Below are 124,321 nucleotides of genomic sequence, written 5' to 3'. Positions count from 1 at the left end.
TTGAGATGATAACCAAACTCAGTAGTCTCATGAATATGTTATTCAGAAGGGGTGAGGACCCCAAGTATTGTAATACCCTACATTTCAGGGGCTTTGGCCACAAACATTCTCTTCCTGCCAGCATCGACTGAAACTGACTATAAGAGAATCACAAAACACAGCATCCCCAATCATAATCCCTCTTGGGAATTGAAGATCCCACTAATTAATGATATCTGAAGCTGTTGAGAGATCCAAGAGAAACAGAACAGTTGTGGCCAGTATCCCAGTAGTCTGCCCCAGCCTGAAACCTGCCTGAAATGTTATCAATATAATCTCTTTTCTCCAGAATCCACTAGAGACACAGCCTGATCACTTTCTCAACTTTTTCTGAAGCTGGGTCCAGCATTGACTTGAGGAGGGGCATACTACTACCTTCAAAGCAGGCAAGCTACTATTTCGACCAACTGCCTATCATTCCCCAGGTGTTCTTCAACAATCAGGAGGGGCAGAGGTTGAGGAAAGTGGTTGGGCTGGAAACTCTGTCTACTTTTTTAACAGTTACAAGAGTCCATCATGTTATATTTGAAATATCAGTTGTACAGGTGAAACTCAAAAAATTAGAATATCGTGCAAAAGTTCATTTATTTCAGTAATGCAACTTAAAAGGGGAAACTAATATATGAAATAGACTCATTACATGCAAAGCAAGGTAGTTCAAGCCATGATTTGTCATAATTGTGATGATTATGGCGTACAGCTCATGAAAACCCCAAATCCAATCTCAGAAAATTAGAATATTACATGCAATCAATAAAACAAGGAGTGTACATAGAACAATATCGGACCTCTGAAAAGTATAAGCATGCACATGTATTCAGTACTTGGTTTGGGCCCCTTTTGCAGCAATTACTGCCTCAATGCGGTGTGGCATGGAAGCTATCAGCCTGTGGCACTGCTGAGGTGTTATGGAGACCAGGATGCTTCAATAGCGGCCTTTAGCTCTTCTGCATTGTTTGGTCTCATGTCTCTCATCTTTCTCTTGGCAATGCCCCATAGATTTTCTATGGGGTTCAGGTCAGTCCGAGTTTGCTGGCCAATCAAGCACCGTAATCCCACAGTCATTGAACCAGGTTTTGGTGCTTTTGGCAGTGTGGGCAGGTGCAAAGTCCTGCTGGAAAATGAAGTCAGTGTCCCCATAAAGCTCGTCTGCGGAAGGAAGCATGAAGTGCTCCAAAATCTCCTGGCAGACGGCTGCGTTGACCGTGGACTTAATGAAGCACAGTGGACCAACACCAGCAGATGAAATGGCTCCCCAAATCAACACAGACTGTGGAAACTTCACAATGGACTTCAAGCATCTTGCAGTGTGTGCCTCTCCATTCTTCCTCCAGACTCTGGGTCCTTGGTTTCCAAATGAGATGCAAAAGTTGCTCTCATCTGAAAAGAGGACTTTGGACCACTGAGCAACAGACCAGGTCTGTTTTTCTTTAGTCCAGGTAAGACACTTCTGAGGTTTGTTGTTCAGGAGCGGCTTGACAAGAGGAATACGACATTTGAAGCCCATGTCCAGGATCCGTCTGTGTGTGGTGGCTCTTGATGCACTGACTCCAGCCTCAGTCCACTCCTTGTGAAAGTCCCCAACACTTTTGAATGACCTTTTCCTGACAATCCTCTCCAGGCTGTGGTCATCCCTGCTGCTTGTGCACCTTTTTCTTCCACACTTTTCCCTTCCACATAACTTTCTATTAATGTGCTTTGATACAGCACTTTGGGAACATCCAACTTCTTTTGCAATTACCTTTTGAGGCTTTCCCTCCTTATGGAGGGTGTCAATGATGGTTTTCTGCACAACTGTCAGGTCAGCAGTCTTCCCCATGATTGTGATTCCTACTGAACCAGACTGAGAGACCATTTAAAGGCTCAGGAACCCTTTGTAGATGTTATGGCTTAATTAGCTGATTAGAGTGGGACACACTGAGCCTAGAATATTGCACCTTTTCACAAAATTCTAATTTACTGAGATTGTGGATTTGGGGTTTTCATGAGCTGTAAGCCATAATCATCACAATTATGACAAATCACGGCTTGAACTATCTTGCTTTGCATGTAATGAGTCTATCTCATATATTAGTTTCCCCTTTTAAGTTGCATTACTGAAATAAATGAACTTTTGCACGATATTCTAATTTTTCGAGTTTCACCTGTATTTTAGCTTAGTCTGCATCATGTGCCAGTTTTCATGTTTTCACCAAAACAACAGTGTTCTAAATTAATTGGGGTTTAATTTAGCATAGCATATTGTCTTGATTTATATATCATACTATTACATGATATAGTTTGGTTTTGGTCTTATGCCAAACCCACTTATATGCAAACACAATTATAGTTTTAACAACTATAGTTAAGCAAACCATGTCTAAGCAGGCCATGAATCTAGTTATTACATATGAACATGTGTTGTGTATAATTTTCTAAATCATCAGCTTGAAAAAGTGTGAATTGTATAATTGCCAATCCAATTTTATAAAGCAATGCATTCTGTAAAAGATGCCAAATAAAATAGTGGTGAGACATTTCTGACCTGTGGACAATTCAAATATAGTCAATCCTATACATATTGCTGATAGTATCTTAATCAGTTCAGAAGAATTTAGTTCTGTGTAAGTATGTGTAGAATTGTTCCAGGTTTTACTCATTCATGCCATTGTACAGTTCAAAAAAAGACACATTTTTTCAGAACATTCATTTTCAGATCTCCAAGATGGTTGAAAATTTGGTTGTGGCCAATTTGATTCAGTGATGGCATATTCACTATTAAATGAAATATGTTGTTTCTACAACCACACATCAATTATCAAATGTTTGGGAAAAAATCAAGAAGACTAAATAAGGCATTGAATAGCTTTATTGAAATTTTTATAAATAAAACATGCGCATTTCAAATGTAAACCCAAGTGAACTCAAGTGCAGACAATTTTCAACCTCTGTCATGCAGGAGGCTAGCTTACATTGAAAAAAAGCAGCTTTAAAATACCAGGATTAAACACCAGCTTTTAATATCAAAGTATAAAGCAAAGCCATGTCCACAAACCAAATTTTATCCTGGTCAAATGCAATTTTAAACTTTTAAATGCTAACATAAATAAATAATTTACCAAAATGTGCACTCACAGAGTGAACTTTATTTACAATACACAATTTATAACCTATTGTATTTGCTTAGTTCAAGTGAAGATCATACTTTTTGCTTTAAGAATGGTGGGACTTTAGGTAGTAGATATGTGAAGTGTGCCTCCACACGTAGAGTTTCTGTCAAAGACAGTATTGTATATGGTTCAACAATACTTTTCTTCAACTATCAAAGGGAAAATGGCAAACAAAAAAGTTTCAAACGGTTACACTTATTTTTGGCATCCCATACTCCTTCTACATGATTAAAACCCAATTCAAGGTATGTATACTTTATCTACTTACTGTACAGGTTCTGACTCTTGAACATGCAAATGCCAATTCTTCTATATTAAGTAAAGTTACCTTTTGAGATAAGATGTAAGGCTATGGTGAATTCACCAAGAATGCACATGAAAAATTAGCAGACCTACCTTTGAACCAGTTGCCCGTTAACAAATTTGAAGGCAAGTTATATGGAAAAGTCATCTAAGCTTGATGCACAGTCATTACTATGAATACAGTATACTATTAAAAATCGGAATCTATTACACTGCATGTAGTTTGTAAACTGTCAAACTACTAAAAATGGGAAGGAAGAGAGGGACTTACAGCACAGTTAAAATTTTTGGACTGACACCAGATTAAAGTTACGCACATCTTATAAACAAGATAACAGGGATTATGTTTACAAAGTAGATCCAACAAGCAATGAGGGGTACTTACATTTAATTGAAAAATTCAATTCCTTAATGCAGCATGAAATCCAGAATCTGTTCCACAGCAGCAGTAAGATGAACATAATATTCTGGAAGATTACTTTTACTACAAAAGGTTAAAACACCTTTTCCAAGTCATTTTATCATGATTAAGTTTCTTTTCAATCAACATTTGAGGGAGATACTTGAAAATCTGACATTCCAAGAATGCTGCTGCATTGTGTTGAATATACTAGTCAATTTTTTGTTACTGGTCTAAGGACATATCCATTGAAAAACAGAGGTTCTGCAGTAATATTCTTGGGGTATTGAGACAAAAAAACAAATCCACAAATTGTCAATATTTGTATCCAAAACAAAGAAACTGTAATTCATCCAGATTGCAGCAGAAATTGTAAAGGGGTTTATTTTGATTTCCTATATAGCTTGTGAATACAAGTTTGCAAAGATATTAGAGACACATTCTAATGTTTTCATTGTGTTTCACTTCAGGTACTGCACAAGTTAAAATATAACAAGGATTTACATTCTGTCATCTGAAATTTCCCATCTCAGATTTTATTTTTAATTTGGTGGATAATTTCATTTTTTTAATCGAGAGCTCCCATCAGGAAGTTCTTCTCTGTATGGCTTCTAGTTCTTTGATTAATTAGTGTGCATACAATTTTCATTCTCTATATCATTGTCATTCTCATTACTGTCTTCATCACTCTCTAATGGAATGCCTGTAGCAGCAGAAGCACCTTGTTTAGTTTCCCGATCAAGAGGGAAAAAACCAGTCCCACTGATTGTGTCCTGTCTTTGATAGAAGAGAACATAGGCTGCTTTGGACTGCAAAACAAAGGGAAAATGTTAATTATCAAAGTTAAGCTTTCCATTTTAATTCTTCAAGTTTCAATTTTATTCTAGTAAAATACATTCAGATTAAGGACAACACAATTCATTCTATTATTTTCATACATAAATAACTAGGCACTGCCTTTGACAAACAGTTATACTGATACTGCATTTAATTTCTAGGGCTTTAGTAATGGTCAGATGTTTGCATAAGGATAATACATACAGAAGTAGCCCATCACAAGGCATAAATGAAAACTGACCATGAGAGATGAATAAAGAAAATTATGGGGAAGTATATCAAGAAGACGGGATTAAGATGAGTTCTGATAGTTTGTTCAGCTACCCACGTTTAACATTTTCTGTTAAAACAAATAGCAGTCCTTATAAAGGTTATACATATTTCTATTTATAGAGTATATTGTGAATTTTTATATGATTGCCAATGAATTTTATCTATACAAAACAATGATGTCTTATCTGACATTCAATTGTTATTTTATTTTGAAAAAATATGCTACCCAATTAATTAAATTTGATCACATAGAATTAACTAGAGTATGGAGATGAAGTTATTAAACTAACTTGGAGCAGTGGAACTAGATGAGAGCCTTTTCAACAATAACCTTAAATACATTAGTGCTATATATTGCTAATTGAAAAAAAGACTAAAAAATCTTCTTTGGGCATAAGCTAAAAGCAACTGAAAAGCAACTCTTTTTTCCTACTTCTGCCAATAACATTTTAAAATAAGACTTGGGGAACATCAAGTCCTAGAAAAGGATGATTTTTGCATATTTGTTTTTAAAAAGTCTAGCTATGGTGGAGCTAGCAGAGAAGCATTTAAAAGGCTGAACATTTGGGGACATGTTACATACGGTGCTACTGATCCTTCCTATCAAAAAATTGATTCTTCTCAACTCTATAGGACAGTGATGGTAAGCCTTTTTGGCTTGGTGTGTCAAAAATTTGAAAAATGCCTAACTTGACTCTTCTGGTGTGTCACTGCACCCACTCCCCCAAAAGACAAACAATTATTTACATATTCATTAAAAGAAAACACAGGCCCTGGAAAAAGTGCAAGAACACACCCTCTCATGAAATTCCCAGAGTGTCCAGAGATGCATGACAGCACACTCCATTTTCATGAGGCTTTCACAGCCTCCAAAAATTACACAAGAATAGGGCATGCTATCAAGACTAGTGGTTGGGTGTTGGTGAATACTGGTCACCCAAAACATTGTGGCATGTTACCTTTGACATGCATGCTATAGGTTTACCATCACTGGGGACCTTACGTCCAGGAATGAACTGAAACATTCAAGGTCTGTTTACAAATTTATTGCTAACATTTGATAATGAAATGTAAAAATGGAATCTTTATGTTGCATTCCTTTCTGAAATATCTCCTAAGGTCCATACAATGATATTGTATGAAAAAACATTTATCAACTAAAGCTACAAAGTATTTTCTTTAATATGCACAGGATAAGAAGCAAGAGTATTCTGGTTTTGTGGCTGAAATTGTCAAGATTCACTTACAGCATTTATTAATGGTGCTTTGGATTTAGATTTCCAGATTGGCTGCATGAACCATAATACAATGCGTAAAGTTTTATATTATATGTTTTATAGCATGGTAAATATTACTTTTAATTGATTATATAAGCAAGTCAGTCTTGGATCTTGTTCCTGTGCAATAATGCTATCTTGTTTTTGGAAACCGATACTTGCCACAATTTGTTCTTCGGACGCAGTCGACACACTGCTATCATCAAAGTAGTACCATTTCCCATCATCTTTATTTTTTGCAAAAGCAGTATCTAGAATAAGAAAAATCATTTTACTGAAAATAATAATAACTGAGCCATAATAAAGATAAAGTCATACATATAAACTACATTACTTACAATGCCCTCCTCCCATGCCTCCATAATGATTTGACACTGCAATCAAATTATAGCGACAAGGTCCAGCATTTGGATTAATTAGGAATTCAGACATATCCAAATCACTATTTTGAAGAAAAGATCAAAATGGATTAGTTTTCAAAAACTGTATATTAGTAATTATAATTTTCTTCAATAACGTCAGTGAAGCCACTGCTTTAGTTTCTAAAGCAAAGCAATAAATGAATCACACTAAAAATCTAGGAAGGTGAAGATTTTTTTAAAAAAACTACAATAATTTATCAACAGATATGATTTCTAAAATAATTTAGTGTGTCACACTTGTAAAAGGTGAAGTTAAAATGTTGATGATCGCTTAGCGACAACCAATCTCATGTATGAGGAAAGAACATATACATTTGTTTTGTACTTCTTGAAGGAAACAGAATATAAATGTACTAAATAAAGTGATCCTTTTTTATTTGGCTTCTAAATGTGTTCATTCATTCATTCTGTCAGCTATTAGTATGCTGCTTCAATCAAACAAGCTTAATTCATAAACATGTTCAGATTATGTTCAGAAGCATTTTTCTTTCAGGTAAGAAAGAAAGGTTTCTTAGTTTGATCTACCCCATAAAGCTGACACATAAATGAATAATTCTATACAGTTGTATGTAGGATCAATTTTTGTCTACATATGGAATTATATGGAGTGATTACTAAATATAAGGAAATATATCACATTTAGTTAAAACACTGGAGAGCAAGCAGTTTTTTGGATGAAAAAGGCAACACAATATTATTCAAATTAAAGTGTACTAATTTTGTCTATATAATGAACTTGTATGTGAATTATGTTTCAGAAAAGCAAAAAGATTCTCTGACATATCAATATAACAAATCTGTACCCAATGACCTATGCATTATTTTCTTCCTCTTATTTTAGATATTTTTTTATTAGATACATGGGTTCATTTTCAGGCAACTATAACTAAAGTATTGTTAAGTTCCAGATGCGTAATTTAGATGCGTAAGCATGTATATTCATCAAAATAATAAATATTATAGAATATATTATTATACTGATCTAGGCTTTCACAGCTGGCATCAATGAAGCAGTGATGAGCTTTTGGGCTAAATGGCCATGGTCAGGACAAAAGAAATCAAGGCCATGGCCATTCAGCCTGAAATCTCATCATTGATTCATTACATATTATAAATAAGATATATTCTTGCAAACATGTAGAATAAATGTTTGTAAAAGTATACCAAGGATATCAACAATAAACACAAAAGCTATCCATTATTGATATGGTTCTCACTTTATTGGGAAGTCAACCAATGTATCCAATTTATCTCTCATGTATCTGCTATAAGAAAAACGTTTTAGATGCACCACCAGTACTGGTGGTAGCGACCACAAATCTAGTTTCTTGGTAGCTTGCTGGTGTTCTTTACAGTTTGGGCAATACCTAGAGAGAAACAAAAAATCTTGTTAAAGAGGTATTTTACAATTAAGTGAAGTTTATGGCAAGAAAAATATGAAGATAAACTTTTCATACTGTGTTTAATTTATTAAATGCTTGTTACAAATTAAAACCTTAGAGAGATATAATTTCTGTTTTTCTTGAAACTTGTGGAGACATACTGTCAGTCCTATTAAGCAAATAGTAAACAAACTACTATTGTTCAAATATATATCCTCTTTTTCCTTCTAGTCTTAAAGCGTATCCACAAAAAAGACACACACAAGGGGCTTGACTACTGCTTTTGGGCAAGAATTGAAGGAGGGAGGGATCTGTCTGCCTAGCTTAATATGAGGTACTTTCCACCTGCAACCCAGACTGAGAGCGGGGTAGCTGGTGGGAGTAAGGAGGGCAGAGGCCAGGTTGCTTATGTGAGGAGAAATAAAGGAATTGTCCGAGATACAGGTGCTGAATGCTAGCCAGAAGTGCCAGATCTTAGGTTGTGTTTATCTCACAACGTTTTGCGATTTTGCTTTCCAGAGACACAGTATGCCTGGTATTATATGTTTCAGAACTTGCTTGTCACCTTTGCTGTCCAAAGAATGTACAGCAATCTTCTCCAACACCATAGCTCAAATGAGTCGATTTCCCTCCTGTCTAGTTTTTTCATTGTCTTATTCTAGCAACTGTAGCTAGCTGTGGGAAAAGAATAGTGTGAACTACAGATAGTCCTCAACTTATGATCACAATTTGAACCAGAATCTCAAATGTTGAGTGGAGTGGTCATTAAGCAAGATATCACATGACCAGTTCAGTCAATGACCACAATCCCAGGATTCCTGATTAATAGATGTTAAGCAATCTCATGGGTTGTTAAGCAAATAAAGTCCCAGTGTGGGGGTGCCTCAGGAGAATGAGGGAGACCTGGCACAAACTGTATGCAAGTTGTGGGAGTGCTGCAGTTTTATGTGAGTACAGGAAGGCAGGGGGGAAAAGCCGGTCATTTCCAGAATAGCCCCAGGCTGACCCAGCAATGCAGCAAAAAGGTACTGTGCCCTGGGAAGTGCCAAATGCCCAAGAAGCTCCAAGAGCATGGTGTGAAGCAGCTCCTCCTCTCCCAAATGAAGGGCAAAATGCCAGGGAAGCCCCAGCCAAGACTTACTCCAGGGCATGAAGAAGGCAGCAAGCAGGTAGGCCTCAGGTATGTGGCAGCCATTAAAACCACTCCAATCTCTTTCCCCATGCATGGTGATGGAAATTGAAATTGCCAGCAACTTCCTTAATAGACACTGTGGCTTGCACCAGCCTTTGCCAGTCCCTACCTGCATCAGCCCTGATGATTGGAATCCTACGGGGGGGGGGAACGTGACCTGGCAGTGGGAGGAAGGACATAGATGAGGATAGATAGGTAAGTGGAGAAGTTGCATTTGATTTTTTTAACATCAATTGTTAATTTGACATTTCAATTCATCACCGTGGTCATGAGCTTGATCTTTCTGATAGTCAGGAAGTAGACAATTTTTACCACTTTCTTCTTTGATCAGATATTTCAGATATGTCATCAGCATATCAAAATTTTGATGTTTTTTCCTCCAATCTTTCTTCTGATTTTTTATTCTTCAAGTTCCTGCTTCCTTATGAACATAGCAGCATACAGGTTGAATAAGAAAGGTGAAAGAATGCAACCTTGCCGCCCTCCTTTCTGTATCTTGAACCAATCAGGGTCTCCATATGGTGTTTGCACAGTGGTTTCCTGATTTGTGTACAGCGTCCACACCAACTTGAGCATGTGTATTGATATCCCCAAATCTTCCAGGGCTCTTCACAACTTTAATTATTGATACCATTAAAGGCTTTCTTCTAGTCAATAAAGCAGATGTAGATGTTCTTTAAATATTGAGATTTTTTTCCATTATACAGCATAGATTTGCAATATTTGTAAATGCCACAACTCCTTCTGAAGCCAACCTGAACATGTTAATCCCATTTTGATGGTTGGCACCAAATATTGTTGTATTATCTTAAGGCGAATCTTGCTAGCATGAGAGATAAGGGCAACTGTGCAGTAATTGGAGCATTCCTATTCTAAAATGATATACTTTCACCTATGACAACATGATTACTTGTATTTATAATTAGATTTTATACATATTTTACATACACACACACACACACACACACACACACACACACACACACACACAGAGAGAGAGAGAGAGAGAGAGAGAGAGAGAGAGAGAGAGTGAGAGAGTGTTTTGAATTTTATTGTGAGAAAAACAGTGGTAGCCCAGCCTCATACACAAATGCTTTCATTACTGTCATTGTGAGAGGACCATTTGGAGATCCCACAACAAGAGACAGCTATATACATACACACATGTGAATAAATATCATTTACTCCCATAAATTACAGACTAGTATTTGGAGCTACTGAAGTTTACAGATAAAATTTCTTATATTAGTGTACAATTATATCAGCATGGGATTCATAGGATAAGTATATGTTGAAATGTTTTGCAACCTCCTTTCTACAAGTTACTGCAATAAATAGTCCTCTCTTTGACCTAGTTTATTACTGCCAATATGTTAATTTCTAGTTTGGTAGAATTATAAATCTAGGATTTTGCTAGTATTTTTTCTACACATTAAAAAAATGAGAAAAAGGAAGTGAGTTATGTCCATGTAATAATTACTTTTCAGTAAATATAGGTCTGGTTAAATAACTACAGCTCTTGCAGTTTAGAAAAAAGGTGACTCTTTAGTAAGCTGTTGACATGTAGTGTAAAGATATCCACACCATATCTGCCCTTTGGAACAAAACTCCACACACTCAATTCTACAATGTATACTAAGCTTAAAAGCTATTAGTAAACTATCAGAAATCTCACAGAAAAGTGAAAAATAAATTCCATAATGTCAGAAATCATTTCAGTATAAAAGTAGCATTTTGCTCTTACCATGGATCTTCAGCACCCAACTTTTCCTTAGTTGTAAATAACTCAATGCAATCTTTTAATTTTACAAATGGTTTTTTGGGAGGTCTATATTCCACACTTTCATGTTTTTCAAAATCCTAAAGAGAAGTATTTCTTGAGTTAAAAGAACAAATGAAACAAAATTCATTTTAGTGATTTTTGTCTTTCTATAAAAAAGGGCTATATGTTTACTAATATGGGAAAATATGCCAAATTGGAAATACAACTCTGCTAGTTTTAATCCAGACATGTCAAACACAAGGCCCCGGGGCCAGATCCGGCCCGTGAAGTGGTTTCATGTGGCCCGTGAAGCCTTCCTGGAAACAGTGAGGGAACGGCTCCCACTGCCTTGGCCCTGGCCCAGAGACCCTCCTCCTGCCAGAGACCCTCAGATCTGTCCCACTCCTGCCCAGGCCCCCATAGGCACCCTTGATGCGAACGATGTAGAGCTGGCTACGCCCACCCAGTAGGCCATACACACTCTAGCCATGCCCACCCAGTAGGCCACGCCCACCCAGGCCACACCCACCCAGCCCCCTGAGGGCAACCGCAATGCTGATGCGGCCCTCAATGAAATTGAGTTTGACACCCCTGTTTTAATCTATGTGGAAGTCTTTGAAAAAAAGACATTATCCATGAGTGAAAGTGTTATTTTGCCATGTTCCAGTTTCATCTAATTTTGTGGAGGGAAATTTGGACAAGATATGAAATGGGATGAAAGGAGGATAATTCAATTCATTTTATACCATTTCTTCAGGAAGGGAGTTTATTATGACAGCAAAGCATGCAGATGAATCCTTTTATATTAAACCCCACAGTGATTAAGTGGACTTTCATTTGTGTCTCAGGTGACCTCTTCTACATTTTGGCCCATGTCTATCTTGGCCCAGGGAAAATGAATCTGATTTGAAAACAGCAACTATTCTACTGATAAACTCCTTGATAAAACATTTCATTTTTAAAAATTCGGCAGTCAGCTGACAGTAGATACTGTCCTTCCTTCCTGAATGTATCAATTTTTACAATAAAAAAATAGTTTTCTTCCATGATAAGCTGACTACACATAATTTGGAAAGATCAAATGGATTACTCTAATTAACCACTTTCAAACAAAGTGGCAAATATTTAAGTAATGGAACAACTTTTTTCTCTTTATTAAATATCATGTACCTCGGCAGCATTTTCATCAAAGTATCTCTTCTTGAATTCAGGATCCCAATCCAAAGCCAAGAAAGATCTTTCTAAAAGGAAAAAAGATAATGCAAGAATTTGAAATTATGCATTAATTTCAATTAAGGAAAGATTACACTTCTGATTACTAATCGTATAATATTAAATTACAACTCTGAACTTTAGAAAATCATAACTATTTCTATTTAATTTCAACTTTTAAATGAAAAATATATATGAACAGTATTTTGCAATGCCATGGAGATCAACTATCAAAAGTTATTAGAATTTTATAAAGTCCCCAAATGATAAGAATTTTTTTGAACACATATATACAAAACACGTTTTAGAATCTTACTCAGTTGAAACAAAATACAGATGGGTCTTACTGGACGAATAAGGCAAGACTGATGTACCTTACTCCACTTTCTCCACACACTAACCTGCTTGTTGATATTTCAAGTACCTTTTTTTCTCTACCTTCCCAGCAGTGTGCTTAGTTTTTCCCACTTACCTCACCCCATTGCAAATAATCTGCTTGGAACATATGTTTCAGTCCAGATATGGATTACTTGGTAACTGGCTGTTCTGTGCACTATTATAGGGAAGGTTGCAAAGGCTTGATGACAACTACAGAGAAACCTAGAAGCAACAGCCTTGGACACAGAAGTTCATGGTTAACTTGTGGTGGAACTATAAGAATCCATTTCTTTCTGGACCACTCAGCAACTTTTGAGATTATCAATCACAATATCCTTTGGGGCTTTGAGGAGCCACTGTATTATGATGATTTTCTTACTTTTTGAGTGGGTGGGTCTAGTATATATATATATATATATATATGTCTTAGTGTCTGCATATCTCCACTCTGGAGCAAATGGAACATAAGACACAAATCTTGACCCAATGTCTGGAGACTGTAAGTTTGGTCTAATGGTTATGGCACCCGGCTAGAAAGCAAAAGTCCTTGAGTTTGAGTCCTACTCTAGCCATATAAACCAGGCAGGTGACCTTGGGTCAGTTACACTCTCTCAGCTTAACTCACCCTACAAGGTTTTTGTTGTGGGGAAAATCGGAGGAAGAAGTTATATTAAGATTTGTCTGCAGTCTTAGATTATTTGTAAAAATAATAAAAGGCAACATATAAATAAACAAATAACTTAAAAAGAGACTAGATGTGGGGAAATAGGCTCAGATTCAACCCAATCAAAATTGAATTGTTATTTGTTAAGAAATATTCTGAATATTGACTCCTAATAGAGTATGTTCCTCTGCGGATAGCAAATCCTTAATTTGGGGTTCTTTTGGATTCATAGAAATGGTTGTGGATACCAAGGTCTTTGACAAGTTGCAGCTGTAATCTTACTAAGAATGGGGGGTATTGAAAATATTCATGTAGAGGAAACTGAGGTACAAGATACCTGGAGAGAAACTAACCCAGCAAAATTACAATACACATTCTATTGAACAGCTATAAATCCTGGTCTAGAATTGACATGATTAGAATGATGCCTGAATTAAGAACCAATATGCAGGAGATTGAGATAGAATTAGATACATGGGGAGATCATAACCCTTTAAAGATGACATGGAAAGGAATTCCAAAAAAACCCCCTAAAACCTTGAACAAATCCATATTAAAAGAAAAAGAATGCATAGAACTAGCAACAAAAGAAATGGAGTTCTTTAAAGAAAATAAAAAAGAAGATACAACATTACAAAATGTATGGGATACAGCCAAAGCATATTTTAGAGGTGGTAGCTATAACATATATGGCAAAAAAACAAAGAAAAAAGACAACAATACACACTGTTAAGGGATGAATTAAAAAAATTAGAATTAACTTTTTTGAAAATGCAAATAAACCAGTAAGATGGCTAGCCTATAAACTTAAAAAACAGAAGAAACTGATAAATAATCTAGTAGACGAAAAAGGCTGTCTACAATTTAAAAATGAAGAAATAAAAAGATAATTAAAGAATATTGTGAGAAATTGTATGATATAGAAGAATTTTCATGGGAGAAAAATTTCAGAAAACTTCAAAACTATGTTAAATGAAAAAATAACAATGATGGAATTGACAGAAGCTATAAGAAGACAAAAAAAATGAAAAAACACCGGGACCAGATGGGCTACTGCCAGAGTTGTATAAATGTCTACAGGGAGTGCAGAATTATTAGGCAAATGAGTATTTTGACCACATCATCCTCTTTATGCATGTTGTCTTACTCCAAGCTGTATAGGCTCGAAAGCCTACTACCAATTAAGCATATTAGGTGATGTGCATCTCTGTAATGAGAAGGGGTGTGGTCTAATGACATCAACACCCTGTATCAGGTGTGCATAATTATTAGGCAACTTCCTTTCCTTTGGCAAAATGGGTCAAAAGAAGGACTTGACAGGCTCAGAAAAGTCAAAAATAGTGAGATATCTTGCAGAGGGATGCAGCACTCTTAAAATTGCAAAGCTTCTGAAGCGTGATCATCGAACAATCAAGCGTTTCATTCAAAATAGTCAACAGGGTCGCAAGAAGCGTGTGGAGAAACCAAGGCGCAAAATAACTGCCCATGAACTGAGAAAAGTCAAGCGTGCAGCTGCCAAGATGCCACTTGCCACCAGTTTGGCCATATTTCAGAGCTGCAACATCACTGGAGTGCCCAAAAGCACAAAGTGTGCAATACTCAGAGACATGGCCAAGGTAAGAAAGGCTGAAAGACGACCACCACTGAACAAGACACACAAGCTGAAACGTCAAGACTGGGCCAAGAAATATCTCAAGACTGATTTTTCTAAGGTTTTATGGACTGATGAAATGAGAGTGAGTCTTGATGGGCCAGATGGATGGGCCCGTGGCTGGATTGGTAAAGGGCAGAGAGCTCCAGTCCGACTCAGACGCCAGCAAGGTGGAGGTGGAGTACTGGTTTGGGCTGGTATCATCAAAGATGAGCTTGTGGGGCCTTTTCGGGTTGAGGATGGAGTCAAGCTCAACTCCCAGTCCTACTGCCAGTTTCTGGAAGACACCTTCTTCAAGCAGTGGTACAGGAAGAAGTCTGCATCCTTCAAGAAAAACATGATTTTCATGCAGGACAATGCTCCATCACACGCGTCCAAGTACTCCACAGCGTGGCTGGCAAGAAAGGGTATAAAAGAAGGAAATCTAATGACATGGCCTCCTTGTTCACCTGATCTGAACCCCATTGAGAACCTGTGGTCCATCATCAAATGTGAGATTTACAAGGAGGGAAAACAGTACACCTCTCTGAACAGTGTCTGGGAGGCTGTGGTTGCTGCTGCACGCAATGTTGATGGTGAACAGATCAAAACACTGACAGAATCCATGGATGGCAGGCTTTTGAGTGTCCTTGCAAAGAAAGGTGGCTATATTGGTCACTGATTTGTTTTTGTTATGTTTTTGAATGTCAGAAATGTATATTTGTGAATGTTGAGATGTTATATTGGTTTCACTGGTAAAAATAAATAATTGAAATGGGTATATATTTGTTTTTTGTTAAGTTGCCTAATAATTATGCACAGTAATAGTCACCTGCACACACAGATATCCCCCTAAAATAGCTATAACTAAAAACAAACTAAAAACTACTTCCAAAAATATTCAGCTTTGATATTAATGAGTTTTTTGGGTTCATTGAGAACATGGTTGTTGTTCAATAATAAAATTAATCCTCAAAAATACAACTTGCCTAATAATTCTGCACTCCCTGTATAAGATACACTAAGTATACTGTTGAAGGACGTGTGTAATGAACTTTTGTTGGAGGCTAAACTACATGGACAGATACATGGGCAGATACATGGACAAATACATGGACAGAAGCACACATTACTTTAATACCAAAAGAAGACTCAGATTTGACATAGATAAAAAATTACAGACCAATATCATTACTAAATGTGGATTATAAAATTTTTACTTCAATAATAGCGGAGAGACTGAAAAGATTTTTAACTGAATTTATACATCCAGATCAAGATGGATTGCTTCCAGAGAGACAAATAAAAAATAACTTAAGAGTTATAATGGACGTATTGGAATATTATGAAATGCATCCAGGGAAACAACTGCCACTGCTATTCTTAGATGATCAAAAGGCATTTGATAATGTTTCCTGGCAACTTATGACTCAACAGCTAAAAACAATGGACTTTGGACAAAACTTTATAAATATGATTGAAACACTATACCAGTGGTGGTGAACCTTTTAGAGACTGAGTGCCCAAACTGCAACCCAAAACACACTTATGTATCGCCGGGTGGGTGTGACCCACTGGATGGGGGTGGCTACAGTGGTAGCTTATTGAGCTGGACAGCGCCTCTCCCTGCATGTGTCCTTAGGCGGAGGAGCTGGGCAGCCACGGCTCTCACTCCCCTCCAGCCTTGATCTGTCCTGGGGCTGTCTCCCCCACGCCAATGGGACTGCACTACGGGAGATGGCAGCTCTGATTCCCCTCTGCCCCCCAGCCCCCTGACAGTGCCCTTTCTATGCAATCCTACATGACTGCAGTGTGGATGCAAGTGTTTTGTCCCAGCCTACACCTGTCCTTGTTTGCATCACAAGAACCACCCCTTTTTTATCAGTAGGCTGGAATAGCCAACCCTTTTTATTTATATACAGTCCTAATACTTAAGTCCTCAAAACAAAAAACAACAGAATACTTTTCCAATGAATAATTGGTGCAAACAGCAAAACAGAGCAGGAGTTAAACAAGTTCACCAATAAAACAAACAGACCATGATTCCCTTGAAGTTCTACAAACGGTTGCCTTCAGCAACCAGCACCGCCCACACCACCCCCTTTTATTAAGCAGCCCCAAGGCATGCCTTCTCAATGCCTTCTCCTCCTTTTGCTGAGTTGCTGCACAATCTTCCTGTGACCTGCTCTAGTTAACTGCCTTCTATTACGAGCATCGATAATGACGTCCACCTGTGAGTCCTCAGAGTCCGACTCATCCTCCCCACACAACTGAGCCTCAACCAGAACACGATTGGAGGGGCCAGGCCCTTCCTCTGACTGTGAGTCTACTAATGCATCAGAGCTTCCCTCTGACTCCGATGGCTCCCCAAACCCCTCCTCCTCCTCCTCAGATTTAGCTGTTGGGAGCAATGGCTGGCATGGAATCACAACAGAAAGGCTCAGCTGGCAGACGGAGGCTTTCCTCCACGGAGACGTCCCGGCCCTCCTGCCCCCCACTAGCCAGACCCCCTCAGCTTCCCCCAGCCAGGACCTGATGACCTCCACCCTCCTGCCCTCACCCCAGCTGACCCCGAGCAGCCCAGCCCGACCAAGACGGAGGGAAGGCAAGGCAGAGAACCGCTGGTTAAATGATTTGAAACCTACCACTGGTAGCTTCCAAAGGCCACTCACTCACTCTCCTGCCAAAACTGCTCCTTTTATAGGTTCCCTCACCCCGCCCAGTTCTCGCAGCTGTTCCCGGACTCTGCATTCATGGAGAGGGGGAGGGGAGGAGCACAGCCCTGCATCCCTCTGTCTGTGGCAATGGTGCGCATGCCCACAGGGACGGCTCTGCGTGCCGCCTGTGGCATGCGTGCCATAGGTTTGTCACCACGGCGCTATACTATAAACAAACAGCAAAAGTGATTGTAAACGGAGACTATACAGAGACCTTTGATATAAGAAAAGATACCAGACAAGGATGTCCACTATCTCCATTGTTATTTATTCTAACCTTGGAAGTTCTAAATAGAAATATTAGGCAAGATACAGAAATTAAAGGACTAGAAATAAAAGGTGAAACTTATAAACTGCAAGCATTTGCGGATAACTTAGAGATGATTCCTAAATTACTGGAAAAGATAGAGTATGAAGAGATAGCAGGAATGAAAATAAACAGACAGAAAACTAAAGTGATAGTTAAAAATCTTACAGATAAAGAAAAAAAATCAAATGTCAGAAAAAATACAACTACAAATAGCCAAAAGGGTTAAATACTTGGGAATATATTTAACAGCAAGATGTTCAACAATAAAATAACTACATAAAATTACTGAACCAAATAAGACTGGATCTGAAAAAATGGAAATGTTGATGTTAGGAAGAATTGCTATGGTGAAAATGAATATATTACCAAAAATATTGTTTCTATTTCAAATGATACCTATAAAATTAGAAAGATTTAAATTCACTAGATGTCAACATTGTGACAATGGATGTCATTGCTCTGACACCTGAGATTCAGCAGCCATTTTTACTTTTGCTTCTAACATGCCTTTTCTATTCTTTTAGAGTTCAGATGTAGAAGGGGGATGGGATAAATGCTTGAGGGTTTAGCTAGCCATAACAATGTAGAAATGTGGGAACTCAAGGATATGGTCTGATAAGATTTGGAGGGCTGAGAGGCCGGTGAGAAAAGCCAGCATCTTGTGTTAATTGGGGAATGTGATTTATGACAGCATTTGTGGGATGGGAATTGCAAGTTGTTACTTTGTATCTGGGGGGAGGAAATCTCAGTTTTGGTGAGTGCCAATATTTTGTTTCCGAATAAAATGTTCTTTAAGGAAGAATTCTTGCACTGAAGTTCTTTTACTGATTTCATCTATCGGAACCATGACATTAATCCAAAACTCCCATTTACATTAACATCATTGGGGTTCTGAGCTCCAGTCATCTTCCCAGAACCAGGAGGGAGGTTGACAAAGATTCAGGGAAGATCTCAGCATAGAGAGAAAAGAAGCACCCACAACCAGCACCCTGACCATAGTGGCTGCCTCAGCAGAGGGAGAGCAAGCCCTTGCGTCATTGGAGAAAGTGGGTTCGGAAGTTCTGGCAGGGGGAGTGCGGCCCAAAATGCGGGAGCTATTGTGGTCTTCGGAGTGGACCCTGCCCAGTAGAGACAACCCAACCTAAGAAGAGTTCTTCAAGAGTAGCTGAGTCAGAGATGGAAGCAGGTGCCTAAAGGGAATCACGCTCTCTCGATCGTACAGGAGCAAAAAGATTGGCAGCCGCAGAGGATTCAGGTGACTGGAAGTACCTGTGAGCAGTCAGCAGCCAATCGGTGGAGAAGTTGGTAGAGACATTCGAGGGGCCAGAAATGGGAAGTGATGGGTAGGTCCTTCTTGCCTACAAGTGAGCATGACGACCGGCAGGGTCAGCACCAATCTATGCCCAGAAGAAGCCCTAGCCCACAGGTCTGCAACCTGTGGCTCCGGAGCCACATGCGGCTCTTTCAGCCGTCTCCTGTGGCTCCCAGTCCTCTGCCATGTGCAGTCCCCCAAAAAAAGTGGGACTAAAAAGTTCAACCAATCAATTCAAATATGCAGGGTAGGTGCATATCTCGCCTTGCCTCCACTCTTCAGTCAAACCCTGTTCTGCGCATGTACGCATGTATGCACATGCGCACACATTTTTTGCGGCTCCCAGTTTTTCCTTTTGTGAGGGAAGCGGTTCCGAGTGGCTCTTTCACTGTTTCAGGTTGCTGACCCCTGCCCTAGCCCTACTGACAGAGCTTGGGCGGCCACTCCACGTTTGGAGCCGCCAGCATTGATCTCAAGCCCACTGGGGAGGAAGAATCTTTACCATCACCCATGGCATAACAGTCCGGGTCGTCGATCATCAAGGAGTCCAGAACGCCACTCACGTGACAGTCCTGGCCATTAAAGAAGCCCTGATCGGCGTCGTTCGTCACGGTCTCCCGACAAGCATCACCACTGCGAAAGATCCAGAGGGCGGGATCATTCTGACAGTCCCGAGAGACATCTTCATGATAGTCCTGGTCATCGGAGAATCCCTGATTGGCATCGTTCATCATAGTCTCCTGACAGGCATCATCGTTGCAAAAGCCCCAAATGGTGGGATCACTACGACAGCCCCGAGAGACGCACTCACTATTGAAGCCCAGACCGTCACCAATACTGTCAGAGCCCTAATCTCTACTGGTACCGTGACAGCCCTGACCATTACTACCATTGGTCACGCAGCCCCGATTATCACCACCATCATCACCCGAGCCCAGGACTGGGGTGAAGGGCCAACCTAAACGTGGATGTTCAACGCGACTTGATGCAAAGGTGGAGCGACTGCGTGATCTGCTGGACAGACAGCAACCAAGCTGCCATGGTTGATGTTGTCACTGCCAATCTAGAAGGGGAAGCATCTGAGTGGCTAAATAACTTATACAATGAGCAAGTGCCTGAACTATGGGACTTCCATCTCTTCATTCAGGGATTGAGAACCAGATTCAAGGATGAATCCATAGCACTCAAGGCGGAGAAATATATTCATAAGGTGAAGCAAGCTGGCAGACCTGCATTGGAATATGTGCGAGAATTCCGGAGAGTAGCAGGTCGGATTGAGAGATGGCCAGAGCGCTCCCTGGTGCGTCACTTCAAAGAGGGGCTAGTCTGCATCTATCGGGGGCTTTCTGATCAACTACAAGAGTGGTACTGAATGGCAGTGAAGCTAGACATCGAGCTTGTTCACTATAAGAAGCCAATTCCTCCAGGAACCAGACTGACGCCGGAACAACCCAGACGGCCGCCACCGTGGAAAATCCCAGTGATCATGGCCATGGAATCTCCTAAGCCATCTACTGGCCCAACAATCAATTGTCCGGTCCCGTATCCCCAGGAGAGAGGTAAATTGGAACCATCAGAAAGAAAGAAAACTGCTCAGCAACCGACCAAAGAAAAGTCAATTTGGGTCGCTCAGGAGCCAGTCACCCAGGTTACATTGTTTCTGCAGGAGAGTGTGGAAACTCCAGCTGGATCCAACCTGGCTTCGTATGACAGCGACGATGAGGGGGAAAATGACCCGATGGTGAGTCGACCTGTTCCACCTTTTTCCCTCACTGCCAAACTCACAGTCCCTAAGTAAGGAGTACAAATAGATTTGAAGGTGCTAGTGGACTCAGGGTGCTCCCGATGCATTATCAGCTTGCCAATTGCCCTTAAACTGGGCATACGAGCAAAGTTACTCTCCAAACCTGTGAGATTTGAACAAGTGGATGGATCTTTAATGGGAGGGACTTTAGTCACTCACTTAACTGAGCTGGTGTGTTTAGAAATAGGTGAGCATTGGGAGTTCATCTGATTTATGGTGGCCCCGAAAATGACTGAAGCTGTGATTTTAGGTCTAGTGTGGTTAGACAAGTGGAAACCTTTCATTTGGTGGGAAAAGGGCATGAGGACTGTGAGATTGCTGACAGGGTCCAACACCCCTCGCAACTCCTTTGACATTAGCAGACAGCCTAGTCCACCGACTAAAACAGTGAAAGTAGCCACCTCTGCCAGGGGAGCCGCTCCTCCCCAGGGAATATCGACATTTAGTGGAAGCATTTAGTGAGAAGGAATGTGAATTCCTACCACCGCACCGCCCAAATGACTGCGCCATTGAAATATTACCAGGGGCCAAGCTGCCTAAACCAAAAATGTACACTATGTCTCCCCTCAAAATGGAGGAACTGCAGCAGTATGTGAACAGAAACCTAGTCAGAGGCTTCATTGAGCTGGTCAAATCCCAGGTAGAAATCCTGGTTTTATTTAAGGGGAAAAATAGATGGGTAGCTGAGGCGCCTTGGATTATAAGGGGTTAAACGCTGTTGAGTGTGGAGAATAAATACCTCCTCCCGCTCCTGAAGGACCTACTAACCCATCTAGTGCAGGGCTGCAACTTCACCAAGTAGACCTAAGAGAAGTGTACTACCGAGTAAGGATAAAAGAAGCAGATGAATAGAAGACTGCTTTTAACTGTCCTAAGGGCAGCTATCAATTCAAAGTTATGCCATTTGGACTACAAGAAGCTCCAGCTGTTTTCATGTACCTGATTAACCAGTTGCTGCACGACCATCTATACAAAGGGGTTTTGGTGTATCTTGATGACATCTTAATCTATAGCCAGAATATGACTGACCATGTAAATTTGGTGCAAGAGGTACTAAAGAGACTACTAGATGCTAAACTGTATGTTAAATTGTCAAAGTCTGAATTCCACCAAACCCGACTAGATTATTTGGGATACCGGATCTCCAGTGAGGGCATAGAAATGGACCCTGGCAAAGTGAAAGCCGTAATTGAATGGCAACCCCCAACAACTCGAAAGCAGCTTCAAAGCTTTCTGGGATTTGGAAACTTCTATTGTCAATTCATTCCTTCCTTTGCTGAAATTGCTTTACCTCTAACAGACTTATTCAACAACAACAACTTTATTGATTAGCCCTTGGGCCATATCAAAGTGCAAAGTTCCAGCAACAAACCGTCACCAAAACTTGATAAAAGCAATCCAAAATGGAATTTGATAAAATACAATTTAAAATGGAATTAAATAAGATACAATTTAAGATGAAATAGTAATAAAATACAAATTTAAGATATAGATAAAATATGGAAACATTATATTTCGGAGTCGCCCTTACAATCTACCCCAATCAGTCCCACATATGCAGATCTTAACCGGATCATTTTGTTTAAATACTGTGCTACATTAAATGTTATTTCAAGTTCTGACCGGACATAAGATAAGTTATTTTGATATGGGGATCCCAATGGGTCATTCGTTTGGTATATAGACCAAGATACCTGTCTCTCACCCTCTTATACAGACAACAGTCAAATAGGATGTGAGCCAGGTCCTCTACCTGTGCCGCTCCGCAAATGCAGAGACGCTCATTGTACGGTATAGCATGAAATCTCCCATATCTGACCATTGTGTCAAGCTGTTCGAATCTTGCTCTCGTAAATATCTCCCTAAGATGTTTTGGGAGTTGTGACTTCAAATAACTGTCCACTTGAAAAGTACATTTGTATTTACTCAGCCATTTCAAGTTACCCACCTTACTAAGGATATCTATATCAGTTTGTGCTTTTATATCCTTAATTCTTTGGGCAACTCTTTTTTTAGATTGTTCTCCTGTTACGCAAGAAACAGGAAGGCCACAACCTCTTACAAAATTTGTTAGTTTGGTGATCCAGGAGATTTGTGATTGTAGTTTTATTTGCTCTAGTAGGCATAATTTGGGGAGTCTATCAGTCTCCATTTCATTAACTTTGCACCAGTAGTTATAAGCTCTAATTTTAGATAATGCCTGAATTGTATGAATTCCCAATTCAGCTCTAACTGCTGCAGCAGATGTTCTTGGATCTACACCCAAAATACATCTCAGGTGCTGGGACTGTGTTTGTTCTAAAACTGGTTGAGTAAAGACCCCAAATTTCTGCTCCATACAAGAGCATTGTCGTAACCTTAGCCTTATAAACCTTGAGTAATGGAGCTAGGGACCCTGGGTAACTATGGTTCTTTAGTTTGAGCAATAAATTCAAACGGGCTTTTGCTCTAAATGTACTCCGTTGATGATGGCAGGCCCAAGATCCAGTCTTGGAAAAAGTTACTCCCAAATATACAAAGGTATTAACCTGCTCAATTGGTTCACCATCTAATTGCCACTTATGTCTCTGATGGTTTCTTCCAAACACCATTATTTTTGATTTAGATTTGCTAATGATTAGGGAGTTATCCTGGCAATAAGAGCTGAATTTTCTTAATAGCCTACGTAATCCTACTTGTGAGTATGATAATAAAATCATATCATCAGCATAAAGCAAGCTGTTACAATAAGTATTTAGGATCATCGGCATGTGTACCATGGAATCTAACAGACTTATTAAAAATGGGTAGAGGGGGGAAAGCCATGACCGGGCCAACCACTAACATGGACTATGAGCTGTCAAACTGCTTTTGAGAATTTACAAAGACTTTTTGTGGGTGAAGCCAAGGGGCAACCCTTAACCTATGCTTCTGTTTAAATTGCAGGATTACACTTTTCTGTTAAGGGGGTTCGGATTGTCAACACTGTGACAATGGATGTCGTCGCTCTGACACCTGAGATTCAGCAGCCATTTTTACTTTTGCTTCTAACATGCCTTTTCTATTCTTTTAGAGTTCAGATGTAGAAGGGGGATGGGATGAATGCTTGAGGGTTTAGCTAGCCATAACAACGTAGAAATGTGGGAACTTAAGGACATGGTCTGATAAGATCTGGCGGACTGAGAGGCTGGTGAGAAAAGCCCATGTCTTGCGTTAATTGGGGAATGTGATTTATGATAGCATTTGTGGGATGGGAATTGCAACTTGTTACTTTGTATCTGAGGGGAAGGAATCTCAGTTTTGGGTTCAACTATGTGAGTGCCGATATTTTGTTTCTGAATAAAATGTTCTTTAAGGAAGAATTCTTGCTTTGAAGTTGTTTTACTGGTTTCATCTATTGGAACCATGACACTAATTTTGAAATTTATTTGGCAAGGAAAGAAAGCTAGAATTAAATTGAAAATCCTACAAGAAGCTAAGGAAAATGGGTGATTTGGCTTGCCAGAGTGGGTCTTATATTATCAAGCATCTGTACTAATATGGGTAAAAGAATGGATAACTCTTAAGAAATAAAAGGTTGGTATATTTGGGGGTACATGATTTACAACTTGGTTGGCATGCTTTCTTATGGTATGGGAAAACAAAATTCATAAGTATTTTCAAAACCAGTACATAAGAAATGCATTACAACTAACATGGGGAAAAAATGTAAAATATAAATTCCAGGATGGCTTTCAACAATGGAAGCATTTGTACATCTAAATAAATTATTCAATTTTGAGAAAATATGGACATATAGAGATATTCTAAATTCTGAAAGGAATTTAAAATGCAAACAAGAGATGGAAAATCAGAGTACGGATCTATCATGGTAGGCATACTTACAAATGCAAGTTAGATATGATAAAGATGTTAAACTGTATGGATTTTATAAAGAGCAGACCTTGTTTGATCAGATATTATTAACCTCTGATGAGAAACTAATTTTAAAAATCTATAACTTTTTACTGAATTTGAAATTCGAAAATGAACAAGTTAAAGAAACGATAACATGGGCAAAGAATTTTGGATGTAACATAAATTTAGAAAAATGGCAAAACTTGTGGGAAAGAAATTATAAATTGACAATGTCAACTTCTTATAAAGAAAACCTGTATAAAATGTTTTATAGATGGCACTAGGTTAGCAAAAATGTTTAAAAATATGTCAGATAGATGTTGGTAATGTAAACATAAGTCAGGTACTTATTATCATGTATGGTGGACATGTTTTAAAGCAAAGAGATACTGAACAAAAATATATACTTGGCTAGAAAAGATGTTGGGAAAGCATGTACATTTTATATCTGAACTTTTTTACTAGGTATAATGCCAGAAAAGATTGATAAATAAAGTGTATACTTGATTTTACATGTGATAACATTGGCAATAATCGTATTTGCACAATATTGGAAAAATGAAGAAATACTACTAGAGGAAGAAATAATTAAAAAAATACTAGAATGTGCAGAAACAGACAGGTTGAAAGAAAAAGAAGAAACAGAATATTTTCAAACTTGGGACTTATTTTATCAATGGCTGGAGAAAAGAATAAAGGATTAGGAATTAAATTTGTATTAGTGAATGATAAACAATCAACCCATTTGTTGAATAAATGCTACTGAATTGTATGAAAAAAAATAATACAAACTTTACAAAAAAAAAAAGAAAATAGTTATTCATGCCTGTGTCATCTTCCACTGGGTCACTGTGATTTGTTTTGCACGGGGCTCAACTTGTACACCACCCAAAAACTTCAGGTGGTGCAAAATGGCTCTCTCTTTATAAATCACATTAGCTATCACTATAAATATCATCTGTTGTTGGAGTTGTAAGGGCTACTCAGTTCAATTCACTCTTTGTATGAGTAAACAGAAGAGCTGTGTTGAAGGCCCCACCTACTGAGAATTATAAAAGGAAAAACCTGAAAGCAAACTTTTTCTGTGGGGACTCCCATTTTCAGGAAAAGGTCCTTGAGGGAAAGGTGTCTCCATCTCTCAGGGCCTTCTAGAAATTTTTATAAAAATTTGGCTATTATGGGAGGCCTTTTGGATAGGATTGTGAATTTGTATGTATTTTATTGTTTGCAGTTTCTTTGTTGCCTCTTGTTTTTGTACACTGCTTGCACTTAAGTATAAATTTGAGTAAAATAAAAAAAATGAGAAACAAAACACAACAGCTATTCAGATACCCACAAATGACAAATAATGGCAAGAAATAATGGTTTGTTTTGATTATATGGTTTAAGCAGAAGTCTATTTCATACCTACAACTGAAAAAGCAATGGATATAAATCTGCAGGGGAGGAAAAGATGCATAGAACGAAATAATTACTGCAAAAAACAAGTATGAAAAACATTTTACAATGTGTATATAGAAAAAATAGAGGTAGAGAACAGACAACAAAGAGAGCAAGGAAGATTAACAGGCAGCAAATGCAGGGAAAAAGGTGAAAATACTTATATTTTTCATATTTAGGAACTGCCCATTTTCCTCTCAGAGGGATTCTGAGCAGTGTAGAAATAAATTATTACAAGTGTTAAAACAGTATGCAAAATTTAAAAGAAGTAAGGAATGTTAAAAAATTAATTAAAAGGCAGGGAAAGGATTTCAGGGGCTAACCAGTCCAATGCTTTTCTGTGTATCTCAAGCAGGCACCACATGCCTTTCTAAAAGGTCAGGGGAGTGGGGGCCCACCTCACCTCTGGGGAGAGAGTGCTGCATAGAGTGGGGGCAATGGGAGAGAAAGTTTTATTCCTGCACCCTGCCAGCTGAAATTGTTTTGGACAGTTAAAAATATTTAAATAACAGCAGAATGAAGACTTTTTAAAAATATTGATTTTGGATGAATCTGAAGTAAAAGCGGGCTGGAAGGAGTATTTTAGAGATCTGAATGGGAATGATAGTGATACACTGAAGTATGGAATTATAATTATCTACAAATGTTGGAGTCCAAGAAAATATGGGTAAGAAGGAATTCATAAAACCGGGAGAAAATATTGAAGAATACTGTACAGATATATATGGTGTATGTGGAAAACTATTAAAACATGGATATGGTTTATGGAGGGACTTTCAATGTTTAATGGAAATTTGAATACTTTGTCATTTGGAAGAACATCATTATTGATCCTCTATGAAAGTGAAAAATGGTAAGAATGAATACAAAAACTACAGAGATTTGTTTGTTAAATGGGTCTGGCAAGGTGAAAGAGGAAATTCTGATTGATAAAGTAAAACAAGCCGACAATAAGCAAACTTTGGTGCATTATTGTTTTATGGTAGGGGGTGTACAGTAGTATGAAATGTTGGATTTACATTGCAGCAACATATTTGATGCTTTTTAAAAATATATATTCTGTTTATCATTTTCATTGTATACCTTCTTGTGAGGATTTGCCGTAAAAGATGAGAAATATTATTTATTCATTGACCAAATAATAATTGTAATGTTTTAAAAAATCCAATTTACTCCAATATAAAACTTACCATCTAGTCTAAGTTGTCTGTCATCAAAACGTATATGCCTGGTATCATCTTTGACATAATTGATGTCTGTATTGCCTAAGCTGTTGAACTGGAATGTGAACAATCGTTTTTTGTGCCCTATAAATTGATCCTTGCAGGAATCCTCTGTGCATAATCCATTTTCAGAATCATTATCGCCTCCAACAGAATCTTCCGACTGACTGTTTTCATTTTCAGAAGGCAGTTCTTGATCTTGGCTAGATTCATCATCTTGTTCATCAGTTTCCATCTCACCTGTGATAGAAGACATAATGATAGAGTGAATATCTTTGACTTTTGGATATGTGGATTGTAAAATCAAGGCATAAGAGTTACAGTATGACTATCTCTTTCTAATATAAAATTCTGAAATAATTTACAAATTGTTTGTTAGAATTTGAAACACATGCATAAAACTAGATTAACAGAATTGTATATAAACCATTCCCACTGATAAAACAGGACAGGTAAAGTCTACCTGATTTATCTTAAATTTGGATGATTTATTAAGCTAAAGGAATGTTGTTAATAATGATAAATAATAATATGGATTCTAATCTATTAAGGTATTTCTTTAAATATTATAGGACAGGATATTACTGGCTGTTGAGAAGATGTATATAGTCTAAGAACTCAAATATTTCAGAACAATAGAGGAGAAAATGTAAGAATCTGTGTCTATTTTATACTAAACTATTTTCAGCAATTTCCAACTTATTCTACTATATATGCTAATTACAACAAATTATTTTAAAAAAGAGCTCTGGTTCTTTAAAATTTTATTCAATCTTTCTGCTGATTTCATTAAGTGTTGCCCATATTATTTTAAGTCTAATAATTAGAATTGTATAGTGTGCTAATGGAACAAAAATACTTATAAATGTTATCATTCTATCAGATGAAACAACAGTTATTACAATGCCACTTTCACAATTTCTCTATATAAAATACATTTATTTTAAAAGAGAACAGAACACCCTCATGAGACATGCAAAGTATTAAAACTCTTTTAATAACATTTTTAATAAAGTACACACTAACTATGAATTATAATATACAGTATATGAAATACGATTTGAGCATATGATAACAAAAGAGTCCCTTATGTTTGCAACTGTACTTTTTAGCATCTTAAGTATTAGGTAGTGACTTTTTGCTACATTTATTAGAATGTTAATAAGGATTACGAATTAAGGATAACCAATATGCTGAAAGGCAATTGACAAAGCAAAATACCGTATTTTCCGGCGTATAAGATGACCCGGCGTATAAGACGACCCCCCAACTTTTGAGAAGATTTTCATGGGTTAAAAAGTCGTCTTATACGCCGGAAAATACGGTAGGTTTTAATGGAAGACAACACAGTTTCACATTTGAGCAGCTTTTAAAATTCAGGCCTTACTTGGAGATCCTTCTTCATGAATTCCATTTGGACCATTACCATTGATACTATTGTCCTTGCAGCACTGGAGAGATGCTTCACTGTCTTCTGTTTCAGCAGAGGTTTTCACATATCGACTGAAATGCACCAATCAATTAATATACCAACCTTCTTGTTATATTTTTTTCTACATTTATATAATGCAATGGAATTAACCATACTAATGTTTGGAAATCGAGTAGTGTTATATTTTTACTTTGTAGTTGTGCTACAGCAGCATTACTTGATAAAAACTGCTCTATTTTTATATTGTAAGTTATCTTGCAATCTTTACAGATAAGGATAACAATTTATTTTAAATATCTAGAAGTTCTTGGACGATCTTCAAACTATCTCCTAAGATTACTAAGTGAATAGCTGAATAGCCTTAAGACACAGGAGTGTAACTGGGCTACTAGGAACCAGACCACCTGCCTTCTCTGCCATAGCCCCTACCCATTGGAACACTCTCCCTTTCACATATTGACTGAACCCGACCCTGCTGGCCTTTCATAAGGCCATGGGGACTTGATTGTGTGCCCGGGCCTAGGGACTAGTGTGTGTTAAGGGCTCCACTTCTTGGTTGTATTAGCATGCATAGTAACAGTTCTACTTGGTGCCATCAGAAATTATTTTATATTGTTTAAATTTTTATTTGTTTTGATGTTTCATGATGTATGCTCAACACCATTTCTTGAGATGGATGTAGAAATGAAATAATTAAATAAGTATGTAGCATCATGCAGACATTGCTGAGCCTTCTTTTTAAGAGTAACCATGAAATCAGAAAAAGCAGATGACATAATTTTATCTTTTCCTAAATCTACATTTGCGATGTGCAAATATCTCCAATACAAATCAAATGTACTGTAGCATTTCTCTTGTACACTTACCACATTCTTAATAGCAGAAGGTTATACAGTTTATCTTCAGTGTTATTTCTAGGCACTGCTATAAGGAAAGGTTGTCCAAAATGTGTTGAACCACTATGATGGCTGTAACCACTATGGCGAAACTTTTCCCTTAAACAAACTGGAATTACAACTTGCTCTGTATCTTCAGTTCTGTTGATAGCAATTTCAAATCTAAAGCAGCAAAAATGAAATCAAACAAAAACACAAAATACTAATTTTAAATTAGGTCATATTTTTATATAATTCAACTAAATCACATACAATTTATGAGATTTTTTTTGTTTTGACTATAGATTTGAACTTACACATAAATGTCATCACGTTCCATAATACTGGTTAGATTTTCATCCATTGCAAATATTCTATGAAACCTATGATTATATATATCAGTAACGATCATCTAAAAGAGAAACACAATTTATTTTATGTTTGTTTAGATGTATAGATAATATTTAGTTTGATGTACAGTTACTTAAGAAATAACATACCTTATCTGCAGCAACACCTGCCAAAGTTGATAACGCGAAGCAGAGATCCTGTATATTTCCAATTTTTGGTACTACTACTTTGTACTAGAAAATAAAATACAATATTGTCATTCTTAAGAAACAAAGAAGATAACAGGATATAATCCCCAAGATTTAATACTGAAGTAATGTAAGAAAATTCTATATGAAAGAGAGTTTTTGAAAACAAATATAGTTAGTTGAATGAACTGTAAACATGTATGGATCAAACTCCTTAGGCCTAGTCCATCTTTAAAGGAAAGGAATTACTAGTTAGGACAGTGGCTTAATAGGAAAATTTTGATGGTGGAATGGGAATCTATTAAAGAACTGGTGATAAAATCCAATTGTCTACCATGAAAAATGTAAATACTCTTGCAGCATTCAAACAAATATTCATATTTGACTCTCAAAGCCATCCTCCTCCAATTCATACTACTGTTTTACAAGCTATAGTAAAGTATTATAATATTCCTTCATTATGTATCTGATTTATAATGAATCCTTATTAACTATTAACTAATCTAGGAAATCTCACCCGAATACACTATGCATGCATTCATTTTGTTAATATTTGCTGTGCCTTTAAGATATTATTTTCCAAACAAATCAATTTCAATGAAATAAACAGATCTGAATAAATAAAGAAAAACATTGCATTGAATTTGCACTATTCTGGTTGCCTACTTAATACGCAACAGGATTTTCTCGCATAAATTGTAAACTGCATCTTGCAGGAAAAAATGCTTTCAAAATTTGCCCCTCACAGAAACCTCTATATAGCACTAAGTTCCAGTGCACTACAAACTGGAAACAATAATGATGTATTTAATTTCCTTTGAGGAATGCACAAACTCAACTGCAAGCTTATGGCTTGGAGTGACATTGAAACTGGGACAAAATGGTTGATCTCTCCACTTCATTGTTGTTAAAGGAAGCCTTGTATCATATTCTGCCAATTCTCTTAGCAATACAACCTCATTTTAAAATATAAGATTCTTGAGAATTGCTTCTATCAGGCACCAGACCTACTGTAATAATACAGTTGTCCGGTCAAACAGATTTTTGAACAGACAACATAATGAAATGTTGAACAGATACATTTTCTCAAGAGTTATGATAAAAAGATGCAACGATTGTGGCCTTTAACTAATAACTCTGCCTAACCCAGAAGCCCAACCTTGAGTCCTTTTTCTTCCCATCATATATATATCAAATCAAATAATTCTGCATATTACACACTTTTGTCTTATAATAGTTCTAATTCTAGTATTCGTAACAAATTACTGACTTATTGTGTTGTATTGCTGTAGTAATCATAACAGCGAAGATTCAAGAGAAGAATAGCTGCCATCTTTACGATGGTACTATAAATTACACAAAGTTACAAGTTATATACATAGTTAAGAGAAAAGACCACAGTATCAAATTAAATGTATAACTTAAAATTCATAAAAATAAACAAAACTTCATTTCAATTAACACATTAAAGCAACTACTGCTGTAAAACATGGCATCTATTTCTCACCTGCATGGGTTTGGAAAGTGGATCCAGTCTAACTAAATAAACTTCCAAACTACGTTCTTTTTTCATAGGTAGAGGGAGAGTTAAATAACAAAAGGGATCAAATGTTACAGAGATCTTTGCACATTCTGGACAAACTAGAGTTGATTTAAAGAGTCCATGAAATATATCTACAATGATGGAATCATTTCGTTTCAAATGGTTCTCCCAAGCTTCTTCAGCAACCACCTAAATCAAGACAAAGTTAAAATAGTACAAATAAGTTTTATGAAGTATTAAATACTTAAATGAAATTAACAGATCATGCACATACCTATGTGTACCATACAGAACCTAATAAGTCTTATCCAGCAGATTACAGTGGGAAAAAGTAACTGAGTAATTTTGGGGAAAGATAAACATTTAGTACCTTTATATATTATCCTCTTTATATTATATTCATTATGAATACCAAGGGACGCGGTGGCTCAGTGGGTTAGGACGCTGAGCTTGTCGATCAGAAGGTCGGCAGTTTGGCGGGTCGAATCCCGAGTGCCGCGTAACAGAGTGAGCGCCTGTTACTCGTCCCAGCTTCTGCCCACCTAGCAGTTCGAAAGCACGTAAAAATGCAAGTAGAAAAATAGGGACCGCTACGGTGGGAAGGTAACAGCGTTCCGTGCGCCTTTGGCGTCTAGTCATGCCGGCCACATGACCACGGAGACGTCCTCGGACAAGCGCTGGCTCTTCGGCTTTGAAACGGAGATGAGCACCGGCCCCTAGAGTCGGAAACGACTAGCACGCATGTGCGGGGGAACCTTTACCTTTACCTTTTATGAATGACAGATTATCACACACAAACGTGATGATAATTTCTAGGGTCTCCACTGGGCATAAATTTCTATTCTAATGTGGAAATAGGACCAACTGACCAAGGCCAAGAAATAGAATCAAAAGCAAGAATCTTTAACCAATGTTAGATGCCAATGTTAGATAATTAATTTCCTAAATATAAGATCTGAAAGCATTCATGGATATGTCCCCAGTCCCCATAAAGCATATTGGTCATATTTGTGATTCTTTTTTTTTAAATGGAAAAATGGTGGCATGCTGTTTATCATTTATCTTACTCCGTTGACGATTTCTTGGAACACAAAAACAATGAGCAATTACAGACAAATGCTTGGTTCTGAAGCATTTCTAGCAAGAGAGAGAGAGAGAGAGAGAGAGAGAGAGAGAGAATTTGTTGCTCTGAATGATGAGAAAGCAGTCTGTTGAATACCAGTGGGACAAACTGGGATTGCTTAATGATGGGAAGAGACACAGAACTGGGGAGAAAGTAGATTTGATAGGAGTAAGCTAGGAAAAAATAGCAATTAAAGAAGGAAATATATAGAGCAACCCCAAAAGGGAAGGGGGGGGGGAAGTAGAGAAGGGAGTTGTCTATTTTATGTTGGATGTATGAAAAAAGCACCTAGAATGGGAGAATTGCATATGGTGTCAGGAATATAGTGTATGTGAGAGTATCTAGTATGTTCAAAGGACTGTGGGACTTTCTGCGGAATAGATATTTGGCTACTTTTAATTACATAGCCTGTTCTTCTACCTTTCTCCAAGCCGGTATATATCATTTTAAATGAAATATTATTTAAATAATTGATGCCATATTTCAAAGCAGGATTTTACACAGCATTTTAATAACAAAGTGCTAACAAGCACTTCCACTTCATGGATTACTGCCTTGTCGTGGCGAAGGGGCTTGCATAATTCAATGAAGCTATGAGCTATGCCGTGCAGGGCCACCCAAGATGGACAGGTCATAGCAGAGAGTTCTGACAAAATGTGATCCACTGCAGAAGGTAATGGCAACCCACTCCAGTATCGTTGCCATGAAAACCCCATGGACAGTACCAAAAGGAAAAAAGATATGATGCTGGAAGATGAGCCCCTCAGGTCAGAAGGCATCCAATATGCTACTGGGGAAGAGCAGAGGACTAGTACTAGTAGCGCCAGAAAGAATGAAGCAACTGGGCCAAAGCCGAAAGGACGCTCAGCTGTCGATGTATCTGGAAAGGAAAGTCCGATGCTGTAAAGATTTATTCTCCATAGGAACCTGGAATGTAAGATCCATGAATCAAGGAAAGCTGGACGTGGTCAAACAAGAGATGACAAGACTGAACATCAACATCTCAGGAATCAGCGACCTAAAATGGACAGGAATTTAATTCAGATAACCATCAGGTATACTAATGTGGGCAAGAATCCCTCAGAAGAAATGGAGTAGCCTTCATAGTCAATAAAAGAGTAGGAAAAGCAATACTGGGATACAATCCCCAAAATGACAGAATGATCTCAGTTCGAATCCAAGGCAAGCCATTCAATATCACAATAGTCCAAGTCTATGCCCCAACCACCGGTGCTGAAGAGGATGAAATTGACCGGTTCTACGAAGCTGGAGAAATTGACCGGTTCTATGAAGCTGGAGAAGACTCCTGCGAGTCCCTTGGACTGCAAGACAATCAAACTGGTCAGTCCAAGAGGAGATCAACCCTGACTGCTCTTTAGAAGGTCAGATCCTGAAGCTAAAACTCAAAAATACTTTGGCCACCTAATGAGAAGGAAGGACTCACTGGAGAAGAGCCTAATGCTGGGAAAGACTGAGGGCAATAGAAGAAGGGGACGACAGAGAATGAGGTGGCTGGATGGAGTCACTGAAGCAGTAGGCGTGAGATTAAATGGACTCCAGAAGATGGTAGAGGACAGGAAGGCCTGGAGGAACGTTGTCCATAGGGTCGCGATGGGTCGGACACGACTTCGCAGCTAACAACAACATGAAGCCCTACAGCACCTTATAGAACTAACACTAAAAAATGATGTCCTTATCATCATGGGGGATTGGAATGCTAAAGTAGGAAGCCAAAAGATAACCGGAATAACAGGCAAGTTTGGCCTTGGAGTAGAAAATGAAGCAGGGCACAGGCTGATAGAATTTTGTCAAGAGAATACGATGGTCATAGCAAACACTCTTTTCCAACAACCCAAGAGACAGCTCTACACATGGACATAACCAGACAGTCAACACAGAAATCGGATTGACTATGTGCTCTGCAGCCAAAGATGGAGAAGCTCTATACAGTCAGTAAAAACAAGACCAGGAGCTGACTGTGGCTCAGACCATGAGCTTCTTGTTGCAGAGTTTAGGCTTAAACTGAAGAAAGTAGGGAAAAGCACTAGGCCACTAAGGTATGAACTAACTCATATCCCTGGTGAATATACAGTACAGGTGACAAATAGATTTAAGGAATTAGATCTGATAGACAGAGTGCCTGAAGAACTATGGACAGAGGTTTGCAACATTGTACAAGAGGTAGCAACTAAAACCATCCCAAAGAAAAAGAAATGCAAGAAAGCAAAATGCCTTCTTAAATGAACAGTGCAAAGAAATAGAAGAAAACAATAGAATAGGGAGGACCAGAGATCTCTTCAAGAAAATTGGAGAGATGAAGGGAACGTTTCATGCAAAAATGGGCATGATAAAGGACCAAAATGGCAGGGATCTAACAGAGGCAGAAGAGATTAAGAAGAGGTGGCAAAATTACAGAGAAGAACTATACAAGAACGAGCTTAACATCCCTGATAACCACAATGAGGTGGTTACTAACCTAGAGCCAGACATCCTAGAATGTGAAGTGAAGTGGGCCTTAGGAAAGCTGAACAACAACAAAGCTAGTGGAGGTGACAGTATTCCAGCTGAGGTATTCAAAATCTTAAAAGACGATGCAGTTAAAGTGCTACACTCAATTTGCCAGCAAATTTGGAAAACTCAACAGTGGCCACAGGATTGGAAAAGATCAGTTTACATTCCAATTCCAAAGAAAGGCAGTGCCAAAGAATGTGCAAACTATCGCACCATTACACTCATTTCACATGCTAGTAAAGTTATGCTTAAAATTCTACAAGCTAGACTCCAGCAGTATGTGGATCGAGAACTACCAGAAGTACAGGCAGGATTTCGAAGAGGCAGAGGAACTAGAGATCAAATTGCCAACATACGCTGGATCATGGAGAAAGCTAGGGAGTTCCAGAAAAACATCTACTTCTGCTTCATTGACTATGCTAAAGCCTTTGATTGTGTGGATCACAACAAACTGTAGACCATCTCATTTGTCTCTTGAGAAACCTATATGCGGGTCAAGAAGCAACAGTGAGAATTGGACACGGAACCACTGATTGGTTCAAAATTGGGAAAGGAGTCCGGCAAGGCTGTATACTGTCGCCATGCCTATTTAACTTATATGCAGAGCACATCATGAGAAAGGCAGGGCTAGATAAATCTAAAGTTGGAATTAAGATTGCCGGGATATATATCAACAACCTAAGATATGCAGATGATATCACTTTAATGGCAGAAAGTAAAGAGGAACTAAAGAGCCTCTTGTTGTGAGTGAAGGAGAGTGCAAAAGTTGGCTTGAAACTTATCATTAAGAAAACCATGATCATGGCATCTGGCCCTCTCAATTCCTGGCAAATAGATGGGGAAGAAATGGAGGTAGTGACAGATTTTATTTTCCTGGGCTCCAAGATCACTGCATATGGGGACTGCAGCCAAGAAATTAAAAGACGCTTGCTCCTAGGGAGGAAAGCCATGGCAAATCTAGACAGCACACTAAAAAGCAGAGACATCACCCTGCCAACAAAAGTGTGTATAGTCAAGGCTATGGTCTTCCCAGTTGCAATGCATGGATGTGAAAGTTGGACCATAAGAAAGGCTGAGCACAAAAGAGTTGAGGCCTTTGAACTATGATGCTGGAGAAGACTCCTGCGAATCCCTTGGACTGCAAGGCGATCAAATCAGTCAGTCCTAGAGGAGATCAACCGTAGAGGAGATCAACCCTGCTCTTTAGAAGGCCAGATCCTGAAGTTGAAACTCAAATACTTTGGCCACCTAATGAGAAGGAAGGACTCACTGGACAAGAGCCTAATGCTGGGAAAGACTGAGGGCAAGAGAAGAAGGGGTTGACAGAGAATGAGGTGGCTGGATGGAATCACTGAAGCAGTAAGCGTGAGCCTAAATAGACTCCAGAAGATGGTAGAGGACAGGAAGACCTGGAGGAATGTTGTCCATGAGGTCGCGATGGGTCGGACACGACTTCGCAGCTAACAACAACAAAACAAACACTTTAATAATTAAAATCCAGCATTAACATAGGCCGTCCCCTCTTGCAACCTTTCTTTAACAGTTTCAAGGATGGAATTCTGTATACAGAATAGGAACTTCTTTTTGGGCAAAAATATGAATGGGATCTCTTCAGATCAGAAAGCTGAAATTCTTGCACACCAGGCATCACATCATGCTTTTCACCTGTGCTCAATTTATTGGGCAGTTATGATTTTTATCATCCAGAAGTCAGTGTTGACTTCTAGCAACCACACAGACAGACCCTCTCAAGGATAATCTGTAGTCAAAGGTACTTTCAGATATGCAAGATTCTGTTGATGTAACCTTACCATAACTTTACCATAGAATTAATTCATCTAACCATGCTTCCTGCACAATTGTGCAAGTCTAAAAATATATTTCTCTCACATTGACTTTACAACCCAAGAAACTACTGAACGTTTCTTCAGAGATGTTTGCTATGTTCATATTCCTTTTGTGGATAAGCTGCCTTTAATCTGACTGTGGCTCTTATCCCTGTTTTCCAAGGTCATTCACACATACTATTACAGTGTCACAGATATGGATTGAATTGTCTAGATTATGTAGATATATTTTTGTATTTATAAAATCTATCCAGATCATGTAAGCTTATTACCTAAAGGTACATTACCTTATCTGGTCTTCCATCAGCATCTTTTAGCTGAATATAAGGCTTTTTTCTAATACGATTCAAATCCTCATGCAAACCATCTAGAAGAAATGCCAGCAATTCTTGGCAGTCTTGTTGCTGATATCCTGAAAACTGGGGTGCAAATCGTCCTACCTGTGTCTGGGGAATAAAATATTTTTTACAGTGGAGTCATATGACATAATGCAAAGGCATTTTTTGTTAAATCAAGGAAAAATGTATTTTTATTTGATGGGTTTTAAAATGTATAATTGTAATACTGTGAAATAAGATTGAGGAAAAGCAAAGGAGTCACTGCTGCAATTTATAGGAATCTCCTGTCAAAACAAAATGAAAAACAATAAAAAAACAATCAGGTACTGTTTTCAAGGGCCTATTTTATTAATATATCTAGATTTTTTATTTTTATTTTTAATACTTTTACTGTTTTGAAGAATCATATAACTGAAAGCAAATTAAATATTCTAGGATCCAACTATGTTACACTTACCTTAAAAGCTCTTGGAGTGACATAGCTGTATTTTCCTGACCACATCTGCTTGATGAGCTCTGCATAAGATTTTGCAATTTCACCTCTCATTCCTAATGGATTGTCATAGTTTAGCTCTTCTTGATATTTATCATTAAGGAAATATTCTGTGAGTGGAGGTGTATTGCTGAGACACTAAAAATGAATATGAGTAAAATTAAATACTTTTGTATAATGCATAGTAATAGAGTCTCTCAATGCCACCTTCAGTTTTCATACTTGCTTATCAAGTCGCCTTTTTCCTTTCCTAGTCCGTATATTGATTTAGTGCTACAAAATTATTTTAGTAGAGAGTCAGTAGACAAGTAGTTTTCCCAAGTCCACAATATCTTTACCAATTAATCTTTATGCCTGAGCCAACAAGGTTGAACCATATTTATTGTTGAAGACTCTTGTTTCTAGGAGACTTAAATTTCTATGTCAAGGTTTTCTTTACAATGGCTTAGGATTTTGTGTCTGAAAAGATTACTAGTCACAAACACATGCTTCATTTGGTTTTCTTGATTGGACGAAAGAATGGTAATAAAACAATGAGAAATTAGTATCTAGCCTCTTTCAAGACTGAATAAGTCCTATTAAGACACCTGCAGTTTTTCTACCCTGTAAGGATGGAAAGCCTATTAGATCAGACTATTTTGAGATTATTTTAAAATAATGCAGAGATGGATAATTTGTGGTTTACTGTTAGGCTCCAATGCCAATCAAAACAATAATAGCATGCAGGTCATCAAGTTCCTCATGCTAGGCTGATTAATATAACAGAAAACAGAGGCTCTGGAATATTTCTCTATGGAACAGTGCTGCTCTATTTCTGCTGATGATTGGAATGCAGCTGGAGGAATAACTTGTGCTGTTCAACTGAATTCAAATAAGAGCTAGTTATTAAACCCATTTTATTGGAATAATGGGGACTAGTGAGTTTTTCCACTATTGCATTTTCTCAGGATAGAAATATTAAGTATTTTAAAGGCTACTAAAATTAGATTAGAGGTAAAGATGATAAAAAACTATATGGCTATATGTAACAAGAGGATTATGTTGATATAGTGTAAAACTGTTCACAATAATTGCCATTTGGATTCCACAATTATGCAGTCTCAATAAAAATGATCACCCAGATTAATCTTATTAGATAACTGTTGATTAAAACTATGAGTATTTGACCTTTATCAAGATGCTGTATAATATCTAATAAAGGTTTGATTGCACATGAAAGTTCACCTCTTTTCAGAGAAAAGGTGATATCAGTCTCTTTAGAGAAACTAATAACAACAGCAACCATCACAAAACATGAACCTAGAAGGCAACCAGAGATCTTTTGTCAATATCTGATTCCAGGGAAGGTGCTTGAGCAAGTGATTGTTTTTCAGTTCAGTTCTTGGTTGGGTTTCAGACATTAAACAGTGGAGAAATCATTGGCTGATTTTCTTGGAAATTTCATAAATTTTAAATAAAATTAGAAATTCTTCCATAAGTCTTGTGAGCATACTACTTGCACTATGTTTGGAGATTTTTTTTTCATATACAAGGCACCAAATACACCAATACCTGTTCCTATTTTGCCCACAACAACATCCCTATTGAAGAGAGTTGGGATAGTAAGAATGTAACTGGTCCAAAGTCACTCAACTGGTTTTTCATATCTAAGGCAGGATTAGAACTCACACTCTCCTAGTTTCTAGGCTAGCATCTTAGCCACTATACCAAGTTGGCTTTTTCTAATTTTTTTCCAGGTTAAATGTCATCTATCCCTAGATAGATGCCCAGTTTCAGAAGATGGCACTGGTAAATTATTGCTCTGCCCTTTCCTGTTATTCTATAATGTCTTACAGGTAGTCCTTGCTTAACGACCATGTGTTTATCACATGTTCAAAGTTGTGATGGTGCTGAAAAAAGTGACTTACGACTGTCCTTGCCATTATATCCATCGCAGCATCATTGCAGTCAAATGATCGTGATTCAGGCACTTTGCAACTGTTGCACATTTATGATGGTCTTATCCTGCGGTTATGTGATCGCCATTTACGACCTTCCCAGCTGTCTTCTGACAAGCAAAGTCAATGGGGAAGCTGGAAGGAGGTCACAAGTTGCAGTCATGTGATGTCTCACTTAACTGCAGCAAAAAGGTCATAAAATTGGGTGTGGTCATATGATGCCTCACTTAATGACACCATTTAATGACAAATTTTATGGGCCCTATTGTGGTCGTAAGTCGAGGACTACCTGTATAGAGTTGTATTGCTGTATTTTATTGTTGTTAGCCGCCCTAAGTCCTTCGGGAGATAGGGCGGCATATAAGTCCCAAAATAAATAAATAAATAAATAAATAAATAAATAAATAAATAAATAAATAAATAAATAGAGTTATATTGTATTCCTCATATTACCTATGAAACTGATGGCCTAGGTTATTTGGAGTTATGGAAACAAATACAACTAATGCACATCTATCTCTTCATATCTGACAAAGGTAAAAGCTGGGGTGAAAACTTTTGAACTGAGACTCAACTACACCCACCAAATGAAACATACCAGATGCAATATAGCTGTCAGCTTGACTTTTATTTGTAAGTATTTTATTTTTACAGGTTCTCCTTTCTGTTTATTATTTTCTTATGCTCCTGGTCTTTGGCTCTGTTTGTAAACAGTTTTTGATTAGTGGGTATGATAGAAATTATAGAAAAATAATAAATAAATATCAAAGAACCAAGTCACAGCCAAGCAAAATTCTATAACTATTTGCCTCTTACTAATATCCCCTATAAAAGCATTTAAAATCACAGAAATCAATGCAAATTTGAAATTCTAATAACACTGCATGAGCAAAACTCCCTATTAAAAAAACTCCCCATTCTAGCAGCAGTCTCCATTTTGAAAGCTCTTTATACAATGAAGTAAAATTTTACTTAACATGAAATACTTACTTGAATTGCTGAATTCATGAAACATGTATTTCCCAAATTACTTAGACCACAAAGACCGGGCTGTTCATTGTGTCTTCCGGGCTCTGAATAGTCATAATTTTTATAAGCAGTGTATGAAGGAAGGCAGTAGTTTGAATTTTTCATGCTGGAAGAAAACATATTTACCTTGTAACTGCATGAACTTTAGCTGTCTGGCTTAAATGCATATATAGCTGAAATATTTATACTCTGAATTTAAACACAGTAACAATAAAAATTATTTAAACCCTTTTCAACTTTTAATTTAAAAAGTAGTATTCTTTTCAATATTTCAGTTGAAAAGTTAAAATGTTTGGCACAACCAGCAATATAGTATAGTTAAATTGTGCTACTGTTAAATGCTAAAAGCTGGAAACAGTGATACTTTAGCAACTGGTGAGACATAAAGAATTCCAAGGGTATCATAAATTGCTAAATACATTTTAATTCTGTTTTTAGATTAACCACTATGCCAGCAAAAATCAAAGCAAGCAGCATGGAATAATAAAGGCTCCATACAGTACCTTTAAGCACTGTATTTTAATTTGTTTAATAATTTCATATATACAGATATACAGATATGATCTATTTATAATAGGAAATACTTAAGAAAAAGTACAAAACATAAAAAGCACCACATTCCTCAGAATCTAACTTTTTTTTTTTGCTTTCGTCTGTATTTATAGACATATTTATATATGCAAGAGTCAGTGAAATTTACATGACATATGCACAAGTAATTGTATTGACATTCTAGCCACAGAGATAGAGATGTGACTTGTGAGACTGAAAACAGTGGGCTACACAGGTAAGTAGCTGCATCTGTGCACATATTTTTAAAGAAAAAAAAACTCGTGCTAATACACAAGTATATTAACACTAAAGATGTAATAAATATACATTTTCCCATTTAAATCTGAATATTAGAATTAATATTGCTTAAAAAATATAAAAATAAAAGCCATCTTCTAATTCTACATTAGAACCATGACTATGACATAGCAGACTGGAGGTTATTGCTATAGAGCAATACCTTCACAACTTCATTTACTTTTTCTCCAGGGAAAGCATGTTAATCACTGTAAATGGTTACAAAGGAACATAGTTGATATATGATAAATTATAAATTCCCATACGTAATTCAGCATGGGATTTTTACTATGCAGGCTGTCAATTAAATATACATTACATGACCTGGAATTCAAATAGTCATGTATACTGTTTGTTTACTGGCACACACTCTACACTAAACTTTTTTATTCAAGGGAAAACACTGATACATCATTAGAGATATAAAAACTATAATACTGAACATAATATAAACTTGAAACAGGTATGACAAAAAACATTGTTAAGATATTCTTATGAGGGAGTGGGGAAATTAATTGAGGTACTGAACTTACAAAATAATATATATAAAAATAGAATTTCTATAAATTTGTGAAGAAACAATTTTAGTAGTAAAGCAGACGTAATGCTTAATATTTATGTTTTTAACAACCTCTCTTAATTTTTCCCAGTACTTTTTACATATAATGTTATGAAAACAAACAAGGGAATAATCAAATCATTTTTGGCAAGGTTTCCTATCTCTTTGGGAGGTTTTTTTTTGAGCACCACTGCTCAAATTTTTGTGCTCTCTTTAAATTTTTATTTACAATATCCACACAATTGATAACATTCTTGATAAAAGAATAGTTATAGTAGGAAGCTTATTCATGATTGATGAAATTAGTGAAACAGAAAACATTTTTTAGTGTATCAATGCTGTAAAAGTCAGCACCCTAGAAGTACAGAGGTTGCACTACCTGTATTGCTGAAATAAAACAGTAGTACAACAAATTCAGAAGGTTGTTTGAAGTTAAAGATGCTTATATATATAAAAGTGATGATCTGTAAAAGCAATCCATCAAAATTGCATGCTTCATAATTTTCTTTATCTGAGTTTATATATAGAAAAATATTTAATCTGGTACTTTGGAGCACAAGAAAAATAAGTAGGTTTAGGGAATTTCAGCCTATTTTACTCATTAAGTAGGGTATTCTGAGAATTTGGGGGTGTGGGGAAGAGAAGCATGATATCATATAGGCATAAATAGGGTAACTGTCAGAACGCTTTTTCCACTCTTTTCCTTATTCCCTTTCCCTTTTCGGGTTCTGTCATTCTATTGGGCGGGAGAGGGCTTATGGGTATTCTGCAGTGTATTTCCTTTTCTTTGTTCTTTCCTCATTGATGTATCTCTTTCTCAGGGTGAGAACGGAATGTGCCTCTGACATCTGCCTTATCTCCAGGTGGAGGGAAAAAGCCGGGGAGAGACGTGAAAACCTTGAGAGTGGGCCTTATCGGTTCATTCCCACAATTTGACACCTTTGGATTGGCTCTGTTTGAACCAATTGATTGGACAGTTGCGGTGGGGTTTGGATTCCTACTTTGAATGTATCGTTTCGCACGGGAAACCCTCAGATCCTCCTTACTTTCCTGTAGTCAGCATCTCCCAATAAAAGTTCCTGTTGAAATGATGCACGTTTCAAGAGTTCTGCTTTCTTGGGAGGTTTAGCTGAGGCAGGTCCTTACAGTAACAAGGATTTTTTTTTAATGCAGTGTTCTTCAACTCCAAGAATCAAATATTACAACTAAGCAGGAAAAAATAATGTGTTAAGGCATCTAGAGTCACTGTTCAGAATGAGATGGATGGCATGCTAATTTAATAAATACATGAATAAATTAATACGAAACAAGTTCTATAAATAGAACACCAGTGGAGAAAAATAGTGTTTTAAAACAATTACTTTTTCTAGGCTGATAAGTAGTAAAATACAGTGGCTGTATGTTTTAAATGGTTTATTACAAATGTAACTACTATTAGGTAAAAATAATATTCTAAAATAGATCTGTATTTATGACTGAATAAAACAAGATTTTAATTCCTATGAATTTAGTACAATTCAATTTCAACTATGTTCAAGATAAACAAAAGACTAATCACAATGTACCACAAATGGATCCCTTACGTTTCTACTCAAAAAGTCAGCCCAGATGAGTTCAGTAGAGTTTTCTCTCAGCAAAATGACTGGTGGAGGAAACTGTAACTTACTAAAATGCCCACCTTTCTTTCAAGCAAACCTAAACAGCTGTTTTTAAAAGTTAATACATAACAGGAGCTGAAGTAAAATTACAGTGATTGTATATGAAATCAACTTCTAGGATTGCATCTGGATTTTATCAGTACAGCAGGAAGCACAGAATTTGCCAAAACAAACAAACAAACAATTATTTCCAAGTTATTACTTAGCTAAACTTTAGATAGAAAGATGTACTACAAAATCTACGGTAGATAAACCAAGGAAACCTCTGTGTTTTAGAATTACAACATTGTATTAACTGAATTAAGAAGCTACTCTTAAAATGCATTCTAACTTAAAATAAAAAGTACCTGCCTGCTAGTTAGCAGACAATTTCATCAAATGGAAATGCAATGTTTCTAAAATTTTATATTACATTTTAAAATGAGATTTAAATAGATGACAACTGTCTCATAGCTTTAGACATTGTGCTTTATCATATAACATTATCACTATTCTAATAAAAGGATAACATCAATTGAGGCCTGGTTTATATACATCAAAGAAATATTTTTTTGAGCTTATGATACACACACACACACACACACACACACACACACAGAGAGAGAGAGAGAGATAGTACAATAGACTACAGTTAAATACATGTATTTGTCTAACAGAGAGTTGGGGCTACTCACAATTAGTAGAAGCACAAATGCCACTTCGCCCCATACGAAAACTCCCTTTTCATAAATGCAGTATTTAACTGGAAGATATTGTATAAAATATTTAGAAATGTTACTATGAAATACTAAAACATTTTAACAATTGAGTAATATCCACAAATTTTGAGAAGCAACATTACATTTGTTAACTACCTTTTTCCCCAGTAATGCCTATCAGAAAGCAATAAGCTTAGCAAAAAGCGTACACACACACACACATACACAGACACACACACACACACACACACACACACACACACACACACATATATATTATGTACGTAAATTTTTTGGATTGCTAACAAAGAATTAAAGGGAGACTGTTATTAGCAATCCAAAAAATTTACACAAATATGAGCTGTCACTGCTGTGACTACTGCCTGTGGATGGCCTTGGGTTAGGCCGAAACAGAAAATAAGATTTGTCCCATATTTGGGGCCTAGCAAGGTATTCCAAATACTTCACAAACACTTAACATTATATATATATATATGTGTGTGTGTGTGTGTGTGTATATATATATATACACACACACACACACATACACACACACACACACACACTGAACTGTAGAAAATACATTTATTACAACAACTCCAAATGTACAACAACTCCAAACTATTTGACAATGTTTTAAAACTATTGTACTATATTGTATTTCTGTTAGGGAAACAATTAGAAGTATGCTATAATAATAATATGAAGCATATGCATAGCTTTTATTTGTCATTACATATGACGCACATACTTAAAAAAAAATCACAAACATTTCAAACCTTCCCAAAACTAGGAGAAATCCCTAAGCTAGGAGAACCTGGTCAATGTTACATGAGTATTGTTGCATATGACCCTTTCTTGCTAAAGAATTTTTTTAATGTAATGTTCTCAAATCACAAAGTGATGCTACAAAGCATGTTATGGTCCCTAGGTTCTGAAAAGCAAAGCACAAATACTTCTGTCAACTCATTAGGCTTTTTGTGTTCTTTAAGACTTGGTGCCCCCTACATTTCCATAGTAAAAAAATTACATCCAAGTTATTTTTCTAGATTTATACACAATCTCTTTTTGAAACTTTACTTGGATGCTTAAAATTAAAAGTTCTTTAAGATACAGTGCTTACTTTCTGTTGTTGATGTTGTTATAAATATTTGATAGAGATGGAGAGATCTTTGGTAAAGTTGGAAAATTGGATGCACCTGGGGACCTTTAAAAATATGAAAATGTTAAATTAGATAAAAATGTTGAGATTGTAAAATTAATAATGAAAAAGGAAAAACTAACATGAAGCAATGTATGTGGATAATAATAAAAAAGGATTCTTATGATCAAAGTAACAAATACCCAAGTACTCTAACTTGCTCATTTTCAAAAAGTATTTAAAAAATGATCATGTTTAAAATCCTCAACCAAGTTATAGGCATAAATGGTCAGCCAAATCCTAACTTAGGCTTTAGCAAAAAAAAAAAAAGACCTTTATCAAAAATTAGTTTGGACACTAATGAAAGACATCACTTTTAAAAACAAGGTTTTTTATTTTATAATGAAATGGAAGTTATTAATGAAGGTGCATCAATATTGTTAAAAAAACTGTAGAAATAGTTTTAAGAGCAGCTTAAAGCACTTGTTCCATTTGTATTTTAGAACAGTGATTCCTACTGTGTTTAGGTCACAATACCCTTTGAGAATCTGATAAAGAACATAGAGCTTCTCCACAGGAAAAATGTGCATTACAGACAATGTTTTGCATACAATTTATTTTATTGTGCTGTAAGTTAATTTTTCTTAATGAAGAATATAAAAATAGACTTTTGAACATTGATGTCTCTCATATTTGTTGTTCATGGAAAAATATCTAGTTCCTTAAAAAAATCCACACTGTATAAATATAACAAAAATAAAGTTCAATTTTCCTCTAAAGTGAATTTAAGGAGAATGTAATGAGATGTCGCTTGGCTTCAAATCAGATGTTCAAATTGAGGTGTTGCACTTGATATGGCAATGTGCCTGTCACCTTTGATATCTAAATTATTTTGATTTTTTTTATATTGATGCAACAAGTGCTAAAAACCATGATTGACAAAAGTAGATGGAATCAAATGGAATCAGAACTCCCATGTTTTGCTTTATTAGAACAAGGATACACTTTTCCAAAACTTTTCAAGTTGAATTCATCAACATCATTTGCTCTGTTCTCAAATCACTGAGGTCACCTTTGGCAGGATCTGCATCACTGATGTTGTCTATATCAGCAAAGAAAGAACTATAACATACATCAATTTTAAAATGCCTGAGCAGAAATAACCTTCAAGAGTTCTGCAGAATTTCCACGTTTGCAGATACCAGTGGAAAATCTGACAATACTTTGTCTGCAATCTGTAGAAGTGCTTCTTCCAGCAATGGAAAGTTGATTTAGTTGTCTACTTCCCAAGTTCTTTCAGAATGGCAACTTGGCCAAAAGAGCTCATTGTTTTTAGCCACATCTATAATGGTAGCTAAAAGGACTTGAACAATAAGATCTGTCTTATTCATATGGCCAAAAATATCTGCTAAGGTTAAAGAATGAACAAAGTCCTCTCTATCAAAACTGTTGAGATAGGGCTTTTTGTCTGTCCCAAAAAAAGTTGCCTTAAGTTCAGTGAATTGTTTCAAGACTTGTCCAGTGGAAACAAACAAACTTTTGTATATTAGAGAAGAGCTTCTTATTCTGCTCCTCTGTCTTGACAGATTCCTGAAAAGGTAATGATTTAAAATCTTGGCTTTGACGTGTTGTGGGATCAGATAAGGTTTTTGTTCAGAACGGTTGGCAGATTCCTTGATATCAGTCCATATTTATGTATAAAGCAATGGATCATGATGATGTGATGCCTTCTTCATGAAGCAGCAAAAACAGATATGTTTCCAAAAATCAAGATTTTTCCTTTCCTGTTCATCATTTTGGAATATCTATAGCATTCATAGTTCCTAAAAGAGATTCATAAAATTGGAAGTCTATGGTGGGATTAACATCCACATAATAGGTGAAAACTGGGAGGTGCCTGCAGTGAAAAATGGACGTCTCTAATTTTTATCCAATTGCATTTTGATGGGAAATGCTGTAGCTGCCAATTCCTCTGCAACATCAAAATATTACATGAAATCTTAATGATGACATCATTTGAAAGAGTGCAGCTTCAATTTTTTTTCTCATTCTAAACCACAAATTATGGAAGGATGCTTAAACACAGGGTTGAGGAAACTCAAGTTCTGCTCAAGTTTTAGCTTTTTGAAATTGAATGTTCTTGACACAGAAAAAAGTCACATTTATGTATTTTCAGAAAGGACAGACTGTGACATGATCTAAACAAAAACACATGTCCATAACTATGAAGGCAATATAAGTTATCTTTAATACCTATTAATAAAACTGTCCTATATGTTATGGCATGACTGTTATATCTAATCACATATAATAGCATTCTGTGCCACCCTATGTTTGTTTTCAGTAAAACAATATCTTAACACAGGTAGTCCTCAACTTACAATTGTTTATTTAACAATGGTCCAGAATTACAATGGCCTTGGAAAGGTGCCTTATGACTCATAAAGCACTTCTGGCCATTACAAACATTGCTTTACCAACCCTTCAGTCACATAATCATGATCTGGGTGCCTGGCAATCTGATTGCACTTACAACCAGTTGCCAAATGCTCTGTGATTACTGTACATGATTGCCATTTGCAATCTTCTCTGATGGTTTCCCTAGGAAGTTAATGGTGAAGCTGGCAGAGAAGGCTGGAAACTGCTGCCACCTGCCAAGAGAATTACCTCTTGGCTCTAGGAGCTGGTTGAAAGAGCTGTTTGCCAAGGGAAGCTGACCTCTTTTGGTGAGGTTAGAAATGGAGCCAAAACCTTGAAGATTTTGGCTCTGTTCCTGTATCCTGTCAAAGGAATTCCCTTCAGAGAACAATAGAGAGCTGAACTACTTCAGTGCAGTGAAAAAACAAAATGAAAATATTAAAGATTTTGGCACTGTTAGATAGAATAGAGCTGGAAGAGACCTTGGAGGTCTTCTAGTCCAGGCCCCTGCTCAAGCAGGAGGATCTATACCATCTCAGACAGGTATTGTCCAGTCTTTCAAACTTCCAGCAATGGAGCGCCCACGATTTCTGGGGCTAAGCTGTTCCACTGGTTGATTGTCCCCACTGTCAGGAAGTTTCTCCTTAATTCCAGGTTGCTTCTCTCTTTGATCAGCTTCCAACCATTGTTTCTCATCCTTACCTCTGGTGCTCTGGTGCACAACCTTACCCCCTCTTCTTTGTGGCAGCCCCTCAGATACTGGAATACTGCTATCATGTCTCCCCTATTTCTTCTTTTCTTTAGACTGGTCAAACCCAAGTTCCGCAGCCGCTCTTCATACATTTTGGTCTCCAGGCCTTTGTTCATCTTAGTTGTTCTTCTCTGAATTTTTTCCAGACTTTCAACATCTTTTTGTGATATGGTGACCAAAATTGGCTGCAGTATTCGAGGTGTGGTCTTACTAGGGCTTTATAAAGTGGTACTAGTACTTTGCGTGATCTTGATAGCCTTTGTTTATGCAACCCAGGATTTTATTAGCTTTGAAGGAGTTCCCTTCTGTGCAGAGAGGGAGCTGAACTCCTTTGGCAGGCAGCTATTTCAGCCAGCCCCCAGAGACGAGAAGGAGTCAAAATCCAAGCAGGGAGCAGAGAGTCAGCATTGTACGATAAGGAAAATGGGGTATCTCAGGCGGGTCAGGGAGGCTCTGGGAAGTCTGGTGCAGGCTGTGTGCAAGTATCTCTTTACTTAAGGACTGTACATCCTGTTTGGATTTTTGCTGGGAGGGCTCTCAGCTATTGAGTGGAGAGACAGCACACTAAGAAAAGAGCACGGCGTGCCTAAGAGGGATGCAGAGGCTCTGGGAGATCTGGTGCAGGCTGCAGCAAAAGTATCCCTCTGCTCAGGGGCTGAAAATGCTGCTTGGATTTTTTCAGGGAGGACTTTCAGCTCCTGAGTGGAGGTTTCCAGGTTCTCTCGCACTCCTTATCTAGGATTCTGTATGCTTAAAGACACACAATCACTTAACAACCAACACTGGGAATGCCGATATTGCAGCTAGTCATGTGACATCTCGCTTAATGACTGCTTCACTCAGTGATTGAGGTGCTAGTCCCAACTGTGGTTGTAAGTCAAGAATTACCTGTAATATCTCTTGACATAAAGATTTTTTCAACAATGTTTAAATTAAAGGAAACAAAAATGTGTATATGTGTGATTGATTCATGTTCTGTTTTAGAAACATAAAAAATCGGCTTCATTTCTCATTGTATAAAAATTATCATATTTTTTATTTGTAAACCAAGGAATAACTTGGATAGTGACATGGGTGGTGTGTAAATTTGATTAATAAATAATTAAAATACTAATTTATGATGTCTAAAAATCAAGAAGAGCCTCATATAGAAATTTTGATAATTGTCATAAACTGGTTAAAAGAAAAAGCACTTGTTGCTTTTCAACTCTTTTTTTAAGATGATCTTAACATACATCACTGTATATAACAGACAGAAGGCCATATTTCACTAACAGTTTACTTTGTATTCTAGCATTCCATCTCTGCTTATTATCCTCTAGACATAAAATATGTATCAAGAAAATAAAGTTAAAACTGAAATAGACTAGCTTCTTTAGGCCGTATTTAAAAGTAATAGTGAAACAGGGCGACATGACCCTGCCATAAAAAAGAGTTTCACTAATTACCTTCCTGAAGGTTAAGATTTAAAACTGATGTTTTGATTATCCACTATTTGAATTTTTACAAATCTTTATGAATACTAGTAGACTATGAAAATATAAGAACTTTGAAATGTAGATATTCAATAAGCACCCACAGAAAAGTTATGTTTTAAAACTTTCCTTTAGAAATGCATTTATAATCTGTTTTTGTTTGTTAATAATGCAATTTACTGTTTATTTCTGAAATTGATATGGTTTCCGAATTCAGATATAGGTGAATCTGTGTGGCATACATAAAAAAAGAATACATATTTACAGTTAAGATTACAACTACAATTAATAGGTAATTGGTAACCCACAACCCGTATTATACCAGTAGGGATAATTGTATAGAATGTTTCAGGAGTAATCATTTCAGAGGGCAGATATTGCAATAGAAAGGTATATATTATTAAATGCTCTGTGACTAAAATCAGGAAGTTGAAATTCATTAGAATGTTCTGGGTTTAAAGACCAATAGGATCTAACATTCTCCCTTGGAAGAAAAAAAAAGCCCACTGTTAGTAAAAGATCACAATGCTACCTCAGAGGCACAATCATGATGACCATGATCCTTTGGCATCAAAAGCCATTTCAACGTTTTTAAAGCTCAGGTTTCCATTTTCTTTTCCTGAAGGCCATGATAACTGAATGTAACAGAATTGCTCACTGCAGATGACTGATTTCTTTCCTCTTTTGAGCCCAACTTGAATTTGGGATACATCTACATTTAAAAGGATGGATCCCCTGCAGATTACTAGTTGGTAATGAAGCAACTGAGGTTACTGAGTGTTGATGTCATCAAATAAACGTTGTTGTTGTTGTTAGCTGCAAAGTCGTGTCCGACCCATCGCGACCCTATGGACAACATTCCTCCAGGCCTTCTTGTCCTCTACCATCTTCTGGAGTCCATTTAAACTCACGCCTACTGCTTCAGTGACTCCATCCAGCCACCTCATTCTCTGTCGTCCCATTCTTCTCTTCCCCTCAACCTTTCCCAGCATTAGGCTCTTCTCCAGTGAGTCCTTCCTTCTCACTAGGTGGCCAAAGTATTTGAGTTTTAGCTCCAGGATCTGGCCTTCTAAAGAGCAGTCAGGGTTGATCTCCTCTAGAACTGACCGGTTTGATCACCTTGCAGTCCAAGGGATTCGCAGGAGTCTTCTCCAGCACCATAGTTCAAAGGCTTCAATTCTTTGGCGCTCAGCCTTTCTTATGGTCCAACTTTCACAGCCATACATTGCAACTGGGAAGACCATAGCCTTGACTATACGCACTTTTGTTGACAGGGTGATGTCTCTGCTTTTTAGTGTGCTGTCTAGATTTGCCATGGCTTTCCTCCCCAGGAGCAAGCGTCTTTTAATTTCTTGGCTACAGTCCCCATCTGCAGTGATCTTGGAGCCCAGGAAAATAAAATCTGTCACTACCTCCATTTCTTCCCCATCTATTTGCCAGGAATTGAGAGGGCCAGATGCCATGATCTTGGTTTTCTTAATGTTTAGTTTCAAGCCAACTTTTGCACTCTCCTTCTTCACCCGCAACAAGAGGCTCTTTAATTCTTCTTCACTTTCTGCCATTAGAGTGGTATCATCTGCATATCTTAGGTTGTTGATATTTCTCTCAGCAATCTTAATTCCAACTTTTGATTCATCTAGCCCTGCCTTTCTCATGATGTGCTCTGCATATAAGTTAAATAGGCAGGGCGACAGTATACAGCCTTGCCGGACTCCTTTCCCAATTTTGAACCAATCAGCGGTTCCATGTCCAGTTCTCACTGTAGCTTCTTGGCCCACATATAGGTTTCTCAAGAGACAAATAAGATGGTCTGGTACACCCATCTCTTTAAGAACTTGCCACACTTTGTTATGATCAACACAAAGGCTTTAGCATAGTCAATGAAGCAGAAGTAGATGTTTTTCTAGAACTCTCTAGCTTTCTCCATGATCCAGCGTATGTTGGCAATTTGATCTCTAGTTCCTCTGCCTCTTCGAAATCGTGCCTGCACATCTGGTAGTTCTCGATCCACATACTGCTGGAGTCTACCTTGTAGGATTTTAAACATAACTTTACTAGCATGAGAAATGAGTGCAATGGTGCGATAGTTTGAACATTCTTTGGCACTGCCTTTCTTTGGAATTGGAATGTAAACTGATCTTTTCCAATCCTGTGGCCACTGTTGAGTTTTCCAAATTTGCTGGCAAATTGAGTGTAGCACTTTTACTGCATCGTCTTTTAAGATTTTGAATAGCTCAGCTGGAATACTGTTTCCTCCATTAGCTTTGTTGTTGCTCAGTTTTTCTAAGGCCCAATTCACTTCACATTCTAGGATGTCTGGCTCGAGGTCAGTGACCACCTCATCGTGGTTATCAGGGACGTTAAGCTCATTCTTGTATAGTTCTGTGTAATTTTGCCACCTCTTCTTAATCTCTTCTGCTTCTTTTAGGTCCCTTCCATTTTGGTCCTTTATCATGCCCATTTTTGCATGAAACGTTCCCTTCATCTCTCCAATTTTCTTGAAGAGATCTCTGGTCCTCCCTATTCTATTGTTTTCTTCTATTTCTTTGCACTGTTCATTTAAGAAGGCAATCAAATAAATATATAGATTGAATAAGGAAACAGCCAAAGTGCATTCTTGATGGACCCCTCTCTGGATGTTTATTTCCCCTAATAAGATTACTTGCAGGAAGTGTTTCAATTCGAATAGTCTGAAGGAAAAAGAAGCTTCTTGTCAAGTAGCATATTGCAAAGTTTTGTCTACAAGACATTTCTTGAGACATATTCAAACGATAAATTGAAATCCAGAAAAGTCATGCACAGGGAAGGTTGCAGTTCTTGTATATGCTTCTGGATAAGATAGGAAACAAGTATGTGAGTTGAAGCCAGATTGTTCTATAATTTGTCTCAATCCTGAAATGTAATAATTTGGCATATAATTTATTATTTAAATAGGTAATTAGCTGGATCTTATCTGTTTTCTTTCTATAGATGTGTATGATACTGGTTACCTTGCCTGCCAATTATCACTTTGGTTGATAGTTATAAAGCTTGTATTGGAGCCCACTACTTGGGACTCAGTTTTATTGCTTTTGGCAAAACTTGGTCAATGCCTGGAACCTTGCCTATCTTCAGAATTCTCTATGTATCCCACATGGGACTCTTCTATGAGTAAGCTAGTGTGGATTTCATGCTGGTTAGAAATTTTAGTAATTCATGGAAGTTTTTATGCGTTTATCATTCCACTGGAGATGTACTCTGTTATTAGAATAGAATAACAAGAGTTGGAAGGGACTTTGCAGGTCATCTGGTCCAAACCTCCGCCCAAGCAGGAGACCCTACACCATTTCTGACAAATGGCAGTCCAGTCTCTTCTTGAAAGCCTCCAGTGATGAAGCTCCCACAACTTCTGATGGCAATTTGTTCCATTGGTTGATTGTTCTCACTGCCAGAAAATCTTTCCTTATTTCTAGGTTGAATCTCTCCTTGATCAGTTTCCATCTGTTATTCCTTGTCTGGCCTTCAGGTGCTTTGGAAAATAGGTTGACCCCTCCTCTCTGTGACAGCCCCTTATATATTGGAACACTGCTATCATGTCTCCCCTGGTCCTTCTTTTCACTAGACTAGCCATGCCCAGTTCCTGTAACCGTTCTTCATATATTTTAGCCTCCAGTCCCCTAATCATCTTTGTTGCTCTTCTCTGCACTCTTTCTAGAGTCTCAGCATCTTTTTTATAGTGTGGAGACCAAAACTGGATGCAGTATTCTAGGTGTGGTCTTACTAAGGCTTTATAGAGTGGTATTAGTACTAAACATGATCTTGATTGAATCCCTCAGTTAATGCAATTTACCTCAGATCTTGGTAATAATGAAGTCTCTAACATTTCTCCCTTTGAGCAAGACTTACCTTCTAAAGAAGGTCTGGTCACTGGCATTCATTCTTAAAATCTACTTTTTTGCTTAATATTAATATTTTTTCAAAAATTGCTATTATTACTTGGGTATAGAGTTCTCATCTGGTGCTATTCATTAGGGTTCCAGTACCTAGCTCAAGGTTGATTTCTTAAATGTTATCATTACTGGCAACACCCTCAAAAAATGACTGAACATTAATAGAAGAGAAATACAATCTTCCTGGATTATAATTGCTTTAGATCTGCTGGTTATGTTGCACAGAGTGGTGAAATGTGTTTTTTTCTCTGCCAGACCTATGTTCCTGTTGACAGAAGTCTTCATCATGGTTCAGTCCAAGCCGGGAATAAACAACATGGTGACTGCTTTAGAAAGAAGGTTGCAGTTTATTGAAGAGGAGAGCCAGACAGAAAGATGGCTCTGGAAGAAAAGAGAGAACACATGTAGGAGTGGGTTTTTATACCCTCTGGGGCTTTTGTTTGGAGTTGTTTCCTGTTCCTGTTTGAGGCTTTATATTTCCTGTGTCATATATTCTGACCTGAGTCTGAGTGTGCCCTTTGGCATCTGTAGGTTAATCCTATTATGTCCTGTCTTAGAATTTGGGTGGGGTATGTAGATTTTAGGTGTCTTTGTCTTCTTAATCTTCTAGCTTCAAACTTCCTGAATTATTTACATCTGCATTTCTACAGAGCTGGTTTCGGCTTGGGGAAGGGAGATTTGGGACTATTCAGAAAACTGGGCATGCTTTTCTGCCTCTTTAAGATATTTTGCTAAGCACATTGTGCTTTAGATTGTAAGACGCCCTGAGTCTTCGGAGAAGGGCGGGATATAAATGGGATTAAAATTTTAAAAAAATTTTTTTGAGAAAATTTATTTTTCTGCCCTTTTAATATTTTCTTCTCTGGGGGGCTGTCTTCCCACACTCTCTAATATGAACCCCCACCATGACATAACATTTTTTATACATTTCCAAGTGAAAAAATATAAAACAACTATCAATCAAAAACAGTTGATTTCTAAAGTCCAGTCAGCTACAAGATTATGAGGAGTTAAAATGAATATTCTAAATATATTTAAATATATAAATATAATATAAATATATAAATATAATATGAATATTTATATCTTGCAACATGCACTCTGCCATTTGAGATACAATCTTACTTCTGTTATCAAGTTATTTAATGGTCCAATAGCAAAAGATATTACCAAAAATAAACTAACAAATAACATTGAGTCCCAAAAGTTTTCTTAAGATATCATTCTGTATTTAGGTATAACTGGAAAACTATACAATCTTTTTTCAGAGGTATTTCCATACCAGATTAGCAGATTACTCAACAATGGTAGAGCTTCTAACATCTGGGAAATTCTTAAAAAGCAGGGAATTATTCAGAGATGTATCTACCTTGAAAATAGCCCATGTTGAACGGTTTAGTAGAGACAAACATCAAATACCTGACCACTGGAAATGTTTTATGACATTTTGTATTATGTCATAAAATGCTGTAGGCTAAGATTTATGTCATAAAATGGTTCATAAAATTAAACAACTTTGATACAAGAGTCATGGGTCCTAGATTTTGGACACATTCTGTTAAGTTAGTTCATTTGAGGTACCTTGGTTGAAAAAGGTCTGCCCTATGATACACCGTTTTATCTAGTTATAGACATGAAAATTTTAGTAGTACATAGATGGATAGACTGTTCAGATACCATTGTTTCTTTTTTCACAAACAATTCTCCAATATTAGAAGGAAAAATAATGACAAAATAATCCAGAGCTTAAATTTTGTTTAAAAATTCTCAAATACTCCAGAGATTATTAAACTTTGTTTAAAGTCCTATATCAATGGTACTGAGTCTTATTTTTTTAATATAACAATTAAAAGTACTCTTTGCAGGTAGTCTTCAACTTACAACCACAATTGGGAACAGAATTTCTGTCACTAAGAAATGTGATCATAAAGTGTCACTAAGTGACAGTATCATTTAGGGATGGCAATCCTGGCACTTCCTGTTGCTGTCATTAACTAAGAATCACAATTCATTGAGTACCCACTCCAACTGAAACCATTCCAGGCTTGGTCTTTCCCAGCTCAAGCCTCAGTAAAAGGACTGCCTCCTCTTCAGCTCCTCCCATATCTGCCCTCCATTCTGCCCTTTTAGCTGCTCTGCACCCTGCCTTGCAGGGTGGAAAGTTGCTCCAAAATCGCACGGCTCTGTGGTTGCTTGCTGCACTGTAGCTCAGGGGCTTCTTGGTGCACCATACCCTGGGATTACAACAAGCGGCCCCAGGAGCATGGTGCAAAGCCACAGTGGCCTGGAAAACATCAGCCACCCCAGTCCAGTTCCTGCTGCCCTCCCCAGTGTGCCCTCCAAAGCCCCTGCTGTCCTGCACTCTGCTGCCCCAGCTGACCTGCGCTCTTTTCTTGCTCCCACTGCTAATGTCAGCTGCCTGCCCTGGCTCTTCATGAGGCAGCTACTGAACATGTGAGACTATCTTCCTAAATCTCACAAAGAAACTGCCATGAACAACCTTGGGAAGAAAATCTTGTGAAACCAGCAGCTACCTTGTAAAGGGCCAGACTGAGCATGGCTAGTCAGCAGCGAGAGCATAAAAATCATGAAGATCAACTAGGGCAGCAGGGGTCACCAAGTGCAATGGGCCCAAAGGGCATAAATGGGAGGAGATAGGTAGATGGTAGAGTTAACAACCCGTGCAGTTGTTAAATGTGGGCAGGTTGCCAAGTGCCTGAATTTTTGTTACATGGCTGTTGGGACCCTGAGGGGCCGTAACTTTGGGGATTAGTCATTAAGTCCCTTTGTTCAGTACCTCTTGAACTACAGTCACTGAACAAATGGTAATAAATCAGGATCACCTCTATAGAATAATTATAAATCACAACTGTAATTGTCTCTCCTTTTATTTTGATATGTAATAATTTATATGATCACATATGGAAGCCATTTTATCACAACTCTGCTGAACAAATATTTAATTAATTAGAGACTTTTATGTGACAAAATACAGAATACGTTGTAACAATATGATTTCTAAAAAGTTAACATCAGTTTGCATATTGTTTAGTTTGGATCAGTTTTTGCTTAAAAAATAATCTGAAAAAATATACAAAGAATGAGTGTTCTTTGGAGTCCTAAGTGTAAATTTTATAAAACGCTTAAATCAAAAGCAATGAAGAACATCAGTAGAATCCAAAGTAAGTTTCTAATTCTGACTGTACATTAGACTAGAAATAATTGTAAAAAGAAACATAGTTCTAAATTATGTGATACTCAATTAAAATAGTGAAAGGTACAATCTGCCTATCCCAATCCTGCCATGCATTAAGTCCATAGAATCACAGTATTATGGAATTGTACGGCACGTCTCGAAATCCTTGTATCATCTTTGTCGCTCTTCTATACCTATTCTAATCTGTCAATATTTTTCTGGAAGTGCACAGTATTCTATGTGTGATGTCACACTTGTTAATTTTATCAACATGAACAAATATAAGAAAAGGGTATTTTAGATATTTGAGAACATAACCAAGAGTTCATACATTAAAGAAAACACATAATGGTGATGGTAACAGGTCTATATCACTTAAACACCAATCTCTAGACTATCGAGAGATATTTAAACTATCATTTTCTATTAATTCTCCTTTGTTCCTGTTTTAAGCTGTCAATATTCTTCTGGAAATATACAGTGTTCCAGGTGTGGTGTCATACTTGATAAATTTATCAACATGAACAAATATATGAAAACAATATTTCAGCTGCCTACATTGTCATAACATTTTCAGTAGTAAAGTGACTACTAGCCCATCTCTTTTATTTTTTATTTTATTTCATTTTATTTTAATTCCATTTATATCCCGCCCTTCTCCGAAGACTCAGGGTGGCTTACAAGCTTAGCAGTAGCCTTCATTCTATGTATATGCCTGCTTTTTAGGGCTTTCGCCCCCCCCCAAGCGGCATTATTACAAAGTCAGCTTAATTGCCCCCAACAATCTGGGTCCTCATTTTACCTACCTCAGAAGGATGGAAGGCTGAGTCAACCTTGAGCCTGGTGGGATGCGAACCTGCACTAATTGCAGGCAGCTGGTGTTACTTAAGGAGGCATTAGCCCACTGCTCCACCAAGGCTCTTATAGCACAGTTGCTTCCTCCTGGTCTGTTCCTAGACGCTCAATATTCCACACATTTACTTTGGCCTGAATAGGGTGCTACCTTTAATGTAGGTATATAAGTCTCCCATATGAAAAGCCAAACTAGTTTCTATTCAGACTGGTAAATAGAATCTGTCTCATATTTGCTGTTAAAATGTTCACTGTATACTCAATGGCAATCAAGTTCAACATTTCCATTTGTTAATAACTCTAATGCTCATTGTGACTAGGAGCGTACTATCATTCTCTTGGATGATCACTTTTCAGAAATGTCTAACAAGGTTGCCACATTTTTGTCAGTAGCTGTAGTTGTTCCTTCCTTATGCTATTAATTATTAGCTACTAACTGGTTTAGGATTTTCTCACTATTTTAAAATTTCTTATTATAGTTCTTGTATTGTATGCTGGTGTTTTCCTATGTTTGGTCTTGGACCATTAAGAGCCTTGGTGGAGCAGTGAGCTAATGCCTCCTTAAGTAACACCAGCTGCCTGCCATTAGCGCAGGTTCGCGTCCCACCAGGCTCAAGGTTGACTCAGCCTTCCATCCTTCCGAGGTAGGTAAAATGAGGACCCAGATTGTTGGGGGCAATTAAGCTGACTTTGTAATAATGCCGCTTGGGGTGTGTGTGAAAGCCCTAATAAGCAGGCATATACATAGAATGAAGGCTACTGCTAAGCTTGTAAGCCGCCCTGAGTCTTCGGAGAAGGGCGGGATATAAATGGAATTAAAATAAAAAATAAAAAATTAATACATTTTTATTGTACATTCCATGCAGTTACTCATGCAAAATCTATATGCTTTATGTTTTAGTTTTTTATAGATCAATACATACATACATACATAACAATTAAATAACATAGTAATTTATAGATGAATACTATTTTAACAATGGAGCCAAATCTGTGTGAATGACTAACTCAATACGCAGTATTTTGGTAAGATGCTTAAATTTTACCAATGTATTGTAATACCAAAAGTAAAACTGAGAACAATCTTAAAACTGAAGCAGTTTGCTTTGATGTTGGAATGATCTGATAATCCCAAAGCTCCTTCAAACTACAGCAGATAGGGCTGATTTGGGGATATCATCACATTAAGAAATAGAAAGGAATCAGCAGTTTTTCTGAGATGTTGTCAGTGCTGAACTTCAGAAAGTAAATGGTACAATATAAAATTAAATTTGAATTTCGATGTCAATTTAATAGCAATTTAATTTAATTTAAAGGGTTAGTATAACTATTTTAAACAATTTGTCCTTCTATCACACTACAAGCAATAATTTGCTGGTAGCTTTCAGAGAAACCCTGGGATAACACAAAAAGCTTTCAGCATCAACGTGTCAGATCCTTTACCCTTTGGTAAGCATAAATAATTTCTGCAACTGATTTAGTTTCCCTCTCTGAAAATGTATTTCAGGGGTTACTTGTGCCCTTTATTGCCAGCAATCCCAGACAGCATGTTCTTACTGCGGCGTCTTCGGGGGTTGGGAGTGGGAGGCACCGTCTTACGGTGGTTCTCCTCCTACCTCTTGGGACGTTCGCATTCAGTGTTGGCAGGAGGGCAGAGGTCGGCCTCGAGGCCTCTCATTTGTGGAGTTCCTCAGGGTTCGGTCCTCTCGCCCCTCCTGTTCAACATCTATATGAAGCCGCTGGGTGAGATCATTCGTGGTTTTGGGGTTGGGCATCATCAATATGCTGATGATACCCAGCTTTTTATTTCTACCCCAAACCACCCCAGTGATGCCCTCGATGTGATGTCCCATTGCCTGGAGGCGGTTCAGGTCTGGATGGGGAGGAACAGGCTTTGGCTCAACCCTGACAAGACTGAGTGGCTGTGTGTGCCGGCGTCTCGGGAAATTCAGATTATTCCATCGTTAACTATGGGGGGTGAGATATTACCCCCCGTAGATAGGGCTCGCAACTTGGGTGTCCTCCTAGATTCACAGCTCTCTTTGGAAGATCATATAGGAGCTGTGACTAGGGGGGCCTTCGCCCAGGTTTGCCTGGTGCACCAGTTGCGGCTCTATCTGGACCGGGATGCCTTGCGCACAGTCACTCATGCACTCGTGACCTCCCGTTTGGACTACTGCAACGCTCTCTACATGGGGCTGCCCTTGAGGACTACTCGGAGGCTACAGCTGGTGCAGAATGCGGCTGTGCGAGTGGTGGTGGGGGTTTCCCGATATTCCCATATAACACCTCTACTCCGCGAGCTGCATTGGCTTCCGGTTGTCCTCCAGGTAAGATTCAAGGTGCTGGTAATGACCTATAAAGCCCTAAATGGCATGGGTCTGGGTTACTTACGGGAGCACCTGCGGCCGGCATCAACTTCCCTTCGTCCAGTGCGCTCCCACAGAGAGGGCCTCCTTAGGGTGCCGTCGGTCAAAGAGTGTCGACTGGCGGCCCCCAGGGGGAGGGCGTTCTCTGTGGGCGCGCCAGACCTTTGGAACCGTTTACCGGTCGAGCTCTGGATGGCTCCCGACCTTCGCTCCTTCCGACGTAACCTAAAAACATATTTATTTGAACAAGCCGGCCTGGTCTGATGGGTTTAGGGGTATTTTAATATTATTGTATTAACTTATTGAATTGGGCTGTAGTATTTAATATTTTTTTTAACTTTTGTATATTGTATTTTATTGTATTGCCCTGTACACTTTGGGAAAAGGGCAGTATAGTTATTATTATTATTATTATTATTATTATTATTATTATTATTATTATTATTATTATTATTATTATTATTATTATTATTATTATTATTATTATTATTAGCAAAGCAACAGCATTAGATTCTATATCTATCACATTAAAACACAATTTTTGCAGGCAGAATCGTTTAGGAATGAAAGCCAGGTTTAAATTTCTGTTTAATTGCTAACAAAATGGAGATTCTCAGGGACAACTGTAAAATAGTAATAATTAGCTATTTGGAGAAGCAATAGCAATAGCTCTTAGACTTATATACCACTTCACAGTGCTTTACAGCCCTCTCTAAGCGGTTTACAAAGTCAGCATATTTCCCTCAACAATCTGGATCCTCATTTTACTGATCTTGGAAGGAAGGATGGAAGGCTGAGTCAACCTTGAGCTGGTGAGAATCAAACTCATGGCAATGAGCAGTGTGTTAGCCTGCAATTCTGCATTCTAACCACAGTGCCACCACGGTTATAGGAGATGAGTTTCTCTTAATAGCTAATTATTAAGTTAAGCATTTTGGGGAAAAAATAGTAAGCAAATAATATTAGGATTTAATTAAAATAGCAGATGCCTTCCTTATTGATAAAATCCATTATTCTGCATGGCAGGATACATGTGCCGGCTTACATAACTACTCTAAGATAGAATTTTGCATGTTCATCATCCTGATATTGGGAAAAGAGAGAAATGCCCCACTACTTCCAAGAATGTGTCCCATTTTTCCTGAGGAGAAAATATTTTACTTGACAACCTAATCTAATATTTCTCAACCTTGAGAACTTTTAAGATGTGGACTTCAACTCCTGGAATTCTAAGAGTTGAAGTCCACACATCTTACAGTTGCTAAAATTAAGAATCACCAACCTAAAGGCTGAATCTTTTAGAGTAGATTATAGAATAATCTATTCCCTTTGCCATGACTTTGCCATGTAGTGCAGTTGGTGTCAAGGCATGCATTTATTTCTTACTACATTTGTTATCATGTCAAGGTTCTAATAAATCATATAGAATGTTGCATCCCATTTTTCTCCTTCATAAGTTGGGAGACATAGTTTCATTAGACTTCATAATACGTACATCTACTACAAAACATTTTGCTTCCCTCCTCCCATTTCAGAGTTCTCCCATTTTCTCCCCATACCTCCCTTGACCAAAGCTTTGCAAAACCTTTACAAGCTTAATCTGCTTGGATAGCCAGGCAAGCAGGCTGTGCAAAAGAGGAGAGGATATGTTGAAAAAGGAATGAAAACATCTGTAGAAATAACAAAAGTCATAAGAGAGTTACTCAAAGATGGGCATCAGTGGGTGACTGATGAAACTGAAATACCTCCCTTCCCCTTTTTTGCCCAGGGTTAAGAGGAAGGACAAATACTGTGTGTTGGAGGGAGAGAGCACGGGGGAGGCTCAACTAATCTCAATGTACACATGTTGTACTTTGACAATAAAGGTTTATTATTATTATTATTAGAAAGGCAGATCTTAACCAGCTTAGCCAAAGAAAAGATAGAGAATGTCTTCCTTCTTATTATAGTGACTCAGGAGAATGGAGCAGTGGAGAGGTTTGAAATCTTGTGAGCTCCATTTGATAAAGAAATGAAACTAGAAATGGAGGCACAATATCTTTTAGCTACCCACAATCAGAAAATAGACAGATGGACACATCTGCAAAAAGCTATGGAGATGGCCTTCAGAGAAATATACAGTAGTTGTTACAAATATAAATTCTGGAAAACAGACATTTACATAGGTTTTTATTTTACATTTTGCAAATCTTTGTGCATTGGCTACATTTTTATTTGCAACAACACAACTAATCTAGTTGAGTCATGCCTGTAAATTTCTACTGTAAGCAAGTTCCTCGATATAAGGCTAGATATATAGAGTGTTAAATTTATAGCTTTGGCTAATTTGAAGGTAACAAATTATTCAGTCCTAGTGCCACAATACAGGTCAAAAGACAACCAATAATCACAATGCAACAAATATAACTACTAACATAAATAGTGATGACACGCTTGAACATACAGTACTATTTCAAATTTATTCCAAATTTCTTAGAAGTTATAATCACAGCTAAATTTCCATCCAGAAGAATACTTGTTTTCACTCTGGAAAGTTTTACGTCAAATAATTTCATGAAAACACACTCTTATCTTTTTGAATTACAAAAATGTTACTTCCAAAATAGAGGAAGGTTGAGATAAAAGAGCACAACTCCATTAAGATACACAGTGTAAGGCTTTAATTTCTTTAAATCACTTACTTTGGAGCTGAAGGACCTCTAGGCCATGTTCCATCTTCATTTTTTTGTTCTATCACTAATACCTATATGGAACAAAAAGGCAAACATGAACTTCATCCAGTTTAGAATAATGGAGCATAACTTATATTTACAGGTAGTTCTCGACTTATGACCATAATTGGGCCCAAAATTTCTGTTGTTAAGTAAGCATTTAAGTGAGTTTTGCCCCATAGTATGACCTTTCTTGCCACAGTTGTTAAGAGAATCACTGCAGTTAAGTTGGTTAAGTGAATCTGGCTTACCCATTGACTTTGCTTGTCAGAAGGTCACAAAAGATGATCAAATGACTCCTGGGACACTGCAACTGTCATAAATATTAATCAGTTGCCAAGCATCTGAATTTTGCCATGTGGCCATGGGGATGCTGCAATGGTCATAAGTGTGAAAAAGTAATAAGTCACTTTTTTCAATGCTGGTGTAACTTTGAATATTCGCTATACGAACTGTTGTAAGTTGAGAACTACCTATGCTCACCTGCACACTGAAGCGAGGACAAATGATAGAATTTCAATTATGCCAGTATTATGCATCTTAACATTTAAAATGTACCTGTTTAATTTATATCAAAAACTGTATTTAAATAATTCTAGAATGTTGGTAAAGTATTATTTTTGGTACACAGATAGGCCTCACTTAGAAACTCAGATAGTTACCATTTAAAGTTACAATGGTGGTGAAAAAGTTACTTTGCAACTAAAGCCCACAGTTATGATCTTTGCAGCATCTTTTTCTCTCAGTCACATGTTCACCAATAGAGTCAGTTAGTATACATTGTTCTGTGTCTGACACTTTGCCCCCCAAAGCAGAAATTGTCCAAATAACCTATCTCTTCCTGAGCTGTTTTTCTTTGTGGGGCAATACTTCTTAAAAAATGCTAAGTGCAACTTAATAAGTTCAGTTGTTAGCTTAACTAACTCATTTGCAGCTGCTGCTTGTAACTGATGAGACTTTAAGCAGTTTCATAACTTTAGTTTTTGTCTGCCTCCTAAGTAGCTGAAGGCTTGAAGCATCAGCATACCACATTCCTTTCAAAGTGGATTCCCTATTAAGTGCCTGGTTTTGGCCAATTGTGCTCACTAAACAGGGACCACCTGTACTTTTGTTTGACACTTGTATAGGCAGGGCTTTTTTTCTCATAGAACGCTCAGAATGGCGTTCCGGCACCTTTTTTTTGCAGGGGAAAAAAACCCCAGCCCCCTTATTGGCTTTCCTAAGCCTATTGCAGGGCTAGCAATCTTGGCTCTTTTTTATGACTCAAGGACTTCAACTCCCAGAAATCCTGAGCCAGCCATGCTGAGGGGAAAGGGAGAGGTTTCCAAGCTGAGCCATGCTGGCTCAGGAATTCTGGGAGTTGAAGTCCTTGAGTCATAAAAGAGCCTGCACTAGAGGAGGACATTAAAATTATTTACAGGATTACTTCTTCAGGAACTAAACTTTCAGAATCTAAAACAGCTAATTCAAAAAAGCCAAGAGGAAAGAACCTCACATTTTTCATCTGCTTCTGTCTTTTGGAAGGTAAAATTAGATAACAAAATAATCTATTTCTTATGTTAGCATCTCTGCAATGAAATCAAAGGTAACAGGAAAGAAATGAGAAACATTTTTCTCAATGTAATATGTTTAATTTAGCTGATTCTAGAAAAAAATAGTATCTTTTGTACACTCTTGAAAACTATTTTGAATCTAAAAAAGTCTTAAGAATGAAATATTCTTAATTTGGACTTTACTTTTACTGTTTGGACTGAGGTGTGTTTTGAAAAATAGATTATTTAGAATCTAGTTATGTTGCACTTCAGTCTTTAAATAATTAACCTAGTATATACATAACAATATATGATGTTTTCCTTGGTGAGCTAAACATCAATAACAACATTTATTAAAAAGGCTAAAATAATTTCTGGTGATATTATCTGTATATTAAAATTTTGGACAAGCAGTGATCATGTATCCTAGCAAAAGATGTTACATATGTGCATAAGTGTAGTCAGTAGCATATGCCTTTTTAAAAATATCAAACATGCAAAGAAACAAAAATAAGTCCAAAATATCTGTATTACATCCAGAAATGCCAACTTTGCAACCAATATTTCTCATCCATAACTATGGCACCCTAAGGATACCTGCATACATGCAAATGCTTCTCTGGGATCAGTAACGCAGCAGGGATTGCTTTTTCCTTCCAGTAACATATACCTAAAACTAGTTTATTGCATTTGGCAATTGTACTAAAAAAAATCTCATTGTCAACCAATATAATTCATTTAATTTGAAATCAAGTGAAAAATTGATTTAAATTATTTTATTAAAACAAATTAACAGCAATTCTTTTATAAGAAGTTGCCTCAAACAAAATGAGTTTGACATGCCTGCTCTTGATAGTTGAATGCTCCAAAATAAATTCTAGATCAGGCCTGTACATGCAGCCTACCAAGCACCCTTGGACAGAGCACACACTTTTTTTTTAAAAAAAAGTAATAAAATCACCACCACTGCCCTGAAAGTCATGTTGCCTAGTGCCTCCATGGCTTATGACCACAAGCTCCAACACTGTAAATGCTCCTTTAGTCACCAAATCATTGATTAGCCCACCAGCATTCCTTTGCAGACCACAAAGATTTTTAATTTATCAGTGTGGGCCTTCTACAAGTTGCACAGATCTCTTCTAGATTTTCCTTTTGCCTTTCCGAGTTAACTCCTTGGTCTGTCATTGAGCAAGAATTGACTTTGTAGGGAAGCATATTACCATTTGATGTATATTTAACATATGTTCTACCTTTATTTACCAATTAAATATTTGAATGCAATCCACATGGTGAGGTTTAATAATAATAAGTTGGAAGGGACCTTGGAGGTCATCTAGTCCAACCCCCTGCTCAGGCAGGAAACCCTATACCATTTCAGACAAATGGCTGGCCAGTCTCTTCTTAAAAACTTCCAGTGTTGGAGCATTCACCACTTCTGGAGGCAGGTTGTTCCACTGGTTAATTGTTCTAACTGTCAGGAAGTTTCTCCTTAGTTCTAGGTTGCTTCTGTCCTTGACTAGTTTCCATCCATTGCTTCTTGTCCTGCTTTCAGGTGCTTTGGAGAATAGCTTGGCTCCCTCTTCTTTGTGGCAGCCCCTGAGATATTGGAACACTGCTATCATGTCACCCCTCACCCTTCTCTTCATTAAACTACACGTACCCAATTCCAGCAACCGTTCCCTATATGTTTTAGCCTCCAGTCCCCCAATCATCTTTGTTGCTCTTCTCTGTACCCTTTCTAGAGTCTCAACACACAAAAAAAGCTTTTGCACAAGCTATGCTACTCCCTCTATTGGCTTTCGAAAGCCTATTGGCTTTCGAAAGCCAATAGGAATTGCTGCTGAGCGCACCAAAAGACCTGGCTAGCAAACGTTGCACCAGCTAGTTGTCTGCAGCGAAAGCAAGTAGGCAGGAACTTTGCATCCCTCCCTGCTGCCCAACTACATCATCTCAACTAGGTAAGTAAGAGAGGACAGAGAGTGGGAGGTAGGTTCTGTGGAGTCCATGTGCACTCCATCCTTGTGCTCACCCGTGTTAGCCAGGCTGGTGGCCTACCTGGTGCTGGAACTGCGCCACTGTTGCCTCGCCCTGCGTGCATAAGTGGCCGTCCTGCATCGCCTGGCCCGCACCGCCTCCACTGCCCGCCCCGCGCAGCCTTGCCATATAGAGCGGGCCCTGCTGCTCCCACAGCACCAGCCGTGCCGGCTCTGGCCCCAGGGGGGAGCCTGCCAACACCCCTTGCACCCGTGACCGCAGCAGCGCCGCCCCACCCCACCCACCCCCACCTCCTGCACCCGCCAAGATGAGAGTTCCAGCACCTTTTCAGAAAAAAAGCACTGTGTATAGGAATCATTAAGTTTAAGTTTAAGTTTAAGTTTTATTTAATTTGTATACCGCCCTTCTCCTTGGTAGGGACTCAGGGCGGTTCACAGGGCATATATAAAAAAGACAATACAAAAATTAAAAAAGATTAAACCCATGCCCAATTAAAACAGTAATACAAATCTAAAACAACAAATTAAAACCCATAATCCCCCGTCAGGCCAGACCAGCCATTTCAAATAGGTGGGTCTTCAGGCCACGACGGAAAGTTCGGAGGTCTGATGCCGTCCGGAGCTCTACCGGCAGTTGGTTCCATAATGCCGGAGCGCCCACAGAGAAGGCCCTCCCCCTGGGGGCCACCAGTCGGCATTCCTTGACTGGCGGCACCCTGAGGAGGCCCTCTCTGTGGGAACGCACAGGGCGGAGGGGAGTTGACGCCGGCAGCAGGTGGTCCCTGAGGTATCCCGGACCCATGCCATGTAGGGACTTAAAGATCGTAACCAAAACCTTGAACCTCACCCGAAAGACAACTGGTAACCAATGCAGCTCGCGGAGCAAAGGTGTAACATGGGAGTACCGGGAAACTCCCAAGACAACTCTCGCGGCCGCATTCTGTACCAGTTGGAGCCTCCGAGTGGTCTTCAAGGGAAGCCCCATGTAGAGAGCATTACAGTAGTCAAGGCGAGAGGTCACGAGCGCATGAGTGACCGTACACAGGGCATCCCGGTTCAGATAGGGCCGCAACTGGCGCACCAGGCGAACCTGGGCGAAAGCCCCCCTAGTCACGGCCACTATATGATCTTCCAAGGTAAGCCGTGAATCTAGGAGGACTCCCAAGTTGCGAGCCCTATCCACGGGGGGTAAGAGCTCACCCCCCATAGAAAGAGATGGAACATTTTGAATGTCCCGGGATGCCGGAATGTACAGCCACTCAGTCTTGTCAGGGTTGAGTTGAAGTCTGTTCCTCCCCATCCAGACCCGAACCGCCTCCAGGCAACGGGACATCACAGCGAGGGCATCACTGGGGTGGTTTGGCGTCGAAAAGAAAAGTTGGGTATCATCAGCATATTGATGATACCCAACTCCAAAACCACGAATGATCTCACCCAGCGGTTTCATGTAGATGTTGAACAGGAGAGGCGAGAGAACCGACCCCTGAGGAACTCCACAAACGAGAGACCTAGGGGCCGATCTCTGCCCCCCTGCCAACACCGACTGCGAGCGTCCCAGGAGATAGGAGGAGAACCACTGAAGAACTGTGCCTCCCACTCCCAATCCCCTGAGACGCCGCAGCAGGATACCATGGTCGATGGTATCGAAAGCCGCCGAGAGGTCTAATAGGACTAGGACAGAGGAATATCCCCTATCCCGAGCCCTCCAGAGATCATTCACCAGAGCGACCAATGCCGTCTCCGTGCTGTACCCGGGCCTGAAACCCGATTGGTAGGGGTCCAGATAATCCGCTTCATCCAGGACCAGAGGGAGCTGATGCGCCACCACACTCTCGACAACCTTCGCAAGAAAGCGAAGGTTGGAGACTGGACGAAAGTTGTTCAAAACAGCTGGGTCCAAGGCAGGCTTCTTGAGGAGAGGTCTCACCACCGCCTCCTTCAAGACGGTGGGGAAATAACCCTCACTCAAAGAAGCAGATATAACCGCCTGGAGCCAGCCTCGTGTCCTCTCCCTAGCTGCATAAACCAGCCAGGAAGGGCACGGGTCCAACAAACATGTGGAGGAGCTCAGCCTCCCCATAATCCTGTCCACTTCATCAGGGGTCACAGAATCAAACTCTTCCCAGGTAACATTGACAAGACCGCCCGTGTCCTGATTGCCTGACTCTGCCCAGCTGGAGTCCAAACCGGTCCGAATCCGAGCGATTTTATCCGACAGATGTTGGCTAAATTCCTCGGCACGACCCTGCAAGGGATCCTCCCTCACCTCCTGATTAAGAAGTGAGCGAGTCACCCTAAACAAGGCGGCCGGGCGATTATCTGCGGACGCGATGAGGGTGGAGAAGTAATTGCACCTCGCCACCCTCATCGCTGCGAGATAAGACCTAATGTAGGTTCTTAACCGCAACCGGTCGGGTTCGGATCGGCTAGACCTCCAGCAGCTCTCTAGGCCCCGTTTCCGACGCTTCATCTCCCGGAGCTCCGCGGAAAACCATGGAGCTCGCTGGGATCTGCGCCGGGTCAGGGGCCGCAAGGGTACAACCCGGTCAAGTGCCTCAGTGGCTGCCCTTTCCCAGGCTTCCACTAAGGCATCCGCCGAGCTGTGAGCAGTGGAGGCAGGTGGGGACCCCAGCGCCGCTTGGAATCTATCAGGATCCATTAAGCGTCTGGGGCGGTACCATCTAATTGGCTCCGTGCCCCCACGGCGGGGGGTGGCAAAACGGAAGACCAGCCGCAGGAGATGATGATCGGTCCATGACAGGGGCATAATAAATGGAGAGCCCCCACCTAGATCATCCAACCACCGTCTAGATAAAAAAATCAGGTCAAGGGTGTGGCCTCCCTCATGAGTTGGCTCTGAAATTACTTGCGTCAGGTCCATGGCCGCCATGGAAGCCATGAACTCCCGAGCTAGCTCCGATGAACCTCCCAGGGATGGTAGATTGAAGTCTCCCAAAACTACAAGTTTGGGAAACTCAACCACCAAGCCCGAGAGGATATCGAGCAGCTCGGGCAGGGCTGCTGCTGTGTGACTGGGCGAAATGTACACCAGCAGCAAGCCCAACTGCGCCCCAGGACCAAATCTCATAAAGAGAGACTCACACCCGACTATCTGAGAAACGGTGGCCTCCCGCGGGCATAAGGTCTCCCTAATGGTAACCGCCACTCCCCCACCCCTACCATGAGTTCGTGGCCGGTGTAGCACCCGGAAGCCTGGTGGGCAGAGGTCAACCAAAGGGACCCCACCCTCTGGGCCCAACCAAGTCTCCGTGATGCAAGCCAGGTCCGCATGCTCACCCTCAACTAAATCCCTAACGAGGGGAGCTTTATTAACCACGGACCTGGCATTCAGGTACACCAGCCGGAGCTCAGGAGGCTGCACATCCTCGCAGCCTCCTGAGCACAAGTAGTATTCAGATTAAATTTAATCAAAGGAGTTTAATTTCTTGTACCTTTTCAAAACTGTTGCAGTGTATAACATATACAGATAAAACACTTGTTCTTGCTTTATTTTACTGTTAGATATTCCTTTCAATCTTATGCGTAGTTCTCACTTTAGTAATATGCTTTGTTTCACGAGATTATATAGAGAATAAGAAACAGGAGATTCTAGATGGCAGCATGCAAGCTACTATCAGTCAACATAAAGTGAATTTTATATTTTAAAAGTGTAGGGTCAGAAATATATATCATACCTGTCCCTGGTATAAGCCAGCATCCTGTATGGTACTGTCTGGTTTATTCAAAGGTTCAAAGGTATTACTCATATATTTGTTCCACAACCTTGTTTCTTTTTCATCTGGAATACTGAAGGTTTTCCTTATCTCTTTTTCAATTGTATCTACATGTACAGAAAAAGATATTTATTTTGAAGTACTTTATTTCTAGGATTCTGGGTGGCATATAACAAAGCAAAGAAATGCACAATAATATATATAAAAACTTAGATCAAAATTATCAGTAAAAAGATTTGCAATTAAAGGCAAAATCCAAGATACACACCTGCCAATGTCTAAAGGCTGTAAGGTTCTGAATGAGAGAATATAAAGTTAAAATTGAATTTTAGCAAGACATAATTGGTGTTTGTTCATTGGGGAATTCAAGTAGTTCCAGTGGTGACTCTTGATAGGAAGCACTACCAGCTGCTTGAAAAACAGACAGAGGCTGTCCTATGAGGACTTTGCTATAGGGACTCCTGTCTACTTCTCACAGATTACTGCAAAGCACTTTATGTAGAGCTGCCTTTAGAGACCACTTATTATCTAGCATTTGTCAAATGGAACACATTACAACTGTGTTCTACATTGGCTTCCTATAAGCTTCGGGTACAATTTAAACTGTTAATGTTTACCTGTGTGGCTTATACTTTTAGAACCATAATCATCTGCTTGATTTAACCCAACCTGTTTGATCTTGTCAGGAAAAATAACTGAAAGTTTCCCACTTCTGGGTTGTGAGAGGGGCCAAGACACAGACTTGCTACTTTTCTGTAGCAATGCTGATCCTCTTGAATGGTCTCCACTGGAAGTCAGATTAGCCCTGGCTTTAGTACTTTGGGCAACTGGAGCTTTTCTGGAGGCATTTGGGCCTTTCTGGAGGCATTTGCAGATGCTTGTTTTTTGGATTTTCTGTTAGAATGTAGGTTACTGTATTACTGTGAAACCACAGGGAGTCCAATGGAAATGTGGCAGTGTAAAAATGTGATAAATAATGTAAACAAGTTTCTATGACTGTCAGTGCCTGTGTCTCAAGTATACTCTTTTATGAAATTAGAGTAAATTTGCTGATTCAATATTATCATTACAAACAAAAAAGTATTTGAAATTAAAAGATACTTTAAAGAAGCTTGCAAATGATTTTGATAGTTGACCATAACTTTTTACACCATTATTTTTAAGTAATAACTTCAGTCATCTGTTTTAGTGAAATATACTATTTGAGCTCTAGACTTCATTTAGAGTTGCAAAAGCTAGGGAATGAACTATTAAAACTTGTTTAGCGCTATATAGAAATTCAGTCAAATGTCTGAAAGTAATTATTTATTTATTTATTTATTTATTTATTTATTTATTTATTTATTTAATTTGTATACCGCCCTATTCCCGAAGGACTCAGGGCGGTTTACAGGGCAAAATTTAAAAACAATACAGTATAAAATTAAGTTAAAATAAAATTAAATTAAATATGGCCCCAAGAATTAAAATCTCAATTTAAAATCATTAAAACCCCTCAGTCCAGACCTGATAGCTCAAAGAGCCAGGTTTTTAGGTCCCAGAGAAACGAACGAAGGTCAGGGGCAATCCGGAGTTCCGTTGGCAATTGGTTCCATAGGGCAGGCGCACCCACAGAGAACGCCCTCCCCCTGGGGATTGCCAGCCGACAATCCTTGACTGGCAGTACCCTGAGGAGGCCCTCCCTGTGGGAGCGCACAGGTGCAGCAGGTGCTCCCTCAGATAATCCGGGCCCATGCCATTATGTTATGATTTCAGATGGAAAATTTAATTTTTGTGGGCTAAGGTGCTTTCATTTATGTTAGAGAAAGGTTTTCCACTTATGGTCAAATAAGAACAATACATATTGGAAAAATTAGTGCATACTTTCTAAAATTAAAAGTTTAATGTTTGGGATAATTTTAATATATCAAATTCAATAATTAATACAGTGATATACCATAACATTTATTTTATGGAAGCAATGCATGACAAATAACTTATTTTTAAAAATAATTTAGCTACATAGTTATCAGAAATTTCTGTGGTCATACCTATCGTATCAGCTTTACTAAATCTTCGTGTCACTATATTGTTCATATTTCCATTTTCACATAACTTCAATTCTGTCAAATAAACTTCTACCTTGCAGTGCTTGACAAACATACCCTGTTCAACCACCTGGAAAATAAGCAGATCAAAACTGAATGGAATATATACATTCCTAAATATATAACACACAATTTTCAGATGTTCAAACTTTATTTTAGAATTAGATGCTTTATAAGCCATGTAAGGTTGTGAATATTAGATCAGAATTTAATTTCCACTTTAAACATAGGTTTATAATGAAAGAAACATCCTACTTTTTAAAAAAATACTATTCACACTAGCAACATAAATAGCTTATTGGCACTAAATACCAGCAATATTTTTGAAATTGGATATATTAATTTCAATTTATTTAGAAAACAATCTTAACTTTATTCTTTAACATAAATTACTAATAGCCAACAAAACTTGGAAACTGAGGTAAGCAGAGTGTTCACAATCACCTCTTGTATACTTCCATCTGATCTTCTATGCTGTTACTGCATAAATCAGCCATGTAGACTGTCCTGAAAATAGCCATCAGCTTGATATGTGGTTCATCAAATAAGCAAATAAGGAAGTACCAAATAACTGCTAGAAATCATATGCTATAGCAACAGAATCAATGTATTCTCACTGAGGGGGGAAGGGTATATTAATAGATAAATGTCCTTAAGATTTTGAAAGAAAGCGGAGTTTAATATATAAAGCTTGAACAGCAAATAATATTTATGTGTATGGTTACTGGTCCACCACTAAGGTTGTATTATTATAAAATTTTCTTATTATTGCTAAAGTTAGAGACTTATTTGCATGCCCAGAGTTTCAAACAAGCATTAAACCTGTAGCATCAAATATCATTTTCCTCATGATTTTTATTGTCTTTTTCTTTAAGAAAAAAGGGAGAATATTTAAACATTTAGAGGTTTATACTCCATTCCCAACAAGTTGCCATAAGAAATTATAGAAAAAATAATTTACATTTAAAAAAAAATTAAATCAACCACTGTAAATTGTGACATTATGCTTGGTGAAAAATATCTATGAATTCTCTGAAGCTATGACAATCAGGTTACATCAGTATCACACACACACACAAATACGGTACTTAAAATGGTCTGCAGAAATCTTTAACTTTAGGAAAAATGCAGTAATCCATAACATTCTCAGTATGCAGTTTAAAAATTTAGGATTATACATTACAAAACATAATCTATGTATTATATAATATGAAGCATAACTTATTTCATCACACTTTATTACAGATATTAGGGTTAAATGATTGTCCTGAATAAGCTAAATTATTTCAATTACCATCAAATAATTTCTGTATTTTAGCACTGAATTAAACTTCCACAGTTTATATTAAAGTTTTATTATATTTTGATCAAGAACTCAAATATGCATATGAACTCACACTATTTATTTCAATAGAAGAAATATTCACAGACAATGTTAAATTAAGGGGATCGGTATTTCCATAACTAAAGTAGACTTTGTAACATTAATTTTAGCCATTTAAATGTTCAGTATAAAGAAATTATACTGAAATTTTAAGCATATACATTACTTTTCTTCAAAACATGTATTTCTTAAACAATTATGGATTGTTTAAAATTAAGTTAACAATCTTCTTGCAGTGAATTCGTACAGATGCTGGCAAAGAGAAGCTACCTCAAGAAATATTTCCTAGGGGGGAAAACTCCATACATATATCTACATGGAAGAAGATTGAAGAGATATACAAAAGTGGAAGATGTCACAACTAACTAGTCAAATAATTATCTTAATAAAATGCATCAGCTATAGCTACTTCAGCTATATAACTCGTTACAACAAGCAAAAATCAAATGTTAATAACACAGGATGCTCCATAGAGTCTGGAATGCAAAAGTTAAAGAACCAGATAAGAAATATAAACAATAAAGTGCAAATTAAATGAAATTAGCATGCATTACCTATACATTTAGATTAGACCTTGCTTAGACCAAGGAAAGAACAAATTTAGACTTTATCTGCAGAAGACTGTCAATGAACACGTAATAGAAATATTTTAGGATTAGTCAAGGAGACACAAATCAGTCTAGAAACAATGCTAGGACTTGAAATAACTGAGACTTTAATATAAGAAATACCTGCTGCATAGCTCTCTGTTCTGATATTAACAAACATAAGAGTTTTGTGAAGAGTGAACAATTTTAAAAGTTAGTACCAGAACTAGTTAACTCACATAAAGTTCAATATGGCTTGCAGGAAAATATTTTTGTTCCTTTAGAATGGTGGGGAGTTGTTATAAACAAAGAATTTCCAAATACTATTTTAACATTTCAGTGTTTTGCTATAGGAGGTACCTTGCGTGCAATAGGTTCTTGACCTTCCAGAAGAGTATACCAGCTAACTAGTTTGTTCCATCCTTCAGTTGGTAAAAGAATGTAGTCCAGCTCATCAATAAGATGCTCTTTAAGAGATTGACAATCCCCATCTATGAGGAAAAAAATATTCATATTTACTTATAGCTAATATAAAGCATGTGTTAAAGCAGAGATTACAATGGGAATCTTTAAAAACTGAATACAACTTAGTCTTATGATGGAAGTCAATTTCTGAATTACAGTCCCCCCCAAATATTGTTTTATAAGAGATTCTTAGAAATATACTATTCCACTATATTTAGTACACAAAGGACAACTATCTATTCAAGTTACTAATACCTCAATTTAATCACTACTGTACTTTTTAATCCATCTTGAACTTTTAATTTACTTTTAACATACTTTCATCTTTTATTTTAAATAAATTTCAGAAAGTGTAAAGTTTATTATGCTTTTCTAGTACAAAAATAGTTAGAAAGTTTTTGATAATTTGTATTTTCCATCTTTGCAGCAGAATCTTGCTTTGTGAAAATTCTGGAATATTTTGAAAATCCTAGACATATTAGATATTAGATAATTGCAATTAAACATTCTCTTCTTGCAGGTTTTCATTAAATATTTGAATCCTATGAATTAGGACACAGGCTTATTAATGTACTGAGATACCTCAGAATTTTTTAAAATAGCAAACACAAATAAATTACCTTTGAGAAGTCCAGAATTATCAATAGGACCAGGATAAACATTCTGATCTCCCATTTGATACTTGTCCCAGCTGTCAAATCCAACATATTTTTTCCACTGCTTGAACCAACGACTATCCACTAAATACCTTCAAAAGAACATGATAGAAACATATATTATGAAACAATTTCATAGACCTGCATGATTGCTCACATAGTTAATTTCCCAAACATAGATGTCACTACATATCAGGACATCTGATTCTAGTATCAAAACTGTGCATATTTTTAATAATTTAATTTAATAATTGTATATTTATACAAATCTATTTAGACATATATTTTTTAAATATCCAAGCAGGATCTTAAGCAAATCCACATTCTGTAGAAATTTAAAAGAAAATACTGATATATGCTATTGTTTTGCTTCTTAGTTCCTGCCACAGGTAGCAGCTAAACAAATATAGTTTTTTTGTATTTGATAGATAAGTTGCTCAGATATTTGTCTACTGTGCAAATCTAGGTTCTCTGGACATATCTGAAATCAAACTAAACAGGTTATCCTCACTATTACCACTTGCCATGCTAAAGTGATACAATTTTTTTGATTGCATTACCGGTATATTAGTTACTTTAATATCACTTATCACACTGAATTTCTGGACAACCTGTAAGAACTTGGAATCTGATGAAATAGTTCTATCCTTTGATTTTCAGAAGCTACCTACTTATTCCTCTTCTGTCATTTATACTGAGTTCTCATATGGAACATATCATTCTGTTCTTAAACCTGTTTATCAAAGTGTGAGGGTATGATATTCAGTTTTACTCTCCCTTTATGAATTATGCTATGCCATGGATATGGAGCATAGCATAATTTGAGTTCTTTGGCATTGAAAAAAAAATTGAAGTCAAGCAGAAAAGGAAGGAAGAAGCCTAGTGCTAGGACAACTAGTTGGAGTTGTGGCATGAGTTGCGACATACAACTCTTGCCAATGACTCCTTAAAAAAACTCTGTTTTTTTTTCTTTTCACGATAGCTGTGGATCACTGGAAAACATGCACTTTAAGGAGCACCAAAAGGATGCAACAAGATCATCTGGAAAGTGGAGCCACTCTTAACACAAACAAATATTTCTCTGGAGCCCAGAATAAATGCAACTTTTTAAAGGAGATACCAACAGTTATGTTGTGCACATCCACATTCATTTCCATTGACTTTTTGACTCTGAATCTGAAGCACAACACATTCCAATTTTCTACATATTTTCTCCCAAAGCTTGCCATGATTATTCCTGGCTCTCCAATTAGCTACAGTATCATCACTTCAATACCAGATTATCTAGAAATACTCAGCTGGATTTATCCTGCTTTTAAAACTTTGCTATTTTAACTTAAGCTTAATAAGCATTCTGCTATAATTTAAGACTGGAATATAGATTAATGAAATAAATTACCTTTAAATTAAGTATTAGGGTTATTGGTCAAATGGTTTTAAAACAAAAAGCATTTAGAAGATATATTTAAAAGAGATATTACAAACAACAAGCTTTTTATTTTGAATGTAAGAAAACTACATGCCAAACTTGTTAGCATATGAAACAATAATAGAATTTAACTTTATAAAATTATAAACTCATAAAATATTGAAGACTAGTAAGGAAAGATCATATTATATCTTCTAATGATAACATTGTGGTAATTTTACATATTGCCAATTAAGGTTCAACCCCAAAATATCAGTTTCCAAATCTAATGGTAATATAAATGAAAAGTACAATAGCTGAAAATTTTTTAAAAAATTTCCTCCACAAAGATCCAAACTTGATATAGAAACAATATGTATCTACAAAACATGTGTTTTAATACTAACTGTAATTATAATTATGAACTGCCTTAACCATGGGGATGATTTCAGTAAGTAGGGGGTACAATATATTGTATACTGTTGGAAACAAAAGACAAAATTGTTTACAGTATATTTCTAAGTACATGTGCTTATGGAGTACAAAATGTACCACAACAAAGGAAAGTGAATTTGTATGTAGTAAATAATCTCTGAGGCTAATAAAATCTTGTATGATTATTAGGAAGCAAAACTGAATACTGGTGTATGCTATTCTAAACTTTTGGAAGAAATGTAACTAATAGAAATAAACATAACTATTCAGCTATTCATTTTTTCTCCATGAAAGAATGCTATATTTTTCTCCCTCCGATAGAATCTGTGCAGTTAACTCTGCCCCAAATTCAAATTTATAAAAGTTTATAAAAGTTGGACTAAATTGAGATTTACAGTCTTAGTATATGGACACAATTTAAGATATAGCTTGTTTCATTTCCCATCAGCAATTTTATATATGAGTGGTATATAGCACACTTTTGAATTCAACATGTAAGAACAAAAAGCCAAACTGTTTAACAATTGTTTGCATTGGTGAAAATATAAACTTTACATTAAATACTATAAGAATTGTGCAGATTAACATTTAAAAATAATGCTCTAATTTCAAAATCTCTTACTGAAAGGTGAAATTCATAGAACACATTTCCAAAACTTTCAAAAACTTAAGCTGATTCATGTACCTGATGGATCCGGTCATCTGCATGTGATTCACCATCCAAAATCAATGGCAGTGGAAGGCAAACTGGCATTTTTACTTATTGCTACTTCTCTACTGGGTGTACTTCCTACTGCCACAATATGTATACTCATTAAGTAAATTCCAGGCCAACTTGGCTTCATTGAATACTGCAAAATCAATGATGGTATGGTGCAGGACTATACAAGTTCTGCTGGCTTAAGAATTGCAGCAAGGTTTCTGTTGATACTGAGGGCTGTACTCTAAAAATGGCCAGGGGCATAGCCCATTTTGGGAAAGGGATGCAGAAATGTTAAGAAATGAAATATGTATTTCACTAAGACTCAATATACTCATTTTACAAGTTTAATATCCTTGCAAACCAAAAATATATGGGCCTAGCCTTTCAGAAAAGAGTGCATATGGAGCTGCAAAAAGGATGTTGGTGAGTGTCAGATGGTCGGTCTCCAGTTTGCACTTTTTCCATTCCTGGTACAGAAGCCAATAAATGTGTACACTTGGTCTTAATCTTCCAAACTACTGTTTTTCCTCCCAGCCTGAGGAGGAAAATATTTATGGCAATGTAAATTGTACCTTAATCCATAAATACTACAATATTAAGTTAAGATTTGGCATATTAATACAGAAGGTTGCAAAATCCAAATTTCAAGTGTTTAATAAAAGATTGATCTTTAATGTATCTAAACTTTAAATCAGGTTATGAGATCAAACAGGCCTTTTCTGCTCAGCCCCTAAGCAGCTCTTAATTTAAGAGACATCTTGCCTGATTTTGGAGCCAGCCTAGACTTTATAGATGGGTATATATACTAATTTCCCTTTAGAGCAGACATGTCAAACACAAGGCCCGGGGGCCAGATCTGGCCCGCGAAGTGGTTTCATGTGGCCCGCGAAGCCATCCTGGAAACAGTGAGGGAAAGGCCCCCGCAGCCTTGGCCACAGCCCAGGCTGGTGGGAGCCAATGTACAATTTCATGGTGGCCATCTATGCTGAAATGCATTCAGTCTTAACTCCACAAGGCTGTCTGGAAACAGCGAGGGACCAGCCCCTGCTGTCGGCCCCGCCCCCTGAGCACACGCTGGGAAGGTATCACCCTTTGTGAGGAATGAAGAAATACACCATTGCCTGGAAGTGGCCAGCACATGGCCCTGCCTACTTCGGGCAGGCTAGGGGCTGGGCAGCGTTGCACTTCTCTTCAGATTCATGCCACCCGGCTCAGCCTCTTGGCACTGTGAGGAGAGCGCCCCATTGCCTGCCAAAACCAGGCAGGCTGGGGGCTCGGCAGCATTGTGCAGGTAACATCGACTCTCATGCTGCTCATGGCATCCCCTCCCGCAGAGCCCACCAAGCCGGATATGTGAAGTAGGCGAGGGCCATGTGGTGGCCACTTCCAGGCGATGGTGCATTTCTTCATTCCTCACGAAGGATGACACTTCCCCAGCTGCGTTTCTTGCCTGTTTTTCTCCTTCCCTCATCTCAAATATTTTCCCACCACTGGAAGGAAGGAAGGAAGGAAGGAAGGAAGGAAGGAAGGAAGGAAGGAAGGAAGGAAGGAAGGAAGGAAGGAAGGGAGAGGGAGGGTCTGAGGGAAGTCCTGCCTTAGTCCTTCCCTGCTGCCCTTTCACCATCCTCTTGCCCCCTCCTCCTGGCATATCCTGGGGGGTTTCCCATCCTATTGCTAAGGAAGCTTTGGATACAAAGCCAGGTCTACTCACATGGAGAGGGAGTGGGCCTCCCTCTTAGCTTTGCTCTTGTACCCATCATGAGCAACCTGGCTAAGGAGAACAAGCACAGCAGCAGCCTTGAGGGCTGGGCTGGGCATTTGACCTCCATGCCACCATCCAGCCCCCTCTCCCTGCATGGCCTGAGAGGAACAGTGAGGCTCCTCCAGTGGACCATGCCTTGACACTTGCCCCGGTCCCATCTCCTTCTGCCAGAGACCCTCAGATCTGTCCCACTCCTGCCCAGGCCCCCATAGGCACCCTTGTCGTGAACGATGTAGAGCTGGCCATGCCCACCGAGTAGGCCATACGCACTCCAGCCAAGCTCCCACCCAGTAGGCTGCGCCCACCCTGGCCACCGCCCCCAGCAACCACAAAGCTGATGCAGCCCTCAATGAAATTGAGTTTGACACCCCTGCTTTAGAGACTAAACTAATGACCATAATCAAACTCTGCAGCAATGAATTCTTTTAACAAAAATACATTAAAGCATCTTCTCTGGATTGCTCCAGATCTCCTAGCATTTTGGATTATATGATTCTAGGTGCTAGAATTTGGGGAGGAAGGAATTACTCTCTCTCCACTTTCTCAGCATCCTCCATAATTTTATAAAGCTCTGTCTGACCATCCATTACTGCTTTACTCCCTCCCTCCCTCCCTTCCTTTCTGCAATCACTGTTACGACCATGAAGTTAGCCAATTAAGAATTCTGAAGGGAGTGGCAGGGGAGGAAGAGTCGAGTGTTACGAAAAGAACCGGGTGAGAAATAAACCCAAGAAGCGCCCGCAGCCCTCCCAACGGCGATCATTCCAGAGACACAGGCCCTACCATGGAAGCTCCCTAGGAAGCCGCTCTGGGAATGGGAAATCTTGCCTGAAATACACACTCGCACGGTTCCTCCACCCAGGACGGGTTGCTAGCGACCATTTGAAACAATGGGGGAAAATACCTGGCGGCAGAGGCCACCTTTGCCTCCCTGCAGGCGAGGAGTTAGCGCCGTGTCGACAGCGCGCTGAGGCAAAGCCCGTCACAGGCACCAGAGGGGGGGAAAGGGCGCCTGAAAACCTGCTCCCCAGATAGAAAGGCACATCCCGTGAATGAACAGGGGGTAAGAAGGGCAGAGGAGGGCTGCCGCCTCCCTCGCCAAAAGACACTCAAGCAGGCACCGCCCGCACCTGTCATCCAGAGGGGCCCTCAAACATCCCCGCCGTTCGCCATCCCTTCCTTTTTCCTCACCAGGTGTCGCCCTTGCGGAGAGCCGTCTTGAGCAGCGCCGCGATATCCGAGCGTTGGGTCTCCAGATCCGCCGCGCCTCCCTCCGCCATGTCTTCCAGCCCCGGAGCGGCGGCGGCGGCGGCGGCGGCGGCGGCAACAGCTGCGAAAGTGACGGCAGCAGGAGGAGAGGCGGTGGCAGCGGCGGCTGCAGGAACAGGAGCGGCGGCAGTGGCAGGGGCGGCCCGCGCTGCATGCTGGGAGTGACGCCGCGCGGCGACCGGGGAAACGCCCTCTACGACCCCCTCCCACTTCGGCAAACCCATGGATGGAAGCGGGAAGGAGACGAAGAGAGCGCGTAAGAATTCGAAGCGAGGAGAGCGGCGGTTCGGCCTGAGAACATCCCCAGACTGATGGGAGGACTATACGGCTCCAATGAGACTACGCATGCGGTGTTGGGACCATGGGACTAATAAAGGGCAGGGCACAGGTGCGGGGAAATGGAAAGAACCTTAAAGGTAGCCAGGGCAAGACACTGTCGGCCGAATGTATTGCGGCTTGTTTGCTTTTTTGTCTGTTTAGCAGCGTGCAGGATTTCTGCAATGCCAGGCTATTCAAACCGCCAAGGGGGATTATAGAGTATTGGCACGTTTTTTAAAATCTGTTTGTAGTGCGATAACCCAATTTATAACTCAATTTGCAAGGACCAGCTTTCTCGGTTCTGGCGCCATGGCAGTTCGTTAAAACTACAGCTCTAGGGATTCACCTTAGTTGAAGGCATCTTAAGAGTCACTTATTACTGAGCCGGATTGTGAAATGTGGATTGTGGACGGTAAATATACAGGTGACCATTTATGTTGATGAATTTGATGTCGAGATACAAGAGTTCTGTAACGTCAGAATATAACAACCTTGGTAATTTAGTTTAGACTGTTGGAAATGGAATTAAAACACCAACAAAATTGGATTGGTAAGAAAAGAGTTTTATTCTGCAGAAAATAGAAAAGCGGTTTGCAAAGGGCAGTGGATCCTGGTGAGAGACTCCAACAAGATGTTCTAAACCAGAGACCACACACAAGCATTCAAATTCATGATATTATATACAGTTCTATCTTGATGCCCTGTTCCCTCCCCTTCGGTCCAGTCCTCCGGGTGTACAGCCTGTCTGAGATGCCGAGTAAGAATACATTACCTTTGTTTGATTACATCAATTCAAACTTCTCCCAACCCTTTTTATCCCGTTTACTGTTCCCCTTTAAGGACCAATTGTTCGTTGAGTTTACGTGCATCCTATAGCCAAGCCTCCTGAAATTTAATGCCTACGTACAGTTTTGGCTTGACTAATCCCTTAATTGTTAAGCAATTGAAATTTTTTATTTTTAAATTTCTTTGTTCCTCACAAATCCACCCTTTCTATTATTTAAACTTCCTTTAAAAATAAAATATTCTTTATTTTTCAAATGGTTTTGGACTTTCCCGTATTTCTGCTGGATTCTCAAAATTTATTATAGCTGTATGTTTCGTTACATCTTTTAACATCAACATTTGCTTTTTTTATTAGTCATGTCTATCATTCCTTCAACGGTACTCTGTACGATGCTCCTTATTATGGGAATTAAACAGGGTAAGCACATTAATCCTACAAATATCACTGCTAACATGAATAAAGCTTGTTTCCAATTCCTAAAAATTCCTCCCAGGAATCCCCCATCATCAAGTATTCCAGTCCAGGTTTGGACCGGTACATGGGCTATTTTCCTCATTTTGTTTGTTATTTCCTCAATAGCCTTCCCTTCATCATTTATTTGCAGACAACAGTTGGTTAAATTTTCCACAGACCCCTCCTTCTTCTGCCAATAAATAATCCAATGCTAACCTATTTTGATAATTTGCAGTCCTCATTTGGGTATTCTGTTTAGCCAACTTATTTAATGCTAGCGCTGTTTCATTAGTAACAATTTCCAGAACCGCTTGTAACCTAATAATGTGATTCAGCATATAAATTGGAGTCTTATATCCCCATGATCCATCCTTAGCCCAAGTAGCAGGTCCATACACCTGTATTATATGCTTAGGTGGCCATTCATTATCCTTCCAATTTCCAACAATCATTTTCTTCTAGCTCCCTTATTGTATACTGCTACTCCAAGTTATTCCCCTTGAGGAATGGGAAGTAGGAAAAAACTAGGTTTTATATTTCCCTTTCACCTTTTAACACAACTGTCTGCAGCAGGGGCTGAGATCAGTACTTGGGACACCAGTCTGGGCAATGGGTACAACAACAACAATTACACCAACATTTACAGTCACAAAACCAACATATTTAAAACTCCCCCCTCTGGACAAAATAAATAAATAAAAAGACTCCGTCTGAAAAAGATTTGGTCAAGTCTGTTACTGCTGGCAAACAAGCTTGCTTACATTTTGGACTGACCTTGGCATTAAGATAAAAACCTGAAACAGCTGGAGATGAATTTGGCTTAGACTTGTGGAGATGGACACTTACTGATTTTTGTTTGAAAAATAGCCTCTACCAAGGACTATTTATAATTATTACAAAATGGAGAAGGAACAGCCACAAGCCTCGCTTGACTATAACCTTATACTTGAAACAATTTACAGAGCCACTGAGATGTCTATCTTCAGATTTAATAATTTACATGCCAACCTTAAGTCACAAATTGAAACCCAGACTGCAACTAAAGAATTTACACTTCAGAATATAACAAAATTGGAAGATATTACTATTGAGACAGAGATAAGCAACAACAACAAAGTACTGAAAAAACTAATATCTGAAACCTGACTTTACTCAAAGAACCTACAATTTTTAAAGTACAAGGAACCACTACTATGACACAAAGACCAACAACAAACTAGGGAAAAACTTAATACTCAACTTCTGACCCTCTCTAAGGAGCCTACAATTTCAGAAGTACACTACATGCAAGATAGTGATGCCAATATAGAGGAAGCTGAAGACCAACAAAGACAACCTGTGGAAAGCCTGGACAGTCAATGACTAACTATAAAACTGGATAAGATTTTCTACTCAAAACAGATCAACCCAGATGGAAGAAGAATCCAGACTGAACTGCAGACAGATGTCAGAGCAAATAAAGAGAGTGGAATTAACATGGCAACAATATAATGACTAAATAGTTCAACCTTTGTATATTGCTGATGGTTGGATGGCCTCCTCTGGTGCAAATAATATACATGCGAGCAAATGAAGACCTACTTGGCAATTTAAAGCCCTGGGTCTGGAAACCCGACTGGCAAAAAAAGAAACCTAGAGTTAGATTTAAAATATGAATTCCTAGAGAATTATTATAGGTCATTTTGTTAGTAATTAGTGACTTATTAGGATATGAAATAGAAAATATTCATGAGATAGAATTAAAATGTGTTTTAAGTATTTACTAAGCTTATTTCAAATATCATAAATTTATATATCGATATAATGGAAATTTGGCTTATGGATCCTATGTTTGATGTTAAAATTTTGGTTATGTATAAGTAGAAGTAGATTGATAAATATAGACTCTCAGATTGGTAACTTGTGATGTATCAAGATATGAAATAATGTTTATTAGGTAGAAGCTAGCTATTTAAATATTGGGTGTATGTTAGATGATACAATTTTTGGTCTAATAAAATAAGGGAACTTTGGGTTGTGAATACTATTTGGGATGTTAAAGGTTAAACTTGGATACTATAATTAACATCAAAATTAGATAAAATTTAATAACAGGATATAGATATACCTTATCGAAATTGGATTGACAAAATCTTCTTTAACTGACTATGCTATTCCTAGAAATTTGTTAGTTTAAATACGTTGTATTGAATGTTGAGGAAGATAATGCTATGATAATGTAACCCGAACTATGTATTGAAAACTCTGTTACTCAATTGATGACTACCCAGGTATCATGATGCTTTCTAAATATATAGGTTGTAATTTGAAAACCTAATAAAACTTGTTATAAAAAAAACTCTCCCCTTTTACTAATATCCCTATATTTTGCTTTTTCTTATTACCAGCTTCAAAGGATCGGGTTGAGGCACACTTCTCCACTCAATCGGAGCTTCTACTGGTCCTTTCACACGGGTCTATTGGGTCCAGCCTTTGTCTGCCATTCGTACAGCTGTTTTGGATTTTAGCAGGACCTGGAAAGGGCCTTTCCATTTTGGAACCAGCTTCTCCTCCTTCCAACTCTGGATGAGCACCCAATCTCCGATCTGGAATCTATGGACTGAAAACTCCAAGGGAGTGCTTGTGCTAGCAATCCTTGTTTCCTAAGATAATCAAAATATCTGGACAGTTTATGCACATATTGTCTCAAGACTCTATCTTTCATTTGCAAAGAATCTATACAAACCTGTCTTGGAGTAAATGCGACTCTGAATAACAATTTATATGGTGATAACCCAATATCCTTTCAGGGTTGTGTCCTGATTCATAACAAGGCTAATGGTAAACATTTTGTCTTTACCCCCCACAAAAAGTGCAAGGAAATCAAGTGCAGGTAGTGCTCTGAGAAGGTTGAAAGCTTGGATGGGCATTTATGCTTTCTAAAATCGGTCCGACTGCGAATTGGTGAAAGATACATCATTTATGATTTTGAATGCTGTCAAGAGACAGGAACCCATATACCTAATTATGTCTATGCCAGGGATATGTTGAAGGATTGGCATGATAAAGACATTGTGAGGTGGGATTGTTATGGTGTTAGATGCCTGGAACAGTTTGTAAAGGAATTTATAAATCTTAAGTTTAAAGGATGTACTTTTATCGCTCACAACTCCAAAGGTTATGACGGGTACCTAGTACTGAGGCAGCTGATCCGTGAAAAGGTTAGGGTTCAATTTATAAGTCGGGGGGGGGGAAACTGCTGTGTATTACCCTTCCGGATTATAAGATTCGGTTTATTGATAGTCTTTCATTTTTACCCCTTAAATTAAGCAAATTAACCAAAGCTATGGGGTTTGAAGGCAGCAAAGGATATTTCCCCCACTTGTTCAGTACAATGGCCAATCGACTACGTGGGACCACTCCCTGAAGCCAAGTATTATAGCTACGCAGCACGAATGCTGTTAGGAGGTATAAATCTAGCATTTTACCCAACTACAAAACCATTAGTATTATTTTTTAGAAACCAAAGGGAGGAGGGGTGGTATTACGTTATTGGGAATGTTGGTGATAGCCTTTTGTTTGTTTGTTTCACCAGAGCCGGCCTGCAAAAAAGCAAAAATGCATGGAGGTGAACTTCCCGCATCCTCAGCAGGCAGCGATAGTTGTGAATCTATGCCTGTATCTCAACCAGAAGAGGAGATAAGTCATTCTATGCCCCCCGCTACAAGCCCCTAACTCTGCAAACTGTCAGAATATGAACGATGTTTATCTGGATATGGTGCAAGCATGGGAGAAGCCTATCCAAAATTTCAGGGCTGTGGAACACTATCATCAATATAGATTTGTTAATCTTGACCGAATCCAGTCTTTTGTAGATGCTATAGAGGCTATCCATAATGCGGTACAGACTCTTGAATAATGTTGCCAGGGACATACTGTAGGTCCAAACGATTTCGTTCAACTTCAGTTTGATGCTCAAAATCAATAGAATAGAATAGAATAGAATAGAATAGAATAGCTACATGGCTTAGGCCCGGGGTACTTGCGAGACCACCTGCTGCCATTGGCAACCTCCCATTGCCCGGTTCGCTCCCACAGAGTCGGCCTCCTCAGGGTTCCGTCGGCTAGGCAATGCCGGTTGGCAACCCCCAGGGGGAGAGCCTTCTCTGTGGGCGTGCCGACCCTCTGGAATGAACTGCCTCCGGAGCTGTGGACTGCCCCTGACCTTTGGTCCTTCCGCCGTGACCTGAAGACCTGGATGTTCCAACAAGCGGGCCTGGACTGACTATGGTTTTAAATTTGGCTTTTATTGGGTTAAATTGTCATTTATTTATTAGTTCCATTGTTTAATTCTTTTTTAAATTTTGTGCTTTGTTTTTTATTTTTTTATTGTTGTGAGCCGCCCTGAGTCCTTGGGGAGAAGGGCGGCATATAAATTTAATAAATCTAAATCTAAATCTTAGGAGGCGTGTGAATGATTTAAATGCTGATGATTTTCTGACCAGTGTTGAAAATCTGCTTCAAAGCAAGGCAGAGATATTGTGTGTGTGTGTGTGGGGGGGAATTTACTATTAGTGGTTACTATTGTAAAGAACAGGGAGGGGGATGGGCTTAGGAAGTTAAACACTGTACTGCTCAGCAGAGTGCTGAAGAAAAAAAGACAACGCCTAGTAGATTTCAATGTGGAAGGTGAATTTCTGTTTTTGCCAGCTGTTTGCTCTATCTGATTGGTATGGATGATAGAAATCAAGAAATTATTACCAGAGCCAGGGAACTTCACAGCAGGCTGGGTGTTTCCACAGAAAACATGATTGACTTTTCTCAGATACACCTCTTTGAAGAAGATTTAAGGGTCACTATAAAGATCTTGTTTTATATGCAGGGCGGGTGGAGGTTTTTTGTCACAGGTAGCCTACAGCAAGAAAAATAGTGTTTATATTGTTACACAACAAGCATTACTATGGCATCAAAAATATCAAGGGCTTCCTAGGTGAATGCTATTTCTGTAAATTCTGCCACACACCCTACCACCACAAATTTAGTCACGGCTGTCAATATATCTGCAGAGCATGCCTCAAGCAAGAATGTCAGGAGGTGGAGGCAGAGAAGACGCACTGCTGTAGATGCAAAGTGCTTTGCCGGTCTAAGGTGTGTCTTGAAAGACACACACAACTCGCTAGGAGGGGAAGTTTGACTGTAAGAATAAAGCATATTGTGAAACACGTGGGGTTTACGTCTTTACCCCCCACAAAAAGTGCAAGGAAATCAAATGCGGATAGTGCTCTGAGAAGGTTGAAAGCTTGGATGGGCATTTATGCTTTCTAAAATCGTTGGTCCGACTGCAAATTGGTGAAAGATACATCATTTATGATTTTGAATGCTGTCAAGAGACAGGAACCTATATACCTAATTATGTCTACGCCAGGGATATGTTGAAGGAGTGGTATGATAAAGACGTGAGTTGGGATTGTTATGGTGTTAGATGCCTGGAACAGTTTGTAAAGGAATTTATAAATCTTAATTTTAAAGGATGTACTTTTATCGCTCACAACTCCAAAGGTTATGACGGGTACCTAGTACTGAGGCAGCTGATCCGTGAAAAGGTTAGGGTTCAACTTATAAGTCGGGGGGGGGGGAAATTGCTGTGTATTACCCTTCTGGATTATAAGATTCGGTTTATTGATAGTCTTTCATTTTTACCCCTTAAATTAAGTAAATTACCCAAAGCTATGGGGTTTCAAGGCAGCAAAGGGTATTTCCCCCACTTGTTCAATACAATGGCCAATCAAGACTATGTGGGACCACTCCCTGAAGCCAAGTATTATAGCCCTGAAACCATGATGCCCGGGGAGAGAGAAGAATTCATGAAATGGCACGCTGCTAATACAGGTGCTGTGTTTAAACTAAAGAAGGCTCTGGCTTACTATTGCAGACAAGATGTAGATATATTAAGAGAGGCCTGTATTCGATTTAGGGAACAGGTGATGGAAATGACTGAGCTTGAGTTTCTCAAGAGGGGTGGGGGGGATATTGTTGAGATAGAGATTCGATGCATTGACCCCTTCCAATATATCACATTGGCATTTGTCTGCATGGCACAGTACCGGTTCATGTATTTGAAGAGCGATACCATTGCATTAGCACCTTTGGACAGTTATCACAAGACACAGAAAAGGTATTCATCTCCAGTGATTCAGTGGTTGATGCATATAGAGTGCACTGAGAATCTCAGTATTCAGCGTGCTCTGAAGGGGGGTGAAAAGCAAGTAGGCAAATATTTTTTGGATGGTTTTGCTGTCATAAACTGAACTCCCACAGCTTTTGAATTTCACGGTTGTTTTTTTCACGGGTGCCCTGTCTGCTACTCTGAAAAAGACTTTTACTTGATTCAACATATGGTAGCCTGCACAACCGTACTAGGATTAAAGAAGAGTACCTCAGGAGCCAGGGTTATGGTGTGAGCTGCATTTGGGAACACGAATGGAGGATCTTGGTGGAGGCTGACACCTCTTTGAAGCAGTTCCTAGTTGAGAATAAGCTCCCAACTCCTTTGAATCCTCGAGATGCTTTTTTGGTGGCAGAAGAAATGCCACATGCCTTTACTACAAACCAAAACCTGGTGAACAAACTTATACTACGATTTCACCAGTTTGTACCCTTTTGTGAATAAGACCAAGGAGTACCCAATCGGCCATCCACAAATCATCTACCAAAACTTTGGGGACATAAAGCAATATTTTGGGTTAGCCAAAGTCAAAGTGTACCCGCCAAGGAATCTATTTCCCTGTCCTACCCCACAAATCAGGGGGCAAATTAATGTTTAGTTTGTGCGCAATCTGCACAGAAAAACTGCAAACCACCCCCTGTAAACACAGTGATGAGGAAAGAGCTCTGACTGGGACATGGTGTACTGTTGAATTGAATGTAGCTTTAGAAAAAGGTTACAGAATTGTTGAAATCTATGAGATCTGGCATTTTGAAAGAACATCAAATGGGCTATTTTCAGGTTATATGAACATTTAATTTAATTTAATTTAATAATATTTGTATACCGCCCTTCTCCCTGAGGACTCAGGGCGGTTCACAGGGCAGAATAAAATACTAAATACAAACGTTAAAAAGAGATTAAATAGTTGCCCATATTAAAACAGTTAAAATAGAATTCTAAAACACCAAGTTAAAAACTAAACCACCAAAAATAAAAAACCCCACCAATCCCCATCAGGCTAGGCCGGCTTGTACAAACAGAAAGGTCTTGAGATCGCGACGAAAGGAGCGAAGATCGGGCGCCATCCGGAGCTCTACCGGTAGCTGGTTCCACAGCTCCGGAGCGCCCACAGAGAAGGATCTCCCCCTGGGGGCCACCAATCGACATTCTCTGATCGGTGGCACCCTGAGGAGGCCCTCTCTGTGGGAACGCACAGGGCGCAGGGAGCTTGATGCCGGCAGCAGATGTTCCCTAAGGTACTCCGGCCCCATGCCATGGAGTGCTTTGAACACCGTTACCAGTACCTTGAATCTCACCCGGAAGACAACTGGCAACCAATGCAGCTCACGGAGCAGCGGTGTAACGTGGGAGTATCGGGAGACTCCCAACACAACTCTCGCGGCTGCATTCTGTACCAGTTGGAGCTTCCGGGTGGTCCTCAAGGGCAGCCCCATGTAGAGAGCGTTGCAGTAGTCCAGACGAGAGGACACGAGCGCATGAGTGACCGTGCACAAATCATCCCGGCTAAGATAGGGCCGCAACTGGCGCACCAGGCGAACCTGGGCGAAGGCCCCCCTAGTCACAGCTCCTACATGGTCTTCCAAGGTGAGCCGTGAATCTAGGAGGACTCCCAAGTTGCGAGCCCTATCTACGGGGGGTAATAGTTCACCCCCCATAGCCAGAGGTGGAATATCCGAATAAACCCGGGATGAAGGTATGCAAAGCCACTCAGTCTTGTCGGGGTTGAGTTGAAGTCTGTTCCACCCCATCCAGACCCGAACCGCCTCCAGGCACCGGGACATCACGTTGAGGGCATCACTGGGGTGGTTTGGGGTCGAAAGGAAAAGTTGGGTATCATCAGCGTACTGATGATACCCAACTCCAAAGCCACGAATGATCTCACCCAGCGGCTTCATGTAGATGTTGAACAGGAGAGGCGAGAGGACCGACCCCTGAGGAACTCCACAAATGAGAGACCTCGCGGTCGACCTCTGCCCTCCTGCCAACACCGACTGCGAACGTCCCTGGAGATAGGAGGAGAACCACTGTAAAACTGTGCCTCCCACTCCCAGTCCCCTGAGACGCCGCAGCAAGATACCATGGTCGATGGTATCGAAAGCCGCCGAGAGGTCTAATAGGACTAGAACAGAGGAATATCCCCTGTCCCGAGCCCTCCAGAGATCATTCACCAGCGCGACCAATGCCGTCTCCGTGCTGTGCCCGGGCCTGAAACCCGATTGGTATGGGTCTAGATAATCCGCTTCATCCAGGACCAGAGGGAGCTGATGCGCCACCACACTCTCAACAACCTTCGCAAGAAAGCGAAGGTTGGAGACAGGACGAAAGTTGTTTAATACAGCTGGGTCCAAGGCAGGCTTCTTGAGGAGAGGCCTCACCACCGCCTCTTTCAAGACGGCGGGGAAGCTACCCTCACTCAGAGAAGCCGATATAACTGCCTGGAACCAGCTGCGTGTCCTCTCCCGGGCTGCATAGACCAGCCAGGAAGGGCACGGGTCCAATAAACATGTGGTGGTGCTCAGCCTCCCCATGATCCTGTCCACTTCCTCCGGAGTCACAGAATCAAACTCCTCCCAGGTGATATCGACAAGACCGCCCGTGTCCTGATCGTCAGACTCTGCCCAGTCAGAGTCCAGACCGGTCCGAATCCGAGCGATTTTGTCTGACAGATGTTGGTTAAACTCCTCGGCACGACCCTGCAAGGGATCCTCCCTCACCTCCTGATTTAGGAGGGAGCGAGTCACCCTAAACAGGGCGGCCGGGCGATTATCTGCGGACGCGATAAGGGTGGCGAAGTGGTTAGACCTCGCCTCCCTTATCGCAGCGAGATAAGACCTAATGTGGGCTCTTAGTCGCAATCGGTCGGATTCGGATCGGCTGGACCTCCAACCGCTCTCTAGGCCCCGTCTCCGACGCTTCATCTCCCGGAGCTCCGCAGAGAACCATGGAGCTCGACGAGATCTGCACCGGGTCAGGGGCCGCAAGGGTACAACTCGGTCAAGAGCCTCAGTGGCCGTCCTTTCCCAGGCTTCCACTAAGGCGTCTGCCGAGCTGTGAGCAAGGGAGGCAGGTGGGGACCCCAGCGCTGCCTGGAACCTCTGGGGATCCATTAAGCGTCTGGGGCGGTACCATTTAATTGGTTCCACACACCCACGGCGGGGGGTGGCAAAACGGAAGACCAGCCGCAGGAGATGATGATCGGTCCATGACAGGGGCATAATAATTGGAGAGCCCCCACCAAGATCATCTAACCACCGTCCAGATAAGAAAACTAGGTCAAGGGTGTGGCCTCCCTCATGAGTCGGTCCCGAAATTACTTGCGTCAGGTCCATGGCCGTCATGGAAGCCATGAACTCCCGAGCCAACTCAGATGATCCTCCCAGCGATGGTAGATTGAAGTCCCCCAAAACTATAAGTTTGGGGAACTCAACCACCAGCCCAGAGAGGACATCGAGCAGCATGCATCTCAGACAGAAACAGGAAGCCAGTGGTTATCCTGACTGGTGCAAAACAGAACAGGATAAAGAGCAATATATTCAGGATTATGAAAAGATGGAAGGTGTCTGCTTACGACATGACCACATTGAAGTAAATCCTGCTAAAAGGCAGATTGCCAAACTTCTTAAACTCGCTGTGGGGCAAGTTGGGCAGAGCACCAATCACCTGTCCACATCTGTGGTAACAAACCCTGAGGAACTATTCAAATATCTTTTTGTACCCTATTATGATGTTTCTTCATGTGAGTTTGTGGATACGGAGACAGCCGTTGTGACGTGGAAAACAGCCTAGAACCACCCCACCAAAACCACATGCACTAATGTATTCATTGCTAGCTTTACAACAGCTTATGTGCAGCTGGAATTATACAGGCTACTGGATGGGCTGGGCGATAGGTGCCTGTACCATGACACTGATTCAGTCATTTTTGTAGAGAGGGGGTGTGGACACCTCCTTTGGGTGATTATTTAGGTCAACTGACAAGTGAGATTCCGCCAAACACTATGATAACAGAGTTTGTTGCGGCCGGTCCCAAAACATATGCTTATGCTTTGTCCAATGGTGAAGCGGTGCTAAAAGAGAAGGGAATCACACTAAACTGAGGTAATAGCAATAAGGTTAATTTTGACAGCTTGAAAGATTTGGTAGATGATTATTGTCTGTCTGGTGCTGAGAGAAAAAAAGAGATCAGGGTAGAACAGTTGGGGATTGTTAGTGTTAAGAAACAGTAGACCCTAGAAACGAGAGTCCTCCGTAAAACTCTAAAAGTAGTGTATAATAAAGGATTATTAAAGAGTGAAGATTACTGTACAGTGCCTTACGGCTATTAAGGATGGTGGAAAATATTGCACAATTTGTACACCCTTTCTCCTGTATTATAAGCGGTCCGTCCAATTCTGGCAAATCTTTTTTTATCAAACAAATGTTAGAACATGGCGATGTCGCGTTGTCTCAATTGCATCAAAATATTGTATGGTTTTATAGCTGCTGGCAACCTCTGTACAAAGAACTGCTTAATAAATTCCCTTATATTAAGTTGATGGAGGGGCTTCCGTCTTCTTTTGAAGATGATGATTTGTTTCTGCCAAATCAAATTACTCTAGCCGTGATAGATGATCTCATGGCGTCGGCCAGTGACAGCGATCAAATAGAGAAGGCTTTTACACAGTACGTTCACAGAAACCTGAGCATTATTCTCATACTACAAAACCTGTTTTTCAAGGTAAGAAAATGAGAACAATAGCTCTGAATTCCAAATATTTGGTTTTATTCAGCAACCCCCATGATCAGATGCAAATTGTCACACTGGCCAGACAGATGTGCCCCACTAACACAAAGTATTTTTTTAGAAGTATTCCAAGATGCCACTCGCAAACCACACGGGTACCTTTTGGAAGATTTGGCAGCCACCACTCCAGAATCCTACAGGTTGAGAACAGGCCTCTTCCCACCTGATTGGCCTACTGTTTACACAATGAAAAAGAAGTGTAAAAAGCAGTAGCCCAGTTACCATAGCACTAGTTCATTTAAGATGTCAGAGAGGGTATGTAGAAATTGGGGGCTTTTAAAAATCTTAGTAAAGGCCAGCCCAAGACAGAGAAAAGCCATCTTATGCAATACTAATAATGACCTGGTGGGGGCAATAGCAGAAATAGCTCTGAACACCCTAAAAGGAAACCTTCCTCTGAAACCTTCACAATTCCAGTCTCTAAAGAGAAAGAAAGGTGTCATTAAAAAGTTGAGTGATAGAAAGGTCTCACTCAAAAAGAAGAAGCAGATCATACTTCAGTCGGGTGGTTTTACCGGTCCCTTACTAGGGACAGCTATTCCGCTGTTGACTAGCCTGTTAGCTGGATAAACCATGGACCATGGCGAGAAAATGTATCTGGTGTCACATCATCAGATGGAGCAGCTACAGGGCAGACCCCCTACTATGGGGGCTACAGCCACTAACCGGTTGGATGCTGAGATGCGTACCATTCTTCAGAGAACTGATTTGTGTGAGGATGACAAGATTAAGCTCTACAGTTCTGCATTGCAGAGGTATCTAAGACTGACCAGGCAAAATGAGTCTGAAAAGGACAGACTGAATCTCATTTATCCACTGGAAAAACCTCGGCCACTTCCAACATTACCAGAACAGCCACCACAGCCATCTCGGTGGGACACAGCAATGGCTGAGATCCTAAGCGGTGTGAGCACACGTTACAGGAAAAATGCGGAACTTTTGCTGAACAAAATGAAACAGCATCAGGACGTCTCAACCTGGGATGATCATGGTACCTTTTTATACAAAGGGTTCCCTATTCCTGGTACTAATATTTTAGACTTGGTGAAAGGAGCCTCGCAGCATTGAGCCCCTACTGAGAAGCAGAAACCTAAAGGATGGGATGACTATGAATGCTATGGCTGAGGTGAATGTTCCGGCCTCTGTGTTGGGGTCTACAGCTGTTAAAGAGCAAATAGAAAAGTTGAAAGATTCTCTGGTTGTTAAGGATGAAACTGCTACTAGCCCCGACTCTGTTATGACAGCCCCTTTTGGGACTCAGAAGCCTCTGTTTATCAGTGCCCCTTCAAGCCCTTGGACATTAAACCCTAGAAGTAGGTTCAGGTTTGGTGACTGGCTCAATTTGTAAAATGAATAAAAACACAGTGAAACAAGTAAAAACGTTTTAAGTCTTTTTCTTTATTTTACAGTAAGGCAGGCATGTCTGCATGCACTGGTGACAGTTACAGGTTCCAAGTCCCCTTCCCACCTTTAGTTTTTACAAACAGCTTTACCATTTGATCATTTTTAATATTGACATTGGAGTACATCTTTAAAATATTTTCATAGTCTACTCCTTTAGTCTGGTTCAGTAGAAAAAAAGCACAGTGTTGCCCGCAGGTCACAACGCTGGGGTGTTGCAGTTGACATTGGTGAAATGTGTACTTCTCAGCTTGCTGCTCTAAAACCATCACTATGGAGCCAGGAAAGTCTTGGCTATCCGGTGGTCTTCCATAAGAATCAAAAAATTCGCCATATCCGGGAGATGGGAAGTAGAGGGCCAGCCAGTGTTCACCAGGCAGAGTGTGAGGGTGGGTATTTACAATTAATCCAAAAGGTCTTTTGGAGATTTGTCTCTGGGGTAGCAGGTCACAAGGGTAGACCCCTAGAAAGGCTGTATTTCCAGAGAACAATTGGCGGAGTTGCAGTGTGTCCATACTCACATATAATCAAAAAGCACATTCGGAGCGCGACCTAAGAGAGTGCAGGTGATCTTGGAAGAAGCGCTTCAAAAGCTTCAGGTCGCGAAAGATGGCGACAAAGTTTCTAACCTGGAATGTTAATGGTTTAAATTCACCACAGAAGAGAAAGAAAGTATTTCAATACTTAAAACAATTTAAGAATGATGTTATTTGTCTACAAGAAACACATATTAAAGCCACGGATCAAAAGTATTTGTTAAACTCAAGGTTGGGCACACAGTTTATTGCTTCTGCAACTGATAAGAAAAATGGAGTGGTTATCTATGTTAAGAATACTCTGACAGCGGCTTTAATTGAAGCAGATAAACAAGGAAGATATGTTATAATTGAACTGTTAATAGAAGGCAAGAAAACGCTTTTGGTTGGACTATATGCTCCTAATCAACAACAAGGAGATTTTTACAGTTTATTACACAGCAAGATTATTCAGTGGGATTATAAATCTTGTATTTTGATGGGAGACTGGAACGGTGTTTTGGATGTACAAATGGACAAGGGTTTTTTTTTAAAAGCACCCCAAGTCATGCTAAACTGCCTAAATCTTTTTTTGAGATGAAGGATGACTTGGAATTGCGAGACATTTGGAGAGAAAGAAATTTGCAAGAAAAGGACTATACTTTTTTCTCCGATAGGCATCAATCTTTCTCCAGGATTGACTTTATATTAATCACTAATGACTTTTTTTCTAGGATTAAGAAGATTAAGATTTGTCCAAGAACTATGTCTGATCATAGTCCAGTATGGTTAGAGATAGAAAAAGATAATAGGGATAGACGGTCCTGGCGCTTAAATGAAAATTTGTTTAGATATCAGGAAAATGTGGAAGAGTGTAAAAAACAGATGAAGGAATTTTTTAAAATATGCATAAAGGTACTTCTATTGAGATGGTTTGGGATGCTAGTAAAGCTTATATGAGAGGTGTACTAATATATTTGAAGAATAAATATAGACGTAACTTGGAATTTAGGAGGAAAGAATTAGAGGATGAAATTAAGGAAAAAGAAAAGGCCTTAATTTTGAATCCATCTGATGGGAAGATTAAAGAGCTAATTACTTTATTAAGGGGTCAGTTTGATAAGTTAATGGCAGATCAAGTGGCAACTAATTTACAGTATGCCAGACATAATATTTTTTGTAATGCTAATAAACCAGGTAGATGGTTAGCTTATTTGTTAAGGAAGAAGCAAAGGGCTTCTAATATAGATAGAATAGAACATAAGGGTAAGGTAGTGTACCAGCAGAGTCTTATCAAAAAGACTTTTGTTGATTTTTATTCTAAGTTGTATGCCAGAGATAAGATTAGAGATGCAGATATAGATAATTACTTGGCAAGAGCTAATATTCCTGTTCTTACGCAAGAACAAAAGGAAGGGATGAATCAATTGATAACTGATGAAGAAATTTTTTTAGCAATCAAACAACTGAAAGTGGGCAAAGCGCCGGGTACGGATGGATTGACTGCTGTGTATTATAAAAATTTACAGTTAGAAATGGTGAAGCCTTTAAGGGAATTGTTCCAGACAATTCAAATGGGAGGAGGGGTACCTCCGTCTTGGAAGACTGCTTTTATTTCTTTGATTCCGAAGGAAGATCAGGATGTCACCCAAGCAAAAATTTATAGGCCAATATCACTTTTGAATACGGACTACAAGATATTTGCCAAAGTTTTAGCTAACAGATTGATGAGGGTAATACAACAAGTAATTCATGGTGATCAAACTGGGTTTATAAGTGGTAGACAAATGAAGAACAATGTGAGACACATAGTAGATTTGTTGGAATTTTGGAAAGAAACAATCAGATCCCTGCAGCGTTGATCTTCTTGGATGCTGAAAAAGCCTTTGATCAATTGGATTGGCAATTTCTGATGAAAGTATTAGAGAAAATGGAACTTGGGGATAAATTTTTACAACCAATCAGGGCAATATTTCAAAAGCAAACAGCCCGCATAATAGTTAATAATAGTCTGACTGAAGTATGTAATATTGAAAAAGGCACAAGGCAGGGGTGCCCGTTGTCACCTCTATTATTTGTCTTAACATTGGAAATATTACTGATTAAAATACGTGATTCGGATAAAATTAAGGGAATTCGAATTAGAGACCAGGATTATAGACTGAGGGCGTTCGCAGATGATCTGGTTGTTACAGTGACTCAGCCTGATTATTCAGTTGTAGAATTGATGGAGATAATAATGCAAATATGGGAAAGTTTCTGGATTTAAGATCAAGATACAAAAATCTAAAATGTTGTCTAAAAACATGACAGTATCACAAAAGGCTGTTTTAGAAGAGCTAACGGGATTTGAAATAGTTAAAAAGGGTTAAATATTTGGGGATATATTTGTCAACCTCAAATGTGAAGTTATATAAAAATAATTATGAAAAGTTATGGGGAAAAGTACAAAAAGAATTAGATAGTTGGAAAAAATTACAATTATCCTTATTGGAAAGAATTGCAGCAGTGAAAATGAATGTTTTGCCAAAATTTTTATTTTTATTTAAAATGATACCTATACTTAAAAAGGATTTAAATTTGGAGGAATGGCAAAAAGGAATTAATAAATTTGTTTGGGCAGGGAAAAAGCCACAAGTTAAATTTAAGATAATGCAAGATACGCGTGAAAGAGGTGGTCTTAAAATGCCTAATTTTAAATTATATTATGAAGCTGCTGCTTTTTCAGCGATAAGTGACTGGTTTAATTTAACACAAGCGAGATTATTAAATCTTGAGGGTCATGATTTGTTATTTGGATGGCATGCATATTTATTGTATGATAAGAAGGTGGATAATGTGTTTAAGATACATATTTTAAGGTTTGCTCTGTTGCGAGTTTGGAAAAAGTACAGACACAAGTTAAATTATAAGATACCCATTTGGGCAATACCTAAACACGCAATAGAAAATATAAATGTGGGATTCAAACATGATGTGACTACATATAAGGAAATTTTAAGTTTGGAAAGGAATGTATGGCAATTAAAGTCATATAACATTTTAAAAGAAAAAAAGATAGTACAAACTTGGTTTCAGTATGGGAAATTACAGGCTAGGTGGAAAGAGGACCAGAAAACTGGTTTTTTTGATGACTGATGAAAATTTGGTAAAGCAAATTAGAGATCAAGGTCAAGCTCATATAAAAAGGATATATCTTGCATTGATAGAAATTGATTCAGAGACGGAACTTGTCAAAGACTGTATGATAAAATGGGCCCAGAATTTTCAAGAAGTTATCACAATGGATACTTGGGAAAAGATCTGGGTGAGAAATGTAAAATTTACACAGGCCCAAAATTTAAGAGAGAACTTTTATAAAATGTTTTATAGGTGGCATTTAGATCCTAAAAAATTAGCAAGCATGTATCCGAACTGTCAGCCCAAATGTTGGAGGTGTGGCTGTGAGGATGCAATGTATTTTCATATATGGTGGACTTGTAAAAGGGTTAAAGCATTTTGGATTAAAATTTGGTGGAATATGCAAAAAATATTCAAGAAAAGGATAAAGTTTTGTCCGCAATTGTTTTTACTGGGCATTATCACAGATACTACCGTTGTGGACACTAAGCTGATGTTGAATTTAATTATGGCAGCGAGACTTTTAGTAGCACAATATTGGAAGAAGGAAGAACTGCCGACTATAGAAGAATGGACTTTAAAAGTTTCCAATTTGGCGGAAATGGCAAAGATTTCAGCGTATTTGAAAGACCAATCGCAACAGAGGTATATTATGGAGTGGAGAAGATGGATTGATTATATCCAGAATAAATATGGGACTAAAAAGTTTCACTTAGCATTTGAATAAGTAGTGGATTTATATGATGTAGCTTGTAGTTATTTTATTAAGAGTTAAAGTGCGATAGAATTTAATATTTTATTGTTGTTTGCATATTTTAGATTATGTTTGTTTGTATTTTTATACCCTGCATTTAGCTCTGGGAAGTTGGGGAGGGGGGGAGGGGAGAGTTGGGGAGGGTTGGGGAGAGGGGAGGGGGAGGGGAGGGGTTTTGTATTTAAAAATGTACTGTAAAACTTTTCAATAAAAAAAAAGAAAAAGAAAGAAAAAAATAATAAGAAAAAAAAGCACATTCTTCGTGTGACTTATTTCAATAAGGTTTTCAAAGATTGCATAGAGAATCATGTTGACGGTGTTGGGGAGGGGTTGTGCAAATCTAATTTTGGCTCTGAGGTTACCGTTCCTGATCAAAGAATAGTGCTCAGAGCACCCCTGATCAGGACTCAAGTCAAAACAATACAAAGTATACCCTCGGTTAAACTCTTCCCTGCTGATTAACAGCGGCCTGTCTTTCATGCCTTTGCCTGTGGCCTGCACCATCTGCATGTACTCTCTCACAAAAAGACCATGCTCATAATCAGGCTGAAGAGGCTTTGCAGGAATCTGCTTGCCATCACAATGCAAGGCGCAAAAATTGACATTGCAGTGTTGAAAATTGAACGGGTTTCTTTCATAGTCCCCACTAAAAGATGCATTGTCCACAAACCCAATCACTAATTGTTTAGGTAGCTGCCCCAGAAATAGATTTTCCTGATTACACACAAGGCTACCTGCAGGAATGCTGTAAACCTTCATCCCCACTCGATTAATGGGTTATTTGGCATTGGAGGTGAGCAAAGCTTCTGCATGACCAAGGCGCACTCCCAGGTCTACTTTTACACGTTTTACAAAGAGAGAGGCCACCAAGAGTTGCACTTTGTAATTCTCATTGCCATCCTTCATCACGCAAAATTCATTTCTGCTTCTTGTGAGTTTGACTTTCACATCAACGCCGTTAATTAGCAGCCTGTCTTGAAAAAACGGATCGCTATGCAGAGGCCCTAGTAGGTCCCATTTACGACTACCAGCCATGTGTCTTGCTCTCGCTTTGAAACTGGAGTTCCCAGCGGCTGTCAGTAGAGTACTCTCCATGAGGTCCGAGTCATCTTTGTAAAAACCACCAGCTGTAAATTGGGTACCCAGCGCATCACCACCAAAGTTCAGAATCAGTTCAATCACGGCCCGATAAGAATAGGAATGATGGCTCTGTGCAATGAGCCAATCTCCCAAGGTAACATCCAGCTGATTAAACAGTGATGCTATGGGGTAGTTGGTCAGGGCCACCTGTTCTGTTCCAGCCTACGACCAGCCCTGTTTGAATGTCAGGGACAACCCCTTTTTATAATCAACAGGCTGGAAAAAACCCAACCAAATTTATTTACAAAGAGTTCAAACAAAAGTTAAATGAAAAGTTCAAACAAGACTTAAACCAAAAGGTTAAACAAGTATTAAACAAGAATAACAGACCAGGACTCTAGCAGAAGATCTTCAAACGGTTGCCTTCAGCAACCAGCACCTCCCACACATTCCCCTATAATATAAAATATAAAATATAATATAAAATCAGGGTGCCTTGAAGTGTTTGCTGTCTAGATGTTATTAATTTGGAGTCTGCAAAATATAAAGCACATCCTCCTAGTGTGATATCAGCACTAGCAGCATTTACATTAACATAAATAAAAACATATTTTACTTACCATTGCAGGGAGATAATGTAGCATCATTCATCATTTCACAGGCTGACCGGTAAGTACTCTGCACTTCATCGTTAAAGTCACAACACACCATGCTACAGCCGGGCAAAACGGGCCTGAATAAAAAAAATTCTTTATCATAATCCCTGCAACAGATTTTGTCACATTCTGGTGGCTGGGGCCTTGTGTCAGACCGTGTGACGCTGGCTTTTGCAGTTGTTTTAAAATCAGCTTTGGAACCAGAGGTTGCCATCTTCAAAAGACTGCTAGAATTAAATCACTAGCTGTTCAGACCTGCCTGTACAATCTCTCCCACACATGCTATGACACGTCCTTGAGCCTAGTGCCTGTCCAGAATCACGGGATATGACATGCCCGGGCATGTCCCGAACAAGGCCTAACCCCCTTTTTTTACTAGCAGACACAAACACGCATGCCCTGGATTCGCAGCCCTGACATGCCTGAACAAGTCTACTTGCCACCTGGCTGGTTGCCTCTTGTGAGCATTTTAATTCCTGTTAATATTCCTTGTCTTTTTGCTGTAGGGGGCAGAATAAATTTTATTAAATACCTTTTAGAAAAAAAGGGGGTTAAATGTAAGCCCTGGCTGCCTTTTAGGGGGCTCCTTTTTTCCCAGCTTTTGAGGTGCTGATTTTTAAAACTCCACAAAAATTAAAAGCATCATTAGGCTAGAAAGATTAGAAATAAAAAGCATTTTTTTTAAAATTTCACAGCTCCCCAAAACAGGGCTTGTTTCCCAAAAACACAGGCCTCTGTTATAATTATTATTAGGCAGGAAAAATCAAATGCACAGGTATAGTATAGGTGATACATTGCTCAATAGTAGTAACTGTGAGAGGGATCTCGGAGTCCTAGTAGAGAATCACTTCATTATGAGCCAGCAGTGTGCTGCAGCTGCCAAAAAAGCCAACACAGTGCTAGGCTGCATTAACAGCGGGATAGGATCAAGATCAAGTGAAGTACTAATACCACTTTACAATGCTTTGGTAAGGCCACACCTGGAATACTGCATCCAGTTTTGGTCACCACGGTGTAAAAAAGATGCTGAGACTCTAGAAAGGGTACAGAGAAGAGCAACAAAGATGATTGGGGGACTGGAGACTAAAACATATAGGGAACGGTTGCTGGAATTGGGTATGTGTAGTTTAACGAAGAGAAGGGTGAGGGGTGACATGATAGCAGTGTTCCAATATCTCACGGGCTGCCACAAAGAAGAGGGAGTCAAGCTATTCTCCAAAGCACCTGAAAGCAGGACAAGAAGCAACAGATGGAAACTAGTCAAGGAGAGAAGCAACCTAGAACTAAGGAGAAACTTCCTGACAGTTAGAACAATTAACCAGTGGAACAACCTGCCTCCATAAGTGGTGAATGCTCCAACACTGGAAGTTTTTAAGAAGAGAGTGGACAGCCATTTGCCTGAAATGGTATAGGGTTTCCTTCCTGAGCAGGGGGTTGGACTAGATGACCTCCAAGGTCCCTTCCAACTTTACTATTATGATTATGAGACTGCTGCCGCTGCCGCCATGCTGGCCAAAAGGAAACTGGTGCCGCCAGCCCTCAACATCACCCTCAGAATTGCCAAGAGACAGTTGGAGTGGGGTTGCTGGAGTGCTGGAGTGGGGTGCCGGTTATGGGTCTGAGGGGAGCGGACGAAGGGCGAGGTATTTGTGAGGGGCAGCTGGGATGAGCGAGAAAAAAGGAGGAGAATTTGCTCTTGGAAGGTTATTTCGGGGTTGTGAGGGGTTGTGTGGAGCTGAGGCGATGAAAGGCCAGGGGAGTGCCAGGAGGGATGATGTGGTTAGCCTTTGGAGGAGCATCCCAATCCATGAATGGGGGTGATCCAGGTGAAGCCCTGTGAGGTAAGCAAAGCTGGAGGTGGTGGAGCAGCTTGGAGGAACAGGGAGTGCCGGTGCTGGTGTTTGAGAGAAACTTCATTGGCCTTTAGGGTCCAGGAAATGGTGGAGGAAGGATGGGGGCATTGGGATGTGCCCCATGGGAAAGAGGAATGAGATCCTGCCAGGCAGGTTCTTCTACCCTGAGATGGTCCATAATGCCAATTAAGGAGAATATTTCTGGCTCAGAGTTAAAATGAAGAGTTCTTGGTGTGTGTGTGTGTGTGTGTGTGTGTGTGTGTGTGTGTGTATCTCTAAGGATGGTCGTTTTCTTGCAGACGTTTCAGGACCCAAAGTGGGATAATAAGTGAACTAATGATGTTACCTAGTTTGGTCATGAAACATCTGCAAGAAAGCCACCAAGCTCAGAGAGCAGCAAGGAGTCCACAGCTACCCTCCTTCTCCTCTTCTCTTCCTTCATTCCACAAACCCCTCTCTTCTGGCAGTACTGATGTTACCTAGTTTGGGTCATGAGACATCTGTAAGAAATGCTGAATGGAAATGGCACCCCTGCCCTGCCCCCTCCCTCGCCTCACCTGACCCCGCAGGACGAGTCTCCTGCCCACCATCCCACCTGCCAGAGACCCCCTGGATCTCCCCCAACCATGCCCGGCCCCCACAGGCATCCCTCCCCATGAGCAACATCGAGGTGGCCACGCCCACCTTGGTCACACCCACCCAGTCTGCCATGACCAGTGCAGCCACGCCCACCCAGTGGCAATGCCCACCCAGTGGGCCATGCCCACCTGGCACCCGATGATAAATAAGTGGAGTTTGGGTTGCAGTTTGGGCACTCGGTCTCAAAAGGTGCTTCTTCTTCTTCTTCTTCTTCTTATTATTATTATTATTATTATTATTATTATTATTATTATTATTATTATTTACTTTATTTAGCTTATTCTGTTTGTTTTGAATGTCCATAGAATTAGTCTAGGGTTAAGCTAATCATGTACCCAGAGGCTTGACTGCCTTGACTTATTGATGGGGGTTAGGTTCAACACGCCTTATCTGAAAATAGGGCTGCTAGGGTTACTCTTGCTTATCTTGATGGGCTTATGCCAACACGTCACTTCCGCTCGCCTTATCTGAAAATAGGGCGGTTACTTCCGCATAGGGCCATGATCTGCTGATGTAATCAACACCATGTGGATTTGTTTACTTTGATGACTGATCAAAAGTGCTCATAATTTTCATTAAAAAAGGTATACACTATTACTACTTCCCTTTAGGGTAAAAAAAAGTTGAATCCTTATTGAAGATTCTTTTAATATGAATCAGGATAAAGATTAATGAGTCAATAGAGGTATATGTTATCCCCCACAGCAATGTGAAGTAGAGATGGTTAAACTGAACCTATTATCCAAAGATGAAAATACATTTAAGCTAGCTTCTATCTTGAAATTGCTTCCAGATTTTGTGCTTGCAATGAAAAAGAAAATGAAAAGTTGATTTTGTTTTTGTTAATCAGACAGGTGTATTGTTATAGAAATGGTTTGCACATATTGTTGTGTAAAAGCAAAAAGTTGTGACTAATGTTATCTTCTGCAGTGTTAAAGAGAGTCGGAAGTTGGTGCCTTTTTCTCTTCTTCCTACACTATCTTCTTTTTCTTTTCTTTTCTTCCCTCTTTTCTAATTCTCTATTACTTTTTTAAATTTCTGTTTGTATTTTATATTTTGATAAATCAATAAAATTATTTTTAAAAACCCCAAACATTTGCACCGCTTAGAATTTCTCCATCTATTTTCCCCGTCTTTGGGAAGTATTTTACCAAGGTATACAAATTTTATGTACTTGCTCTAGCTATTTTCTTATTTATTTCATTTTTTCCCGCCATTATCGACATACACTTGGCAATTAACATTAACTTTAGAGATTACTGAATTTATCTGCATGAGAATTACTATTGATTGTTTGATTTTATTCTAACAATTCTTGAAAAATGAATGTGATGGATAAAAGGTAATTGCTAAATATTATAACGTACATTCTTAAAAGATTTGCAATTTATTTTATTCAGAAAATGAAGGCTTTTGTACCTTTAGGATACTCTTATCTTTGTTGTGGGAAAACTGTCCCTGTTATTTTTTCTAGGCATGTTAGATATTCAAGATACATGCAACTTATTGTTTGAAGTACCTTTGCACCAACTGCATTTCCAACATTTATTTGACACACCTTTATACACCTTTGACAATTTATTAGGTGTTAAATACCAACAGTACGTTATGTATGCACAGAGTTAGATTTAAGAGAAACATAATGAAATAAATTGAATTTAAGGAAATCCTCTCTAAACATTTATCTATAATTTCTTAGCATCCCATCATGACTTTATCCACTACAGGATAAAGCTACTTGTCCAAAAAAGCACTTTGTTCAGAGGGATAATGAAAATCAACTGAAGTTTCTGAGATTTACATGTAAATACTTTTCCAAAGTTCCTGTTCGGAGATCCAGGAGGTAGCCGCTGGGGCAAAAGTCTGTTCTTTAAGAATAAGGACCTATGCAGATTTAATCGTCTAACAAAATTCAGGTGCAAGGAGATCACCAGGATAGCATCAAGCTACTTGTTCCATGGTAGTATTCTACTTCCCTCTGAAATAATCATATCACTATTTTTAAATGTACATTCCCTTCCCTAAAATCCAACATAAAGGAATAAATACAGGTAGTCCTCGACTTATGAGCCCACAATTGAGCCCAAAATTCCTGTTGCTAAGTGAATCATTTCTCAAGTGAATTTTGCCCCAGTTTACAACCTTTCTTGCCACAGTTGTTAAGTGAATCACTGCAGTCAGAAGGTCACAAAAGGTGATCAGAGGACCCCAGGACACTGCAACCATCATAAATATGAGTCAATTACCAGGCATCTCAATTTTGATCACATGACCATGGGGATGCTGCAAGTGTCATAAGTGTGATAAATGGTCACAAGTCCCTTTTTTCAGTATTGTTATAATTTTGAACGGTCGCTAAATGAATTGTAAGTTAAGGATTACCTGTAAAACCTTTTTCTGATGCCCTAAGCAACCTGTTTTCAGCTGTCAAACTATATTTTTGTTATATTATTTGATGGATCTGAACTCCAACCAAGAATAAATCTATGCAAACTTTTTTTTAAAGGACAAGGTAGCATCAGATTGGATTTTTCCAGAATTCTACCTATATTCTATAAGAAAAACAAAACAGGATCAATGAGACAGTCTCTGAAGTTTTCCTTTTAAAAATCTTATGATTCATAGGTAAATCAGATCAAATGTTACTAAATTTAATTGACACTGCAAGAAACAAATGTTTGGGGAGCTTAGACAGAGAGTTGTCCTGTCCTAAAAAATCCCAGAGAAGGTCGAGGCTATTGCTGTAAAATCAAAGGCTATTGAAAGAGACCCCTACCACCTGGATGCCATACCTGGTCAGGACTAGTATCAGCAGTAGCAAAATCTACTGGTTTCCAAGCAGAGTGAGAGTAAATGAAGCTCTCTTGAAACTGTACATAATCTGTAAGTATTGTAATCCAGTTTGAGAAAACCTAGTCTAAACGTAGGCTTACTCCCTTGTCTGCTGCATGTGGGAAGAAAGCTTTAGAAAACCAACTATGTGCTCAATAATTTAATGAGACATAAAAAGTCCTTCCCCTGGAAAAAAATGACATTTAACAATAACAAACCTAAGGATCCAGAAACCTGACATTTCCAAAGCAGTATGTGCTGCCACTGGGTTTTTCATTTGAGCAAATTCATAAACTTGTCCCAATAATCTATTTCTAGTATTTCTCTTGTTGTTAAATTAATAGCTATACCAGCAATGCTTCCCAGCATTTTCTTTTTAAAAAATAATCTAGAATATTTGATATTATCTGAGAAGACTGGTTTATTAAACAAATATGAACATTTGAAGGTATACATGCAACCTAATGTCATAAATAAAAAGTAATATTAGAACTTACTACATAAAAGCAGTGCTCATGAGAAAGTAATAAAATCATTTGTGGTATTTTTGTATTTTCTGCATTTTCTTTCCACCATTTCTTCTTTTCCCTCTGTTTATCCACATTCTGTTTTGCAAAGAACAACAAAAACAAAATCTCAGATAATTTACCAATAAATTAAAAAGAAACAATCCCATTAAAAAGAAACACTGATCCAAGTCAGGTAAGCTCCAGTTTTAAACACATTTGGGAATAATTCTTTCTCAGTGTAAGGAGGCTTAACTCTGAGTACAGTCCTCAATTTATAATTAAGCCTGAATTTATGAAATTATGGCTGTAAGTTGTGCCAGTTAAGCAGATCGCAATGTGATTACACCTGATTTTATAACTATTTTTTTGCTGTGGTCATTAAGCAAACATAGTGGTCATAAATAAACACTATTATTTTTAAGCAAATGCCACCATTGTTATGCAAATTAATTGGTGGCAATGGGAAATTGGGAGTAAGCAGTCATTTCTAGCAAAAAAAAATCCATCATAAATTGCAATCATTTTTTCTCTACCACTCCCTTCTGAACTATAAGCAGCAGTTTAAGCTTTGGGGGAAATTAAAACTGACTTATAATAACATTGTGAAGACAACTGAGGGACAGAAGATGGATATTTTGGGAAACTTTTGCATTTAAAAATCTTTTTTTTTTATTCCTTGTTTGGAAACCAATGGATTTTAGCTTTCTAAACTTTTTAAAGTTTGGTCGTTATGGACATGTAATGACATCTAGTGGCAAACCTAACAACTACATTTAGCCTTGCATTTTTAACTTTATCAAGCTGTTTTGACTGGAGCCCTAAAACTTGGCTAGACGCCCAGACACAGCTTATAGTTTAAACTTTTTGATGTCCTTGGAATCTATAGTCCTGGAAATTGTGGCTGGAAAAGAGAAGAAACTTTTTGGAGTGGCCTTTTTTACAGGATGGATTTTTAAAATGGCAGAAGAACTCTGTATCCAAGATACATGGAGAGAAAAAAATCCAAAGAAACTGTCCATTTTACTCTAATAGACATACATCATGGTCTAGAATTGATACGATATGGACATCCTTGGAACTTAGCATGATGATACAAGAAATTGAGTTAGAAACTAATATCTGGGCAAATAATAACCCAATAAAGATGATCCGGAAAAGAGCCAAGAAAAAATTAAGATGGTCCTTGAACAAATCTATACTGAAAGAAAAAGAATTCTACAACTAGCGACAAAGGAAATGGATATTTTTTTCAAAATAAACAAGAAAGAAGAGACATCGCTTCAAAATGTGTGGGACACAGCTAAAACATATTTCAGAGGGTTGGCTATAACTTATACTGCTGAAAAGAATAAAGAAAAGAACAACAGTTAAAGTTGAAGGAAGAATTCAGAAAATTAGAATCAGAATTACAAATAGACGCACAAAAGAAAATACTTAAGAAGCAAATAGAGATAATAAAACATGCTGTAAATTAAACCTAGCTGAGATGGAAATAGGCTCAACAGATTAAAAGGGCTAAACAGAATTTTTCTGAAAATGCCAACAAACTGGGGAGATGGTTAGCACATAGATTGAAAAAAGAAAAAGAGAAAAAACTGATAAACAAGTTGCAAGACTCAAAAGGTGAACTACAGTTTCAAAATGATACAATTAAAAAATTATCAAAGATTATTACAAGATACCTTACAATACAGAGGAAATTTCAAATGAAAAAATACAGTAGTGTTTTTTTTAAAAAACAGACTTACCAAAAATTTCAGAGAATATTCAAAATATATTAAATGGAAAAATATCAATGATAGAGATTACATAGGCTATAAAAAGGCAAAATAATGATAAGACTCTGGGTCCAGATGGATAACCCGCAGAGCTTTATAAATCATTACAAGATATGCTAAGCCCAATATTGAAAGAACTGTGCAATGAAATACTTTTGGAGGCTAAAATACCAAATACATGGACTGAAGCCAATATTACCCTAATACTCAAAGAAGACTCTGATGTAACACAAATAAAAAATTATAGACCAATATCATTATTAAATGTAGATTATAAAAATTTTGCCTCAATAATATTTCTGACCAAATACATACTGTACAAACCAAAATGGCTTTCTACCTAAAAGACACTTCAATAAAAGGAAACAAAACCTGCAACTTGTGTCTGGTGTTCTTCATTGGCTTCAGAGACAATACTATCTTTGGATCTGTGGTGAGGATTACAATTATTGTTGTGGGTTTGGAGCAGTGACAATTCCATAATGTATGCCCATTTATAATTATCATTATTGTTGTGCTTTGGCACTTTTAGAACTTTATTAAACATGAACACCAGTAATAATGTTTGTAAAAGTATTTTAAGACAGCAGGTAATGCTTCCTCATGAATACATGAGATCATAAATATCTATTATTCTAATTTATATTCTTTGTTGAAACATAGAGGGTTAAGAACAAAAATCCTTTATGGTATTTTTCCTTTTCCTTAGTCTATTTACCTTGCCATTACAGTATTGATATTAAATGAAGTGATTTTCTATGAATATGAAAGGATATGGAAGGATGAAAAATGCATAAGCAAAACAATGCACAAGTTATATCACCCTACAGGAAATGTAGGTAGTTATATAATGGCAGTATACTAACATTACAATTATCTAAATGCTTACACAAAAGTAATTTTACTAATTTCAAATAACTTATTTCAAAATGCATTTATTTAAGATTTTATGTCTCTTTTTATAAGTAGCTAATGCATGTCAGCTAAGCTTTAGAAAATATTTGGGCATGGTTACCTGCAGTCCACAGTAAATGGAAATAGATATTCTTTTGCCAATTTTAAATAGATGTTCCATTAAATGTAGTACAGTGTCAATATTCATATAGTTAAATACCAGTACAATCTTTCTTTTTAAAGGATGGTTTATGAAACTTGTGCTCAAAATAATACTTTATAGATTACAAAAGTGGAATCTCAAGAGAGAATAAATTGCACTATGATTCCTAATGTTTCTTATTGATAAGTTATTATGTCTTCTTATACAATTTTTTTCTAAATAGACTTCGTTTAAACAACTTAGAAGGTTAGCAACAAAGGAAGTCCCTGTAAGCAAAGAATCTATCTATCTTTTTTGCCTAATAACAGTTGGCGTTGATGTTTCCCCAAAGTAATTCAAAATTACAGGTACTATATAGATTGACATTCTTAAGAGTTCTGCTGTGAAGAAGACTTTAGGAAATAAAGCTTACATCTAAACTGACAACTTACACTTACCCCTTTAAACCATTAATTATGCAACATACTGAATTACATTTTTCTAAATTGCAAGGTGATTTGTGTCCAATTTTATGGCATGCCATAAAAGAGACATAGTAGATCATGTTATTAAGTTAAGGCTGTTCTCAGTTAGCTAGTATCCTGAGAATAGCTTTCTGATGTAAGAATTTCATTTAATTGCAAGGTTATAACTACTGCTTTTGTACTACAGTTTGATACATTCTCAGATATATGTACTACTAATGGAATTCTTGGTGTACATGAATTCTTGACTGAAGTTATGCCTATTTCAGCTAGATCAGGCATGTCAAACTCACGATGTCATATGATGTTGCGTGGCATATTGTGACTTTTTCCCCATTGCCGGAAATAGGGTGGGCGCAGTTTTGGCGTGACACATCTGACCCGCGGGCCAGCAGGTTGACATGCCTGAGCTAGATAAATAAGTGCTGATTTTTCTAGTAGCAAGTATAAGGGGAATGAGATTGGGAAGATTGCAGAGTTGGTCCATGGCCTTCTGATCATTACCTTAGGTCTTTCTGACCATAGATTTTAGTCCTTTTGCCCACTGGAAAACTCTGGTGTAACCATCCAATCTGTTCCTTTACTCAAATTAAAAGTAGAAATTAATACAACTTGTTAACTATTTAGATTATAATAGATACAGAGGCTTGGATTTTGCTATTATATCTTTTATTCACATACATTGCTGCCAAAAGTCATGGCAACTGGAGCTCTTTTCTTTTTGGTTTGAAACATTTCACTGCTTATCCAAGTAGCTTCTTCAGTCTGAAGTGTACTTCAGTCTACTTGGATAAGCAGTGAAATGTTTCAAACCAAAAAGAAAAGAGGTCCAGTTGCCGTGACTCAACTTCCAGACAACTCTACCTGGATGACTGAGAATCTTAACTGATACATCACTAAACTTGAATATGTTTGCTTATATCCATACAAATAAATGTACATACAAGGAACAGATTTATGCATTATGCTCCAATACATTGAAGAAAAATTACTTCTAAATAAGAAATAATTTGCTCAAGCAACCATCCAATTTGAAGTTAGAAATCTGTATTTATAACATATAAACATTTTACAAAACAAAAGCAATCTATTGTTAGTATAGCCGCTTCCTAAGACTTATGCATTACTTAGACCTATGTATTAAATGTAATAGTCTTAATATACATATAAATTTAGCTATTAAGGATATTGCATTTGCAGTAATGCTAGGAAAAAGTCTGAGCTCTGATTAAAACAGTGGGGGCAAATGGGAAGGTGAAAGTGTAACGAATAGAACATAAGTAGTTATCACAAACTGATCATATAGAGTTGAAAATATCATAGAGACTGTCCTCTAGTCTCTAGCTTTTGATAATGAAATTAAAATCATTGAGAGCTCCAAACCAAGGCTATAATAATTTGATATAAAATATTTTAATTATTGTTTAATTGAATTCCATCTTAATTGTACTCAAATGGTCTTAGCTATATGCAAAAAATGCCTTTCAAAAACATAAATCAGACAGCTTGCTCAACTAGCCAGCACCCCAACTATGTATGAGATACTTAAAATTTAACCATGAGTATAGGTAACAAAACATTTCATCCCCTTTCAGATGCCATTGTTCTTGCTTTGAGTTTCCTTACAGCAAGTGAAAATATTGCTGCTTGTTGAAGTCTGTAAAGCAGAGGTCCCCAACCTTTTGAGCACCAGGGACTGTTTCCATGGAGAGAGGTTTTTCCACAGACCGGAGGGTACATGGTTTGGTGTGTTGCCTGCATCCCGCAGATGGGGCTTTGCTTGTTTGTGCAGACCAGTTGCTGGAATGCCGTGGCCTGGTACTGGTCCATGGACCGGGCGTTGAGAACCCCTGCTGTAAAGGTTCCTGTATGCCAGCAAAACATTTTTTCACTGTATCAATGAAGATTCGCAGTCATCTAGGTAGAGGTGTCTGGAAGCTGGTTCATGACAAATGGACTTTTCTTTTTTTAGTTTGAAACAGTTTGCTGTTTATTGTGTCTTCTTCAGACTGAAGAAGCTACTTGGATAAGCACAAAGCATTTCAAATCAACAAAGGAAAGAAGTCCAGAAGACTTTTCATTGTTTAACTTCCAGTTTTGCCGCATCAGGGGAGTATAAATAAAATAGGTTCTAGGTGCGTCATATAATTTGCAGATCAAAATATGAATTAGTTCCTCCAGCTGTGGAGCATATGGTTACTATTTTGCTCTGTCACCTGTCCATATTTGCTGATGACATTGACTGGAAACTTCATTCTGTAAAAAAACTGTCTTAGAGCTGGTTGTGTTAACATCCTGGAGATGTTCAGGCATTTCATTATTGTATATAGTTTCATCAGATGGAACCATTTCAAAACTCTGTACTAAAAATTAAGCTCCAGTCCTTAAATTTGTTCACTGACAACAACCAATCCTTCAATCTATTCTTAAAACTTGGAGGACGCATATATTCCACAGAAAAGGATTATCATCTTGTAAGGTCACTGGCCCTTGGCAAAACTTGAGAAATCATAAAAATCCAATCATGAAAACCCAAGCAGAGGCTTCTCAAAGATACAGCACTTTATTTTTGATTGAAATAAGTCATGGTTGGGAACACAATCTGAACACTGGCAGTGTTGCGTTCAGAAGTGCCACACCTTAGAAAGTGAGTAGCATTGCTTTATAATCTTTGTCAACCAATCAACATTAGACAACAGAGTTATTACTATATAAGGAAGACATCAATCATTCCTGTACACTCCCTTATTCAGTACATCCCATTCATGTACATGTTTCCCACATTTGCATGAAATTTGTCCCTGATACAAATGCTGATTACAGAAGTGAGATAGCAATAGTTAGGCTAAACAATTCCTTTTGGTTTCAGTTACAGAACCCTTCATTCTTCCCTTTTTAATTTTGTAACTGAATGCTTTCTGTTACTTGATGAACAATGACGTATATTCCTTTGTTATTGCAGTGATAGTCAGGACCTTGGGCGGCTTATAGGGTTTATCGCTACTTACAGAGGATGCTATGACTGTCATCCCCGAGATGGTAGAAGTAACTGTTCTTTGGATAACAGGAATCAAACATGGCAAAAACAGAAGACCTCCAAAAGCTAACACAATCAGAAAAATTTCCCTTCACCAATTACCAAAGATCTCTCCAAACTAGCTTGTGTCCATGACACCTGTCCAGGTTTCCGAAGAAACTGGGTGTATTTCTTCCATACGCAGGCAGCAGTGTTTAAAAGGAAAGCCACACACCCCCTTGTTTTCACAAAAACTTTCTTTTGTAGTGTTATTTTAACCAATTAATTTTCTTTATCTCTCTGTATATGTGCTTCTTGCCTTGGGCTAATGGAGGTTCCTGCACAAGCGTAGTATAGAGAAGCAAAACAGCATTATATTATTTTAAATTCCCTTCATTTGTAATTATTTCTAATACAGCTTGTAGTCTAATAATTCTATTAAGTATATAAACAGGAGTCTCATAACCATACATTCATTCCATCTTCTGCCCAAGTAACAGGTCCTTACACCTGTATAATCCTTTCTGTTGGCTATTCTTCCTTGTTCCATGTCTTTTTGACTTGATATTTGGAATGTGTTATAATGTGTCAATAGTTTCCCTTGTTTGATAGGGAGTAAAGAGAAACTGGGTTTTATAGTACCTAATATGCAGGATCCCTCCCACCTGGCTGGGAAGACAACATAAGCAAACTTTCCACAAATCCAATACAATCTGTCTGGTCGATCCAGTTGAGAGTAGTATCTATCAGAGATAGTTGGGGAATGTTTGCCAGGGGATTTTGGGTTTGGGCCGAATTGGTGGTGCTCCACCAAAAGGACACTGAGGTGTTCACACCTAAGCTCCCCAAGGAAGCTTTACCAAAACCTTCTCTTTTAAAATAGAGGTTTCTCACTATAGGTCAGAGTCCACATATTGGTTCTATTGGTGGCTTTCCAAGTGAGATTTTGACTAGTCAGGGCAATAAAATTTATTTCACGTGCTTCCCAAGGCCATTGTTCACCCATGTTAGTACACCCAAACACGTAACAATTAGTTACATTTAGAGATGAAGTAATTCTTTCGGGCAGATCAATAAAAAGTTTCTTTGCTGCTGAGGAGATCTCAATTGTGATTTCCAGTTCATCGTAAAAAGAATGAAAAACTCTAAAATGTTTCTGGGATGGTTGTGTAATAGTGTCAACCTGAACCCATTTTTGTGTTTGGTTTCATCAATAGCTAGTCCAAATGATGCTGTGAAGTCCACTGGTCTGGTTATCTTGAAGCACACTGGGTTGCAGGAATCAGCGTTGCACTAGGAAGTGCTGACTCCTTTAATTACATTGAATTTCCTTTGATTGTGCCAGGATGGGTAGGATGTATAAATGTATTTGGTGTTAAATGAGTAGGCCTGTTTCCACCCCATCGCTCCACACTTAGTCCATTTAGCTTGATTATAGTCAATAGCTTACATGCATCAAAGGAGACTCTGGCACTATCCATAAGTCTCATGTTATTCTTTCCAAAGAGTATTGTCTGTGCATCCCTCCATATGTCCAGATTTGAAGTTGTTGGTAGGGCTTTACTGTATTGACAGGAGCATAACAAGTGACCCTATTCCCCCTTTGCAAGTGGAATACAGTACGTAGTCTTGTTATAAACACAACTCCCTTTTGTTCCTTTAATTATTGGACCCATGGTCTGAAGGATGGTGTGAGGGAAACAGCAGCAACAAAGTAAAAAAATAATGTAGCAATACACACTCTAGATACTACGAACCAAAGTTCCAGGGTAGTCCAGTCCATTGAAGTTTTCTCCTGGTTAGATGGAAACACAGTTCAATAGGCGAGGCAGGATGAAGCTAGCTGTCCAGCTCCTGGTTGGCTTGCCATTGGAGAGGGGAAGATGGAACTTTTCGTGGCCCCATCTTGATTCCTTTCACTTCTCATTGCAGTGGAGGTGCTCAGGAGGACTTGATGGGCATGGAACCACTTAGACTTATAGGTGACAGTTCTTTCACCCGAACCCACTCTCCAGGAATAATAATCAGAGACAGGTGGTAGGCTCTCTGATAAACTGAAAGACAAGAAGGACAAGTATAACAAGTGGAAAGAGGGACACATAACTAAGGCAGAATATCAGCAAATAGCCTGAGCCTACAAAGACGAAGTGAGGAAAGTTAAGGCTCAAAATGAACTAAGGCTTGTGACAAGTAAAAATAACAAAAAAGCTTCTTTCAACATGTAAAAAACAAAAAAAGTAAAGGAAATGATTGGTCCATTAGTGGGTGAAAGTGGCAAGAAGGTGACAAGCAACAGGGAGAAAGCAGAACTATAACTCGTTTTTTGCATCTGTCTTTATACAAAGGGAAAACCAGACCAACCTATCAAAAATAGTGCCATAAAAAACAGAATAGAAACACAAGTTAAGATAGGCAAGAAAATGGTAAGTGAGCACCTGTCCAGCCTAGACGAGTTCAAATCACCAGGACCACATGGATTACACCCCAAGGTTCTCAAGGAACTGGCAGATGTGATCTCAGAACCACTGAACTATATCTTTCAAAGATCCTGGAGCATGGGGGAACTAACAGAGGACTGGAAAAGAGCTGATGTAGTTCCCATCTTCAAAAAAGGGAAAAAAATAGATCCAGGAAACTACAGACCTATCAGCCTGACCTCAATACCTTGGAAGATTCTGGAAAAGATAATCAAACAACAAATCAGCAAACACCTAGAGGCAAACAAAGTCATTACCAAAAGCCAACATGGGTGTTATGTACATAAGCTGAGGTAATTCACGGACAGCTCCATAACAGCTGAGTTTGACAGTTCGGCTGGCAGCAACAGTGGGTGAGCGCGTGATTGGTCGGCTGCGTACGGCGGGAAAATTCCTCTGTTAGGATTGGGCGTTGGGCTGGCAGCCAGAGTATATAAGGAGCTCTGGCACTCACTGTCTTTGTCCTGTCCCAGCTGAATAAAGCCTGTTCTTGGAAATCCGCGTCAGCTCTTCCTTCGGTCCGAGCGCCCGACATTACAGTTGGCGACGAGGGTGGGATACTGCTTCATAGAGCGAAGTCACTAAGCTGAAGTCACTGGGAAGCGGATAGAGGAAACTCATCCTGCAACTTCCCGCTGAAGCAGTATCCAGACCAGAACAGCATGGCAAAGCTCGGACACATCCTAGAATTTGACATCCACTATCCGGAGCACTGGGAGTCACACTGGGGGCAGGACGAAGGCTACCTACTAGTAAATCACATCATGGAGGACCGACTGAAGGCTGCTGCCTTGCTGTGCCTCAGTGGTCTGGATGTCTACGATGTGGCCATCAGGTTGTGCAGTCCAGAGCCTGTCACAACTGTTTCCTATGCCAACCTCACAGACAAACTCAGCAGGCACTTCATGCCAAGGAGGTCAGAACTTTTTTGGTGGCTTCAATTCGTTCAGAGGAGCCAGATGCCTGGCGGGTCCGTGACCGATTACATCGCGGAGATATGTCAAGCCACCCGTATGTGCTGGTTTCTAGATCTTGAAGATTGAATTCGGGATCGAATCGTCTTCGGGCTAAGCGACGAGCAGCTTCAGAGGAAGCTCACCTACGATGAGCCTGACCGAAGTCATTAGTGAAGTCATGGCTCACAAGGCCGGGCATGGGAAGAACGTATCCCGACCGGGAAATGGCCCAAATGGGTCAGTGCATCAAGGCAGCGCCACGGTCAGTGACAACGAGGAGGACGATGATGACCCAGAAGTCAATGCCACCCAACGGAAGTTTGAAAAATTCCAAATCCGATGCAACCTCGGCAGAACTCAACAAAAAATGTGGGCCAACAACAAAAGTGTGGGCTACCCAAGCATCAGAGATCCAGAGGCAAGATGTGCCAGCTGCGGGGGCACTCACGCCCAGGGAACCTGCCGATTTCACAATGCCAAGTGCCACTACTGCGGCAAGACTGGGCACATTCGGGCCGTCTGTCGCAGCCGCAACCGCGACAACCTGAATGAACTCAACTCGCCGTTGCCAGGTATAACACCCCCCCAATCCCTGGCTTTGAGCACCCTGGGTCTTCTGAACAAATTATTGACAGGGGAGAGTTGTTAGGGTGTCATTCTGTAACCCACCGCCTGCTTAGGCATAAAATTAAAATCAAGGTCCAATTACAAGGAATTCCCTGCGAGATGGAGTTTGACTCTGGATCTCCAGTCTCCATAATATCTTCTGAGACCTTTCAAACAATTTGCAACCTAAGTGGGCGATGAGTTCCCTTAAAACCAACCACAGTCAAGTTAGCGGATTTTCAGCAGGTCCCGATAAAACTAAAGGGGAAGGCCACCCTGTCAGTTAAGTTTAAGGGGTTCCGGGGTCCCTTGGACGTGTAAGTAACTGTAGGAAAAAGAGCCAGTCTAGTGGGACTAGACTGGTTTGAGGCCCTTGGAATTTGGCTGGGGGGAGTTAATTCCACCCAGACCAAAAGCCTTGAATCCATCTGCAAGGAATTTGAAGACGTATTCGATGGCTCCCTAGGAAAATACACAGGCCCTCCTGTAAGCTTAAAATTTAAACCCAATTTCCTACCAATTAGGATTAAGGTGAGGAGAGTTCCATTCGCCCTCAAGCAAAAGATTGAGGATGAACTGGATCGACTTGTTAAATTGGGCGTTTTAGAACACGTCCACTAACAGCCTTGCTGAAGTTATGGTGAGGTCAACCAAAGACGCCCTACGTCACATCATTTGGGGAGACTGGCACCCCTGATTAGCCCAATTCCTTTTGGCTCAGCACTCCACCCCCTGTACTGCCACCGGGAAAAGTCCAGCTGAGCTACGTTGGGGCCACTGGCTCGTCACAAAGCTGGATAGGCTTCATCTTGATTGGGCGGCTGCTGAACCTGAACGACACTACCCTTCTTGAGAGCTCCTCATCGGGGACCTTGTATGGGCTAGGAACTATGGGCCAGGGGACAAGTGGAGTCAGGGGGTAGTGGTCGACCAGACAGGGCCCTTATCTTACATCATTAAAGGGGAGGGGGGTTGCCACTTTAGAAGGCACATCGATCAACTAAGGAGACGGGCCCTGGAGACTCAGCTTAAGGAACACAGGGAGCTAACCCCACCCAGATGGCCTGACCACCTTACACCATCAACAGCTTCAGCAAGGAATTCTTGCCAGCCGGGAACGGTGCAGGGAAGGCCAACGAGTCAACCCGAAGAACCTGCAGAGACTCTTGACCCAGCTGAAGCCCATTTGGACAAGGAAACTCAGGGACTGACACTGACCCAGGTTAAGGCGGACTTAGGAACTGCACAACTTCCACGGCGTTCAGGCAGGACTCAAAGGTCACCAGCTTACCTGGAAGACTTTGTTTGGGCTGGGGGTCAAGGAGCACGGGGAGTTAAAGATTCATGTTCAACTACAAAGCATGTTAAGGAAGTTAACCATTTATTGTCATTTCGGGGGGAGGAAAGGGGTGTTATGTACATAGGCTGAGGTAATTCACGTACAGCTCCATAACAGCTGAGTTTGACAGCTCGGCTGGCAGCAACAGCGGGGGAGCGTGTGATTGGTTGGCTGCGTACGGCGGGAAAATTCCTCTGTTAGAATTGGGCGTTGAGTATATAAGGAGCTCTGGCACTCACTGTCTTTGTCCTGTTCCAGCTGAATAAAGCCTGTTCTTGGAAATCCGCGTCAGCTGTTCCTTCGGTCCGAGCGCCCGACATTACAATGGGTTTGTCAAAAACAGATCATGCCAGACATATCTTATTGCATTCTTTGACCAAGTGACAAAATTAGTGGACCACAGGAATTTACTTGGACTTCAGTAAGGCATTTGATAATGTAGATCACAACCTACTACTAGATAAGATAGAAAAATGTGGGTTAGACAGCATCACCACCAGATGGATTCGTAGCTGGCTGACAGGCCATACTCAGCATGTGGTCCTCAATGGAACTACATCTACATGGAACGAAGTGTGTAGTGGGGTGCCTTAGGGCTCTGTTCTAGGCCCAGTGCTCTTCCACATCTTCATCAATGATTTGGATGAGGGAATAGATAGGGAATTCATCAAATTTGCAGACAACACCAAGCTGGCAGGAATAGCCAACACTCCAGAAGATAGGCTTAAGATACAGAAGGATCTTGACAGACTTGAACACTGGATGCTATCTAACAAAATGAAATTTAATGGTGAAAAAAGTAAGGTTCTACATTTAGGCAAGAAAAACCAAATGCACAGGTATAGTATAGGTGGTACCTTGCTCATTAGATCCCTGTGAGAGGGATCTCGGAATCCTAGTGGACAATCACTTCAATATGAGCCAGCAGTGTGCTACGGCTGCCAAAAAAGCCAACACAGTGCATTAACAGAAGGATAGAATTGAGATCACGTGAAGTATTAATACCACTTTACAATGCCTTGGTAAGGCCACACTTGGCATACTGCATCCAGTTTTGGTCACCATGATGTAAAAAAGGTTTTGACACTCTAGAACAGGGGTGTCAAACTGCTGGCCCATGGCCTGGACACGTCATCTGGAAGCCATGCCCACCCCATTGCCGGCAATGACAAAACCATCCCGATACATTGAGTGACATAACGTGACATCACGTGTTTGACATGTCTGCTCTAGAAAGAGTACAGAGAAGAGCAACAAAGATGATTAGGGGACTGGAGGCTAAAACTATAAGGAACGGTTGCAGGAATTGGGTATGTCTAGTTTAATGAAGAGAAGGACTAGGGGTGACATGATAGGAGTGTTCCAATATCTCAGGGGCTGCCACAAAGAAGAGGGAGTCAAGCTATTCTCCAAAGCGCTTAAAGGCAGGACAAGAAGCAACAGATGGAAACTAATCATGGAGAGAAGCAACCTAGAACTAAGGAGAAATTTCCTGACAGTTAGAACAATTAACCAGTGGAACAACCTGCCTCCAGAAGTGAATTCTACAACACTGGAAGTTTTTAAGAAGGGACTGGACTGCCTGAGCAAGGGGTTGGGTCCCTTCCAACTTTATAAAGCTTTTATTCATAAAACATGAAACTCAGTCAACTGAACACTCAAATTGACTGGCACTAATGGTTGACACAGGCTGCTGCCAGCATCCTAGGTATCAACCAGGTATCTCCTTAAAATGTAAGATGTTCTGAGTAGCGAGTTTTTTGTAGCTTTGCTGGAGTTATTGCAGTAAGTTGAAATTTCTTGATGTGTTTTGTAAAGTTTTTGGACATAGTTCCCAGTGCCCCGATGACAATGGATATCACTGTTACATGTTTCATCCATAATCACGCAGTTTTGATGGCCAGGTTGCGGTATTTCATAATTTTTTCCACTTCTTTTTCTTCGACTCTGGCATCTCCTGGTACAGCGATATCAATCAGCTGTACGCTTCGGTTCTCTACAACTGTGATATCTGGCGTATTGTGTTCCAAATGGCGATAATAACTTTATTATTATTATTATTATTATAAAGAGCCTTGGTGGAGCAGTGGGCTAATGCCTCCTTAAGTAACACCAGCTGCCTGCAATTAGTGCAGGTTCACATCCCACCAGGCTCAAGGTTGACTCAGCCTTCCATCCTTCCGAGGTAGGTAAAATGAGGACCCAGATTGTTGGGGGCAATTAAGCTGACTTTGTAATAATGCCGCTTGGGGTGTGTGTGAAAGCCCTAATAAGCAGGCATATACATAGAATGAAGGCTACTGCTAAGCTTGTAAGCCGCCCTGAGTCTTCGGAGAAGGGCGGGATATAAATGGAATAAAAATAAAAATAAAATTATTATTATTATTATTATTATTATTATTATTATTATTATTATTATTATTGTTGTTGTTGTTGTTGTTGTTGCTGTTGTTGTTGTTGTTGTTTGAATAAATGAAATAATAATATGTTTGAGGAAATAACAGGTTTTGTTTTTGTGTGGGAACTATTTTCCAGTGAAATCTCATGTTCTTTTTTGAAATAACAGCTCTATTTTTTAGAGTTACAGAGAGTATCCCATATACTTTTCATTCCATTTGTTTTAGCATCATATTCCCATTTTTCCTATGGAAATCAGTAAAGTGAGAATTTAGGCTACCATGGTTATCTGTTCTTCTTTGAAAAAAATGTATCAAAGCTGTTTCAAAAGTATAGAAACCTTTGGGATGTATTTTATTTTATTTCAAACTAAATGCAGTTGCAGACTAGCACTTTTTTCTTACGTTATTCTCACTTTTGACTGAGGTGAAATTTAAAGTAGTACTCACATGTGTGTATAATAAAATTTTGCTATATCAGTTGTTTATATTATTTAACAGATTCAATAAAGAAATTTCCCTTTTTTTAGAAAATGAAAGAATAAGGAAAAAGAACAGAGAAAATAAAATAATTTTTTAAATTGTTCTTTTCAGGAATATAGGAACAGCAGTAGAAAACATTTCACAATTTAAGATCAGATCTGCAGACAAATTTAATTCACTTTCATTCTGGGAATTGTTGGCTTCTACAGGTGAAACTCGAAAAATTAGAATATCGTGCAAAAGTTCATTTATTTCAGTAATGCAACTTAAAAGGGGAAACTAATATATGAGATAGACTCATTTCATGCAAAGCAAGATAGTTCAAGACGTGATTTGTCATAATTGTGATGATTATGGCGTACACCTCATGAAAACCCCAAATCCACAATCTCAGAAAATTAGAATATTGTGAAAAGGTGCAATATTCTAGGCTCAAAGTGTCCCACTCTAATCAGCTAATTAAGCCATAACACCTGCAAAGGGTTCCTGAGCCTTTAAATGGTCTCTCAGTCTGGTTCAGTAGGAATCACAATCATGGGGAAGACTGCTGACCTGACAGTTGTGCAGAAAACCATCATTGACACCCTGCATAAGGAGGGAAAGCCTCAAAAGGTAATTGCAAAAGAATTTGGATGTTCCCAAAGTGCTGTATCAAAGCACATTAATAGAAAGTTATGTGGAAGGGAAAACTGTGGAAGAAAAAGGTGCACAAGCAGCAGGGATGACCGCAGCCTGGAGAGGATTGTCAGGAAAAGGCCATTCAAAAGTGTTGGGGACTTTCACAAGGAGTGGACTGAGGCTGCAGTCAGTGCATCAAGAGCCACCACACACAGACGGATCCTGGACATGGGCTTCAAATGTCATATTCCTCTTCTCAGAGCCACTCCTGAACAACAAACAATGTCAGAAGCGTCTTACCTGGGCTAAAGAAAAACAGACCTGGTCTGTTGCTCAGTGGTCCAAAGTCCTCAACTTTTGCATCTCATTTGGAAACCAAGGACCCAGAGTCTGGAGGAAGAATGGACAGGCACACACTGCAAGATACTTGAAGTCCAGTGTGAAGTTTCCACAGTCTGTGTTGATTTGGGGAGCCATGTCATCTGCTGGTGTTGGTCCACTGTGCTTCATTAAGTCCAGGGTCAACACAGCTGTCTACCAGGAGATTTTGGAGTACTTCATGCTTCCTTCCACAGACAAGCTTTATGGGGATTCTGACTTCATTTTCTAGCAGGACTTGGCACCTGCCCACACTGCCAAAAGCCCCAAAACCTGGTTCAATGACCGTGGGATTACTGTGCTTGATTGGCCAGCAAACTCACATGACCTGAACCCCATAGAGAATCTATGGGGCATTGCCAAGAGAAAGATGAAAGACATGAGACCGAACAATGCAGAAGAGCTGAAGGCCGCTATTGAAGCATCCTGGTCTTCCATAATACCTGAGCAGTGCCACAGGCTGATAGCTTCCATGCCACGCCGCATTGAGGCAGTAATTGCTGCAAAAGGGGCCCAAACCAAGTACTGAGTACATATGCATGCTTATACTTTTCAGAGGTCCGATATTGTTCTATGTACACTCCTTGTTTCATTGATTGCATGTAATATTCTAATTTTCTGAGATTGTGGATTTGGGGTTTTCATGAGCTGTATGCCATAATCATCACAATTATGACAAATCATGGCTTGAACTATCTTGCTTTGCATGTAATGAGTCTATCTCATATATTAGTTTCCCCTTTTAAGTTACATTACTGAAATAAATGAACTTTTGCACGATATTCTAATTTTTCGAGTTTCACCTGTATTGCTTTCATTAACTTTGTATCCATTATGCCATTTCTTCTTCTCAGTTTAATTATTTTGAAATAAGATGTGCTTTAATATAGGAGTGACAAAATTGAACTATGAGTAGGAAAGGCCTGGGTTCAGATGTCAACTAAACCATTAATC

General features: G+C 39.0%; 1 protein-coding gene and 1 long non-coding RNA gene across 9 annotated transcripts; one reads left to right on the top strand and one right to left on the bottom strand.

The window, feature by feature from the left end:
* Nucleotides 1–2,869: 2,869 nt before the first annotated feature.
* On the bottom strand, nucleotides 2,870–82,142 carry USP15 (ubiquitin specific peptidase 15). 8 transcript variants are annotated; one of them, XR_014026966.1, is made up of 22 exons: nucleotides 81,814–82,142; nucleotides 76,279–76,406; nucleotides 75,554–75,684; nucleotides 73,166–73,292; nucleotides 71,097–71,242; nucleotides 63,846–63,907; nucleotides 41,231–41,375; nucleotides 38,268–38,441; nucleotides 37,760–37,918; nucleotides 31,956–32,180; nucleotides 30,410–30,493; nucleotides 30,227–30,321; nucleotides 29,901–30,092; nucleotides 28,990–29,105; nucleotides 27,570–27,842; nucleotides 12,207–12,277; nucleotides 11,019–11,134; nucleotides 7,918–8,067; nucleotides 6,617–6,720; nucleotides 6,441–6,529; nucleotides 3,457–4,700; nucleotides 2,870–3,337 (listed from the first exon to the last, which is right to left on the bottom strand). XR_014026966.1 is itself a non-coding variant. In XM_081331553.1 (22 exons), the coding sequence occupies exons 1-22, from the start codon at nucleotides 82,113–82,115 to the stop codon at nucleotides 4,515–4,517; spliced, it is 3,159 nt and encodes a 1,052-aa protein (XP_081187679.1). In that variant the 5' UTR covers nucleotides 82,116–82,142; the 3' UTR covers nucleotides 2,870–4,514. The 8 variants fall into 8 exon arrangements, 5 of the variants coding, with proteins under 5 accessions (XP_081187679.1, XP_081187675.1, XP_081187676.1 ...); XM_081331553.1 differs by adding an exon at nucleotides 46,157–46,240 and having other exon boundaries at nucleotides 2,870–4,700; XM_081331549.1 differs by having other exon boundaries at nucleotides 2,870–4,700.
* LOC308670217 lies at nucleotides 82,110–87,968 on the top strand. Its single transcript, XR_014026969.1, has 4 exons — nucleotides 82,110–82,307; nucleotides 83,351–83,413; nucleotides 85,837–86,269; nucleotides 87,024–87,968. It is a non-coding gene; the product is annotated as an uncharacterized lncRNA (long non-coding RNA).
* Nucleotides 87,969–124,321: the final 36,353 nt, after the last annotated feature.

The sequence above is a fragment of the Vipera berus genome, assembly GCF_964194415.1.
Source record: "Vipera berus genome assembly, chromosome: 6".
NCBI lineage: Eukaryota > Metazoa > Chordata > Lepidosauria > Squamata > Viperidae > Vipera > Vipera berus.
The sequence above is the reverse complement of the archived record's forward strand: the minus strand, read 5'-3'. Positions and strand labels throughout refer to the sequence as shown.

What these genes read in the sequence shown, in the direction of transcription:
- USP15 (XM_081331553.1), bottom strand. Translation starts at nt 82,115, where the DNA reads ATGGGTTTGCCGAAGTGGGAGGGGGTCGTAGAGGGCGTTTCCCCGGTC. An exon ending in TAATTCTGGACTTCTCAAAG is followed by an intron (nt 75,685 to 76,278) that starts GTAATTTATTTG and finishes TTTTCCTCATAG; the next exon opens with ATGGGGATTGTCAATCTCTT. An exon ending in TCATGAAGAAGGATCTCCAA is followed by an intron (nt 27,843 to 28,989) that starts GTAAGGCCTGAA and finishes CTTCTATCACAG; the next exon opens with GTGAGATGGAAACTGATGAA.